At 39.1% G+C, this 119,059-nt stretch overlaps 1 protein-coding gene across 10 annotated transcripts; it reads right to left on the bottom strand.

The window, feature by feature from the left end:
• Positions 1 to 6,628: 6,628 nt before the first annotated feature.
• KLHL5 (kelch like family member 5) lies at positions 6,629 to 101,948 on the bottom strand. Of its 10 annotated transcripts, XM_055588279.1 has the most exons (14): positions 96,955 to 97,144; positions 96,529 to 96,642; positions 76,208 to 76,684; positions 74,957 to 75,055; positions 58,852 to 59,034; positions 55,145 to 55,281; positions 54,446 to 54,642; positions 48,158 to 48,370; positions 36,870 to 37,056; positions 23,204 to 23,428; positions 19,300 to 19,462; positions 15,935 to 16,147; positions 12,815 to 12,986; positions 6,629 to 7,762 (listed from the first exon to the last, which is right to left on the bottom strand). In XM_055588279.1, the coding sequence occupies exons 2-14, from the start codon at positions 96,609 to 96,611 to the stop codon at positions 7,706 to 7,708; spliced, it is 2,406 nt and encodes an 801-aa protein (XP_055444254.1). In that variant the 5' UTR covers positions 96,612 to 96,642; positions 96,955 to 97,144; the 3' UTR covers positions 6,629 to 7,705. The 10 variants fall into 10 exon arrangements, with proteins under 10 accessions (XP_055444254.1, XP_055444256.1, XP_055444253.1 ...); XM_055588281.1 differs by lacking the exons at positions 96,529 to 96,642; positions 96,955 to 97,144 and adding an exon at positions 101,662 to 101,948; XM_055588278.1 differs by having other exon boundaries at positions 96,529 to 97,144.
• Positions 101,949 to 119,059: the final 17,111 nt, after the last annotated feature.

Here is a 119,059-nt window from a genome sequence, read left to right as displayed (position 1 = left end):
AGTACTGCATTTTGGACTCTTTTGTTGACTATGATGGCTACTCCATTTCTTCTGAGGGATTCCTGCCCGCAGTAGTAGATATAATGGTCATCTGAGTTAAATTCACCCATTCCAGTCCATTTCAGTTCGCTGATTCCTAGAATGTCGACAATCACTCTTGCCATCTCTTGTTTGACCACTTCCAATTTGCCTTGATTCATGGACCTGACATCCCAGGTTCCTATGCAATATTGCTCTTTACAGCATCAGACCTTGCTTCTATCACCAGTCACATCCACAGCTGGGTATTCTTTTTGCTTTGGCTCCATCCCTTCATTCTTTCTGGAGTTATTTCTCCACTGATCTCCAGTAGCATATTGGGCACCTACTGACCTGGGGAGTTTCTCTTTCAGTATCCTATCATTTTGCCTTTTCATACTGTTCATGGGGTTCTCAAGGCAAGAATACTGAAGTGGTTTGCCATTCCCTTCTCCAGTGGACCACATTCTGTCAGATCTCTCCACCATGACCTGCCCATCTTGGGTTGGCCCACAGGCATGGCTTAGTTTCATTGAGTTAGACAAGGCTGTGGTCCTAGTGTGATTAGATTGACTAGTTTTCTGTGGGTATGGTTTCAGTGTGTTTGCCCTCTGAAACAGAAAACAACAGAATGGGAAAGACTAGAGATCTCTTCAAGAAAATCAGAGATACCAAAGGAACATTTCATGCAAAGATGGGCTCGATTAAGGACAGAAATGGTATGGACCTAACAGAAGCAGAAGATATTAAGAAGAGATGGCAAGAATACACAGAAGAACTGTACAAAAAAGATCCTCACAACCCAGATAATCACGATGGTGTGATCACTGACCTAGAGCCAGACATCCTCGAATGTGAAGTCAAGTGGGCCTTAGAAAGCATCACTATGAACAAAGCTAGTGGAGATGATAGAATTCCAGTTGAGCTATTCCAAATCCTGAAAGATGATGCTGTGAAAGTGTTGCACTCAATATACCAGCAAATTTGGAAAACTCAGCAGTGGCCACAGGACTGGAAAAGGTCAGTTTTCATTCCAATCCCAAAGAAAGGCAATGCCAAAGAATGCTCAAACTACTGCACAATTGCACTCATCTCACACGCTAGTGAAGTAATGCTTAAAATTCTCCAAGCCAGTCTTCAGCAATATGTGAACCGTGAACTTCCTGATGTTCAAGCTGGTTTTAGAAAAGGCAGAGGAACCAGAGATCAAATTGCCAACATCCGCTGGATCATGGAAAAAGCAAGAGAGTTCCAGAAAAACATCTATTTCTGCTTTATTGACTATACCAAAGCCTTTGACTGTGTGGATCACAATAAACTGTGGAAAATTCTTCAAGAGATGGGAATACCAGACCACCTGATCTGCCTCTTGAGAAACGTGTATACAGGTCAGGAAGCAATAGTTAGAACTGGACATGGAACAACAGACTGGTTCCAGATAGGAAAAGGAGTACATCAAGGCTGTATATTGTCACCCTGTTTATTTAACTTATATGCAGAGTACATCATGAGAAACGCTGGACTGGAAGAAACACAAGCTGGAATCAAGATGGCCAGGAGAAATATCAATAACCTCAGATATGCAGATGACATCACCCTTATGGCAGAAAGTGAAGAGGAACTAAAAAGCCTCTTGATGAAAGTGAAAGTGGAGAGTGAAAAAGTGGGCTTAAAGCTCAACATTCAGAAAACGAAGATCATGGTGGCATCTGGTCCCATCACTTCATGGGAAATAGATGGGGAAACAGTGTCAGACTTTATTTTTCTGGGCTCCAAAATCACTACAGATGGTGACTGCAGCCATGAAATTAAAAGACGCTTACTCCTTGGAAGGAAAGTTATGCCCAACCTAGATAGCATATTCAAAAGCAGAGACATTACTTTGCCAACAAAGGTGCGTCTAGTCAAGGCTATGATTTTTCCTGTGGTCATGTATGGATGTGAGAGTTGGACTGTGAAGAAGGCTGAGCGCCAAAGAATTGATGCTTTTGAACTGTGGTGTTGGAGAAGACTCTTAAGAGTCCCCTGGGCTGCAAGGAGATCCAACCAGTCTATTCTGAAGGAGATCAGCCCTGGGATTTCTTTGGAAGGAATGATGCTAAAGCTGAAACTCCAGTACTTTGGCCACCTCATGCGAAGAGTTGACTCATTGGAAAAGACTCTGATGCTGGGAGGGATTGGGGACAAGAGAAGGGGACAACAGAGGATGAGATGGCTGGATGGCATCACTGACTCGATGGACGTGAGTCTGAGTGAACTCCAGGAGTTGGTGATGGACAGGGAGGCGTGGCGTGCTGTGATTCTTGGGGTCGCAAAGAGTCGGACACGACTGAGCGACTGATCTGATCTGATCTGAATGTAACTGTTATGCTAGAACAATCTGTGATAAACACACAGGATCAGATTTACAGGGCAGGAGTGGTCAGAGGCTCAAAACCTGCCATTAGATTTCATCGCTAGAACAATCTGTGATAAACACACAGGATCAGATTTACAGGGCAGGAGTGGTCAGAGGCTCAAAACCTGCCATTAGATTTCTTCTAGATGATACTCATATTCACAGGAGGACCACTAGTATAACACAGCTAAGACCCTTACACACTCTGCTTACCTCAGGTCTTCCAAATCCTAAGGCTGGCCCTGAGTATAAAATACCTTTTTATCTTCCTAGTTAAAGTGTAAAAGAATATGCTATTCATTCCAAAGTTTTCAGCATTTCTTTCCATGCCCCATTCACTTTCTCTAATCTCTTCCACAGGGAAGTCATCATTAAGTGGGAATAATCACATCTACTTCATAGTGCTATTGTAAAGATTAAATGTATGAACATATATATGACATGCTTAGCACATATCTGCCACACAATCAAGATGACTTAACCTTCCTACATTTCAGTAAACAAGTCTGAAGAAATTTAATAAAACATGAGATTCAGCCTAATTACATTTAAATACTTCAAAACCTAAGAGATGCTCTGCTTGTCTTCAGGCCCAGAGACTCAGTTATTCATCCTCTGTCTTCTTTCAATAACTTTCTTGATGTTGGAAGCCCCACCTTGGTTTACCATTTTCTTTGCTATATAATTTCTCCTGCAATGCAGGAAACTCAGATTCAATCTTTGCGTTGGGAAGATCCCCTGGAGAAAGATATGGCAACCCACTCCAGTATTCTTGCCTGGGAGATCCCAGGGACAGAGCAGCCTGGTGAGCTACAGTCCACAGGGTCGCAAAGAATTGGGTATGACAGCATGCATGCATGCATGCATCTGGCACCATCTGTTGAAGAGACTGTTTCCTGCATTGAATGGTCTTAGCACTCTTACTGAAAATCAACTGACCATAAGATATTGACTATAGTTTATTTCTGGACTTTCTATTTTATGCTTTTGGTCTGTATGTTTATCCTTGTAACAGTACCACACTGTTTTCATAAATTTTGATATAAGAAAGTCCTTCAACTTTGCTATTCTTTTTCACACTTGTTTTGTCTCTTTTGGGTCCCTTGAAATTTTACAGGAATTTTAAAATTGGCTTTTCCATTTCTGCAAAAAAGACCGTTAGATTTTTGACAGGGATTGCATTGGATCTATAGACTAATTTGTGGAGTATTGCCATCTTAAGTCTTCCAATTTATGAACATGTCTTTCCACTTACTTAGGTCTTCATTAGAGAAGGCAATGGCACCCAACTCCAGTACTCTTGCCTGGAAAATCCCATGGACGGAGGAGCCTGGTAGGCTGCAGTCCATGGGTTCCCTAGGAGTTGGACACGACTGAGTGACTTCACTTTCACTTTCCTGCATTGGAGAAGGAAATGGCAACCCACTCCAGTGTTCTTGCCTGGAGAATCCCAGGGACCGGGGAGCCTGGTGGGCTGCCGTCTATGTGGTCGCACAGAGTCGGACACGACTGAAGCGACTTAGCAGCAGGTCTTCATTTCGGCAATATTTTGTACTTTTCAGTGTACAAGCCTTATACCTCCTTTGTTAGATTTATTCCCAAGTTTTGTAAATGAAAAGGTTTTCTAATTTTCATCTTACACTTTTGGCCAGTATATAGAAATCAGCTAACATTTGTGTGTTGACCTTGTAACATTAATGATAGCTCTAATAGTTATGTGTGTGTTTTCTTTAGGATTTTTAATATATAGGATCAAAACAGTTGCAAATGGAGTTTTACTTCTTCCTAATTGCTAATTCCTTTTCTTTCTTGCCTAACTGCTTTGGCTAGAACTATTGTACAATGTTGACTAGGAATGGTGGGAGTGGACATTTTCCCGATGTTGGAGGAAAACCTTTTAATCTTTTGTCATTTATTGTGTGGTTAACTGTGGGTTTTTCATGAATGTTTTTTAACAGGGTGAGGAAATTTCATTCTCTTCCAAGTTTGCTGAGTGCTTTTATCATTAAAGGGTATTGATTCCTGTCAAATGCTTTTTCTTATCAACTGAGATGCTAATGTTATCTTTTTTTAAATAATGAAGAGCTTTATTTTCATGTCACTGACTAGCTGAGTTCTCTTTGTTCTATTAAGTGGTAAATTACATTGATGGATTGATTTTTGTATTTGAACCACCCCTATATTTTTGCAATAAATTCTTACTTCATCATGGTATAAAATCTGCTTTTGCCTGGCTTAAGTATCAAGGTAATGCTGGTCTTATAAACTTGTGAAGTCTACCAAATTCTGGTTCTGAACTTTTTTTGTTGAGAGGTTTTGATGATTGAGTCAATTCTTACTTGTTAGATTTGTTTAGATTTATTTCTTCTTAAATCAGTTTTAGTGATTTGTGTATTTCCAGAAATTTGTCTATTTCATACAGATTATCTATTTTGTTGGCCATAAAACATTAAAAAATATATATATTTATTACTTATTTATTTGGCTGTGCCGAGTCTTAGTTGTGAAATGTGAGATCTTTGATCTTCATTGCAGCATTCAGGATCTTTAGTTGTGGTAGGTGGGATCCAGTACCCCAACCAGGGACTGAAGCTGGGCCCCCTGTATTGGGAGTGTGGAGTCCTAGCCACTGGACCAACAGAGAAGTCCCATAAAGCGTATTTTTGATTTGTTTATGATTGAGCCATCCAAAATACCATGAAATTTATCTAATATTCATAAAACCTGGAAGTATGTTTACTTACATTTACTTTTCTAAAGCAAAATGTATATAAAATTCCATATGAGTTTTACTTAAATAAAATATCCCCCCAATATTAAGGAACCAAAATTTTCTGGTAAGAGTATAACTGATAAATTTTACTTCTAAAGCATTAACATTCTTTTAAATTAAAATAAATGATTTATTTAAAATAAAGTTTTTTTAAATTAATGATTTCTCACATGAAATGAAACTTCTTTTCTACCTAGAAGCAGGAGTGATAACAGCATGGACTCCCGAGCCAGACTTCTACACCTGAATCCGTACTGTGCCACTAACTTGCTATATATCATCTTGGGGTTAAACTCTCCATGCTCCAGTTTCCTCATCTGAGTAAGGAGAATAATAAAAGGAGAACAATTAAGTACATTAATGCATGCAAAAAGCTTGGATCCTAATTCATAAGTATTCAATAGTTCACAAATATTCTTAATTTTCATAAGGTGGTCATTAACTGGGGCTAAAATTAAGAGCAGCTGGATGAGATGTTCACTGGGATAATGGAGAAGCTAATAGTAAAAGTTAAGACAGCAGTCTTGGATGATGCACACAAGGAAGGGCCATATTTTCCTCTAGATTTACAAGATCCCAGTCTAAGAGAAGAATAAATATTTTGGCAAATGCTCTGTCACTAGAAAAGAAATAAGTTTTCTTCATTTGTATCCAGGAGAGCAGGTCCTATAGACTACAAAACTCCATTAGAAAGGCCCTCCAGGGGGACAGAAAATCAAAGGTACTGTTCTAATGAATCCCATAAAGGAAAGGAAGATCCTCAGGGACAAGAATCAGTTCCTTACCTTTAAGGTGAGTCTGACTCCACTGCAGACACAGGGAAGGAGACAGTGAATGATGAATGGAGATGAGAAGTAAACAAAAGGATAAGCACTTTTCTTTCAAATCCAGGCCTAAGCCTCCACATGAAGGGATGATGTACTAACACATTTCTACTTTTGAAATTTTTGTTTTGTTTCTTATACCTTTTTCCTCTTCTCTCTCTTACCCTAAATAAATATACTCTATAGCTGACCCCACCTTGTGAGGAAAATATCTGAATTCATATACACGCTACAATGGATATATGAAATAATAATATATTTGTCATGATCACTGCTATTTTCTTAGTACCCACACCAGTAAAATGCCCATGGAATTTCCTTTGAGAATAGAAGTCCTAGGTTTGTTGACTTCAAAAAAAAAATTTCATGAGTATTCAAAATCAGCTCAAAAAAAAAAAAAAGCTCAATTTTTAAAGGAAGCAACCAAAATAAAGGCTACACTGATACAGAATGTAAAAACACATTAACCACAATATGAACTTTTAAAAGGTGAGAATTTAGTTTATATTCTTTTTATATTAAGATATAAGTTAATGACTTATACCCTAAAGAATTTATCATAAAATAATACTGCCCAGTACACTTGTGCAAACAATAAATAATTCACTGACAGTATTAATATTCACATGTGTAATTAAGAGTTTACAAATGTACAAAATTTTGGGTAATAAACACTTTAAACTCATTTGCCAAACATTCAGTAAGCCCATCCCCTCCAAACTGTTTGATTACAAAGATGCACAAAGGATTACTAATTCTGGCAAAAGATAAGAAACAAGGCAGGAGAGGCAAACACAGACTTGAGAACATAAGAATATCCAAACAGTTCTTTGATATAAAAAGACAAAATCAAAACATTTTTAATAATATAAAAGAAAACAAATCCATATAATTAAATGCTACTTAGGTGAAAGAACATTAGAGGGTATATAGCATTTATTTTCTCCACAAAATCTGCATATCTTGAATTTAATGTAAAACACTTTGTTTCAGTTCCAAAGGAAGAATATCATAATATGGAGTTCTTGATGAATCTAGATGGAATGAATATTTAAATAGATCCCAAAGATCAAAACAAGCTTTTATTTGGTCATTGTTCTAACTCTTTAATGTTCATTAAATTGATTCACTTAAAAATTTTAGAAATAAAACTCTACAACCAAAGCACAGAAAATTCAGCTATTCCTGAAAAGACCTAAATGCATAGTCTTTAGTATATCATTAAAATAGTGGTTGTGGTTAAGCAAACAAATGAATAAAAATTACTACAACTCATGTATGATCAAGTTACAAAGCAATACATTAGAAGTTTTATCAGATGTATTTGCACTATAATAAAAGGAATCCGGATAATAGTATTCAGTAAAATGTTTTTGATTATTAAAAGAAATGAAATTCCCAATTAACCCTGGGTTGTGTTAGGAGCAGTGCATTTGTCGTCATATTCTATATATCAGGAACATACATTCACAATCCACCAGATGCAGTTTTAATCTCCTAAGAAGTCAAAGTTTTTAATCCTGGTTCTGCTCTTTCCTTCCGTGTTTTAACATCTTCATTTAGAGATCAGGCACTTTGTGCCCAGGAATGTGGCGTTGCAAATTTACTAAAAACATATTCATTGATAGTAGAATAATTATACTAAATTCATAAAGGAAGAAGATATCTTCATTTAGAAAAACAAGCACTAAGTTATAGTTTCACAGTCACAACGCAAGCTCCAGCTCTTCCAAGGCACAGTGGAGCAACCTAAAAAAACAAACAAAAAATCAAAAAGACTTGTGTTGGGATTGTGGGTAAAAATGTTGATAATACTACAACAGTCAATGAAATATTGAAACAGTTTGCTCACAGTGGTTGCCAAAGAGCTGCTGCCCAAACCCTACTGTCCGAGCTCTTCTGCTGGCTCTTAAACGAGATCCTCTTTCCTGATGCCAAAGCTTCAGGGACTAAATTGTTTTGGGTATATAACATAATGTAGCATTCACTTCTCTTTAAAGATGACTTTTAAAGACAGATCAGGAGCTGTTCTATGTGAAACACTATTTTGGCCAAAATTATGTACAATATGGATGTGAGACAAGGCTGAACACTTAAAGTAACTTTGTGACCAACATGCAGAAAATACCAAGTATTATCCAGAGCTGCCGTGACTGCTGTCTCAGAGAGTACACAAAATACACTGCTGCCTGGGATCTGCTTACTCTGGAGGAACCACTGACCTCACAGTTACTGATGACCTTCTCAGCATGGCTGCAAAGTCTAAACTCATTCTACTACTTGTTAGCAGAGTAAATAAATAACACATATCACCCACCCAGCTTCTTGGGAGTGAAAACAAACCTGGTGAATAAACTCTACAACCGTGAGAACAGTGAGACAGAAATATGAGCCACTTGGGAGAAAGTATAATCTTATGAATAAGCAACAATTCTTAAATATTTCACTTATTGTCTTTTTTTTTCCTCCAAAAGTACTCTCGACACTGGGGTAATTCATAGTGGAGATAAGTGTAGACAAGAATAGTTTTAAAAGAAAGACTACTTTGAGCCCAGTAAGAATCTATGCATTTGAGCTAAGAGAATTAAAACATTAAGCATTTGGAAAGGGTTTTGTTTTGTACCTATGCATGTACAGATATGTCATAAAGTGTTTTTGTCAAATGGTGGTGGGGGTTAGTCTCTCAGTCATATCTCTTTGCAACATCAGAGCCTGCCAGGTTCCTCTGTCTTTAGGATTATCCTGGGAGGAACAGTTGAATGGGTTGCAATTCCCTTCTCCAGGAGATCTTCCCGATCTGGGGATGGTAACCCAGGTCTCCTGCTTGGTACCACTGTGCCACCTGTACATGATATCAAAATGACCTTCTAGTCATTTTGACTCTCCTCTCCTGACCAATTAAGGATACACCTGACTTCAACGTGAGTGAATTCATGGTTGTTCTCCACCTGAATCAGTTGTTTTCATCACTGTTACATCTTTTTGATTAAATAACCTATTTTAAAACCATATTTACTTACAGTATTCTAGAAGTAACCTCCAAGTCATTTAAATCACAATGTCTGTAATTAGTTGTTTTTCTCAAAACACTCAAGACACTGTCTCTACCCTGTGAATAGTTGATGTTGTCATGATAACCAGCTAGAAAGTTTAGCTTTGAGAATTTACTAAACGCAATGTGGTCACCTGTTTTGGGTCAATGCTGGTAGTGGGGTGAGTGGTAGCTTAAGACTTCATAATCATATTTCATTTCCTATGCAAATAAATGTCCTCCTGTCCATTTGCAGGACCATTGAATGGAAAACATTTATTTTTCAGATATTATGGTTATAAGTTCACATTTGGGAGCTTTAAAAATCACTTATATGTGGAATCTAAATAATGCAACAAACCAGTGAATATAACAACAACAACAACAACAACAAAACCGACTCATGGGTCTAGAGAACTAGTGGTTACCACTGGAGAGAGTGGAGGGGCAAAACAGAGGTAGAGAATTAAGAGTTACAAACAACTGCGTATAAAACGGGGCTTCCCAGGTGGCACAGTGGTAAAGATTCTGCCTGCCAGTGCAGAAGACCCAAGAGAAGTGGGTTTGACTGATCCCTGGGTGGGATCCCCTGGAGGAGGAAATGGCAACCCACTCCAGTACTTTTGCCTGGAAAACTCCATGGACAGAGGAATCTGGCGGGCTACAATCCATGGGATAACAGAGTCAGACACGACTGAGCAAACACATGTATAAAATAAGCCACAAAGACACACTGTACAACACAGGGAATACAGTCAATATTTTATAGTATGGATAAATGGAGTATAATCTTTAAACTGTGAATCACTATATTGTATACTTGTAACATATAATATTGTATACTAATTGTACTTCAATAAAAAAATTTTAAAAAGTAATGGAGATGGCATGTAAAGCAAAGGGCTGTGTGGTCACAGATTATGAATTCTAGTGATTCAGCATAAAGTATTAATTATCTGTAATAGCAAGTTTGAAATAGATTTCCTTATAACTGGCCTAAGGGCTTAAATGAAATACATTTCAGGAAAAGAGAGTCTTCTCTCTCTCCTTGGGTTCCTCAATTATCATTCACAACTTCTTCTGCCACAGTAGGAGGCTGATGGTAGTTTCTAATGAAATTCTGTAGCTCTAACTCAAGTCCTCAAATTATGCCTTCTCCCCTTCACCAAGTGATCTCACTTATTTAAGAAATACAAGGTTATACAATCTAAGTCTCTTTACCTACCATTCTCTTCACCTGAAAATACTTTCTATCTTTCAATCCTCATATTCTCATCTTCCCCTCCAGTTTTGGAGGATAAAACCTTTCCTCCAGTCTGAGGATAAAAACTTTCCTCCTGCCTTTGCCCTCAATTCTGTTTTCTGTCCTTCTTTTCAGAAAAATGCCTTCAACTTTGCTTTCTGTCAACTCTTCTGTCTTCATCTTTAATTGTGAAAAAGATTCTAAGCTCAAATTTTAACTCCACCATTTACCTGCTGTGTGACACTGAGTCAGCTATTTAGACACCTCATCCAATATAGTGAGGAGATAATAGTACTTAGCTCATAGAGTTGTTGGGAAGATTCTTTAATGTGAACTGCTTAGAACAGAGCCAGGTACATAAAATGTATTAAGTGTTAACTCTCTATCATTATCATTATTTTACAATTGTATGCCCCTCTAGCTTCCACATTTACTTTTAATCTTCTGGTGGCTTCTGCTTCTATCACATTCTCAAAGGTCCTGACAACTTCATGAATGACAAATCTTCATTCTTTTATGTTATTGAAATCTTCTCTCCTTTCTTTTAATGCTCTATTTCATTATCTACTAAGATACTCTCTGATCATTCTTTTGCTGTTTTCTCCAGAAGCTGCACCTCTCTAGACAACCTGCTGCTGCTGCTAAGTCGCTTCAGTCGTGTCTGACTCTGTGCGACCCCATAGACGGCAGCCCGCCAGGCTCCCCCGTCCCTGGGATTCTCCAGGCAAGAACACTGGAGTGGGTTGCCATTTCCTTCTCCAATGCATGAAAGTGAAAAGTGAAAGGGAAGTCGCTCAGTCGTGTCCGACTCCTAGCGATCTCATGGACTGCAGCCTACCAGGCTCCTCCGTCCATGGGATTTTCCAGGCAACAGTACTGGAGTGGGGGGCCACTGCCTTCTCCGTATAAATGAAGCAACCTTCTAAATGTCCTTTCACCCAGCCTTCACTTACCCTGCCCCAACCCAATTTACCTTGGCCCCAGCTTCTGACATGTGGATTTTCTATTACTGCATTGCTCTCTTGGTTAGAAGTCTCCACTGGCTTCTCACTACCAAACTCTTTAGGTTAACCATTACAGACCTCCATCCTAATTCCAACCTTCCTCTCCAAGAATTCCTACTCTTCTCAAGCATGGAGTCTTATAACCAGCCCCACTTCCTCAAGATAGCCTGCATATTTCCACTTTAGTGACATTTATTTAATGTTTTCTTACATGATTTCCTTAATTTGATCAATTCATTAAGGCTTACACTAAATCCCACTTCTTCCTCACTGAAGCCCTCTCAACAACCATTTTCTCTCTTCTCTTTGATTTCCCATGCAGCTCACTGCCTAGACCATGCGACACTTCATACCAACTTCATACCAACACTTCATGCTCCACACTGTGGATCCTCCCTTTACACGTGCAGATCTCACTGACCCAAGTAATTAAGTTCTATGACAGCAGAGCTTCTCATAAATTCTGTTATATTGACAGTACTTACCCCTACTCCTTGTATGTAGGTAAAAGTGAAAGTGTTAGTTGCTAAGTCATGTCTGACACTTTGTGACCCCATGGACTGTGGCTCACCAGGCTCCTCTGTCCATGGAATTCTCCAGGCAAGAATACTGGAGTGGGTAGCCATTTCCTTCTCTAGGGGATTTTCCTGACCCAGGGATTGAACCCAGGCCTCCTGCATTGCAGGCAGATTCTTTACTGCCTGGGAAGGTAAACCTTGGCTCAATTAAAGATCTAAGTGCCTTTTCTGTACCAGATATTGAATTGTGTGCCAGAGGCAGAAAATTCATGGTTCTGTTCTGGGTGATAATGGAAACAAAGATCTCAAAAGATCATTCTCAGAAGCTCTAGACTCTTTTAGAAATAGATAAAGATGGATTTTTTTTTCTGTTAATAAGATTCCCAAGTCAAGTTTCTTACTTGTTAATATTAAGATTGCCATCTTTATTAGGTTATAACCAGACATTTGTTATTGTTGTTGTTTAGTTGCTAAGTCATATCCAGCTCTTTTGTGACCCCACGGACTGTAGCCTGCCAGGCTCCTCTGTCCATGGGATTCTCCAAGCAAGAATATTAGAGTGGGCTGCCATGTCCTCTGTTCCCAAATATCAGTTGCTTGAGTATTTAAAAACTATTGCTCATCTATGGCAAAGTGATTCAATTTTTTTATTTTCCACAATCTCTCCTTTATTATAGCCTCTTGTGGTTCTATCTGCTCTACTGATGCTAGAATATCTCATCAATTCTCAGTAAGCAAATGGTGGCAGCTAATAACAGTAATAACAACAACAATAACCAATTAATAATTTCTGACTATTAACTCACACTTTAAAGGTAATTTTGAATTTTAACTATACTATAAAATTAAACACTCCCTCTGTTTTCTTATATTTAATTAAGAGATGACTTTATCTTGCTTATGCTATGTATTTTGATACTGGACATAATTAGGGTCTGTTTTACCAAAAGAATTGTTTTTAACAAAAATACAGTAAGTGTAATAATGAAACATGAAATGCCATACCTGGGTCCACTCATTTGTCTGGGGATCATAAGCCTCCACTGTATTAAGATAAGTCTGTCCATCATACCCTCCAACAGCATATAATTTATCACCAAGTAAACAGACCCCCACAGCATCTCTGCTGATGCTCATAGAAGCCACTGCGGTCCACATATCTGTTTTAGGATCATATCTGAAAGGAAATTTTAGAAATGGAGCTGACATTATTCTCACAACACTTTACATAAAATCCTTCTGTCCTTTAATCCTATTTTATGTCTTATTATCTATTACATAAAGTAAATTTGAACACATTTTAGAGAAAAAAATCAGTATTTTCCTGAAAACTTCTAAATTACAACAGAATTATTTTACAGATGTGTAACATTTAAACTAGTTCAAAAGAGCTCATGTGAATGTTTAAAACTGCTTTAGGGTTTTAGATTGCATATTGCAAATCTGAAGAAATCAATTCATGAAGCTCTGCATAAGATGGGTGCTCTATGTAAGAAGACTTACAGCCTCAATTGCAGCGTTTTTTTGCTTTTTATATTTTTTTTTGCGGGGGGTGGTGGTGCTGGGATCGAAACCTGTACCCCTTACAATGGAAGCTTGGAGTCCTAACCACTGGACAACCAGGGAATTCCCCTCAATCACTGTTAACTGCTCATTTTTAGAGTTTCTTGTCCTTTTCATGAAGTATGTTAGCTAGAACTGCTCCCAAACTGTCTAAGAGCAGATACACCATGCTAAGATGACTTATATTGCTTCCAAATGACTTATATATGCTTCTTGTAGTAATGAACAGCTTTTCACTGGATGCGGTCCTATAGTGGGCCTGTAATTTATGGGACAAAGTGTTTAAACACTTCCATATATCTTTCCTGGATTTTAACATGCAGCAGGCAAAGTCTGAATTATTTTCTTCCTGACACAGGTGAAACATAGGTGTTAACTATCTTGCTTTCTCAAAAAACACCAACTCTGCTTATTATTTTATAGAAGGCACTCACTGTCATCAACAAACCTTCATTTTTTATCCTTCTTTTAGTCATTTATAGTTTATTAAATAATTCACACACATACACATATTTGTTAACTTTTCATTGCTCTTTAAAATCCAAGATCATTAACAGGGCTTCAAGACTCTACAAGATCTTCCCCGACCTCCCCCTACTACTTTCCTGCCACTTCTATCATTCTGTGTTCTCCAGTGACAGTGGCTGCCTTCCAGTTTTGTTTTGTTTTGTTTTGTTTTTTAATTTTATTTTTAAACTTTACATAACTGTATTACTTTTGCCAAATATCAAAATGAATCCGCCACAGGTATACATGTGTTCCCCATCCTGAACCCTCCTCCCTCCTCCCTCCCCATACCATCCCTCTGGGTCATCCCAGTGCACCAGCCCCAAGCATCCAGTATCGTGCATCGAACCTGGACTGGCAACTCGTTTCATACATGATATTTTACATGTTTCAATGCCATTCTTCCAAATCTTCCCACCCTCTCCCTCTCCCACAGAGTCCATAAGACTGTTCTATACATCAGTGTCTCTTTTGCTGTCTCGTACACAGGGTTATTGTTATCATCTTTCTAAATTCCATATATATGCGTTAGTATACTGTATTGGTGTTTTTCTTTCTGGCTTACTTCACTCTGCCTTCCAGTTTTGAAACGTATACCTTTCTGATGTGTTCATACACACTCCTACTCAATCTACTTCCTGCTGCTGCTGCTGCTAAGTCGTGTCAGTCGTGTCCGACTCTGTGCAACCCCATAGACAGCAGCCCAAAAGGCTCTGCCGTCCCTGGGATTCTCCAGGAAAGAACACTGGAGTGGGTTGCCATTTCCTTCTCCAATGCGTGAAAGTGAAGAGCGAAAGTGAAGTCGCTCAGTTGTGTCCGACTAGTAGCGACCCCATGGACTGCAGCCTACCAAGTTCCTCCGTCCATGAGATTTTCTAGGCAAGAGTACTGGTGTGGCTTGCCATTGCCTTCTCCAGAATCTACTTCCTAAATCCCTTCAATTCTCTGCATCCCACTGATCACACAGAAGATGGGGCAGGGTGGGGCCTGAACCACTGTCCAGAGCTTGTGTTGATGTCAGGCTCTTTACCTAGACCCATATATGAGTTTTGAACATGGATAACTTGTTCAGGTTTTAAGTCTTACTAGCCCTTTATTTTCGTTTACTATTTCATACTTCTTCATTTGATATCAAAACATGTCAGAAATGTCCCTTTCCTTTTTGCTTATTTGCTTCTAGCTCCTAATTCATTCTCTGTAAAATTCATCAGACTCCTTTTCTTATTAGGTACAATATCCAGTACAAAATAGGTACACACTAAATGTTTGTCATAGGATTCAATTAATGAATTATGTAATCAATTCTAAGGTAACACTGAGGGAAGACTCTGAGGGGGTTGCTGGAGACAGATCAAGAGATGGCCTGAGCAAACCACCCAGTATTTACAGAGCTCATAATGAACTGCCTTGTTTGTGTGTGCTCAAGTTGGAGAAGGTGAGGGTGGGATGATTTGAGAGAATAGCACTGAAACATGTATATTATCATATGTGAAATAGATCACCAGTCCAGGTTTGATGCATGAGGCAGGGTGCTCAGGGTGCACTGGGATGACCCGGGGGGGATGGGATGGGGAGGGAGGTGGGAGGGACGGTCAGGATCGGGAACACATGTACACCCATGGCTGATTCATGTGAATGTATGGCAAAAACCACCACAATGCTGCTGCTGCTGCTGCTAAGTCGCTTCAGTCGTGTCCGACTCTGTGCGACCCCATAGATGGCAGCCCGCCAGGCTCCCCCGTCCCTGGGATTCTCCAGGCAAGAACACTGGAGTGGGTTGCCATTTCCTTCTCCAATGCATGAAAGTGAAAAGTGAAAGTGAAGTCACTCAGTTGTGTCCGACTCTTAGCGACCTCATGGACTGCAGCTTACCAGGCTCCTCCGTCCATGGGATTTTCCAGGCAAGAGAACCACCACAATATTGTAAAGTAATTAGCCTCCAATTAAAATTAAAAAAAATAAAAACAAACCAAAAAAAAGAGTTATTAATTTGTGTGGAAGTGTCAGAGGCTTAGGTTTGTTTATTCATTCCTAGTTTTCTTTCACAGGAAATACCTCTCCACACAGTCTGACAGCCTGGAAGTCAAGTTGGATGCAGGTGCGTCGTGTCCTCCGATGGCATACAGCAATCCATTCCAGGTAGTGACTCCTACTCCCCCTCTCCTTTTTGACATTTGTGCACAGAGTGTCCACTTATTAGTATGAGGATCAAAACATTCTACTGACTTGAGACAGGAACTTCCATCACGACCACCAACTGCATAAAGTCTATAAAAAGAACAAATTGAATGGTAAATAAGAGACAGTCCTATTATTATGCATAGGACAAAGAAAGAGGTTATTCTTATGGTATTTCATTGAATTCAGGGTGTCATCAGTTATAAGAAATACTGTCAATCTATGTGCCATTAAGAAAGAAGATGTGCCACCTATTAAATGGCACATGTATATATCATATATTTGTATATATTACATATCATTCTGTACATACATAAAAAAGAACACATAAACTCACGGGAGCAAAGACAACTTTTTCACAGCTGTCATCTAACTGACAAGTTACCACTGATTGTAGAATACATCACAATTTTAGAGATGTTAAAGTGTGTCTTAAAACAGATAAAAGATGATATATAAATATACTATGACATTTCTTAAATCGCTAAGATACGACTTGGTGATAAATAAAAGAAACTAACCTCTGAGCACTACCACAGGTGAGGCACTCTACATGTATTAATTTAATCATTACAGCGATCCTATGACAAACTATTTGTATCCTTGTTTCACAGGTAAAGAAACTGGGATTCATGGAGATTAAGAAACTTGCATGTGGTCACTCAGTAAGAAAGAGAAGCAGGACAACAGTTACATTAATGAGCAGTTGTACAGTCAACAGTCATCTGGGATGTATTTGTAATAGTGAAATATGAGAACAGAACTATAGATTCAAATATACTCATCTACTAGACAATGTTTAGGACACTAAAATACCATATTTATATTCATTGGTATGTTAATGTTCTAAATGTTGCCTAATAAACCAATAGAAATTCATTATCAATCAATACACTGCACTAAGATTATTATTAATTATATTATTACTACTGCACTAATAAAAATATTATTTTAAAAGATAATTTTATTTATTTATTTTTGCTTGTGCTAGGTCTTCATTGGTGTGTGAGCGTTTCTCTAGTTGCAGTGAGCGGGGGTTACTCTCTAGTTGTGGCATGAGTACCGCTGACTGCGGTGGCTGCTCTTGCAGAGCACAGCTCTAGGGTGTGCAGACTTCAGCAGGGGCGGCACGTGGGCTCAGGAGTTATCGCTCACAGGCCCTAGAGCATAGCCTCAGTAGTTGTGGCACATGGGCTTAGTTGCCTTATGGCATGCGGGATGTTCCCAGCCCAGGGATAGAACCCAAGTCTCCAGCATTGGCAGGTAGGTGAATTCTTTACCACTGAGCCACCAGGGAAGCCCTAATTAAAAATATTTTTACTCTGATCTTAAAATATGTAAAATATTTTAAATATTTGGACATATAAATATTTTTTATTCAGCACAAAGTCTTCTTAAACTTACTATTCACCTGGGAAACTCTTTGTAGATATTTTTCTATCAGTTTTTTGTAAAATGATAAATTCAGCTTACTGCACGTACACAAGCTTACACATTTTGAATTTATGGATGCCTTAGTTAATATTCAGCTATCTTTTAATTCTTAAAGAATAGCATTTGACCTATATCAAATTTCTACCCATTAAAACTCTAAGTATTTATATTTGGGTAGATATACATATTTAAAAGAAATATTTCATAATTTTAATTCATAATTTGTAATACCTGTGCCACTCAAGTGAAGTGTTAGTCGCTCAGTAATGTCTGACTCTTTGTGACTCCATGCACTGTAGCCCGCCAGCCTCCTCTGCCCATGGAATCCAGGCAAGAATACTGGAGTGGGTAGCCATTCCCTTCTCCAGGGGATCTTTCTGACCAGGGATCAAACCCAGGTTTCAAACTGGTTCTTAAATAATAAGATAACATATCCTAAACAGTAAAATATAGTTGCAGCAGTATCTTGTTTTAAACTTAAAATATATTAATAGCATGGAATTTGAAATTTATTTGAAACTTCAACCTGTTAAAATTTTATGTTAAAAACTTTTTTTGATGTTATTGCCTTAACAGTAAACTGTCCTCATCTTAAACTAATACTTGTTAGAGTAATTATATAAATACAGATCACAGAATGTTAGAAGGAATCAACAACTAGAAATCTCAATAACTAAAAACACATATACACATGCACAGTTTAATAGGTTTTCAGGTAGTGCACAGTCTTCACAGTGAATTCCTGGGTCTTCCTTGTGAAAAGTGGTATAGTATACTCATTAAGAGAATGGACTCTGGAGCCAGACTCTCTGGGTTTCAATCCTGGTTCTACCACTTATCACTTACTAGCTGTGACTTTGGACGAGTTATTTAATCTCTATCTGCCTGTACTTTATCATCTATAAAATCTAAATCTTTTAATAATCAGTAACAATCCTACAAATAATTTTAAGTTTCTGTATTTTAACCTTTATTCTTTTCTTTCTGGAGATGATGATAAAGCATTTTAAATGAGTAAAGTTATGTAACAAAAAACTTTTATTTAATAACCATATAGGTCTTCATTTTATGGAAGAAAGGCCTGGAAAAGATACTATATGTTTTAGTCTTTGAGTAACTAAGAGCTATTAGTTGTGGCTCTATCCAAATATGTTTATTTAGAGCAGACAAGAAACAAGGAAACATGTCTTTCTAAATGCATTCTAGTATTCAGCAGTTTACCAAGATAAGAAAGAAGTGTTAAGTAAGGAAAGGCTTCCCCTACAGCTCACTGCTAAAGACTCCACCTGCTAATGCAGGAGATCTGGGTTCAGTCCCCTGGGTTGGGAAGATCCCCCGGAGAAGGAAATGGCAACCCATTCCAATATCCCTGCCTGGAAAATTCCATGGACAGAGGAGCCTGGCGGTCTACAGTCCATGGGGTTGCAAAGAGTCAGACACAACTGCGTGACTAAAACACACATATATTTAAGTAAGGAAAAATCAGTAGCAGAGATGGAAGGAATTATTTAGAGAAATACGAGCGAGACTATATAATTAAAAAAAACTTTTCAAGTTATATAAACCACCAGATTTTCACTATATTGAATATTTATTTTACTTAAAATAACTAGAAATTTATAATATCTGTACATTAAAATAAAACCCTAATTAATGTTGAGCTATTTATATTTAGAACTATTATAAAAAAGAGACTAAAAAGTTTGTTTACATCATTCAAAGTATTTCTCTCATGATTTCTATGTATCTTTTAAGTTGGACATGCTATAGCTTGATACATTTAAGTGGAACTTTAAATATATCCTTACTTTCCACTTAGTACAGCCACACCAACTGTGCTCCTGGGAGTGGACATGGTAGCAACAAAGTTCCACTGGCGAGCCTGAGGGTCCCATCTTTCCACTGTATTCAGATAGCTCCAGCCATCATGTCCTCCTACTGCATACATAGGACCTTCCAGTACAGCCACGCCTACAGGGAGACAGGAAAGAAGCAAACTGAAAAATCGTTCATTGAAACATAAGTAAAATGAACCTTTAAGAAGCAAATTTAACTGAACAAAAATTGATGATAAAAATTTATGACGAAGGCATTGGTTATGAGGGACACAGCTCTTTTTGATAGATAGGTGGGTGGGTAAGAGGGAGAAATAGCACTGTAATTCTGGTCTTAAAAGGTTTAGAGGCAGCATTTTGAGGCCCAACAGGGGAAAGTTATTTAAAAAGCATACAATATGTGCAATTTTGCCATATTTAGAATATTTTTCAACAATTTGGATTTACAATATATTTGAAAACAGGAATTTTATTCCTTTCTTCCTTTAATTCAAATTATGAGATTCTGCATGTTAGATTTGATACCACAATATATTGGTCTGATTCATCAAAAGAGAACCAAGTCAGATTCATATGTTCATTTATTCAACAGCTACTGAGCTTCTACCACGGGCCAGGTACCTAATGGGGCGTAACAGATAAGGGCTCTGCCCTGATGGATCTAATATTTTACTTGGGAATAAAGGAAAAGGGTAGAGAGGATCAGGGAGACCTCTCGGATAGACTGATGTTTGAACAGAAATGTGAATGAAGTTAGGAAACCAGGCTTGAAGGTATCTAGGGGAAGAGAAGGTGAGATAAAAGGACTAGTATATACAAAGGCCCTGAGGCATAGTGTGTCTGTGATATATACAGCTAGGAGGCCAGTTGGTGAGTAAGGGGGAGAGAGTAGTGGATGAGGGGAAGGGTGGACTCAGATCATGTAGTGGTCGGGACAATTGTAAGGACTTTGGATTCTACTCTAAATGAGATGGAAAGCCAGTGGAGGGTTTTGGGAAGTGACTTAGCAAAAGCAGCAGGAGTATGACATGACCATAGTCAGGTAAGATATAAATACATATCACCTGAAGGCCAAAATACACATATTGTGATACAAAGACATCTATTTTTGTGAAATCATAGCCAGAAGACATAAATAGTCACCGTCCATGCAGGAACCAAATCAACATACCATCCTACTCATTTGTGTCCTACCAGTACTAGCTATAGGAGATTACCTATCTATTTCCAAATATACATAAAACATAGACAATTTTATATTTTTACATGTGTGTGAGTGTAATTAAGTAATTTAAATTTAAAATTTACTTAAGTAAAGATTTCTTCTGTAAGTTCAAACATTATTTTAAATAATGTTTATAACGTTTATTATAAGGTAAATTAGTAAGAACAAAGCTGTTCTGAACAACATAAAATGGAAATAAAGGCTTAAAGAAGACACTTTGAATGATATGGTCATTCTCCTTTGAACTTGCTACAGTTCAATGAACTCTTTTGTATGGTACCTAGAACTAATGATAGAATCCCATGCACAATCTCATCTGTATAAGACATAGGTAGATAATGGCCATTCCCATTCTATGTACTATAAGAAATTACATTAAGTTAGAATTGACTTTCTTTTCCCCATAATAGAGGAACGTTTGCAGCTGAATCATATTTTTGACCCTGGATTTTATGCTCAACACAAATTTATGCTCAACACAAACACAAAGCCTCGTTCAGGCTGCTTTTAAGATACATCTTCCCATTTTATGCCTATGTAATAGTTACCAACAAAGGTCCGTCTAGTCAAGGCTATGATTTTTCCAGTGGTCATGTATGGATGTGAAAGTTGGACTGCAAAGAAAGCTGAGCACCGAAGAATTGCTGCTTTTGAACTGTGGTGTTGGAGAAGACTCTTGAGAGTCCCTTGGACTGCAAGGAGATCCAACCAGTCCATTCTAAAGGAGATAAGTCCTGGGTATTCATTGGTAGGACTGATTTTGAAGCTGAAACTCCAATACTTTGGCCACCTTATGTGAAGAGTTGACTCATTGGAAAAGACTCTGATGCTGGGAGGGATTGGGGGCAGGAGGAGAAGGGGATGACAGAGGATGAGATAGCTTGATGGCATCACCAACTCGATGGACATGAGTTTGGGTGAACTCCAGGAGTTGGTGATGGATAGGGAGGCCTGGCGTGCTGCAATTCATGGGGTTGCAAAGAGTCGGACATGACTGAGCAACTGAACTGAACTGAACTGAATAGCTGATTTTATGGATTCAAGATTACTATTTGTTTTGTTTGCTGAATTTCATGTAGTTAATTTTAAGCTCCTCTCTCAGTACCTTAGCCCCAACTCTCTGGTTTTACTTCCTTATCTAACTTGAAACTGAAGATCATCTTTCACTGAAAGCTAATTGCAACTAGAGGAATCTCTTGTCTCTCTGATCTTTTGCTGTTCCCATTACCACACCAAGCTTCATGCCTAGACAATTTTCACTGGCATTTTGGGCAATTTCTACTCTGGTGCTCAGTATTAATAAACTGGGTATAGTATAAAGCCATGTTATCTAAACTCAACTATCTCTTCACTATAACTCATTCATCTTTTATAATAACCTATCAAATTCTTTATTGCAACTACTTTAAGCCTTTTCCAAAACTCTGATAAATTGACAATATGGTAACAAATTCTCCCTCTCCCAGAAGACATGTCTATTTGCAATGGGATTCTGTAGGTCCTCCCATCAAGAAGTGGAGTCTGTTTTTCTACCTTTTGAATCAGGGCTTGCCCACATGACTTATTTTAGCCAATGGGATATTACCAAACATGAGGCAAGAAGCAGCTTGAAAAATGTTTGTGCATTGGGACTTACCTTCTATTGCTGCTTTTGAAACCCTGTAACTCCCACCATGAGAATAATACTGGGCTAGCCTGAATGACTAGAGGCATGTGGCCCAATTGCCTCTGCTGCCTAGGCTGATAGCCAGTGTTCCACACATGTGAGTGAGGCCATTCTAGATCAATGACCAACTAGCCTGCCTGCCAACTCCAGATTCATGAGAAAACCCAGCTGAAATCTTCTAAGTCAGCCCAGACCAGAAGAACTCCCCAGCTGATGCACAGATTCATGAGCTAAATAAATAATCCTTGGTTTAAGCTTCTGCGTTTCGGAGTGGTTTGTTATACAGCAAAATCTGGGTGATATACATACATTTCAAGCCCCATCTAATTTTATAATATATCCACCTCTTCACTCTCAGCAAACAATTCTTTCCATTTTTTTCTATGAGAAAAGAGAAGTCATCTGATACAAGATCCCTAAATTCTCTTCTGTCCATTTCAGAATGAGTCATCAGTTTCTTGAAGATAAAGACAGTGTCTTCCTCATCTTTATATATCTACAGAACAGAGATCATGGCACACAGCACATGCTAATCAATATTTGCTCAGTGAATTACTGAATTGAAGAATGAAGAGTCTCTATCATGACATTCTCTGTGCTACCTCAAAATTTTTCTGCATCTTATTCATTTCTGCTTAAAAACAAAGGAATATACATGAAAAAAAAATAATGCTAAAGATCTTTAAATAAGCATTTCAATTAGATAACATTAAATGTCAACATAGAACACACATGTCAAATGGTGGCTTGTCAGTCCATCGTGCTACACCATAATTCTTAAATATTCATGTTTTCACTTGTGCTGGCTGCACATATACATGCTTGTTTTCTCTGCTTCTGCTTCTCAGATAACAGGGAGCATGAGAGAATGCTGGTGACTGCTGTTGGCTCAGCAGCTGCGACGCTGATCTTCTGCCAGGTAAAGAATGTGAAAATGCCATACAGGCCTATACATGAAAGTATGAACAAATCTGCAGTTATCTCACCAAGGCCATGCCTATGTGTAGACATAGGAGGCATCACACTCCAAGTTTTTGTTTTAGGGTTGTAGCATTCTACAGTATTCAAAGTCTTCAGTCCATCTCTTCCTCCAACCACGTACAGTTTGTCATCTAACACTGCAACGCCGAACTGCAGCCTCCGCCCATTCATATTTGCTACAGGAGTCCACATATTTGTACGAAGATCATACTTTTCGATGCTTGTTGCTCCTTAATAGTAACAGAAAGAAGTTATGCAAATAAAAAGCTCACCATCATTGAGTATTTTATGAACTTAGACATATAAAAGTATAGGATTAGCACTGACAATAATATTTCTAATATGTTCCAATAAGCACCTGCATGATCTCAACTTCCCTGCCCTCATCTCCTTCTACTCTCTAGTGCTTACACCAGACTCTGGTACTAGAAGGTCAAGTGAGAAAGGACAGTCTGTCAAAGAGGGCTGAGAAGCAACAGCCAGAAGGGAAGAAAGCAGGGTAGTTTAGCACGATGGAAGCCAAAGTAAAAAAGAGGATCAAGTAGGATGAAGACTGAAAAGTATGACTGAATTTAGCTACATGGAGGTCATTCATGACTTTAGGGAGAGTCCTTTGTTTGAGCAGTTGAGACAGGACTACGAGGTGAGGAAATGGAGAAAATGAGCATCAATCATTCCTCTAAGAAGTCTGGCTACAAAAAGGTGGAGAGAGAGAAGAATTATTTGGTGGGCTGAGGGAAGTTTTGTTTTGTTGTTAAAAGTGGATAAACCTGAGTTAATAATCGGAAGGATCTAGCCGTGGGGAAGGAAGTTGAAAATACATGAGACGAAGGACTCCTACTTAACAGTGAGAGTTCCTGAGAAAACATGAAAGGGCAGTATCAGGGCCCAGGTGAGAGGCTGGCTTTCATAGGAGGAGGGGGGATACACACTTCACCGAAACCAGGGAAGGACAAGAGCTGAAGAGTGGATGCAATGCTTTGAGAATCCTAAGCATGGAAAGTTTGGGGAATGATGGTGTCTACATGTTATCAAGAATTACAAGATCCAAAGAACTCTTCTGTTTTCTTTATGAGGTAAGAACAGTGGAGTTAAGGTTAAAAAAAAAAAAAAAAGACGTACTCCTCTAAACAAAGAGCCAATTCTCAGTAGTTCAGTTCAGTTCAGTTCAGTCGCTTAGTCGTGTCTGACTCTTTGCGACCCCATGAACCGCAGCACACCAGGCCTCCCTGTCTATCACCAACTCCTGGAGTCCACCCAAACCCATGTCCATTGAGTTGGTGATGCCATCCAACCATCTCATCCTCTGTCATCCCCTTCTCCTCCTGCCCTCAATCTTTGCCAGCATCAGGGTCTTTTCCAATGAGTCAGCTCTGTGCATCAGGTGGCCAAGTATTGGAGTTTCAGCTTCAACATCACTCCTTCCAATGAACACCAAGACTGATCTCCTTTAGGATGGACAGGTTGGATCTCCTTGCAGTCCAAGTGACTCTCAAGAGTCTTTTCCAACACCACAGTTCAAAAGCATCAATTCTTCGGCGTGCAGCTTTCGTTATAGTCCAACTCTCACATCCATACATGATCAATGAAAAAACCCTAGCTTTGACTAGACAGACCTTTGTTGACAAAGTAATGTCTCTGCTTTTGAATATGCTGTCTAGGTTGGTCATAACTTTTATTCCAAGGAGCAAGCGTCTTTTAATTTCATGGCTGCAATCACCATCTGCAGTGATTTTGGAGCCCAAAAAAAGAAAGTCTGACGCTGTTTCCACTGTTTCCCCATCTATTTCCCATGAAGTGATGGACCCAGATGCCATGATCTTCGTTTTCTGAATGTTGAGCTTTAAGCCAACTTTTTCACTCTCCTCTTTCACTTTCATCAAGAGGCTTTTTAGTTCCTCTTCACTTTCTGCCATAAGGGTGGTGTCATCTGCATATCTGAGGTTATTGATATTTCTCCCAGCAATCTTGATTCCAGCTTGTGTTTCTTCCAGTCCAGCATTTCTCATGATGTACTCTGCATATAAGTTAAATAAACAGGGTGACAATATACAGCCTTGACGGACTCCTTTTCCTATTTGGAACCAGTCTGTTGTTCCATGTCCAGTTCGAACTGTTGCTTCCTGACCTGCATACAAATTTCTCAAGAGGCAGATCAGGTGGTCTGGTATTCCCATCTCTTTCAGAATTTTCCACAGTTTATTGTGATCCACACAGTCAAAGGCTTTGGCATAGTCAATAAAGCAGAAATAGATGCTTTCCTGGAACTCTCTTGCTTTTTCCATGATCCAGCGGATGTTGGCAATTTGATCTCTGGTTCCTCTGCCTTTTCTAAAACCAGTTTGAACATCTGGAAATTCACAGTTCATGTATTGCTGAAGCCTGGCTTGGAGAATTTTAAGCATTACTTTACTAGCGTGTGAGATGAGTGCAATTGTGCGGTAGTTTGAGCATTCTTTGGCATTGCCTTTCTTTGGGATTGGAATGAAAACTGACCTTTTCCAGTCCTATGGCCCCTGCTGAGTTTTCCAAATTTGCTGGCATACTGAGTGCAGCACTTTCACAGCATAATCTTTCAGGATTTGAAATGGCTCAACTGGAATTCCATCACCTCCACTAGCTTTGTTCATAGTGATGCTTCCTAAGGCCCAGTTGACTTCACATTCCAGGATGTCTGGCTCTAGGTGAGTGATCACACCATCATGATTATCTGGGTTGTGAAGATCTTTTTTGTATAGTTCTTCTGTGTATTCTTGCCACCTCTTCTTAATATCTTCTGCTTCTGTTAGGTCCCTACCATTTCTGTCCTTTATTGTGCCCATCTTTACATGAAATGTTCCCTTGGTATCTCTAATTTTCTTGAAGAGATCTATAGTCTTTCCCATTCTTGGCGGCGGCCGAGAGGACCTACCCCACATCCAAGGTAAGGAGTGCGGCTGGCCTTTGCTGAAGCAGCTGTGAAGAGAGAGATACCCCATGTCCAAGGTAAGAGAAACCCAAGTAAGATGGTAGGCACTGAGAGAGGGCATCAGAGAGCAGACTGAAACCACAAGCACAGACAACAGGCCATTCTGATCAGACGGACCAAAGCCTTATCTAACTCAATGAAACTAAGCCATGCCCGTGGGGCCACCAAAGACGGGCGGCTCATGGTGGAGAGGTCTGACAGAATGTGGTCCACTGGAGAAGGGAATGGCAAACCACTTCAGTATTCTTTCCCTGAGAACCCCATGAACAGTATGAAAAGGCAAAAAGATAGGACACTGAAAGATGAACTCCCCAGCTCGGTAGGTGCCTATTGGAGATCAGTGGAGAAATAACTCCAGAAAGAATGAAGGGATGGAGCCAAGCAAAAACAACACCCAGTTGTGGATGTGACTGGTGATGTAAGCAAGGCCCGATGCTATAAAGAGCAATATTGCATAGGAACCTGGAATGTTAGGGCCATGAAACAAGGCAAACTGGAAGTGGTCAAACAGGAGATGCCAAGAGTGAACATCGACATTCTAGGAATCAGAGAACTAAGATGGACTGGAATGGGTGAATTTAACTCAGATGACCATATCTACTACTGTGGGCAGGAATCCCTTAGAAGAAATGGAGTAGCCATTATAGTCAACAAAAGAGCCCAAAATGCAGTACTTGGATGCAATCTCAAAAACGACAGAATAATCTCTGCTCGTTTCCAAGGCAAACCATTCAATATCACGGTAATCCAAGTCTATGCTCTGACCAGTAACACTGAAGAAGCTGAAGCTGAACAGTTCTATAAAGACCTACAAGACCTTCTAGAACTGACACCCAAAAAAGATGTCCTTTTCATTATAGGGAACTGGAATGCAAAAGTAGGAGGTCAAGAAACACCTGGAGTAACCATCAAATTTGGCCTTGGAGTACAAAATGAGACTTCTGCCAAGAGAACACACTGGTCATAGCAAACACCCTCTTCCAACAACACAAGGGAAGACTCTACACATGGACATCACCAGATGGTCGACACCAAAATAAGACTGATTATATTCTTTGCAGCCAAAGATGGAGAAACTCTATATAGTCAGCAAAAACAAGACCGGGAGCTGACTGTGGCTCAGATCATGAACTCCTTATTGCCAAATTCAGACTGAAATTGAAGAAAGTGGAGAAAACCACTAGACCATTCAGGTATGACCTAAATCAAATCCCTTATGACTATACAGTGGAAGTGAGAAATAGATTTAAGGGACTAGATCTGATAGACAGAGTGCTTGATGAGCTATGGACAGAGGTTCGTGACATTGTACAGGAGACAGGAATCAAGACCATCTCCAAGAAAAAGAAATGCAAAAAAGCAAAATGGCTGTCTGAGGAAGCCTTACAAATAGCTGTGAAAAGAAGTGAATCAAAAAGCAGATAAAAGAACATTGGGGTACACGTGTCTCTTTCAATTCTGGTTTCCTCAGTGTGTATGCCCTTAGAAAAGGCAGAGGAACCAGAGATCAAATTGCCAACATCCGCTGGATCATGGAAAAAGCAAGAGAGTTCCAGGAAAGCATCTATTTCTGCTTTATTGACTATGCCAAAGCCTTTGACTGTGTGGATCACAATAAACTGTGGAAAATTCTGAAAGAGATGGGAATACCAGACCACCTGATCTGCCTCTTGAGAAATCTGTATGCAGGTCAGGAAGCAACAGTTCGAACTGGACATGGAACAACAGACTGGTTCCAAATAGGAAAAGGAGTCCGTCAAGGCTGTATATTGTCACCCTGTTTATTTAACTTATATGCAGAGTACATCATGAGAAATGCTGGACTGGAAGAAACACAAGCTGGAATCAAGATTGCTGGGAGAAATATCAATAACCTCAGATATGCAGATGACACCACCCTTATGGCAGAAAGTGAAGAGGAACTAAAAAGCCTCTTGATGAAAGTGAAAGAGGAGAGTGAAAAAGTTGGCTTAAAGCTCAACATTCAGAAAACGAAGATCATGGCATCTGGGTCCATCACTTCATGGGAAATAGATGGGGAAACAGTGGAAACAGCGTCAGACTTTATTTTTCTGGGCTCCAAAATCACTGCAGATGGTGACTGCAGCCATGAAATTAAAAGACGCTTACTCCTTGGAAGAAAAGTTATGACCAACCTAGATAGCATATTCAAAAGCAGAGACATTACTTTGCCAACAAAGGTTCGTCTAGTCAAGGCTATGATTTTTCCTGTGGTCATGTATGGATGTGAGAGTTGGACTGTGAAGAAGGCTGAGTGCCGAAGAACTGATGCTTTTGAACTGTGGTGTTGGAGAAGACTCTTGAGAGTCTCTTGGACTGCAAGGAGCTCCAACCAGTCCATTCTGAAGGAGATCAGCCCTGGGTGTTCTTTGGAAGATATGATGCTAAAGCTGAAACTCCAGTACTTAGGCCACCTCATGCGAAGGGTTGACTCATTGGAAAAGACTCTGATGCTGGGAGGGATTGGGGGCAAGAGGAGAAGGGGACGACAGAGGATGAGATGGCTGGATGGCATCACTGACTCGATGGACGTGAGTCTCAGTGAACTCCGGAAGCTGGTGATGGACAGGGAAGCCTGGTGTGCTGCGATTCATGGGGTCGCAAAGAGTCGGATACGACTGAGCGACTGATCTGATCTGATGGCCGTTCTATTTCCAGTTTTTTAAGGAATCTCCACACTGTTCTCCATAGTGGCTGTACCCCAATGTTCATCGCAGCACTGTTTATAATAGCCAGGACATGTAAGCAACCTAGATGTCCATCAGCAGATGAATGGATAAGAAAGCTGTGGTACATATACACAATGGAGTATTACTCAGCTATTAAAAAGAATACATTTGAATCAGTTCTAATGAGGTGGATGAAACTGGAGCCTATTATACAGAGTGAAGTAAGCCAGAAAGAAAAACACCAATATAGTATACTAATGCATATATATGGAATTTAGAAAGATGGTTAATGACAACCCTGTATGCGAGACAGCAAAAGAGACACAGATGTATAGAACAGTCTTTTGGACTCTGTGGGAGAGGGAGTGGGAGGATGATTTGGGACAATGGCATTAAAACATGTATAATATCATATAAGAAAGGAATCGCCAGTCCAGGTTCTATGCAGGATACAGGAAGCTTGGGGCTGGTGCACTGGGATGACCCAGAGGGATGGTATAGGGAGGGAAGTGGGAGGGGGGCTCAGGATGGGGAACACGTGTACATCCATGGCAGATGCATGTTGATGTATGGAAAAACCAATAGAATATTGTAAAGTAAAAATAAATAAGTAAATAAAGAATTTGCAAACTGAAAAAAAAAAAAAGGCAGTTAAAGGGAAAGATATACCCATTTGAATGCAGAGTTCCAAAGAATAGCAAGGAGATACAAGTAAGCTTTCCTCAGTGATCAATGCAAAGAAACAGAGGAAAACCCTCAGTTATGAAGAGTTCAATTAGTATCTACTTTACTTCTCTCTTCTAAGCCTCTAATACAACATGAAATCAGTGCTATTCTTATAGCACTACAATCAAGACAAGCATTTATTCTGAAATATTTGTTACAACTAGGTCATCAGAGCACTGATGCTACTGATGTCTACTAAAATTTAGAAATAGTTTTGCCATTATACATATGGCAAGAAACCTTGAAAGTCTTTAATACATGTGTGTATGCATATTTTTGTTGTTGTTTAGTTGATACATTGTGTCTGGTTCTTTTGCAACCCTATGGACTGCAGCCCACCAAGCTCCTCTGTCCATGAGATTTTCCAGGCAAGAATACTGCAGTGGGTTGTCATTTCCTTCTCTAGGGGATCTTCCAGACCCAGAAACTGAACCCATAGCTTCTACCGAGTCTCTTACATTGCAGGCAGGCAGACTCTTTACTGCTGAGACACCAGGGCTGTGTGTATGCATATATTTTTCTTAAATTAGTGTTACTATTTTTATTTACCTTATAAAAGTTTTAAGTTATTTGAGATAAATACTGAGTCTTTTTCCACTGTAGCATTCTCAAATGTCATATAATAGACTCTGTTGTATATAGCAGCTGTTGAAAAATATTTTTGAATTTGAATAATCTTTGTGATTTTTAGCCAAAATGAGGCTTTACCGATACAAATATTTTATGTAATAGTATACTTGAATCATCACTCTAAACTTGACCTTAAAAACTTCTTTCTTCCTCAAATAAAAAGCCCCTGCTACTTATCTGTCCTAATTTGAATTTTGAGTTATTCCTTTTAGATCCAGTTCACTAAGCAGTATCAGAGGCATATGAACTAGTAACTAAAAATTCTTTTGTTAATATCAAATGTAATTTTAAAGACATTAAGATTTTAAAATCTGAAACATGTATCTTAAAAAATGTTATCTCCAAATAACAAAATCTTAGTAATTATAAAAATCCTATGTAAAAGCTTGGAATTTCCCTAATTTATACTGAAGGACTGACCTTTAAAAAAAAAATTAAGTACAAATATATCCTGATACCATTTTAGTGGCTATTTAGAACCATTACTAGCTCATTTGGGGGTTCTATACTAAACAGATATATGAAGGGACCAAGAACTTAATAATCAAGACTCCTATCTAACTAATGCAAATTGCTCTTCATTATTTCATGGGTGGAGGAGCCTGGTAGGCTGCAGTCCATGGGGTCACTAAGAGTCGGACACGACTGAGCGACTTCACTTTGACTTTTCACTTTCATGCATTGGAGAAGGAAATGGCAACCCACTCCAGTGTTCTTGCCTGGGGAATCCCAGGGACAGGGGAGCCTGGTAGGCTGCCATCTATGGGGTCGCACAGAGTTGGACATGACTGAAGCAACTTAGCAGCAGCATGAAGACACTGGGAATAAGATAAAGCCTTGGAAGACAGCTTGAGTAGGACAGAACCTCAGAGCATTTGATTATTAAGAGAGACTTAGAAATAAATTTGGTCAAACTGCAAAGGCCAGATTACAGAAAGTCTTGAAATCTAGAGAGAGGAATTTATACTTTGTGCAGTAAAGAAATTAAGATTGCTGAAACTTTTGAGCAGAGCAGTGGCATGTTAACGGAAGTTAACATGGGAATTAAGCAGAGTATAGTGTCCAAAGTCAAAATGCCTATCTGTATCTTGATTCCATCACTAATTAGCTGTGTGAGCCTAGGAAAGTTATTTAACTTCTCTGTCTCAGTATCCTCTTCTCTAAAAGAGGGCAGTATGGCAGAAAGTGAAGAGGAACTAAAAAGCCTCTTGATGAAAGTGAAAGAAGAGAGTGAAAAAGCTGGCTTAAAGCTCAACATTCAGAAAACAAAGATCATGGCATCTGGTCCCATCACTTCATGGGAAATAGATAGGGAAACAGTGGAAACAGTGTCAGACTTTATCTTTTTGGGCTCCAAAATCATTGCAGATGGTGACTGCAGCCATGAAATTAAGACGCTTACTCCTTGGAAGAAGAGTTATGACCAACCTAGATAGCATATTGAAAAGCGCGACATTACTTTGCCAACAAAGGTCCGTCTAGTCAAGGCTATGGTTTTTCCAGTGATCATGTATGGATGTGAGAGTTGGACTATGAAGAAAGCTGAGCGCCGAAGAATTGATGCTTTTGAACTGTGGTGCTGGAGCAAGGAGATCCAACCAGTCCATCCTGAAGGAGATTAGCCCTGGGTGTTCTTTGAAAGGAATGATGCTAAAGCTGAAACTCCAGTACTTTGGCCACCTCATGTAAAGAGTTGACTCACTGGAAAAGACTCTGATGCTGGGAGGGATTGGGAGCAGGAAGAGAAGGGGACGACAGGAAGAGATGGCTGGATGGCATCACCGACTCGATGGACGTGAGTTTGAGTGAACTCCGGGAGATGGTGATGGACAGGGAGGCCTGGCGTGCTGTGATTCATGGGGTCGCAAAGAGCTGGACATGACTGAGCGACTGAACTGAACTGAATCGAGTAACATACAGCTCTGAAAGTTGCTAGGAAGATGAAATGAAACAATGTAGGTCAAGTTCTTAGCATAATGCCTGACATTTACTAAGAATATAATGAATGCTACTCCCACAAAATTAACATAATCAAAATTTGTGAGTTGAGAGAAGGCTAATTGGAATTATCAGGACAGCAGTGGAGATTTGGAAGAATTAGGAGTCATTTGAAAGAAGTCACTTGGTGACTATCAGAATGTAAGTTTGAGAGAGAGAAGGAGAGAGGAGGTAAGTATTGTTTACTTGGCTACTTAGAATTCAAGTTCCTTCCCCAAGTTTGGGGACTCTTCCTATGTATGTATAAGCCTTGATGGGAGCCAGGAACCCATCTCCCAGAAAACTGAAAAGGCAGGTCTTTCTCTTTTAAAAAAAAATTTACTGGAGTATAGTTACTTTACAATGTTGTGTTAGTTTCTACTGTACAGCAAAGTGAATCAGTCATATGTATACATACAACCCCTCTTTTCTGGACTTAAGACAGTCATTGTCTTTGGAATTTTGGGGCCTATGACTGACCTAAAGCTAGTCAAATGGATGTCTGAACTTGGAATTTAAAACCTAAAGCAGGATTTATAAAGAAGCAGGGACAGTGGATGTAGTCCTATCCATTTCTCAATAGCCTTCCAATTCCTTATTTGCTTACATGAGCCAGAGCTGATGTCCTCTGAAGAGCACTGAACTATGATCACAAGCTCTCAAGTCTGAGAGACACGGTCAGAGAAGGTTTGAATACATGACGTTTAAGATGAAAACCAAACGTCAAATAGGTATTTTATACAAGTTGGAAATATGAGAATAAAATCAAAGTGTAAGACTTATTTTGTGGAATCTGAAATATGATACAAATGAACTTATCTACCAAACAGAAACAGACTCACAAGGCATAGAGAATAGATGTGGTTGCCAAGGAGGAGCGGAGGTGGGGGAGGGATGAACTGGGAGTTTGGGATTAGCAAATGCAAACCATTTTATAGAAAATGTTAAACAACAAGGTCCTACCGTATAGGACCTATACAGGGAACTATATTCAATATCCTATGATAAACCATCATGGAAAAGAAAATAAAAAAGGATATATACAGAACTCAATCACTTTGCTACAGAGCAGAAATTAACACAATACTGTAAACAACTATACTTCAATAAATTATAAAAAATCAAAATGTGAGAGTATAATTAATACAGAGATAACAGTTAAAGCCTTGAAAAAGAGAAGGAAAGACTGAGGAGAAGAGTTTAAGTGCTGGTAATGACTATAAAGCTAAGCACCAGTTTCAGACATAGAGCAGGTTATTTAGTAAGTATTTGCAGATCAGTTATCTGGACAGTGGACGTCTCCAAAAATGTTCAAATACTTACATTATAACTCCAATCAGTTATCTTTATGTACTTATAGAACACTGAGTCATCAAGTCTATATTTAAAACTTAAGCATCTATATATACATAGCACTATATGCTATGTGCAATAATAGCTATATTTATATTTATTTATATTTTATAACCTAAAAGCTAAATAACAATGCAAGATTTTCAATTAGAGCTCACATTTTGATATTTCTTAGAAATATCATATAGAGGAGAAACCTTTAGATATGATCACTGTATCAAGTGCTTTAGTCATACAAGTAATACAAGAGAACTGAGACCACAGCGGTAGCCAGAAGTCAGAGGTATTGTCAGGAGCCTGCAAATTATTAGTACTAGGAATTCAGAGGAAGAGGAGATCGATGTATGCTGAGAAAAAATACACATAAACAGAAAGCTTCTAGCACAATACCCGGCATTGAGTAGGCACTGGGCATGGTGTTTGTTGTTATTAATGTTACTATGAATAACAAATGCTGCAAGAAGGGTACAAAGATTTCCAGATACTCTTAACCGAGATTTCCTGCATATTTATATTTTACATTTGTTTTCTATGTATGTACATGTGTAGGCATGAATGTTTTTCTGAACTGTTTTCATCAGATTAAGTTGCAAAAATGATGACCATGCATGCTCAGTCGTTCAGTCGTGTCTGACTCTTTGTGACCCCAGACTGTGGCCTGCCAGGCCTCTCTGTCCATGGCATTTCCTAAGCAAGAATACTGGAGTGGGTTGTCATATCCTCCTCCAGGAAATCTTCCTGACCCAGCGATTGAACCCACATCTCCTGTATTGCAAGTGGATTCTTTACCACTGAGCTATTGGGAATCACGATGCCCCTGTATCCCTAAACATCTCAGTGTTGCTTCTTCTAAACCAGAAATCCTCTTACAAAACCACAGTACAATCATCAAAATCTGGAAATTAACATTTATACAATGTTGCTGTCTAATCTACAGACCTTATTTGGATTTCATCATTTGTTCCAATTATGGCTTTCCTGGCAGCTCAGCTGGTAAAGAATCTGTCTGCAATGCAGGAGACTCCGGTCTGATTCCTGGGTTGGGAAGACTCACTGGATAAGGGATAGGCTATCCATCCAGTATTCTTGGGCTTCCCTTGTGGCTCAGCTGGTAAAGAATCCGCCTGCAATGTGGGAGACCTGAGTTTGATCTGTGGGTTGGAAAGATGCCCTGAAGGGAACAGCTACGCACTCCAGTATTCTGGTCTGGAGAATTCCACAGACTATCCATGGGGTTGCAAAGAGTCAGACACGACTGAGCAACTTTCATTTTAATGTCTTTCATAGTAAAAGAAAATCCAAGATGATATATTGTAAAAGCTGTCGTATCTCTGTAAGACATATGACAGAGACAACTTCCTAAACCTTTTTTTTTTTTTGTATTTCATGATGCTGACATTTTGGAATACTTCAGGTAAGTTATTTTGTAGCATGTCTCTCAATTTGAATTTGTTTGTCTTTTTCTTATGATTAAGTCCAGATTATACACTTTTGGCAAGAATACCACAGATGTCCAGGTGAGTTCTCAGTATATCACATAAGCACAGGCTGCTGGTTAGTCTCTTTACTGGCAATATGACCTCTGATTATTTGGTTTAGGTATTGTATGTCAAGTTTCTCTACCATAAGACATAACTTATGATTGACTAATAAGCAAATGATTGGGAGATACTTTGAGACTAAAGATCCTGCTCTCAAAAACTTTCACCTATGAGTCTTAGAGAACTGATGATTGACTGAATTACTTATTAATATGATGATTGCCAAATGGTGATTTTTCTAATCCCATCTTTGCTTCTATATTTTAATTAGTTGGTATTCTACTGTAAGGAAGAGCATTCCCTTCTACTTCTGTTTGTATCGGTATGAATTCATGAATACTTAGTTATAATCTTTTGCTACCATTATTTATTTTGACATTGAAATTATCCCAGGTTTGGACAGTGGTAGCCCTTACAGCCATGAAATTAAAAAACGCTTACTCCTTGGAAGGAAAGTTATGACCAACCTAGATAGCATATTCAAAAGCAGAGACATTACTTTGCCAACAAAGGTCCATCTAGTCAAGGCTATGGTTTTTCCAGTGGTCATGTATGGATGTGAGAGTTGGACTGTGAAGAAGGCTGAGCGCCGAAGAATTGATGCCTTTGAACTGTGGTGTTGGAGAAGACTCTTGAGAGTCCCTTGGACTGCAAGGACATCCAACCAGTCCATTCTAAAGGAGATCAGTCCTGGGTGTTCTTTGGAAAGAAGGATGCTAAAGCTGAAACTCCAGTACTTTGGCCACCTTATACGAAGAGTTGACTCATTGGAAAAGACTCTGATGCTGGGAGGGATTGGGGGCAGGAGGAGAAGGGGACGACAGAGGATGAGATGGCTGGATGGCATCACCGACTCGATGCACGTGAGTTTGAGTGAACTCTGGGAGCTGGTGATGGACAGGGAGGCCTGGTGTGCTGCAATTCATGGGTAGCAAAGAGTAGGACACGACTGAGCGACTGAATTGAACTGAGCCCTTATCAACTGTCTGCTGTATCTCTTGACCTGTTTCCATCATTGGGCACTTCCTTACTTTCTGGCACTACAAGTTGTTCTAGGCTTATCTTGTACTTTTCCTACCTCAGTGCTAGAATCAGCTATTTCTCCAAGGAGCTCATAAGCCTTAGTTATTACTAATTCATTTTTCTGTTTCTTTCAAAAAGATACATGTACCCCAATGTTCACTGCAGCACTATTTACAATAGCTAAGGCAAGAAAGCAACCTAAATGTCCACCGACAGATGAATGGATAAAAAAGATGTGGTATACATATATATATAAGATATATAATGGAATACTACTCAGCCATTAAAAAGAACAAAATAATGCCATTTGCACCAACATGGATGGACCTAGAGATTGTCACACTGAATGAAGTAAGTCAGAGAAGGACAAATATCATATGATACAGCTTATATGTGGAATCTAAAAAAAAATGTACAAATGAACTTCTTTACAAAAGAGAGAGAGAGTTACAGATGTAGAAAACAATCTTATGGTTAACAAGGAAAAGAGGGGAGGGATAAATTGGGAAACTGGGATTGACATATACACATTACTATATATAAAACAGATAACTAATAAGGACCTACTGTATAATGAAGGGAATTCAATATTCTGTAATGACCCATATAGGAAAAGAATCTTAAAAAGAGTGGATATATGGCTACGTATAGCTGAATCACTTTGCTGTACGCCTCACACTAACAACACTGTGAATCAACTATACTTCAAAGAAAAACAAAAATTCATTTTGTATGTTTCTTCAAATAAAAGATTATTTAATACCTTTTGTTGAATCCATTCCTCCAACTGCAAATAATGTACCAACAGTTGACTTCCTAGGTTTTGTCCGAGGACTCTGTAACATGGGCCGTCTCTCTGGTAGTAAGTGATACTTCATTGCTTCCATAATTAGTTTCTGACATTCTATATCATCTCGAAAAAGTGCATTATTTTCCATGTCTGCTAGGAACTAGAAAAAAATAGTGAGTAGGTATATTGACTGATCAAGAAATTGATGAGGCTAAAAGAATAAACACAAATGTTCACAAATGGAAATTATCTCATTAAAAAAAATCCAAGTCTGGACATCTATTTTTAACTAAAATATTCAACAGTTACAAAATTTACATTTTACTGAAAAACAGAACTAAGGAAAAGTGGTATGCTTTAAAATCTTAATAGTGCTTATCTCCGGGTAGTGGGGAAACTGGTGCTTTTTAAAATAACTTTTCTGGTATGTTTCTATATTTTCAAGATTTTCTAAAATAAATCATTTTACTAAGTTAGAAATAGTTTTAACTGAAGAATAATTATAAGTGGGAGCTGACTAATTAGACTGCATTTATCTGACCTCTCTAAAGAATGTTCAACCAGCAAGAACAGCAAAAACAAAGTTTTCAATTTTTCCAAGGGGCAAAGAACTCCGAATGGTGATTATTTTAAAAGAACTAAAATTCCTTGTACTTCATTGAATTCTACATGTTTTACCTATGTAATTTTACATAAATGGATAAGTATGGTTACAACCTACCTTTAAAAGATGAATTAAAAAAAAAAAGATGACTTTCTTTTCTTTTGTGCTTGGTTCTTCGTCCCCCTACTTACCTCTTTATTGCCTTATTTCTTTCATTTAGGATACTAATTCATATGAAGTTAATTTTTAAACAGCGTATGAGTTGAGAAATACTTTTTCTTCCAAATGAATAGCTAGCTCTAGACCAATATAATTCCATTTCCCAACTGAACTGACCCTTGGTTACAGTAGTCTCAAGATATATGAGATCTATTTTTTGATTCTCTATTCTGTTCCACTGATATATTTGTCTATTCCTTTCCTAATACTATAGTATCTTTTTAAAAAAGTCTTTATTGAATTTGTTACAATATTGCTTGTTTTATGATTTGGTTTTTTTTGGCTATGGGGCATGTAGGATCTTACGTCCCAGACCAAGGATGGAAACAGCACCCCCTGCATTGGAAGGCGAAGTCTTAACTGCTGGACTGTCAAAGAAATCCCTATTACAGTGTCTTATGACATTTTTTGCTTATCTGACATAAATCTACCTTCACTATTCATTTAAATAATTTTCTGGGCTATTTTTGAGTCTTTATTTTCTATATAAACTTAAGACAGATTTGTCCAATTCCCCTTCACCATCTTGATCCTGTTTGAATTCTAATAGGAACTGCATTAAACCTTTTTGTAATGTATACACCAATTATATCATTTTCATTTCATTAATGCAATTGCTAAAACCCTCCAAGCAGTGTTAAATAATTAGAGTGATAAAGAGTATCCATCTTATAGTTTAAATTGATATGGTTTCAGTGTTTCACTATTTAGGATAATAGTTACTATAGCGGAGAAGGCAATGGCACCCCACTCCAGTACTCTGGCCTGGAAAATCCCATGGACGGAGGAGCCTGGTAGGCTGCAGTCCATGGGGTCTCTAGGAGTCGGACACGACTGAGTGACTTCACTTTCACTTTTCACTTTCATGCACTGGAGAAGGAAATGGCAACCCACTCCAGTGTTCTTGCCTGGGGAATCCCAGGGACGGGGGAGCCTGCTGCGCTGCCGTCTCTGGGGTCACACAGAGTTGGACACGACTGAAGCGACTTAGCAGCAGCAGCAGCAGCAGTTACTATAGCATTTAATTTTTTACTATGTTTAAATAATTTATCTTTATTATAGATATGTTGTTTTCTTCTCTATTTTAGAGTTTTAAAATTAAGAATGGTTAATTTTTTCCAAATATCTTTTATACAGCTAGTGATATGATTATATGGCTTTTTCTCCTTTATTGATATAATTACCTTGACAGATTTCCTAACACTCAACCATTCTTATATTCTTGGAAAAAGATCTTCCTGATCATAGTGTATTACCCTTTTGATATACTGCAGGATTGTATTTGACAACATAAGGTGTATTTTGCTGCTGCTAAGTCGCTTCAGTCGTGCCCGACTCTGTGCGACCCCAGAGACGGCAGCCCACCAGGCTCCCCCGTCCCTGGGATTCTCCAGGCAAGAACACTGGAGTGGGTTGCCATTTCCTTCTCCAGTGCATGAAAGTGAAAAGTGAAAGTGAAGTCGCTCAGTCGTGTCCGACTCCTAGCCACCCCATGGACTGCAGCCTACCAGGCTCCTCTGTCCATGGGATTTTCCAGGCAAGAGTACTGGAGTGGGGTGCCACTGTCTTCTCCAAAGGTATATTTTATATACTGTATAATTCACCATTTCAAGTATACAGTTCAATGATTTTTAGTAAATTTACCAAGTTGTGCAACCATTACCATAAAAACAGTTTTGGAACATTCTCATCACCGTGAATGCCTGTTTACTGTTAATCTCGGTTCCTATCTCCTGTTCCAAGCTCTAATCTGTCTCTACAGATTTGCCTTTAGATGCTTTGTATAAATTGGATCACACAATGCACGGTCTCCTGCGTCTTGCTTTTTTCACTTATCATGTTTTTGAGGTTCATTGATATGTAACATGTATCAGTATCCATTTCTTTTTTTTGTTGAATACTACTTCACTGTATGGATGCATCGTATTTTATCTAACCATTTACCAACTGATAGGCACTTACATTCAAGTTTTTGGCTATTATGAATAAGGCTGCTAAGAACATTTGTGTGCAAGTCTTTATGTAGATATGTTTTCAGGAGTAGAATTGTTAGGTCATATGGTACACATTTATGTTAACTGTTTAAGAAACTGCCAAACTGTTTTAGAAGGTGTCTGCACGATTTATATTCCCACCGGCTATCTTCGAGGGTTCCTGTTTCTCCACGTTCTCACCAACGATTATTACTGTCTTCTCTTTTCAGCCACTTGAGTGGGTGAAAAATGTGAGTTTACTTTGTGCTTACTTAATGGCTAATAATGTTGAGAATATGTTCATATTTTGATAATGGAAGAGAAGGAAGTCTACAACAAAAGTAACTGTAAAATAGTTTGTGGCATCTGGCAACTGAGAACAGCATGCAAAAGGCAAAAAAAAGCCAAATTGAGACAGAAGTCTCAACATAGAGAACAGATTGGTGATTTTTAAGGCAGAGGGGGTTGAGGCAAAAATGGAGTGGGAGGTTGGGGTTAGCAGATAAAAATTATTATATATAACTGACAGCACAGAAAACTACATTCAGTATCTTATGATAAATCATAATAGAAAGGAATATTAAAAAGAATTTATACATCTGTATAACTGAATGACTTTGATGTACAATAGAAATTAACAATATTGTAAATCAACTATACTTTAATAAAAACAAATATTAAAACTGAAAAAAAAGATGTAAGTCTCAGGATCTAAGGCAGAGTGTAAATTCTGATATTAATCATTCCATGTTATCCTATGCACACAAAATATAGTTATACTTTTTACAAGTCATTAATGAATACGCATCAAATGGCTCATTTAGATTAATCTCAGTATTTCTACTACTTGTTATACATAAATGCTTTAGTCCTTTCTAAATAAATATAAATGTGAAAAAACTGTAGAAAGTAAAGTCTTAGAAGACTCAACAGTTACTACAGTGAAATATATTTCTTAGCATGCTGACAGTATCTATAATTTATGAATAAATGGGATTAATTATATTTAAGTAGAGAGATGACAGTAATGGAAGAAAATATGAATCCAGTAATATAAGCATCAGATGAATGGAAGACCAGATATCACTCGGAAAATGATTCAGAAGGCACTGAGAAAGGACTACAAAATACAGACCCTCATATACTCTGCATTTTAGGGCAACACCATGTACTTTCTATGCCAAAAAAGAATGGCAAATTACTAAAGTGGAAACATTTAGAAAAGATGAGAAACATGTTCAATTTGTAAATTTTTATCGTTACTCACATACTTGACAAGGCCTTGCAAATAGCTGAGAAAAGAAGAGAAGCTAAGGGCAAAGGAGAAAAGGAAAGATATAACTAATTGAATGCAGAATTCCAAAGAATAGCAAGGAGAGAAAAGAAAGCCTTCCTCAGCAATCTGTGCAAAGAAATAGAGGAAAACAATAGACTGGGAAAGACTAGAGATCTCTTCAAGAAAATTAGAGATACCAAGGAAACGTTTCATGCAAAGATGAGCACAATAAAGGACAGAAATGGTATGGACCTAACAGAAGCAGAAGATATTAAGAGGTGGCAAAAATACACAGAACTATTCAAAAAATATCTTCAAGACCCATATAACCATGATGGTGTGAACACTCACCTAGAGCCAGACATCCTGGAATGCAAAGTCAAGTGGGCCTTAGGAAGTATCACTACAAACAAAGCCAGTGGAGGTGATGGAATTCCAGCTGAGCCATTTCAAATCCTAAAAGATGATGCTGTGAAAGTGCTGCACTCAATATGCCAGCAAATTTGGAAAACTCAGCAGTGGCCACAGGACTGGAAACAGTCAGTTTTCATTCCAATCCCAAAGAAAGACAATGCCAAAGAATGCTCAAACTACCACACAATTGCACTCATCTCACACGCTAGTAAAGTAATGCTCAAAATTCTCCAAGCCAGGCTTCAACAGTATGTGAACCATGAACTTCCAGATGGATTTAGAAAAGGCAGAGGAACCAGAGATCAAATTGCCAACATCTGCTGGATCACAGAAACAGCAAGAGAGTTCCAGAAAAACATCTACTTTTGCTTTATTGACTACGCCAAAGCCTTTGACTGTGGATCACAACAAACTGTGGAAAATTCTTAAAAGAGACAGGCTTATCAGACCACTTGACCTGCCTCTTGAGAAATCTGTATGCAGGTCAAGAAGCAGCAGTTAGAACGAGACATGGAACAACACACTGGTTCCAAATTAGGAAAGGAGTATGTCAAGGCTGTATATTGTCACCCTGCTTATTTAATTTATATGCAGAATACATCATGCGAAATGCTGGGCTGGATGAAGCACAAGCTGGAATCAAGACTGCAGGGAGAAATATCAATAACCTCAGATATGCAGATGACATGATCCTCATGACAGAAAGCAAAGAACTAAAGAGTCTCTTGATGAAAGTAAAAGAGGAGAGTGAAAAAGTTAGCTTAAAACTCAACATTCAAAAAACTAAGATCATGGTATCTGGTCCTATCACTTCATGGAAAATAGATGGGGAAACAATGGAAACAGTGGCAGACTTTATTTTTTCGGGCTCCAAAATCATTGCAGATGGTGACTGCAGCCATGAAGCCATGAAATTAAAAGATGCTTGGTCCTTGGAATGAAAGTTATGACCAACTTAGACAGCATATTAAAAAGCAGAGACATTACTTTGTCAACAAAGGTCCATCTAGTCAAAGCCATGGTTTTTCCAGTAGTCATGTATAGATGTGAGAGTTGGACTATAAAGCTGAGCGCCAAAGAATTGATGCTGTTGAACTGTGGTGTTGGAGAAGACTCTTCAGTCCCTTGGACTGCAACAAGATCCAACCAGTCAATTCTAAAGAAATCAGCCCTGAATATTCATTGGAAGGACTGATGCTGAAGTTGAACTTCAATACTTTGGCCACCTGAGGCAAAGAACTGACTCACTGGAAAAGATCCTGATGCTGGGAAAAATTGGAAGGCAGGAGGAGAAGGTGACGACAGAGGATGAGAAGGTTGGATGGCATCACCAACACAATGGACATGAGTCTGAGTAGGCTCTGGGAGTTGGTGATGGACAGGGAGACCTGGTGTGCTGTAGTCCATGGGGTCGCAAAGAGTCGGACACAAATGAGCGACTGAACTAAACTGATGTAATTTGCACTAAAACTATCTCCCCCCAATACTAATATTTCCCCCAAATACTACTTAGAGTAAATAACAGAATGTGAATGATTTATGAACTCCATAGGCTTTAAAAAGTGTTTTGGTACCCCAAACTTGTAAATTAAAAGAATGCTAAAGATAAATACTGATTTGTTTTATATTTCTGAATTTTAGTAAAAAACAACAATGAGAACTGAGAACAGAATAGTGGAGACCAATATACTTGTAATGCAGACTAATCATTGGGAATATTAAGAATTTAGATATCAAAGTATTTAAAATAATGCCCTAATGCAGTTGACCCTAGAACAACATGGATATGAACCATGAAGGTCCACTTATACATAGATATTTTTCAACAATAAATACTACGGTATGACACAATCCATGGTTAGTTGAATGCATAGATATGGAGGAATCTCACATGGAGGGCAGGTGATACGTTATACACAGAATAATCCCCATGCTGTTTGAGGGCCAACTGCATTTTCATCCACATTGTTTAAAATAGGAATGAACAGAAAAGTCTGGAATGCTTTCAAAGGTAAAATAAAACCACACACACCTATCTTCTGGATTATTCAGAGTTTAAAAATAGAGCCACACTAAAATGATTATTTGGTTCAGGATTATAATGATATATATTATTTCCTATATTATTTTAAAGAGACACTACAATAAAATGACTATATGTAGGTTGAACTCATTATAGTTAGGCTAAAAGAGAATGTTTCTTACCAACAGAATAGGGTTAAAACTGTATGAGAAAGGAATTATTTTATGAAAGTAAATTCTTTAGGTAACTAGATGTAATGGTAATTTTAAAAAAATCAGTCATTTATTTGATAGGCACTAGACATTTTTTTGCTTTGTCACTTTTATTTTTTATTAAGATATAAATGACATATAACATTAGCTTTAGATGTATAACACAATGATCTGACATATCTATATATTGGAAAATGATTACCATAGTAAGTCGAGTTAACATTCATCCCCACATAGTTATCTTCTTTCATGTCTGTGATGAGAACTTTTCAGACCTACTCTTAGCAATTTCATCCTTTTCCTATCTTTTAAAATAAAACATTCAGAACATAATCCAAGATTTTCTTGATGATTTTAGAGTCTACTTCAATACTTTATCACTTGACAACTCTAATTCTCCAAATCTGCCCTTTACTTTTAGTAAGGAAAAAAAAAGAACCTTGCTAGTATCTCTGAATGCCATAATGGTGCCATATAGAATTATCACTGTAGAAAAAAAAACAAAACATTGTTCAAAGAGGTGTTATTAAGTTGTTTAAATTATACAGAGCAATGTGGCTTCCATCATTGCTACTCCCTGGGCTAAGACAGTGGTTCTCAAATTTGAGTGTGCATCAGATGCACTGAGGGCTTATTAATACACAACTGGCTTGGCCCCACCACCAGAGTTTCAGATTTAGTAGGTGGAAGCCTAATCATTTTCATTTTAAACAATTACCCACGTGGTACTGATCTTACAGTTGGGGAACACACTTTGAGAAACACTGGGTTAATCCAATGCATTTACCGTCCTTATCTGTCTTCTCTGCAGCATCTAATGATGATAAAATTCCCTTTCTGGAACCTGCAATCTCTTTTTAATAGTACTACAGTTATTTAGGCAGATATGGGACTATCACTAAATATTAGTATCTCCTAGGGTTCCACCTCTAGTGCTTTTATGTTCTCTTTGATTGGTGTCACTCTCTTCCCCTTGGCTTCAACAACCTAAATAAGTAGTTTCTAAAACTTCCTCTTAGACTCTAAGAGGATTAAAGATGTCAATAAGCTCTGGGAATGTGCTTCTTCTACTTCCTTCCCCACCTTCAAAATCAATGCTTCATCCTGTATTCTGTATTAACTGACAGCACCTTCATCAATTGCATTGCACAAATGAGAATTATTCTGGACTCTTTCTTTTTTTCACCTTGTACATTCAATCATTCCAGTGTATCAATCCTACCTCCTAAATAGCTCTTGACTGTCATAATTAATTTCTCTACCTCCACTTTTTTTTAAAAGTGCTTAATTCACTTGTCGGAATCCAACAGTCTTCCTTAGCAGGTTTCTACTTTGATCCCTCCAATCTATTCTCTGCAATGCAATCATAGGATCTTTCTAAAATAAAAGGATAATTATGCCATTCCCTACTTAAAATCCTTTAGTGCTTCCTTATTGCTTTTAGATAAAAAAATCCCAGTTCTTTGGCATGACTAGAATTCCTCCACAATCTGGTCTGTTTCCTTCTCCAGTCTCATCTCTCAATATTGTCCTTTTTGTTTCTGTAACTTTAGCTATGCATGCTATCTTCAGATTTCAGAACATGATATATTTGCTCATGGCTCCATAACCAGGACTCTTATCTTTTCTGGGCTATCATGCCCATTCTTTTGGGTGACTAACATGGCTTGCAAATTGAGTGACACTTGAGAGATTTTCCTAGCTTCTCCACTATCAGTCTAGGTGGACCACTCCAATTGCTTTCATAATGCCATGTCTATCACAGACTTTATCTCATTATATTGTAATTACTGATTTGCTTTTTAATCGTTTTCTTCCTCCACCTGATATCCTCCCTACCCAGCAATTTTACATGAAGTACATTCAAGAGGCACAACAGTTCAGTAGAAAAGGCATGTAACTTTATTTGGGTTCAAGGTCTACCTCTGTCTCTTGTTCAGTTGCTAAGTCATGTCCAACTCTTATGCAACCCCATGGACTGTGTAGCTCACCAGGCTCCTCTGTCTATGGGATTTCCCAGGCAAGAATATTGGAGTAGGTTGCCATTTCCTTCTCCAGGGGATCTTCCCAATCCAGGGATCGAACCCAAGTCTCTTTGCGTATCCTGCATTAGCAGGCAGATTCTTTACCACTGAGCCACCAGGGAAGCCCCTGTCTCTTATTAGCTCTAGTCTAAAGTCAAATAAAACCACAGTGCCAAAGAACATGATTTATGCAATCACTTTGTGATTTTGAACATATGGCTTTACTTTTTTAATCTGTTATTTCATTTGTACAACAGGTGTTAGACTAAATGATCTCCAACATGCTTTTCAACTCATAAGATCTTATGACTATGATTATCAGCAGTATCCTGGATAAAAGAAATTCTAAAGGTCTCTGAGAGTCATGCAAATACAGTATCATAAATATTTGAAACTACAGGGCTAAAGTAAATTGTCAGGTTACTTAATTGCACAGGTTCTTTTCAAAGTATACTAGGATTTTTCAGACTTTATTTTCTTTCCTCTAGAGAAGGATAAGGAAAAAAATTAGGCTGGATACCAGTAAAAATAGTCCTCTTTAAATCTGATTTTAAGAAATGTTTTATGATGTTATTTTTCCTGAATTATCAAGTCATGCAGTTTCACTCCTATGAATTCATACAATATTCTACCTCTGAAGAGGGAAGTTGTTCTTGTAAAGTATCACACTGATTTTTGTTTCTGTAAGGTAGAGAGCAAACAGTAACTTTTGCTCACAACAGCTGGAAATAATACATAATGCTCAAGATAAATACAAACCAAACAAAACACACAACACTTAAAACAACAACAAAAAAATCTGATCTTGAGCAGTAATAGCTCATTTTTTCCTTTTCTTTCAAGGACTCTACTTAAGGCCTCAAAATAAGCAGCCAAGTGTGTGTAGGTCGCTCAGTCATGTCTGAGTCTTTATGAGCCCATGGACTGCAAGCCCACCAGGCTCCTCTGTCCATGGGCTTTTCCAGGCAATACTGGAGTGGGCTGCCATTTCCTTCTCCAAAGCAGCCAGGCAGGCAGAGGAAATTTTTGTATATTCCAATTGAAACTGTAAAAAGGCGAAACCATGCATGTATATATGTTATGACTAATTGCCTTGAATACACCAACTAGGTATCTCTCAATTCTAAAACAGTGATAATACACTATCATTATTTATAGCACATTTTATTTCAGAGCACTTTTCTGATCCTCATAAAAATCCTGTGAGATAGAAAGGATGTGATCTCCACTTGACAGATGAAGAAACCAAGGTATGTGAACATGCCAAGTCACAGAGTTTTAAAATGTCAGAGTCAGAACTATGTCTCATTAATTTGTTTATCATCAGAGTCCAGCATTTAGTGGATATTTAATAAATGTGTGGCACATGAATTAATCTAAATTTTCTGGTTCCTAGAGTTCAGTGTTTCTTTCATTAGCAGCTTTATTAATTCTTCAATTGCTAGGATAGGTTTGTAGCTGAGTCAAATAAAATTACTAACCCCAAAGCAACGATGTTACTTAATGAATGCAATTTAGGTAGTCAGACTTTCTGGGTTGAAAAAAAACAAATTTTTTTAGCTCACTATCTTTTCACCTTAACATTTCATAGGAACATACATAAAACAACCACGTTGAACAGACTAAGGAAAAAACCTATAGACAAGCTAATATTAATGGGCTTCTCTGGTGGCTCAGATAGTAAAGATTCTGCCTGTAATGCAGGAGACCCAAGTTCAATCCTGGGTCAGGAAGATCCACTGGAAAAGGGAATGGGAACCACTCCAGTATTCTTGCCTGGAGAATACTATGGACAGAAGAGCCTGGTGGGCTATAGTCCATGGGGTAACAAAGAGTTGGACACAACTGAGCGACTAACACAATTAGCATTAAGTGAAAATGAATTTGCTCAGTCGTGTCCGACTCTCTGCAACCCCATGGACTGTAGCCTACCAGGCTCCTCCATCCATGGAATTTTCCAACCAAGTGTACTGGAGTGGGTTGCCATTTCCTTTTCCAGGGGATCTTCCTGACCCAGGGATCGAAACCCAGGTCTCCCGCATTGCAGGCAGACGCTTTACCATCTGAGCCACCAGGGAAGCCCAATTAGCATTAATGTGCACTAATTAATGTAATTAGCATACTGTAATTAGCTCATATTAATGTAATTAGTAGTCCCTCAGTATTCTGGGGACAGAGGGTTGGTACCAGGACCTCTGTCGATACCAGTATCTCAATTTAAATATGTAGTATTTGCAATTAAACTCTGCACAGCTTCCTATATACTTTAAATAATCTCTGGATTACCTATAATACCTAGCTAATACCATGCAATTCCTACATAAACAGTTGTAAATGCAATGTAAATATTATGTAATAGTTGCTGGCACAGAACAAATTCAAGTTTTGCATTTTTGAATTTTCTGGAATTAAAAAAAATTTTCAATTCATGTTTTGTTGAACTCGGGATGTGTGGAATGGTGTCTACTCAAAGTTGTTGAAACTTTAATTATTTTAAATAATTAAAAATAGTTTACCTGTGGTGCAAGGAGAGGTAGCCTAATATAAGCCAAAAGTTTACTGAGATCTTTCCGTCTCTGTTCCAAATCATGACGAACCCAAGTAAGAAGTGCGTTCAATATTGTCTCCTCATTAGGAATGTTCATGTCATCACTGGCTAAGAGCTTTGCAATTTCACTGGCTGGTAATAATACAAATTCCTGGTTTCGAATTACTTCCATGAAATTTTCCTGGAGGAAAAAAAGAGCATATAAGAAATACTGTTTCTTCTTTCCATCACAGTTTAAAAGAAACTAAACATTTCTTAATTAGATGCCAAAACACAGTTTATACTTTAGCCCTTTCTAACAATGTATTATTGCTTAAAAGGGGGAAAAAAAAGTAAAAAATAACATTTAAACTGTAATTGTTATTAAAATTCTCATTTCTCTGTATACACAGGATTAAAGTGATATATCAAGTATTACAATTTAAAAAATAAATCTAGGACTTTTAGGTATTGCTTCGCTCAAGTTAGGGAATAGTTTTGGCAAGTCTTTCAAAGGAAGATAGAAAAAAATGAAAGAAGACACTTTATATGATACTCCAACATCAAAAGTTAGTTCAGATTTGTGGTTGCTGAAGAATTTGGCCAACAGGGGAGCCAAATACCTGGGTAAGAGTGAAGTATTTCTCTTACCCAGAAATGGCTTCTAGGGTGGCTACATTTCCCAAGACCATTCTGGACCACGGAACTCTTCTCAGACTCTGCCTGGCAAGAGCCTGTGTCCTTAGAGCTATCCTAAACCCAAACAGGCCTTTTAAAGTGTTTTAATATTATTTATAAGACCACGAAGGATTTTAGGTCTGATGTGAAAACTTTAATCTCATCTAACCTGATCTATGTACAAAGTTCTTTTGCTCTCATAGGAAAAAGAGCTGATAGGGGTAGAGTAAAGGAAAATTCTGAAAGAGATGGGAATACCAATCCACCTGACCTGCCTCTTGAGAAACATGTATGCAGGTCAGGAAGCAGCAGTTAGAACTGGACATAGAACAACAGACTGGTTCCAAATAGGAAAAGGAGTACGTCAAGGCTATATATTGTCACCCTGCTTATTTAATTTATATGCAGAGTACATCATGAGAAATGCTGGGCTGAAGAAGCACAAGCTGGCATCAAGATTGCTGGGAGAAATATTAACAACTTCAGACATGCAGATGACACCACCCTTATGGCAGAAAGTGAAGAGGAACTCAAAAGCCTCTTGATGAAAGTGAAAGAGAAGAGTGAAAAAGTTGGCTTAAAACTCAACATTCAGAAAACTAAGATCATGGCATCTGGTCCCATCACTCCACGGCAAATAGATGGATGGGGAAAGAGTAGAAACAGTGTCAGACTTTATTTTTGGGGCTCCAAAATCACTGCAGATGGTGACTGCAGCCATGAAATTAAAAGATGCTTACTCCTTGGAAGGAAAGTTATGACCAACCTAGATAGCACAGTAAAAAGCAGAGACACTACTTTGCCAACAAAGGTCCTTCTAGTCAAGGCTATGGTTTTTCCAGTGGTCATGTATGGATGTGAGAGTTGGACTAGAAAGAAAGCTGAGTGCTAAAGAATTGATGCTTTTGAACTCTGGTGTTGGAGAAGACTCTTGAGAGTCCCTTGGACTGCAAGGAGCTCCAACCAGTCCATTCTAAAGGAGATCAGTCCTGGGTGTTCATTGGAAGGACTGATGCTAAAGCTGAAACTCCAATACTTTGGCCACCTCATGAGAAGAGTTGACTCATTGGAAAAGACTCTGATGCTGAGAGGGATTGGGGGCAGGAGGAGAAGGGGATAACAGAGGATGAGATGGCTGGATGGCATCACCGACTCGATGGACATGAGTTTGAGTGAACTCTGGGAGTTGGTGATGGACAGGGAGGCCTGGTGTGCTGAGATTCATGGGATTGCAAAGAGTCGGACCCGACTGAGCAACTGAACTGAACTGAAAGGGACAACACAGGCGATTAAATAGTAAATTGCCCTAGGGGACTGTAAGTAGGAGAAAAAAAGTATGGGAGACTCCTGGAAGTTAATGATCACTCAAGAAAGCAGGTTTTCTTACCCACAAAACCAAGCAGCCTTGCTTAGCAACCAAACAATAAGACAGAAGCATGAGACATGCTCCCAAACAATAGAACAATGGTGGCATGAGACCCATATCCTGCCCAGTGAGCTCAGTAAGTTAATGAACCCCTAGGACACGCTCTCTGCACACATCAACAACAACAACAACAACAGTATTTTATGGAAAGGTGACATTTCAAAGTGAAGGACCCTCATTGTACTGGGATCTGAAATAGTATTTCCATAGTGCCACGACAGTCCCACCTCCTCCATATAGGGACAAGAAAACTTTCCTGCTCAATATTGAGGAGGAATTATGATGGAAGCGTGATATCTACTCCAGAATTGGCCTCTCACTGAATTCTTTCCGTGCTGAGACATAAAGAACTGGAGCTCCCTGGAGCCTCCTAGAGATTTCAGAGCCAAAATAAAAATGCTGACCTAGAATGTATTGGAACTCCAGGATCTTAGATTGAAGATGACTCAGTTCTGGCCACATTCTTGAATCACGCTCTTTGTAATTTGAAATGGAAGATAAAAATGTCCTCAGGTGTGAAATAGTAATAATAATTTTTACTAAGCTATTATGCTAAACAATCTAAAGAGAAGGAAAATAGTCTTCTGGTGTACAAGTCTTAATGCGTGGGCTATTTATATAGTTACAATATAAATGCAAATGCTGTGAAGTACTGTCCCTTAATGTTTCTTACGCTTCTTAATGCACTATGGCTGTCTCAGCACAGAGTTTTAGTAAAAAAGCTAAGGCTGTTTAAATTAGAGCTGTTTAAAAATAGCTTAAGCTATTTAAATTAGAGCTAGAGATAAGGACTATCAAAAATTATCTGCTATATTAAGATGAGAATTATATTTTTCATATAGCCTCTAGTAACCCAAGTCCTATACTGATCAAAGATATATCTTGGGTTGACATTTCATTCCTTTCGTAGAAATTCTTAAGAGGAAAACCATACATGAATAATTAACAATATTCAATAGCTTCAATTCATCATGATTTGTTAAAGATGCCCAAATGAATCTATTTTAAAATGACTGATTATCATTTTTCAGAAATATATTTTAATAAAACCTCAGGGCTGAAATGGCTTCAAGCAAATTGTTCTACTCAATTGTATACTGACATTATAAAATGATTTCATAACACATAGCAAGAGCTATAAAAATGTTGAAGCTCTCAACTCCTAGCTATCCCATGAGCAGCTTAATCCTTGGTAAATAATTCACAAGAGGGGGGAAAAAACCTGATGCTTCTCTGTACTGTTATCTATAATATTAAAAAAAAAAAGAGAGAAACAGCCTAAATCTCCAGCTCTAGGAAGTTGTAACTCAATTGGCTATTATTCAGGCATCAAAAACTTTAGGGACAAAGATCACACAGATAAATAGAAAGATATTTATTATTTAATTTTAGATAAGATTCTGAAGAAATCAAAATAATATACATTTCTAATTGTTCACAAGTATAGTGTATGGCACCACTGACTCGATGGACGTGAGTCTGGGTGAACTCCGGGAGTTGGTGATGGACAGGGAGGCCTGGCGTGCTGCGATTCATGGGGTCGCAAAGAGTCGGACACGACTGAGCGACTGAACTGAACTTAACAGTCAACAATTATACAACACTGAAGTAACTATTGCCATACTTTCAAATGGTATTAACTGCATTTCATCAGTGAGAAAGAGATTATACAAATATTCATTTAATAGCTTATTTGTTGATATATCTATTTCAGAACAATGCCATTCCATTCTGGTATAATCTGTATTAAGTGAAAATGGAGTTTTTCAACATCTTATGGAAATACTACTGAACTCAAGGTTAAACACAAAGTGCTCTTCAAAATTATTACTTTGGTTTTGAAGCAGGTATTTTAGCAAAATTCAATGTTTTAAATAGCTTTTCTAGGTCAAGAAACCAAATTTAAAACTGCAAAAAAATCAAATGTTTGTATTTATTCCATAATGGCATTAAATATGTTATGATATAACCAGTCTCGGAATTTTTCGTAGAGGTTAAACCATGTGTTTCAGGTCATGTTCAGTGGCAGTCAGAACAAGAACAAAAGTTTTCATATTTCAGGGTTACAAGAAGGAACTTCTCATCCCTTCCTACTTGTATTCATGCAGGATGAATGAACATCCCAAGTATATGCACTATTTGCTAATTGTGACAACTGATTTCATTCTGTTGCACTGTGCTTACTTCATATTTTAAATCCATTTTATGATATAAACAGCTATCATGCTACCAAACACTTGCTAGCATTATGCTCTTTCCCCCTTTGGAACAGTTTTTAAGCAAATGAAGTTACTGAGGGATTTATTTAAATTGAAGACTGAATTTTGCTATACATTTTCATTCAGTTCCCATAGCAACAATTCAAATCACACAATCTGTCTCTAAATTACTTTATATTAGAATTCAATTTTATCTATCTGTTGAAACTGAATAAAGTCAAATAATGGCCTTGAGGAAAAAAACTACCACAACTAACTGGCTATAAATATAGCTTTATAAACACAAGCTAATTTAGATTTAACTTATATCTAAGCCTTAAAGCAGCAATTATGCCTCTACTGTAAACAATAAGAATGACCTAAATGCATACAAATGTTTGCATGTGAATAAAACTCCTTCATAGGTAAGAGATATTACTTAAATTATGAACTGATTACAAAGAAAAAAAAATCCAGCTTTATTTTACTTATGTGCATCTTATTCCAAAAAGCATTCGAACTTGAGGTGCAAAAGTTAAAATGAAAAATCTACAAGGAGGGATAAAGGCTGGAGTGGGAGGGGGGGAATATTTCAAAGGACTTAATTCTTCAGACGTTAACCTAATACCATGCTAGGTCTGTACAGTACTGCCCTGTCACACAGTCTTTTTCACTTGAAGAAGTTTGACATCATAAACTAGAAACATTTCCCAGGAACAGTTATACCACAGGGAGAATAACATCCATAAAAGCTGTGCTTTTGCCTAAGGACTTTTGCTCACTCACATAGGTCCCTACTGTGTGGAACAGAATAAATCTAAATGATGATGATGATGATGATGATGATGGTGTCATTTAATGACCAGGTTGAAACTGTGTATCAATCACTGTTTTATTGGTACTATGTACCAATCACCATTTTAAGTGCTGAACTTCTATTAACTCACTTAATCCTTGCTTAAGCTTACGAAATAGGTAGAATTAATCTTCCCAATAGTTATAAACATCTGTTCTTGTAATTTTTTTCCCAATTTCTATTTCTATAGTGCAAGATTCCTAAAGTACTGGTCAATTCCTTCACATATGAACCAACTCAATGGAAGGATGGGGAATGGAAGACAGGGTAGACAAAAATGTATCTCTTAAATGTTGACAAAATCAGTAACATGGATAATAACATATGTGTATGTGAATATTCATGTTCTTTCCTCTCTCAGAAGATGTATTGCCCTAAATGAAGCATTTAAAGCAAAAATCTTCAATCACTACCCAGGTATGAAAACCCACGCATGGCAAAATGGTCACTCCTTAAAAATCCACACACCTCTGCTGCCCCAATCCTTCTACTATTTGATGGTGGAGGCTGGTCCTAACAGCATGCTCTCAACATGCCCTGATTTTCTTACTGTCCTAGATCAACTTGTATCCATTATCCTTAGCCTTCTGAATCAGAACTCCCTGGGATTTATTTTCAGCACAGGATTTGCTACAATCAATAGGAACATCTTTCTAGTCAGATTTACATATAGTCAGATTTATCCTTAATAAATAGCCTCTCCCTTCCAACCTCGTATCTTCTGTACTAGTACTGCACCAATACACTATCACGATCACCAACTTCCATCAGTGAGTAAGGGGATAATTTCTGAAATTCATTCATATGCCACAAGGTCAACTGTCTAGGGGAAATCTGCTTTTAAAAGTAGCAGATTGAAAATCTTGAATGAAAGGGTTCTAAAATACTGCTCTGCTTCTTAGTGGCTGTGATAATTTAAGGCCTGACTTATAAATCCAGGAGAAATATTACTTGGGGTTTTCCCCTCAGACCTCATTGAAAATATGACACACTAGACAGTGAACCTGAACCTCAAGACACACCGCAGAGCCACGGGAAAACAGCAACACGCAGACAGGCCTGCAACAATAAAGAATAAGGCAAGCGCCCATGCCTTCCTGCTTTCTTAAACATACATACCATGGTATAATTGTGAGCCACTTTATGCAAATCTGTACAACCTTGAGCATCAGCAAAAGAACGGATTCCAAGACAGTTGGATGGGTGAAGCTGTTTCATTAAAAACTTACAGCATGCTTCTACAACCTGTGAAAGCTGAAGAAGGCAAGCTGTAGACAACAGGCACTCAATATTATCTTCTTTTAATTCCAGGCGGCCTTAATGATAAAAAGAAATTCCATTAACTATGGAACTATATTAACTTTGGTTTATAAGGTAATTGATGCAAACAATAATAATTCTAAGAGCTCACTACATGCATTCCAGATATAGATGATTTAAGACATTCCAAAAAGAAAAAAAGTACTAAATGTGAAAAATAAGCTACTAGTGCTTTGTGACTTCTACTAAAATAAAAAATGAATAGCTTGTTTCCAGAATTTTCAAAGAAGGATTAGTAATAATGCAAAAGTTGAAAAACATTGTATAATTCATCAAATTATTACATTAACATGTAAAAATATCATTCAAAAGCTTAATTATAATAACCACTTTAAAGGTTCTAATATAGAGATTTTATCTATAGAGGTACCACCAAGGGTAGTTATAAACAGCAGAACTATTAACTGCAGTAGGCTTATTAAAGGCAGAAATCTGAAATCTAATAATACAACTTAAATCTAAGAGGTTTTACATTCATTTTATTTTCAGATTTATTACCTGTATATGCATATTGAATCAAGGACCATAGGGAATTCGGTTCTACACCTTCCATTTTTATTTCTTCTTGTCTTGCTTCCCTGACATCACTAGTAAACATGGCAGCAAAGTAATCTGAGACAGAGGAGAGCACCAATCTAAGAGCACATCAGAAGAAAAAACATCAGTGACAACATCAAAGCTGATGTTCAGTAGTCAACACTTTGCTTTCTTTCATTCTTTTTCTTCTATTTTTTAAAAAACTTTGTTACCCATAGAAAGTGTTTGGTATTAAGAAATGCATTTTAAGTTTGACAATTTGCTTTATGCTCTAGTCGTTTCCTTTGTTTTTTCCTTTTGTGTCTTTTTTAACTTTTAATTTTGTATTGGAGTATAGCTGATTAACAATGCTGTTAAGAGTTTTCAGGTAGATAGCAAAGAGACTCAGCCATACATATACATGTATCCATTCTCCCCTAAACTCCCCTCCCATCCAGGCTGCCACATAACATCGAGCAGAGTTCCATGTGCTATACGGTATGTCCTTGTTGGTTATCCATTTTAAATACAGCAGTGTGTACATGGTGATCCCAAGCTCCCTAACTTCTAGTCTCTTCCTTTGAATAATAAATTTCCATTACTGAAAGTTTTCTGCTGATGTAAATGATTTACTCATTCACTACTCAAATATCCCTTTTTATCATCCCGAAAAAAAGCTGTAATATTATTTAAACTAATGATATATAAAATACAGGAAAAAATGTAAAGGTTCTCCAGCTTATCATTTTTTAAAACAACCTAAGGGTTTTTTTTTTTTTTTCAATTATATAAGTAGTAAATACATGGGAGATATCTGACACTGGTTTTTAGCAGGTTATTTTTAACTTTTATGATTTTTAAATTATTAGGGTATACTATAATGTTTATATTTTGTTGTAAAATTATAGTACCTTTGTTACCACAAGACAAAAGTATATTTTGTATCTTTTTATAATAATACATTATTATATAATAGGTATGTCTCTGTCCAAATCATTGATAGTCACATATATGCAAAAATAGATTTTAAGTGGTGGCACTAGTGGTAAAGAACCCGCCTGCCAATGCTGGAGATGTCGGAGATTCAGGTTGGATTCCTGGGTCGGAAAGATCTCCTGGAGGAGAAAATGGCTACCCGCTCCAGTATCCTTGTTATGAGAATCCATGAACAGAGGAGCCTGGTGGGATATAGTCCATGGGGTTGCAAGGAGATCTAGATACTCTGAGATATACTGGTGTGAAAACTAGACAAAAGATCCCTTCTTTTATGGAGTCATAGTCTACAAGATGACAAACAATGTACAGCAGAAGTAAATTCTAAATTATGGCAAGAAGTGATAAGTGCCATGGGGAAAAATGTAGGGTAAGGGCAAATGGGGAGTTGGTTTAAATAGGTGGTCTCACTAGAAGGTGACACTTGAGATAAAATTTGAAGGAGGTGCAGGAATTAGTTATACAGGTATTTGGGAACAGCATTCAGGAAGAAGAGCAGTCAGGGCAAACATCAAAAGGCAGAAGTGGCATGCCTACCACATGCAGGGAACAACAAGGGGGTCAGAGTGGCTGAAGCAGAGTGAGTAAGATGGTGGGCAGCATGATAAAGAAGTAACGGCAAGCTGGGTCACAGAAGCCACGGGGAAGACATGGGGTTTCACGCTGCAACATGAGGAAGCATTAGAAAGTTTCATCAGAGGAGCAACCACATCTGAGTACCACTTTACTGGGTCACTCAGGCAGCTGTGTAGAAAACAGAATGTAGGGAAAAGAGTGAAAACAGGGAAATGGGCCAGGAGTTTCTTGCACGAGTAATCTAAGTGAGATGATGGTGTCTTACACAGGTGTTGCAGGTAAGGTATTGAGTTCTGTTTTGGAAACAGGAAATTTGAAATGCCTCTAGAAATTCTGGTTGAAATATCTCTAATATACACACACTCACAACATGGACTTTTGGTCACAACATATAGTGGCATCTCAATAAATGTGTGCTGATTCAGGCATTAAAGACTATAAGACCAAGCCCATGCTTCCTAATTTTACTTTCACTTTGGAAGGTTTAACAAAACTTTTGGGACACAGTGTTAATTAGTTTTGAAAGGTATTAAAAAAAAAAAAAAAACCTCTGGGATCATAATGGTGATTAACACTGAACAATTAAATATGGAATTATTAGGAGAAAAATTATTCTTTATTAAACAGCTTTCATTTCCTTTTCTTACAACAAAAAGTAATACTTCATTACTGTTAAATGCTTTTATTCCCTAGTACTACTGCCTTTCATATTTTCTGGAGGTCAGCAAACAGAAGTTGGGATGTGCGGTGCTCAGTCATGTTCAACTCTTTGCAGCCTCACAGACTGTAGCCTGACAGGATCCTCTGTCTATGGAATTTCCAGGCAAGAATACTGGAGTGGGTTGCCATTTCCTACTCCAAGAAGGTGGGATAGAGTTGGCTGTTTTAAAACTCAACAGTTTTCCATAAGACTGTTCTATACATCAGTGTCTCTTTTGCTGTCTCGTACACAGGGAGGGAGAGGGTGGGAAGATTTGGGAGAATGGCATTGAAACATGTAAAATATCATGTATGAAACGAGTTGCCAGTCCAGGTTCGATGCAAGATACTGGATGCTTGGGGCTAGTGCACTGGGACGACCCAGAGGGATGGTATGGGGAGGGAGGAGGGAGGAGGGTTCAGGATGGGGAACACATGTATACCTGTGGCGGATTCATTTTGATATTTGGCAAAACTAATACAATTTTGTAAAGTTTAAAAATAAAATAAAATTAAAAAAAAAACAAAAACAAAAACTCAACAGTTTTGCCACTCCATTCTACCAGTTTGTTTCTAAATGATCACCACTTTAATTTCCACTGAGTTTACTGAAAGTTATACAACAGATAAAATTAGGTGGGTGTGGCTTAAATAGTAGCTGAAAACTGTATCAAATGATACTGACAAACTTCAGGCTGGTATGTTTTGTTTTTATGCTTCTACAGAGGGAAAGTAACACTTTTGGGGTCATTTAATGTGTAACAAGGAGAAGGCAATGGCACCCCACTCCAGTACGCTTGCCTGGAAAATCCCATGGACGGAGGACCCTGGTAGGCTGCAGTCCATGAGGTCGCTAAGAGTTGGACACGACTGAGAGACTTCACTTTCACTTTTCACTTTCATGCATTGGAGAAGGAAATGGCAACTCATTCCAGTGTTCTTGCCTGGAGAATCCCAGGGACAGGGGAGCCTGGTGGGCTGCTGTCTATGGGGTTGCACAGAGTCGGGACACAACTGAAGCGACTTAGGGCTTCTCAGGTGGAGCTAGCGGTAAAACAAACAAACACCTGCCTGCAGTGCAGCAGATTTAAGAGACGCAGGTTCAATCCCTGGGTCGGGAAGATCCCCTGGAGGAGGGCATGGCAATTCACTCCAGTATTTTTGCCTGTAGAATCTCATGGACAGAGGCACCTGGTGGACCACAGTCCATAGGGTCACAAAGAGTCAGACACAACTAAAGCGACTGAGCACATAGTGTGTAATAATTTCATATGCACTGCTTTCTTTGCAGAAAGTCCATGAAATATACCCCTTTACCAAAACACTCCACTGAATAATCAATTAGAACAAGTTACCTCAACATACACTACTAAAGGATCAAGGAAGTATTTCACACATATAGAAATTTAGAAAACAATTACCTGTGAGCTGGAATTCTGCGATCACCAGCAACTAAAATTACATCACATAACTGTTTGTGTCTCAAATAGTTTTCCATCTTTTTGAATGTTTGTTCAGCATGATTAAGGGCTTGGAAGAATTCATCTGATGAACATGGCTCCATAGTATGGCAGGATGATAACGTCTGACTACTATTGGAAGTCCTGAAAAGAAAGAGAACACATGTTTTGAAACGTTATGAACACATTAAAAATATCTTTCCTATTAAGTCCTTTTAAAGCCTTCAAATGTAACAGAAGTAATAATACCAGTCAATATTAATGTGTAATCATCTATCATTTTTGCCTTTTAAAATCAATGATAGATCAAATCATCTGTGTGTCTTACAAACACTGTGAGTAAATGTGGTACATTCTAGCCAACAGCTATATAACACATATTCTTTGCCTGTCCTTGAGATCTCTTCTCTGGTCAGTATGAAATCTCTGCTGAAGAAGCGCCAAACTATATTTATACTGACAGCCATAGCTCCGACATTATATTTAAGGGTATAAGAGTTCACTTTTTGAAGGCAGGAAAGCAATTAAACTATTTTGCAGATATAAATTCAAGCCATCCTTTATTTAAAATGGGTTATGTTTCACAGTTCATTTGTAAGACAACTGTTTACAATACAAAGTATACGGTCATAAATGCAGTATTGTAAATAATTCATTTGATTTTCTGGTCAGTCTTCAAAAGCCTGGGTAACCTATAACTTAGATTACAAATTAAAAAAATTTGATGGTCTAATCCAAAGAATTTTAGATAGTATCTAAAAATTATTTGAAATTTCCAAATTATAATGTGAAGAGTATGAGTTCAATATTTTCATTACGATTTATTGATGGAAAAAGTAAAAAGGTTGAGACTAAGAATGAAATCCTAAATCCACCCCTTTCCTCCCTCCCCCTAAGATCCCTTCTCCAAGATTACCTGAATCAAGTAATCAACATCCCATGGTTATGCATTTAACCACAAAACCACCAACTGGGCCATAACTTAGTTTTCATTTCTCATCAGATCTACTTTTAAGGATACTATGATTCTGATATATGCATTGTTGAATCAAGCCTCGCTATATCTTAAGAGAACTTTCTTAATATAAATATCTAATAATCTTATCAAAGTCTTTGACTCTTTTATAATAAAGGGAACTGAAGCCAAGGAGATTAACTGCTTTGCCAAAAGTCGGAGAGTTTGATCCTGGCAGAAATAGGGCTGTTGCAGAGAAATCTGTGTGTTCACCAAAACCCTTTTTCTCCTGAGAATATAGCTAGACTGCATTCCCAGCTTTTCCTGCAGATGGGTGTGGTCTCATAGTGGAAATCAACTGTTTCACCTCCCAGCTAAAGTGGCCAAGAGCAGGTGTGTATCTCCCATTCTTTCTTTCTCTAACCATGAGGACGGAGGACTTACATGGAGGAAGAGGCAAAATATACACAAGTGTTTATAACTAGGATTATATATACAGATTCTACTTGTAAGAATTCTCATGTTGATTCAGATGTATCAGTTTTGAAAGTTAGGAGGGCCATGAATAATAAATATCTCTACCTAAAGCCTCCCAGCCCATCGCAGTTTCAATGCCATACAAATATGGGTCCTAAAGAATGTTCTTAGAGGATAACTGTGAATAATGATAATAGAAGCAAAATATAAATTATCTACAAAGTATACATTGCACACTATGAATATTACTGGTGTAATGACTTGGGAAACCTAGTATATACAATACTCAACTTTACATTTAAGATCATTAGTATAAAAACAGAAAGAGTATTGTATAACTGTATGTTGCCTATATAAATAAATGAGAATTAGAAACTATTTTAAAATCTAGGGTAAAATGTAATACAAGCAAAAACAAATAGTTGACTTTGATGAATACCAATCTGAAGATTTAAAACATTTCTCAATAAAATGTTGTTTTCTATTGTCAAAATACTGACAAATGATTATGAAGACTAGAGATGTAAGGATGAGGGAAGATTAGAATACCTAATTCTGTGTGTGTGAGACAGCACAGCATGGCATGCGGGTCTTGGTTCTGATCCCCTGCAGTGGAAGTGTGGGATCTTAACCGCTGGACTGCCAGGGAAGTCTCTGAACATCTGCTTTTATAAGCCCAAATTCTTTCAAGAATAAGAACATATGAAGTAAAGTTGGGGGGGGGTGCTCCTATATTTTGCATCACATTTCTTATACTTTATAATAAATTCTCAGTAATGACTGGACAATGAATTAGCTGAGTGTTTTTTGAGTGATGAATTGCCATCATCAAAACACACTTTAATGTTTAATTTGAAAGAACAACAGAACTTTATAATACTAACATCACTAAGTTATTACAGGCTAGCTTTGATGTTGGTATAAGTCCAATTAATAAAGGGGCCATCTCTTTTCTTGTTAAGAACTTTCAAGGTTTTTTTTTGTTTTGTTTTCTTTTTTTTTTGTGTCGAGGGCTGACTTCCAATAGATCGCAGCGAGGGAACTGCTCTGCTACATACGAAACCCCGACCCAGAAGCAGGTCGTCTAGGAACGGTTTAGCACCAGGTGCCCCACGAACGTGCGGTCGTGCGGTGTGTGACGGGCGAGGGGGCGGCCGCCTTTCCGGCCACGCCCCGTGTCCCGGGACAAAGGGCTCTCCGCACCGGACCCCGGTCCCGACGGAAGGTTTTTAGTTCTTCAATCTGAGACATGAATCAGGATAATCTGGAAAGCATTTCAGCTTTTGTGTTCAAGGTCTCATTCCTTACAATTGATTCAGCAGGTCTGAAATGAGACCTGAACATTGTATTTTTCAAAGCCCTACAGGTGATCCTAACACATCATGGATTAAAGGCCACCGATATACTTCAGAGAAGAGATGCATACATTATACAAGTCAGTGTGTGATGAATGTACAGATTCAAAACACTGATATATGTAATAGATACTTCAAACTTTACATGTAAACTGAATTTCTTAGAATATTTTAAATGAACTAGTAGAACTTAATACTTGTTATTTTCAAAATGAGCATAATGGTAAAACATTAAAATTGTTTAAATACATACACATTAACAAACAACTATTTGTGCTTCTAAAATAATATTTTTAACTTAATTCGCTTTCAAGCCTTCATTTGCTATCATGTGTTAAACATGCCATTTCAATGATGTGTTGAGCATGTTATTTCAATGTGACAACTAATTCAGAGATTTCTGGGTATAGCAGTCATTCCCACTGCTTCAGATGAAGGATCAAAAGAAGTACAGGCTTCTGATTTGTGTCTGTGGAAGACTGAAGCCATCCATTCACAAAAGGAACATGAAAGAGGAAGGAACAGAGCTAATCACACGTGAAAAGCTGCACACCTTTCCAACATTTCTTGTTGGAAATTTGGGGTTTTGTACATACAATTTTAATAATCTAAGAATTTACTTAAAAAAGAATTTACTGCATATCCATACAACTATAGAACCCTAGCCACTAGAACCATTATATGCAGAATCTTTGTATCTAGAAAGAACCTATGTGGTCATTTAATTCAACCCCCTTACTCTGCAGATGAGAAAATTTTGAGGCTCAGAACAGCACAAAGCGATCAACAAAGGACATATAGGCAGCTGGATACAAAGCCAGGACCTGAAGGCATTCAGAATGTTGGTCAAACCACTCACAAAGGAATGGAAATTTTTGCTAACCTCTGCCCTAAGTATCAGTAAGTGCAAAGACTAAAGGTTTGAAGGGAGAATGATAGTACAAAATGAAGGAGGATAATTTAACAAGAAGAAGACACTAGAATTAAAGATCATAGACAGAAGTCTACTACTGTGTTACTGCCCCTTACAATGGCACCCCACTCCAGTACTCTTGCCTGGAAAATCCCATGGACGGAGTAGCCTGGTAGGCTCCAGTCCATGGGGTCGCTACGAGTCAGGCACGACTGAGCGACTTCACTTTCACTTTTCACTTTCATGCATTGGAGAAGGAAATGGCAACCCACTCCAGTGTTCTTGCCTGGAGAATCCCAGGGACAGAGGAGCCTAGTGGGCTGCCGTCTATGGGGTCGCACAGAGTCAGACACGACTGAAGCGACTTAGCCGCAGCAGCAGCAGCTAGGTATAAGAGAAAAGGAGTCTCTTAGGTTTCTATGTGTAGAGATAACATCTCTAGCTCTGGCTAATCAAATGTTTTTAATACTGTGGGTCTGTGTAGTTTATAGTATCAGTATTATTACTATTACCGTTTTTTTCCTATTATGTGCTTTGGTTTGGAGACGTGAACTGGAGAGGTATGGTGTATGATTAAGAGTATTTTAGGAAGGTTCTAGAGCTGTGCTGTCCAATACAGTAGCTACTAGCCCCATGTGGCTATTTTAATTAAAATAAAAATGCACTTATTTAGTCGACTCAATCATATTTCAAATGCTCAAGTAGTCCCATGGGGCTAGTGGCTGCCAGATTGGACAGTGCAGATATAGAACATTTCTGTCATTGCAGAAATTGCTTTCTATTGCATGGTGCTGATTTGACTCTGTCACCATGTATCTGGACAAGTATTTAAGTTCTCTAAGTTTTACTTCCAACAGCAATACAGATAAGTAACACAAAATACTTTCTTTTAGAGGATGCTTCATGGGAAGATTATTAAATGAAGTAATGAATGCATAGCCCTAGCATAGAATAAATATACATCAAGGTAAATCAACTCATAGCAGAGCCTCGCTTTTCAAAGGCCAATGGAAAGACCTGTAATCTCAGTCTTTTGTCTTACACACTGTTGTTCCTTTGGTTGTCTTCCTAAAAAATTTTTATAACTAAATTTCCTAATTCTTGATTAAAATGACCTTTAAAGAAAGCTGAGTGCTGAAGAATTGATGCTTTTGAACTGTGATGTTGGAGAAGACTCTTGAGAGTCCCTTGGACTGCAAGGAGATCCAACCAGTCAATCCTAAAGGGAATCAGTCCTGAATATTCATTGGAAGGAATGCTGAAGCTGATGCTGAAGCTGAAACTCCAATACTTTGGCCACCTGATGTGAAGAACCGACTCACTGGAAAAGACCCTAATGCTGGGAAAGATTGAAGGCGGGAGGAAAAAGGGAGGACAGAGGATGAGATGATTGGATGGCATCACTGATGTGATGGACAGGAGCTTGAGTAGGCTCTGGGAGTTGGTGATGAACAGGGAAGGCTGGTGTGCTGCAGTACATGGGGTCGCAGTCAGACACGACTGAGTGACTGAACTGACTTAACACACCCAGTGGACATCCTAACCCATAATATAAACATCTGGGAATAGGCTATTTATGGAGCATTTAAAACACATCTGTCTGTGAGTTCTACTTGATCTCTGCATGGTAACAGAGGAAAATATCTAACATTTCCGCTTAGTTTTATTTCTTTGATGTTACTAAGATGGTAAGTCATATTTCAAAGAACTGCATCATGAGAGCATTCAAATCTTTTATAACAGACATTCAATATAGAATAATGAACTCTATATTGCTGGATATTTCCAGGTCACAGGGAAACATTTAATTTCTAACTTACTGTTCCTATGCAGTAGGCAATGAATTTATAAGTCAGAAAAATGCCTAAACATAGAAAAGAGGCAAGCATCAAACAAATCAAGTCACCAACTATTTAAGATGAAGCACTGTGCCAGTTGTTAAAACTGTAGGGATGCAAAGATATGATTTTCTTTTTCAGTGAAAGGACTTGGAATTTGAGGAGCTGAGTTTTATGAAGTAGAAAAAAAGTAAATAGCAACAATAATCACTTGCAATTCTTCAGATTCCACATGTGTGCACACACACAGTATGTACCTCAGCCAAAACTACCTCTTTATTACAAATTATTTAGATTTCTTCACTTTCATCACCAGAACTTACATTAGGCTTTCTTTTTTTTTTTTTTTTTTGTATTTACTTATTATGCTGCGTCTTAGCTGTAGCATGCGGGAATTTTAGTTGTGGCATGTGGGATCTAGTTCCCTGACCAGGGATGGAACCCGGGCCCCTTGCATTGAGAGCTCTGAGTCTTTGTCAGTGGACCACAAGGGAAGTACTGCATTAGGCTTTCTTAATGGAGTAATTTTTTCAAAAGAAGTTTTAAGATTCACTTCCCAAGGATTATACACTATATGATTTTGAGTAGAAAACAAAGCTACACTGAAACTCTATTCATGGTCTGTGTGGCTCACTCCCTAGGTAAGTGATTTACTCCTAGCCACATGCCTCAGCTTTTGGCATTCAGAATTCATGCCTTTGCCAAAGTGCAAATGATTATATCATGAATCTTTTGGCATCTTTTGCACATATTCAAAGTCACAAATGTAAAATAAGAATATAAATTGCTTAGTATAGGCTAGCAGTCTCTAAAAGAATTTTTACGCATATCCTTTACAGTATACTTTTAAGCATGTGCCCCAATAGACATTTGAGTTTACAAAAGATATACATATATCATCATACAATTATTTATATTATAAAACAAAAAATAGAGATTTAAAAGATAAAATGTAAATAAACACATTCCAATTATCCATATTTTACCATGCCTCCAAAAAATCATCTTGTACATTCCCAACTGGAATGTAACTGGTATCAGAATACAAAGAAAGGAAAGATCAGTATGGGCTAGTGTCTGGAAAGGCAACAAGTAACAGGTGAGATCTGATTACTGAAACTCTAAGGGTTTAGATGAGTAACTTGGGAGTTTAGATGAGTAACGAGGAAGAGGAATTGGAGTCACTTCTTTTTTTTTTTTTCTTTTTTTTTAAATTTTATTTTATTTTTAAACTTTACATAATTGTATTAGTTTTGCCAAATATCAAAATGAATCCGCCACAGGTATACATGTGAGGACAAGGCGAGGTGCATACCGAGAAATGACAAGAGGCAAAGAAAAAGACAACCTTCACCTCTTCCCTTCTCAAGAGAAATATTTTTGAATTTAAGGCGTTCTCTGCTGGTCCTGTGGCCAGAATATCTGTAAGGAAGAGAGTTAAATGTTGTTTATATAAGAATCAAAACTTCTAAAACAATAATCAGTGTGAAGGAGAAGAGCCAGGGGGCACTCTCATGCAATGCTGCTGAGAATTAAAATAGTTAACACCTCTGAAGGGCTTCCCAGGTGGTTCAGTGGGTAAAGAATCCACCTGCAATTCAGGAACCATAGGAAATGCAGGTTCGATCCCTGTGTTGGGAAGATCCCCTGGAGGAGAGCATGGCAACCCATTCCAGTGTTCTTGCCTTGAAAATCCCATGGATGGAGAAGCCTGGTGGGGCTACAGTTCATGGGGTCTCAAAGAGTAGGACGTGACTGAAGCAACCGAGTATGGACACACTCGATGTTCCTGAAATGACTTTGAGAATATAGATCAAAAACCCTAAAAAATGTGCACTCCCTTGGGGCTTTATCTAGAGGAAATATTCATCTGTATGCAGAGATCTAGCTAGGGGGTGTAGGGGAGAGGGGCTTATCACAGGTTGTTTCTAATAGGGAAATATTGGTTAAATAACCACAAGTTTTGTCTGTGCATAGAATGATTCAGCCATTTAAAAAGATACAGAAGAACATTTAATGCCATGGCAGGTTGTTTCACTGGATATTGCCTTTGCCTATCCAGGATTCTTTCTTACGGTGACAGATCCATCTCTCCCTTTTGGGAAACCACACATTCCCTACCTCAGCTCTCAGGGATTGGGCAGAGGTGACTCCTCCCACTGGGCAGAGGTGAGCAGGGGACCAAGGCCTGGCCAATAGGAGTGTCATATCTTCTGGCAATCATGATCAGTTGGGTGGATATGAGAGCCAAACAAGGCCAGAGAGAATCAGTTTCAAGTTGTTTGTTGATGTTCTCGGAAAAGAGTCACTCTCTTTCCACTGAGGAGGCTAAGCTGATAAAAAGTAAGCTTGGAGCTGCTAGCGGCTTTTTGTTACCACACAGATAGCCTGCATAAGGAAATGCCATCACAGAGGAAAAGAGAATCTAGAAAGGGAGGAAAAAAAGGATTTCTGGCATTATTTGAGTATTTGGATTCATCACAAGTTGAGCTTTTATTTACTTCTGTGAATCAAAAACTTTAGTTTTTGCTTGTCAGTTTGAGTAGGGTTTCTGCCTTTTGTGACCTAATTTTATGTTTGTTGTCGTTTAGTCGCTAAGTTGTGTCTGACTTTTTGCGACCCCATGGGATTTCCCAGGCAAGAATACTAGAGTTGGTTGCCATTTCCTTCTCCAAGGGATTTTTCCAACCCATGGATCAAACCCACATTTCCAGCTTGGCAGGCGGATTCTTTACCACTGAGCCATCTGGAAAGCCCCTAATTTTATGTTTCAGCTCAGTTCAGTTCAGTAGCTCAGTCACGGCTGACTCTTTGCAACCCCATGGACTGCAGCACGCCAGGCCTCCCTGTCCATCACCAACTCCCAGAGCCTACTCAAACTCATGTCCATTGAGTTGGTGATGCCATCGAACCAACTCATTCTCTATTGTCCCCTTCTCCTCCTGCTTTCAATCTTTCCCAGCATCAGGGTCTTTTCCAATGAGTCAGTTTTTCACATCAGGTGGTCAAAGTATTGGAGTTTAAGCTTCAACATCAGTCCTTCCAATGAATATTCAGGACTGATTTCTTTTAGGATTGACTGGTTGGATCTCCTTGCAGTCCAAGGGACTCTCAAGAGTCTTTTCCAACACCACAGTTGAAAAGCATCAGTTTTTTGTGCTCAGCTTTCTTTCTAGTCCAACTCTCACATCCATACATGACTACTGAAAAAAACCATAGCTTTGTCTAGACAGACCTTTGTTGGCAAAATAATATCTCTGCTTTTTAATATGCTGTCTAGGTTGGTCATAACTTTTCTTCCAAAGGGCAAGTGTCTTTTAATTTCATGGCTGCAGTCACCATCTGCAGTGATTTTGGAGCCCCCACGAATAAAATCTATTTCCCCATCTATTTACCATCAAGTGATGGGACCAATGCCATGAGTAGCCATCATAGTCAACAAGAGTCCAAAATGCAGTACTTGGATGCAATCTCAAAAACAACAGAATGATCTCTGTTCATTTCCAAGGCAAACCATTCAATATCATGGTAATCCAAGTCTATGCCCCAACCAGTAACCCTGAAGAAGCTGATGTTGAACAGTTCTATGAAGACCTACGAGACCTTCTAGAACTAACACCCAAAAAAGATGTCCTTTTCATTACAGGGGACTGGAATGCAAAAGTAGGAAGTCAAGAAACACCTGGAATGACAAGCAAACTTGGCCTTGGAGTACAGAATGAAGCGGGGCAAAGGCTAATAGAGTTTTGCCAAGAGAACGCACTGGTCATAGCAAATACACTCTACTCTTCTAACAACACAAGAGAATACTCTACACATGGACATCACCAGATGGTCAATACCGAAATCAGACTGATTATACATTCTTTGCAGACAAACATGGAGAAGCTCTATATAGTCAGCAAAAACAAGACCAGGAGCTGACATGGCTCGGATCATCAACTCCTCATTGCCAAATTCAGACTTAAATAGAAGAAAGTAGGGAAAACCACCAGACCATTAAGGTATGATCTAAATCAAATCCCTTAAGATTATACAGTGGAAGTGAGAAATAGAGTAAAGGGACTAGATCTGATAAGACAGAGTGCCTGAAGAACTATGGATGGAGTTTCGTGACATTGTACAGGAGACAGGGATCGAGACCATCCCCAAGACAAAGAAATGCAAAAAAGCAAAATGGTTGTCTGAGGTGGTCTTACAAATAGTTGTGAAAAGAAGAGAACCAAAAAGCAAAAGAGAAAAGGAAAGATATACCCATTTGAATGCAGAGTTCCAAAGAATAGCAAGGAGAGATAAGAAAGCCTTCCTCAATGATCAGTGCAAAGAAATAGAGGAAAACAATAAAATGGGAAAGACTAGAGATCTCTTCAAGAAAATCAGAGATACCAAGAGAATATTTCATGCAAAGATGAGCACAATAAAGGACAGAAATGGTATGGACCTAACAGAAGGAGAAGATATTAGGAAGAGGTGGCAAGAATACACAGAATTGTACAAAAATGATCTTCATGACCCAGATAATCGCGATGGTGTGATCACTCATCTAGAGCCAGACACCTGGAATGTGAAGTCAAGCGGGCCTTAGAAAGCATCACTATGAACAAAGCTAGTGGAAGTGATGGAATTCCAGTTGAGCTATTTCAAATCTTAAAAGATGATGCTGTGAAAGTGCAGCACTCAATATTCCAGCAAATTTGGAAAACTCAGCAGTGGCCACAGGACTGGAAACGTCAGTTTTCATTCCAATCCCAAAGAAAGGCAATGCCAAAGAATGCTCAAACTACTGCACAATTGCACTCATCTCACACGCTAGCAAAGTAATGCTCAAAATTCTCCAACCCAGGCTTCAACAGTATGTAAACCGTCAACTTCCAGATGTTCAAGCTGGTTTTAGAAAAGGTAGAGGAACCAGAGATCAAATTGCCAACATCCGTTGGATCATTGAAAAAGCAAGAGAGTTCCAGAAAAACATGTTACTTCTGCTTTATTGACTATTTCAAAGCCTTTAACTGTGTGGATCACAAGCAGCTGTGGAAAATTGTTAAAGAGATGGGAATACCAGACCACCTGACCTGCCTCCTGAGAAATCTGTGTGCAGGTCACGAAGCATCAGTTGGAACTGGACATGGAACAACAGACTGGTTCCAAATAGGAAAAGGAGTAAGTCAAGACAAAAATGTTGCAAAACAGTATGCACAATGAAATTCAGTATTTATTCTGCTGCAGCTGCTAAGTCACTTCAGTCATGTCTGACTCTGTGCGACCCCATAGACGGCAGCCCACCAGGCTCCCCCTTCCCAGGGATTCTCCAGGCAAGAACACTGAAGTGGGTTGCCATTTCCTTCTCCAATACATGAAAGTGAAAAGTGAAAGTGAAGTCACTTCTAAAAACATATTTTTATTCTATACTAGTATAAAATATACTGGAAGAACACTTTCTCAAATTGTTAATAGTTATTTCAAGGTGGTAGGGTAATTAGTGATTTTTATTTTTTCATTTCTGCTTATCTCTATTTGCTAATGTCTCAAATGGTGTAAAAAAAAATACACAATATTGAAAAAAACTCATCAAAACTTAGATCAAAAGGTTCTGAAGAGTTCTACCCAGCTGTCTTCACCTCTTGCCCTGTTGATCATAATCCCAAACCATTCTTCACAGGCACCACAGTACTGAGTTTTACCTGGACACACGGCTACCCAGGCAGAGACCACATCTGAACCTCCTTTGCTCCTCACTGGGGCCATGTGACTAGGTTTTCAACAATGGTACATGTGCAGAACTGATACCTGTAATTTGTGTTAATAGCTTAATGTCCTCCCTGTTCTTTCCTTGCTCAATCCCACAGGCTAGAATGTGGACAGGGAGCTTAGGAAGCTTTGACCATAAAAAAAGAATAACGCCCTATGGGATGGAGAAAGAGTATGGAAGGAACCTAGGTCTCTGAGGGAACTTGGGTAGCAGAACTACCTGTCTGCCCTGAGCCATTTGCCCATTTGTGAGATGACAGAGAAATAAACTTCTATTTTATTTGAGACACTACATTTCTGAATATCTTTGTTATATCATCTTAGCATATTCTCTACTAACATACTCCTTAAAGTTAAATGGCCAAATTATACAGCTTTGTGCATATGAGTGATTGTGTGTATGTCTGTATCACTGTTTTTCATGCCTAATTTATCCAATTCTAAAAATGTAAAACTTCACTGTCTAGTTACAAATGGATGAACATATAAGCAGTTAAGTGTCATAAAAGTTTCCTCTGCCTTAAAAATTTGGACTTACAAAGGTCAGTTGTACAACTCTAGAATCCATTAGCCGTTTTGCTAAGCTAATTCTTTTTGGGAACTAATGATTCCAATAAATTTCTATTCTGTTTAAACCAGCCAGTCAGTTTCAGTTGCTTAAAACTAAGAACACTGATTGATACAATGTAAAGATAGGCTTTAGGGGATTTATGAAGCAGAGACATTACTTTGCCAACAAAGGTCTGTCTAGTCAAGGCCATGGTTTTTCCAGTGGTCATGTATGGATGTGAGAGTTGGACTGTGAAGAAAGCTGAGTGCCGAAGAATTGATGCTTTTGAACTGTGGTGTTGGAGAGTCCCTTGACTCTTGAGAGTCCCTTGGACTGCAAGGAGATCCAACCTGTCCATCCTAAAGGAAATCAGTCCTGGGTGTTCACTGGAAGGACTGATGTTGAAACTGAAACTCTAATATTTTGGCCACCTGATGCAAAGAGCTGACTCATTTGAAAAGACCCTGATGCTGGGAAAGATTGAGGGCAGGAGGAGAAGGGGACAACAGAGGATGAGATGGTTGGATGGCATCACTGACTCAATGGAGATGAGTTTGGGTAAACTCCGGGACTTGGTGATGGACAGGGAGGCCTGGCATGCTGCGGTTCATGGGGTTGCAAAGAGTTGGACACGACTGAGCGACTGAACTGAACTGAACCCTGTATGAAATATTTAACATGTGTGTGTGTACATACATGCACATATAGACACACACATACAGAGGGTTTTCTGGGGAAAGGTTCTATAGCTTATGTCAAGGGAATCCATGACTTGGGCTTATGTGTGAGGAGGACATTACAATACATCCTTTCTTGATATAGGTACAATATAGTAGAACTTTGCCATCTCTGGAAGCAAAGGTTTTTTTCATGTGGAGATGTATAAGATTTTAATTTTAAAATGAATCAGAATTAATAGACTAGTTCAAACAAGAAGATGTTTGACATAAAAACATACATTAAAAAGAGTCAACAACAGAAAGAGACACTGCTAATTACTTTCAATTAATTCTACATAAATTCTTGGGTTTAAAATTTATGCTCCTATTAAGATCTGTCCTAATCTAGACCTCTATTAAATAAAGAATGCTTCTAATGAGAAAAAAAAAGGGTCAAGAAAAAAGGGTTAGCACTTGAGAAATGCTATATTATGAAGATAACCCCTTGCTGGGAGAGGAGAAGGGCCTAAAAGTTTTCAAGATGAGTCAAAGAAAGGCAAATCAGACCAAGGAACAGAAGAGTTCAAGGATATCTGCTGAAACACAATAGCAAGCAATGAATACGATGGATCCGATGACTGTCGGTAAATAGCTGTCAAGAGATTATACTTGTAAATCAGTCAGAGGTGGCTATGCTGGGAGGGATTGGGGGCAGGAGGAGAAGGGGACGACAGAGGATGAGATGGCTGGACGGCATCACCGACTTGATGGACGTGGGTCTGTGTGAACTCCGGGAGTTGGTGATGGACAGGGAGGCCTGGCGGGCTGCGATTCATGGGGTCGCCAAGAGTCGGACACAACTAAGCGACTGAACTGAACTGAACGCTGAGAAAATTAGTTGAGAAGGTAAAACTGGTTAGAATGAATCAGTAACTATTATGTTAATCCAAAGTGAACTCAGTGATTAAATGAAAAGTCACAGAAAACTGCCTACTGGTATTTGTGCATGAAATTTACATGTTAATGGTTTGGGTTCAAAATGCCGCTATTTCCAAGAGACCAAGGTCAAAAATGGTAAGTCAGATTGATGATATCTATCATTGATTTGGGTGTGATGAAAATGGCACTTTACCTTTGTGGTCTTCCTCCCTAAAACTTATAACGCCAGTTTAATCATGAGAAAAGTATCAGACAAATCCCAACTGAGTAAGACATTCTGCAAAATACCTAACCACTAATCCCCAAACTGCCAAGGTCATCAAAAACAAGGGAAGTCTGAGAAACTGTCACAGCCTAGAGGGGCCTAAGGATATATGATGATTAAATATAATCGGTATCCTAGGTGGGATCCTGTAACAGAAAAAGAACTTTAGGTATTTAGACATTAAGGGAATCTGAATAAAGTATGGTCTTTAGTTAATAATAAGGTATACTGGTTCACAGTAATGGATGCACCATATTTGAACATGTTAATAACTGTTAAGGAAATAATAGGGAAAACTGGGTGTGGGATATATAGGAACTCACTACATTATCTCTGTAATTTTCCTGTAAATCTGAAAGTGTTATAAAATATAAACTTCAGTTTTTAAAAATGCAGTTTCATTTTACTTACTATTTTTGAGCAAGTTACTTAACCTTTCCGTGCCTCACTGGTCTCATCCCTACAGTTAGAATGACAATAGTGACAATCTAACTCAGAAATCTGTGAAGACTAAATGATGTAATACAGTACTAAAATGCTTAGAACAATGTGTCACAGATATTAAAAACCCAGTCAGTATTAGCTATTATTTTAGTGGGATATTTATAAAATACAGTAGTATTTTAAATACTACTACTATTTTAAATAAATTAAAAAATAATCTGATATAAAAAATGTTTAACTTTATAAACAAGGTTGAGATAATGAAAATTTCTTCACTATGTAAAAATACCATAATTTCAAAGTTGGCCAATCAAATACAGTGTAAACTGTGTTTATGTTATGGTCCCATGACGAGTTATCATGTAAACCTGACTGGCCCTGGTGAAAATTCATCTTGAGTTACAGTCATAGAAACCTACTGCTCACACAAAAGATCACAATTCTGTTACTCAGGGCCTAAAATTCCTCAAGGTGTAAAAATCAAAGTTTGTATTTTAATAACAAAGTAATGACATTAGAGAGAAAGTGGCTAAGCTATAGACACAAGATCAAAGTTAAAAGATAAGAAACTTTTAAATCACTTAGATGTGAGACAGCAGAAATTACCATAAGTTGAAGAGCCAGGCAGGTTTGAATACAACTGATGAAACGTATATCATATGTATTCCCCCATCATGTCATGTCAGTCTATGGTATACTGAAATAAAATGTTTGCTATATATTTTATTGCAAGTACTATATAAGGAAAAGAACTATTCCCGTTATATACAGAATTTGATGAATGTCAGTGTAGCTTCTTTTGACATTAACAGTGATAGTTTTTGATTTGTTTACAGTAGAAGGGCAACCACCTAGAGAGATTGCTCACTTAATCAAAAAGCTGGCAGCAAATAAATGTATTCCTCATGATGAAGATCAAAGACTTAGAACTGGAGGACTGAAGAAGGATATGAAAATTAGATACATTTAATCTGGAGAAAAATGGAAATGTAAAAGTACACACACACATGACATTTCTAAAGTCTAAAATGATTTTCCCTTTTTTTGCAGTAAGATGTTGGGACAGAAATTTTAAGCCACCAGGAATATTAAATTTCTTTGACACATTTCCTCTCATATCTAAAAATTGAAGACATTTTCTCTAAGTACATTTTTGAAATAATAATTTAGAAAGAGTTTGATCACTGCAGATGTGAACTGTTTATTCCCTTATTATTTACTTTCTCAATCTTCTCTATTAGCATTTTAAAAACAACTACATTCATTTTAAATTTTAGAAAATATAATTTTCTGATTTTTATAACTCCTACAAATAAAAACATCAATTATATATTCTTGAACTATGCACACAGCAATCTAAGTCCAAAAAAAAAAAGCAACCTTTTTCTGTCATAATGACTATCCCATCAAGATGACATTTTAATGTGGATACTAAAGAATAGAGTAACTCAATTTCGGTAATCATTAGCTTTGCAAAGTACCTTTGCTGTAAGGAAGTAAATTACAGTGACCCAGGTGTGTGTAACGTAAGATTATATACATGTATACAAATTTTATACTCCCTCACATATGTATAATCTCTCCAGGTAGTAGACACATGTTAAGATTTTTATAACTTATGCTGATAAATGAATGAATTTATTTTTTTCCTCTAATTTTGTTAAAATATTATTGATACATTATATTGATTTTCAAATGCAAAGATGATTACTCTTTGGTTTCTCACAAAAATGGTAAACCCTGAAGCTTTTACTAAATAAATCACTCCTTTTATGGCAACAAGTATCCAAAGAAAACACAAAACAATGAAACCATATTAATTCAAATGATCTCCATATGAAAATTATCAGTGGCTTCTATTCTCTTAATATAATGCTAAATCATGAACTAATTAAATTTTTAAAAATTAAATATACTAGTTACCTATGTAAAGATATTCCCCTCTCTCCATTACACAAATGAGCATAGATGACTGGTCTATATTTGTTATTATTCCAACACCACAGTTCAGAATTCCATATTCTGAAGATTAGAAGAGAAGGTGGTAAATATCCCCAAGTAAGAGATACTTCAATATATGAACTCATTTTGTCTCCATCTCTTATGATGCCTATATTATTAATAACCAAGATACAAATTACAAGTGTTATCAAAACCTGCAGAGAAATTTTAAAAGAAAAAGGATCCAGTAATTAATCTAGAAAAATAAGCCTTTAAATATTTTTGAGTGAAGATGAATCAGAAGGGTGACTTTCAGGCTCTAACTTATTTCTTAAGATGTGATAGTAGTTTATACTGATTAAGAAGAAAATTCATTTCAAAAGTAAAGCCTGGCTCCATGGGTGAAGATGGATAAAGTCATATGAATTTAACCAATTTTTAATTTTCAAACTCAATTCCCCTTCTTTTTGCCCCCCTTTTACCAGCTGACCACATCTAGCTCCTCTACATTCCCTTATACTTTCCTGAAGGAACGTCCTTCATTTCCCTAAATAGCACAATTTTCAGTGAAGTGAAGGTAACAGGAATTAGTAGCTGTCATCTTAGAAAGAGACGTGCTACTGTATTCTCTGTATTAGTCAAGAGGGCTGCAACACAGGACAAAGAGAAATAACCATAAGAAAAAGATTATTGACAACCACAACGGAGTAAATAAAAATTACTGGCAACTACTATGTGCATCTCCTGGCAAAACCTTTCACTAAAATTAAAACATGACTATAATCCGTTGCAAACAAATGTCATAAAATGTTTTGTACTACAGAAATGTCTCCTATAGTTTTGCTATAAGACTATAGAAGGTACATGAATGAAGCAAACTACAAGGCATGATGCATAGAACTGCTAACATATATTATTTTCAAGGCAGAGCCAGATCTATATATGGAGCACAAGATATTTCAAAATGAAAGCTATTTGTTGTCTTTATAATTTTCTAGAATTAAAATCAATATTAGAACATTAAAAAATCCCAGTAAAAGAACCACATTACATACTATATATATATATATATATATATATATATAGAGAGAGAGAGAGAGAGAGAGAGAGAGAGAGAGAGAGAGGCATGTATATGTATAATAATCGATTTTAAACAATAATACTAAATTATTTTAAACAGTATAGAGAATATCCCCCCACACCCCATTTCTAACAGTAAAAAAAATAATCAACCTGCATGAACTGGAATCAGATTCATTTTCTTCTTCACTAGTGTCATCATCCACTTCTGGTCTATCCAGCCAATGTGCACCGCCACAATCTTCTGCTGTAAACTCAAATGCAGAGACTTCAGAGGTGGATGCCATTGGCCAAGAAGGTGAATTCTGAAAATCCAGTTGGCTGGACCTTCGGTAACCAATTGAAGCCAAAGGCAATTGCAGGCTACATGGATCTAAAAACTTTCTCCCACCGTTTGCTCCGGTCTGTCCTCGATTCCAAAATTCTCCCTGCTGGCTGTCAACTGTAGAATTAGGAGATGATGCTTGATGGCTAAACCACCTCCATCTGATTTTCAAAATCTGCTTCACATCAAACTCTTTACGAGAACCAGACATCCTCAGAGAAACCAAGTGATCGTCTAGGCAACGGGCAAAAAGCACTGCACACAGATTTGTGCATCCAACCAAGACAAGAGAAGTATATGCCCTGCTGTACACAATAAACAAATTGAAAGGAAAATAAATCACATTCACATATATATCTACATTTACTTTTATACCAATATATCAGATTATAAAGAACAAAGGACAATGAAAAAAAGAGGAAACACGGTGGAACATTCCGTTCAATCAGAGCAAACTCTCATCCGCCTATCCTGAAGCAGCTAGACTTTCCCCTGCTCTCCTTTCCCTTACTGACCATTAGCTCTCACAAACACTGACAGCATTCATTAAAGTCCTTTTAAATGCAGAACACCACCCCCTTTTCTTAAACCACAAATGACAGAGACAGAAAGCACTATCCCGTTGCAGTGTCTGTCTCTGCTGCTTAGTATGTTAACTCTTTTATTGCTGAAACAAGAAATGTATTCCACAGCATTTTCCTTTGTACTTAAAAATCACTGTAAAACTAAAATATTTCTATTTTTATACTAAGTTCCTAAATGAAATTTCACTATCACTTTTTTAGAAAGCATTTTTAAATTAGATGAGTTATAGTGATGTTGAAGCTGTACTCTGGATGGGGGTGAGAAAGGAGGAGAAATACAAAGGTGGGGCTCCCGTTTACTGCTCTCCACTTCTATTTTCTCCCTTAAGGAAAGGAGGGTGTTTCATTAATATAGTACAATACTGGGTAGGACTTCATTTGAGCAAAAAATATTGAGAAGACTAAAGAGAAAGAAAAAGTTTGGAAACTACAAAGGATCAAAATATGACAATACTTACTCTTTTTCAAATAAATAACCTGAAGTCAGTATGGCTCTGTAATTATGACTGTGCCATTCTGATTTAGTACAGTAGACAAATTTCTATGACACTACTTAGCAAAAGGAAAATATGGCTCAAGAAAGATACCTAGGTGGGACAGGATTCTTTCTTGGGTGTACAAATGCCCTAACGGTATCCTCTGCTATTGACAAAACAAATGGTCTGAACATGGTTATAGCTAAGGCACATTGATAAAGCAAATATAAATATTATCAAATACAATCAAATTTTAAAATACTGAATGGTAACTGTAAGCAAGACACTCTACCAAGCATTGTGGGGGACACCAATATACATCTTTGTTCTTACCCTCAAAAATAATTAAACTGAGTACTGAAACAAAAAATAACAACTTAAATATAAGAAACACTATAATGCTGCAGTATTAACATTTTGTTACCTACAAATGTACAAATACAGAATTTGAGCTTTCAGGGTGCCCAATATCTTTCAAATGACCAAAAAAAAAAGAAAAAGCAAAGCTGCTTTGGAGACTTGGAAAATATTGTGAGGCATATACCTTAACCTTACACAGCTCTTTAGTAGGCGAATAAAAATTATCCAGAGACATAAGAATGAGAGGCATGAAAAGCCATATACAATTCTGTGCCAAACAGTGTACAACAAACCATAAATACTGTGAGACAGAGAAAGGAGTTATCAGCATGGTGTGGAGTGCTATGGGTCAGTTTGATTAGGGAGAAGGCTTCTAAGAATGGGAAGAAGTTGCCTAGGCAGAATGATGAAAGGTTTTATCAAGGAAGAAATATATCAATAAAAGCATGAAGTGAGCATACTGACAAAGAAAGAGGAGGAGCTATCAGTTTGATCAGCCAACCAGACATTCCTAATTAATTTTAAGGAGCAGTAAGAGACAAAGTTGCATGCATAAGATGACATAAAACGTCCTGAGCACAGAGCCAAAGTGTAAAGGCTAGCAGGCAATGTTAAGTGGACTGCTGAAGAGGGCGATGCTTTTAGAAAGTTAATTTGGCAGTAGTATGCAGCATGCATTACAGTATGAAATAGTACTTTTCCCTCTTCTTCACCTCTGCCAGACTCCTTCTATCCACAACCTTCTAACTCCACTCTACCTATCCAACTTTGTTTCTAACTATTTTCCAACATGGACACACCACTTCAGAGCCTACATTATGGTGCTTCCTCTTCCACATGCTGTTTGTGTCCCAATTTCTCTAGTTTTGGAAATCCACTCATCCTTCAGGGTTTATCACCGGCACTGCTGCCCCTTAGAAAGGCTTCTCCAATTACTCTAGCCTTATGGTTCTCAACAAGAGTAGCACCAACCCCTCTGCTCCCACACTCCGAAATTAGGGGGCATGGATTTTTAGTTGTTGGAATGACAAAAGAGGGCACTGAGTGGGCAGGGGCCAGAGATAGTAAATATCTGTAAGTACAGACCCACACAATGAAGAAAGGCCATTGCAGTAGTTCGTGATGATCTTACCATCACTGTCTTCATGTAAGTAAGTACAATATTTACCAAGTATTTATATGTTTAAGGCACCACAAGAGGTAGAAAGATAAATAACAAAGATCTTTCTTTTAAGAGGGCTATTTATTGTGGCAGAGAAAATAATTAAATGAACATTACAAATAAAGAATTTATCTTAATAAATATAACTTACATAAATAAAATGTTAAATTGGATTCAATCTGTCAATATGAGAACACTTACCAGAGAGTCCATTTACAATGTGCTAGCTTCAATAACTAATTTTAATTGTTTTGCTGTTTGGCTGACTGGTTGAAGCCTGAACACAAGAATGGACTTTAAAGGCCACTAAGGTGCCAGACATTTCTCAGTATGTGATAGAGAAGAAATCCAAAGACGTGAATGTTACAATGTTGAACCATGCCTCCAGTCCCAAGAGGGGCCAAAGACCCTTTTCACAGAGGAATTGAGAAATGCATTAAATACCTCTTAAGTAGAGAAGCTCTTCTGAGTAGGCTAGAGATGCAGGCGGGAGATTAGCTCCTGAAACAGGCTTTCTGATTAAAGAGAAACTAGGATCCTTGGTCGACAAAGGCCAAGCAGAAGTTTTTAACCACTGCGGTAGTGCTCATGGGTTTAGTTGCATACATACATACATATGCATGTATATACAACGCCTGCCCCATCCTTCTACATCGGCAGGCTCACACTGCATGCTTTTCCTCACTGAGACACTTATTTTGTCAATCTTCACCACTCATTCTTCCTGGTAATCAATGCTGATAGCTTGGTGTATAGCCTTTCACATCTTTCTCCATGTTTATAGAATTCATATCCAAACTTACATACACATATGTAGGAGTTTTTATTATTTTGTTTTATAAAAGAGATTACATTATACATATTTTTGGCATTTTGCTTTTCTCACTAAAATTATATACATGGAAATATAAACTAATAATGATCTTATAATAGTTGCATAATATTTCGTAACTGTAAAATGCAATTTATTAAACTATTTCCTTGCTAGTGGGCATGCAGATTGATTTTACACTTGCTTTATGCTATTAAAATAATTTTGAGATAAAAATCCTTGTGAGACTTTTGTTATCTATGGAATTTATTCACAGAAGTGGAATTGCTGGGTTGAAAGTATGTCTATTTTAAATTTGAAAAGATAGTTAACTTTCATAAAACTCATATTTTCAAAACTAGAGTGAGTGTATCCTTCTTATTTATTTTTACAGGCCCACTAGGCAACAATAAGTATTATCAGTCAGTTCAGTTGCTCAGTCATGTCCGACTCTTTGCAACTCCATGGACTGCAGCACACCAGGCCTCCCTGTCCATCACCAACTCCCAGTGTTTACCCAAACTCATCTCTACTGAGTCGGTGATGCCATCCAACCATCTCATCCTCTGTTGTCCCCTTCTCCTCCCACCTCCAATCTTTCCCAGCATCAGAGTCTTTTCCAATGAGTAAGCTCTTTGCATTAGGTGGACAAAATATTGGAGTTTCGGCTTCAACATCAGTCCTTCCAATGAACATTCAGGACTGATCTCCTTTAGGGTGGACTGACTGGATGTCCTTGCAGTCCAAGGGACTCTCAAGAGTCTTCTCCAACACCACAGTTCAAAAGCATCAATTCTTCGGTGCTCAGCTTTCTTTATAGTCCAGCTCTCACACCCTTACATGACTACTGGAAAAGCCATAGCCTTGACTAGATGGGCCTTTGTTGGCAAAGTAATGTCTCTGCTTTTTAATATGTTGTCTAGGTTGGTCATAGCTTTTCTTCCAATGAGCAAGCATCTTTTAACTTCATGGTTGCAGTCAAACCATCTACAGTGATTTTGGAGCCCCCAAAAATAAAGTCTGCCACCGTTTCCCCATCTATTTACCATGAAGGGATAGTTACCTTTAATACCATGTTTCCCCATCTATCTACCCATCAGGGACTGGATGCCATGATCTTAGTTTTCTAAATGTTGGGCTTTAAGTCAACTTTTTCACTCTCCTCTTTCACTTTCATCATCAAGAGGCTCTTTAGTTCTTCACTTTCTGCCATAAGGGTGGTGTCATCTGCATATCTGAGGTTATTGGTATTTCTCCTGGCAATCATGATTCCAGCTTGTGCTTCTTCCAGCCCAGCATTTCTCATGATGTACTCTACATATAAGTTAAATAAGCAGGGTGACAACATACAGCCTAGACGGACTCCTTTTCCTATTTGGAACCAGTCTGTTGTTCCATGTCCAGTTCTAACTGTTGCTTCCTGAGCTGTATATAGGCTTCTCAGGAGGCAGGTCAGGTGGTCTGGTATTCCCATCTCTTTCAGAATTTCCCACAGTTTGTTGTGATCCATACAGTCAGAGGCTTTGGCATAGTCAATAAAGCAGAAAGATGTTTTGCTGGAACTCTCTTGCTTTTTCAATGAACCACCAGCTGGAAGAATTGAGAGGAATCAAGGTAATGGATCTACTTTGTCTATGTATTTGTTGATTTAAAAATATATAGAACATATTAGAATGATGAGAATGATCCAACAGGAAGGTGAGACTGATTATTGTAGGTGGGAGCACTGGAGCAAAAAAGTAAGTAAGACTTTGATAAAAGAAAAACGGATGGTACCTAAGCATAGTGGACAGTTTGGATAGTCACTGTAGGTGGGATAATTCCTCTACTGTAAGACTGTGACTTTCTAAATGCATCGATTATTTTAAAAGGAAAGAAAAGACATGCACTAAGCCATCTATTCAAGTTGAAAACTCCTCTAGGAGGAGTCATGAAATAATATAGAGGTGAAACTAAACAACTAAGAAATAAAAAGAGAGAATAAGAGACCTAGCTCTAAAAATCTCTTCCCTTCTAGCAAGTTTAATCAAAGAAAAATTAAAACTTAGAAAGAGGACAACATGACCATTAAAATATTTAAAAGATCTAATTCTGTTATTTTATTTAATTCTTTAGTTTCTCCTCTAATAATTGATACAAGAAAATTTTTAAATGTCAAGTTGAATAAGGGTAATGAAAGTGAAAGAGGAGAGTGAAAAAGTCGGCTTAAAGCTCAACATTCAGAAAACAAAATCACGGCATCTGGTCCCATCGCTTCATGGCAAATAGACGGGGCAACAGTGAAAACAGTGTCAGACTTTATTTTTGGGGGCTCCAAATTTACTGCAGATGGTGATTGCAGCCATGAAATTAAAAGACGCTTCCTCCTTGGAAGGAAAGTTATGACCAACCTAGATAGCATATTCAAAAGTAGAGACATTACTTTGCCAATAAAGGTCCATCTAGTCAAGGCCATGGTTTTTCCAGTGGTCATGTATGGATGTGAGAGTTGGAAGAGAGTGTGAAGAAAGCTGAGCGCCGAAGAATTGAGGCTTTTGAACTGTGGTGTTGGAGAAGACTCTTGAGAGTCCCTTGGACTGCAAGGACATTCAACCAGTCCATTCTAAAGGAGATCAGTCCTGGGTGTTCATTGGAAGGACTGATGCTAAAGCTGAAACTCCAGTACTTTGGCCACTTCATGCGAAGAGCTGACTCACTGGAAAAGACTCTGATGCTGGGAGGGATTGGGGGCAGGAGGAGAAGGGGACGACAGAGGATGAGATGGCTGGATGGTATCACCGACTCAATGGACATGAGTTTGAGTGAACTCTGGGAGTTGGTGACGGACAGGGAGGCCTGGCGTGCTGCGACTCATGGGGTCGCAAAGAGTCAGACACGACTGAACAACTGAACAGAAGTGAATAATGACAAATGTAGAGAATTTAGGTAAGCAAAGTTGTAAAATCCTCCTGAAAGACAGAATCTGCTGAAAAATCCTTCATAGCTAGGTCTCTAACAATTTCTGCCTAAGCTTAAGCCTGGGTATGTATTTTGGGAAAAGAATCTTCACTTTAACAACATCTATTAAAGATTATCTATTGATAAAGTAGCTTGCTATAGTTACCATGACAGAAAAGGGTCTATAAAACTACTTCCCAGTGTTAACACTGAATTCTTGGGCCAAATATTTTCCTTAGGAAAAATATGTAGTAAACTTAGGCATTAATGTTTTCATGGCATGGAATTCAGAGTTAATTTATTTATTTTATTTTATTTTTTTTTTTTCAGAGTTAATTTAAATAAGACTTTTTCTTCTGCCCCCGTAAATTTTATTATACAATATCATATTGTTTCACTCAAAAATTTATCCAATTCTGATGAGAAGTACTTCTTAATTACTGATGAAAGATTAATACACACTAAAAGTCATTACACTTAAATTATTAAAATGGTTTGCAAGGGTTACACATATAAATTAGATCATCACTCTCTATATCGTTGACCCTCTTCCTTTTTTTAATAGCACTTGTCACCATCAAGCATATTAGATGTTTATTCCCTTATTTGTTAGCTTTTTGCTCACCACAAATTAGCTGCAGTAGAGCTTTAGCTCACAGCTGTACCTAGCCCTTAGAACAGTATCTGAAAGACAGGTGCTGAATAAGTATTTTTCTAATGAATGAATGAATCCATAACTATAAAAGCAATAATAAAAGACTTATACTTGAAATGTACACTTCTGGAATTATAAAATAAACTTAAGAATTGAATGTTAAAAAGAACATTAGAAAACATTTACTGCTGGTGAGAAAACCTCTTTAGTATTTTTTCAACTTAGGAAAATTCACAACATATTACTCTAAGAGTTTCTTTTTTTCTATTTTGTTCTCTGGGTATAAAAATTTTTATCACTTTGACATCTATTGGCTAAACAACAAATGTCTTTTCAGATCGACATAACACTTTTTTTCAAATTATCAAATTATACTGTAACTCTTTCTTGTTTTAATAACTTTGCTTTACTTAAACTTGAGATACAAAGGGTCACACATTGTTTAAAATAGATGTGTCAATTATGAATACATTTTTCAAAATGTAATTAAGGAATCCACATGCAACTTCTGCTTCAAAACTGCTCAAATGTTAGTTTGTGAATTTATAAGATGAAGTTATTCAATATGACAATAGCAACACTGAGATGTCATTAAGATAGACTGCTGATGAGCTCACTTCAACAGTGTGGCTTTCAAAGCTAAGGCTTCACTCAGCAATTCAAATTACAGTCATCCAGTAACTGGTTTATATGGGTAATCACTATTACACAAATCTCCCTGCACATGGAGTTTTCAAAAACAACAGTGTTTGTTTTATTGAGTAATCAATTTTAAAATTGAGTTATCAATTTTAATGAATCTATTCCTATAGTTTTAATATATACTAAATATACATGCCATAAAACATATATATTACCATATATATATATGTTTTATATACCAGTAATATATATGGCATAAAACACATCAAGAACTAATTTACTGTACTAACTCAGCAGTACTTCACCTCCCCAGTTTTCCTCTCAACTAAAATAAGTTACAGCATATGATTTCAAAGAAACTTTTAAAGTTTGGTAATTCTAGGATACTTTTAAAACTGTTAAATTAGGTCTTTTATCAGAATTTGGCTTATTTTAACAATTTGAAGACATTTAATTCCACTAAAAATTTAAAATGTACGATATCAGAAAATGTTCATTAAGTACCTAGATCAGGAAAGATGTGCGATTTAATTTTAACTTTAATTTCAGAAATATAGTAGATACTCTGTACCTCTTTTCCAAACTCATAAAAGCAAACATTATAAAGGTAAAAAAGAATCCTGTAATTATATAAACTCAATAAATTGTGCTATATGTAGAAAGAACTCAAAGATGAGAAAATAGCAAAATTCATCAGGGCAGGGGTCACTATACTCCTAACAACTTGTATAGTGCACAACATTCAAACATTTCCTGAATTTAGACCAAAGAATAAATGACTAAATTAATGGCCTCCGTCCATGGGATTCTCCAGGCAAGAATACTGGAGTGGGTTGCCATTTCCTTCTCCAAAATTAATGGCACACACCTTCATCTGAAAGGTCTTAAAATACAGCAGAAGAGGGTTTTCAATGAAACCTTTACAAATTATCAAGGAGTAAATATGTCTTTTATTTGGGAAAAGATGAGGTTCTTGAGTTGAGAATTTTGAAGTATGTCTCAAAAAATTTAATTTGGCAAGTGAAGAATGGATTTGTAAGGGAAGATGCCATTGGTGGGAAAATCAGTTAGAAAACTTTGAGGTAAGAGGATAGTAACCTTGGCTAGAGGCAATGAGATCTGAAAGGGGAGTGGCTGTTAAAACCTACTACAGGGTCGGGCCTTATAAAATGCCCATGTCAAATGGATAGGAAGAGGTCAAAGATGACAACATTTTCAAACATGGATGGCTATGGGGGTTGAATCGGTAAGTCATGTCAGACTCTTGCATCTCCATAGACTGTAGCCTGGCAGGCTCCTCTGTCCACGGGATTCTTCATGCAAGAATACTGGAGTACATTGCCATTTCCTTCTCCAGCGAATCTTCCCGACCGAGGAAACGATCCCCAGTTTCCTGCAATGCAGGCAGATTCTTTACTGATTGAGCTATGAGGGAAGCAGAGGCGACTATACGAATGCTAATATTAACATAAATAGGTTAAGTAAGAAGGATACTGTATCCTTATATATGTATGTTAGTTGCAAAGAGTTCAACATGACTGAGCAACTAACATATATACATATATGTTTTATATATATATATACACACACATACACAAAATGTGGTCCACTGGAGAAGGGAATGGCAAACCACTTCAGTATTCTTGCCTTGAGAACCCCATGAACATTATGAAAAGGCAAAAAGATAGGACACTGAAAGATGAACTCTCCAGCTCGGTAGGTGCCTAATATGCTATTGGATATCACTGGAGAAATAACTCCAGAAAGAATGAAGAGATGGAGCCAAAGCAAAAACAACACCCAGTTGTGGATGTGACTGGTGATGGAAGCAAGACCTGATGCTATAAAGAGCAATATTGCCTAGGAACCTGGAATGTTAGGTTCCTGAATCAAGGCAAATTGGAAGTGGTCAAACAGGAGATGGCAAGAGTGAACATCGACATTTTAGGAATCAGTGAACTAAAATGGACTGGAATGGGTGAATTTAACTCAGATGACCATTATATCTACTACTGCGGGCAAGAATCCCTTAGAAGAAATGGAGTAGCCATCACAGTCAACAGAAGAGTCCGAAATGCAGTACTTGGATGCAGTCTTAAAAACGACAGAATGATCTCTGTTCATTTTCAAGGCAAATCATTCAATATCACGGTAATCCAAGTCTATGCCCCGGCCAGTACTGCTGAAGAAGCTAAGTTGGTTCTATGAAGACCTACAAGACCTTCTAGAATTAACACTCAAAAAAGATGTCCTTTTCATTATAGGGGACTGGAATGCAAAAATAGGAAGTCAAGGAACACCTGGAGTAACAGGCAAATTTGGCCTTGGAGTACAGAATGAAGCAGGGCAAAGGCTAATACAGTTTGCCAAGAAAATGCACTGGTCATAGCAAACGCCCTCTTCCAACAACACAAGGGAAGACTCTACACATGGACATCACCAGATGGTCAACACAGAAGTAAGACTGATTACATTCTTTGCAGCCAAAGATGCAGAAGTACAGTCAGCAAAAACAAGACTAGGAGCTGACTGTGGCTCAGATCATGAACTCCTTATTGCCAAATTCAGACTGAAATTGAAGAAAGGAGGGAAAACCACTAGACCATTCAGGTATGACCTAAATCAAATCCCTTATGACTATACAGTGGAAGTGAGAAATAGATTTAAGGGACTAGATCTGATAGAGTGCCTGATGAACAATGGATGGAGGTTCATGACATTGTACAGGAGACAGGAATCAAGACCATCCGCATGGAAAAGAAATGCAAAAAAGCAAAAGAGCTGTCTGAGGAGGTCTTACAAATAGCTGTGAAAAGAAGAGAAGCAAAAAGCAAAGGAGAAAAGGAAAGATATACCCATTTGAATGCAGAGTTCCAAAGAATAGCAAGGAGAGATAAGGCTTCCTCAATGATCAGTGCAAAGAAATAGAGGAAAACAACAGAATGGGAAAGACTAGAGATCTCGTCAAGAAAATCAGAGATACCAAGGGAATATTTCATCCAAAGATGGGCTCAATAAAGGACAGAAATGGTATGGACCTAACAGAAGCAGAAGATATTAAGAAGAGGTGGCAAGAACACACAGAAGAATTGTACAAAAAAGATCTTCGTGACCCAGATAATCACGACGGTGTGCTCACTCACCTAGAGTGAGACATCCTGGAATGTGAAGTCAACTGGGCCTTAGGAAGCATCACTACGAACAAAGCTAGTGGAAGTGATGGAATTCCAGTTGAGCTATTTCAAATTCTGAAAGATGATGCTGTGAAAGTGCTGCACTCAATATGCCAGCAAATTTGGAAAACTCAGCAGTGGCCACAGGACAGGAAAAGGTCCGTTTTCATTCCAATCCCAAAGAAAGGCAATGCCAAAGAATGCTCAAACTACCACACAATTGCACTCATCTCACATGCTAACAAAGTAATGCTCAAAATTCTCCAAGCCAGGCTTCAACACTATGTGAACTGTGAACTTCCAGATGTTCAAGCTGGTTTTAGAAAAGGCAGAGGAACCAGAGATCAAATTGCCAACATCCACTGGATCATCAAAAAAGCAAGAGAGTTCCAGAAAAACATGTTACTTCTGCTTTATTGATTATGCCAAAGCCTTTGACTGTGTGGATCACAACAAACTGTGGAAAATTCTGAAACAGGAATACCAGACCATCTGACCTGCCTCCTGAGAAATCTGTATGCATGTCAGGAAGCAACAATTAGAACTGGACATGGAACAACAGACTGTTTCCAAATAGGAAAAGGAGTATGTCAAGGCTGTATATTGTCACCCTGCTTATTTAACTTATATGCAGAGTACATCATGAGAAATGCTGGACTGGAAGAAGCACAAGCTGGAATCAAGATTGCCAGAAGAAGTATCTATAGCCTCAGATATAAGGGCAGATGACACCACCCTTATGGCAGAAAGTGAAGAAGAACTAAAGAGCCTCTTGATGAAAGTGAAAGAGGAGAGTGAAAAAGCTGGCTTAAAGCTCAATATTCAGAAAGCTAAGATCATGGCATCCAGTCCCATCACTTCATGGCAAATAGATGGAGAAACAGTGGAAATAGTGGCTGAATTTTATTTTTTTGGGCTCCAAAATCATTGCAAATGGTGACTGCAGCCATGAAGTTAAAAGATGCTTACTCCTTGGAAAAAATTTTATGACCAATCTAAACAGCATATTAAAAAGCAGAGACATTACTTTGCCAACAAAGGCCCATCTAGTCAAGGGTATGGTTTTTCCAGTAGTCATGTATAGATGTGAGAGTTGGACTGTAAAGAAAGCTGAGCTCTGAAGAATCGATGCTTTTGAACTGTGGTGTTGGAGAAGACTCTTGAGAGTCCCTTGGATGGCAAGGAGATCCAACCAGTCCATTCCAAAGGAAATCAGTCCTGGGTGTTCATTGGAAGGACTGATGTTGAAGCTGAAACTCCAATACTTTGGCCACCTGATACGAAGAGCTGACTTATTTCAAAAAACCCTGATGCTGGGAAAGATTGAAGGCGAGAGGAGAAGAGGATGACAGAGGATGAGATGGTTGGATGGCATCACCAACTCAATGGAGATGCTGCTGCTGCTACTGCTAAGTCGCTTCAGTCGTGTCCAACTCTGTGCCACCCCACAGATGGCAGCCTACCTGGCTCCTTTGTCCCTGGGATCCTCCAGGCAAGAACACTGGAGTGGGTTGCCATTTCCTTCTCCAATGCATGAAAGTGAAAAGTGAAAGTGAAGTCACTCAGTCATGTCCGACCCTTAGCAACCCCATGGACTGCAGCCTACCATGCTCCTCCATCCATGGGATTTTACAGGCAGGAGTACTGGAGCAATGGACATGAGTTTGGGTCAACTCCGGGAGTTGGTGATGGACAGGGAGGCCTGGCATGCTGCAAGTCCATGGGGTCGCAAAGAGTATGACTGAGCGACTGAACTGTACTGATCTGATATATATAAGAAGGATACAGTTTCAGTAAGATTGAGTGACTTTAGACAAATTTGTCTTTAATTATGTATTTAGCAACCCAATAGCTAGGAATATGGAGTCTAGAACCCTATTTTCCTGCATGTATGCTCAGTCTCTCAGTCACGTCAGACTTTTTGTGACCCCATGGACAGTAGCCTGCCAGGCTCTTCTGTCCATGGAATTTTCTAGGCAAGAATACTGGAGCAGGTTGTCATTTCCTACTCCAGGGGATCTTCCGAACCCAGGGTTTGAATCTGCATTTCCTCCATCAGCAGGTGTATTCTTAATCACTGAGCCACCTGGTAAGCCCATGTTTAGCTTATAGTTTAAAATTAATCTGCAATCTATTTAAGAAACCAGAAATTTAAAGCCTGGATAGATATACCCTGGGCTGTTAACACTGATTATCTTTGCATTCTTTCCAATAGTTACCCAAAACACATGACATCAAAATTTCTCTTGTAACAAAAATAAGCTTAGAAATACAGTCTGAAATACCAAATTAAATTTCTAGCACAATGTTAAGTTTTTCACTCTGTTAAAAATACTTGGGAAATATTTCCAATTAATCAGTAAAATTAAAAATAAGTATTTAACTTAAATTCAGCTATAACAAACTAAGAGATTTAGTTTAACTTTTTAAGTTACACGGTAGATTGAAAACTCAAAGTTGGAAACTCACATACACAGAAAATGAAGACTAGTTTCATAGTTACAGCCATTTAACACAAGGATTTTATTTCCTGCTGTACCCTAAAAGCATTGTGATCTATACTTACTTAACAGCAAGGTAAAATAGATTAAGTGGGGTAAATTTTAACCTTTAAACTAAACTATGCCTCCTTGCTATGTGATGACATAGCATCCCAACTACTTGCTCAGATAACTTAATAATCTCATTGAAATTATTTACTTAATGTTTACTTTCTTCCCTGGACTGGAAACTCTATGAAGGCTGCAAAAAGGACTACAGTTTTGGAACGAATTACAACACAGGAATTCACCTTCAATTTTAAAGTTGCAATACAGCATGGTAAAAATATACAGGGGCAAGCACAGGATCCTGACAGCTGCAGAGGTCAAAGATACATTTCTAGTTAGCTGGACCTCGAGTATAATAAAAGCCCCATTGTTGGATGAAATCAATAGCTGCTCCATTAAATGAAAAAGTCAGTAAGCATAAAAATTGTATTTGCATATTCTTAAAGATTTTATTTCAAGTTAAAACACATAAATGCACATTCATTCACAAATCTTTTCATATAGGGTTAATGCCACATATTTGCTATGGGTCTCCTACTGAATTTGGGTCCTCTTTCTTGCATAAGCCATGCCCACCACGACCCACCATCTGTGATTTCCACTTATGGCTTCCAGAAACGGAGAGAGAACCTAAAAGCACTTTTGAAAGAGTATGAATACCGAATCCATTAGACCAGTGGTGTATCCACCACAAGATACACAAGAAGATACACCACAAGACATGTGCCAGAACATAAATTAATGCACTGCTTCCTTCAAGGATAAAGTCTTACCATGAAAAAAGTGTCAGTGGATCCAAACCCTGTGTTTGCTGCTGCTGCTGCTAAGTCACTTCAGTCGTGTCCGACTCTGTGCAACCCCATAGACGGCAGCCCACCAGGCTCCCCTGTCCCTGGGATTCTCCAGGCAAGAATACTGGAGTGGGTTGCCATTTCCTTCTCCAATGCATGAAAGTGAAAAGTCAAAGTGAAGTCGCTCAGTTGTGTCTGACTCTTAGCGGACCTCATGGACTGCAGCCTTCCAGGGTCCTCCATCCATGGGATTTTCCAGGCAAGAGTACTGGAGTGGGGTGCCACTGCCTTCTCCAAACACTATGCTTAGTGATGTAGTTAATTAACATTCCAGTGTGGGCTCCTTACTTCCTTCAGTTCAGTTCAGTTGCTCAGTCGCGTCCAACTCTTGGTGACCCCATGGACTGCACACCAGGCTTCCCTGTCCATCACCAACTCCCGGGGCTTACTCAAACTCATGTTCATCTAGTCGCTGATGCCATCCAGCCATCTCATCCTGTCGTCCTCTTCTCCTCCTGCCTTCAATCGTTCCCAGCATCAGGGTTTTTTCCAATGAGTCAGTTCTTCACATCAGGTGGCCAAAGTATTGGAGTTTCAGCTTCAGCATCAGTCATTCCAATGAACATTCAGGACTGATCTCCTTTAGGATGGACTGGTTGGATCTCCTTGCAGTCCAAGGGACTCTCAAGAGTCTTCTCCACCACCACAGTTCAAAAGCGCCAGAGAGTTGATGCTTTCTTTATGGTCCAACTCTCACATCCATACCTGACTACTGGAAAAACCATAGCCTTGACTAGACAGACCTTTGTGGCAAAGTAATGACTCTGCTTTTTAATATGCTGTTAGCCATAGCTTTTCTTCCAAAGAGCAAGCGTCTTTTAACTTAATGGCTGCAGTCACCACCTGCAGTGGTTTTGGAGCCCGAGAAAATAAAGTCTGTCACTGTTTTCATTGTTTCTCTTTCTAGATGCCACAGAGTGATGGGGCTGGATGTCATGATCTTAGTTTTCTGAATGTTGTTTTAAGCCAGCTTTTTCACCTCTTTCACTTCATCAAGAGGCTCTTTAGTTCTTCTTCACCTTCTGCCATAAGGTGGTGTCATCTGCATATCTGAGGTTATTGATATTTCTCCCGGCAATCTTCATTCCAGCTTGTGATTCATCCAGCCCAGTATTTCTCATGTACTCTGCATATAAGTTAAATAAGCAGGGTGACAATATACAGCCTTGATGCTCTCCTTTCCAAATTTGGAACCAGTCTGTTCTTCCACGTCCGGTTCTAACTGTTGCTTCTTGACCTGCATACAGATTTCTCAGGAGGCACGTAAGGTGGTCTGGTATTCCCAACTCTAAGTATTTTCTACAGTTTGTTGTGATCTACACAGACAAACGTTTTGGCATAATAGGTAAAGTAGATATTTTTCTGGAATTCTCTTGCTTTTTCTAAGATCCAACGGATGTTGGCAATTTGATCTCTGGTTCCTCTGCCTTTTCTAAAACAAACTTGAACATCTGGAGGTTCACAGTTCACATACTGTTGAAGTCTGGTTTGGAGATTCCTTGAGAATCTCTAATAGCCTAAAGAACCAGTTAGCTGGACCATGGATTTGGACACTTTGACAGGCTTTGCTTTCAACTTTGAGGATTTTCCCCATAGTCTTTTACAGTTTTCCAGGCTTCATCAAATTTGATAGCAAATTTGTTGTTTCCTTTATATTGAGATAATATACGAAAGCAGTCAACTTAATTTTCAAGAATAAAAAAAGTCTTTTCCTTACACTCCCATTAATTTACATGTTTATTAATGTTTTATAGTAAAAACAGGTTTGTGAATAAACACAACCAACTTTCGGTAAGTACCCAACTCAGTGGGTAAGCACAAAGTCGTGTAGGTCTGCCCTGGAGCAACCTACTCAGCCATGAGTGATCTCTCGGTCTTCAGGATCAGTAGGTACATTTTACAGAGGGAAGAAAGTGCATTAGGTTAAAGCCATGAGCCAGTGCAGAGGTAGCTGGTGTGGATTTTTCTGCTCTCACTGCCCCACATAATCACTTATTAATGGTACCCTAAGTGACACAGCAGAAAAAACCTGAGCCAATAACCAACCCTCTCACCAGCTAGTGCATAATTTGGACAAATCACTTCATCTCCTCCATCTTTGGTTTTCTCTTCAGTTAAATGGGATTCAGGAAGTAGCATGTACAAGTATCAAGAAAGAATTTTAATTTGTAACAGCAGCTACCATTTTATGAATGTGTAAATGTGCAAGGTAACGTGTACACTTTATACTGAATGTGGCATTTGGTTGTTACAGTCACTTGGGAAACAGGGTTCATCCCTTTTACCCTTATATATGAGGAGACTGCAGTCATTTTGGAGCCCTCAAAAATAAAGTCTGTCACTGTTTCCCCATCTACTTGCCATGAAGTGATGGGACTGGATGCCATGGATCTTAGTTTTCTGAATGTTGAGTTTTAAGTCAACTTTTTCACTCTCCTCTTTCACTTTCATCAAGAGGCTCTTTAGTTCTTCTTTACTTTCTACCATAAGGGTGGTGTCATCTGCATATCTGCTTGCTCCTTGGAAGGAAAGCAATGACCAATCTAGAAAGCATATTTAAAAGCAGAGATATTACTTTGCCAACAAAGGTCCATCTAGTCAAAGGTACGGTTTTTCCAGTGGTCATGTATGGATGTGAGAGTTGGACTGTGAAGAAAGCTGAGCGCCGAAGAATTTATGCTTTTGAACTGCAGTGTTGGAGAAGACTCTTGAGAGTCCCTTGGGCTGCAAGGAGATCCAACCAGTCCATCGTAAAGGAAATCAGTCCTGAATATTCATTGGAAGGACTGATGCTGAAGCTGAAACCAACACTTTGGCCACCTCATGCAAAGAACTGACTCACTGGAAAAGACCCCGATGCTGGGAAAGACTGAAGGCAGGAGGAGAAGGGGACGACAGAGGATGAGATGGCTGGATGGCACACTGACTCAATGAACATGAATTTGAGTAAGCTCTGGGAGTTGGTGATGGACAGGGAAGCCTGGTGTGCTGTAGTCCATGGGGTTGCAGAGTCAGACACAACTGAGCAACTGAACTGATGAGGCCACAAAATGAAGTGAGATTACATATATTAATAAATGGTGAGTAGCAGGGCTCAATTTGAATCCAGGACTGATTGTAAAGACCATACACTGTCAAGGATACCCCACTGCTTCTTGTTTTTAAGGTATTCTCATTTGCAGATGACTACCTTGGGAGAAGTAGAGTAGGTAATTACCACCATTGTCCAAACTGGGAAGCCGATTCAGAGTATAGTTGATTTGATATCTAGGTTATCAAGGTTAGCTATTAAAAGACAGCCAGAGAACAGACTTAACATATCACTCCTAATGTAACAATATATATTAAGTTCAACTTTGTTACAATTAAGTGCCAATGTGGCATTTATTCACCAAGTACAAATGCCTCACCGAGTCTGCCCCACTTAAGCTCCCTGCCAAACTCTGTCACTATTCTCATAGGATGAAGTGCTGAACCACATTAATATCAAAAATACCTTTTCATCTCTCAACTGTATCAGTACTTAAAGACAGTAGAAGAGCAAGTAACATTTTAAAAAATCAGCTAAATTAATATTTTATGGACTTTGTATCCCCAACTTATCTATACAAGTTATCACAACTGATATTCTGAAGATTATGGCAAAATTATAACAAAACGGAGGTGGTGGTTTAGTTGCTAAGTAGTGTTCAACTCTTGCAACCCCAGGGACTGCAGCTTGCCAGGCTCCTCTGTCCATGGGATTCTCCAGGCAAGAATACCGGAGTGGGTTGCCATTTCCTTCTCTAGGTGATCTTTCCTTCTCTAGGTGATCTTCCCGGCCCAGGAATCAAACCAGGGTCTCCTGCATTGCAGACGGATTCTTTACCAACTAAGCTACAAGGGAAGCCTAATTATAACAAAATATTTACTTTTAAATAGCCCTTTGACTTGTGACAGGTAAAAAAGATTTCCTTGCTGCCCACTCCTGATTTTGTGAATATGTTATGACACAAGCACGAACGTCTTAATACCATAAATATGATGGCAAACCACTGCTACCTTCCTGCCAGATACCGTATTTTTGGTATGCGCATAGCTGTCTTATGTGCCATAAAAAGTAATAATCGGATAGCTATAATTTTGTTTTTTACTGACTTGAACAAAATCCAGTAAGTGTTTCTGTCTTGTTTGTAGCTTTACAGTGATGGAAAAAAGTGAGCAATCAGTACTCTTGAGACACTAATATAATCAAGCAAAACTGCCTGAGTTCTTGGAACACAATGTGTCAATCACAGATTAACTTGACTTGTTGTAGGCCCAATCAGATTTTACAAACTGCATTTTATATTAGATAGAACAGTGTTAAGCTCTGTAAGGAAAGGGTAAAATGGTCAGTGTAAACAATAGGAGAAAAATGTAAAGCACTATGTTTCTCAACAGCTTATAATTAGAAATGGTTAATCACTACAAATGTCAAACCAGTTAGCCATTAAAGAAACTCCCTGGCTTGACCTATAACCAAGAACTAAAAAACAAAACAAAAAGGAAAGAAGAGAAAAAGCCAACAAATGACTGTTTTATAATTTAATTCCAGTAAAAAGCAAAATAAGGCAATCTAAGTGAGTCACATGGTGATCAGTGGAAACCAGTGGAGGCAAGGGTTATGTCTTAGTGTTAACCCAATGTTCTCAGGCAGTTCAGAGCCATTCTCTCAAACTCCCAGTCTCCAAGCTGGGAGAAGGGATGCCAAATAAACTTAGAAAAATGAGTGGTTTGGCCCCTCCATCCAATGTACCATGCAGAATCTGTCCAGTAATTCTAAACTCTGCAGAGCACAGAACTGAGTATCCCTTCTTTCTGCTTATCAGAGAACTCTCTGCCCAAAGGGCAGGTTTAGTAGAAATGAGCCAACTGTCCTCAAATCTAAATCTCTAATTTGCTCTCCATACTAGAGCCAAAGTTAACCTTTCAAAGTGTTTAATTCTTGATCCCATCACTCTTAGTTAAAACTTTCCCCACCCCCCGCCCCCCAAAAAATAAAAGCCAAGCTCTTTAGTATGGAATTTAGTGTTTTTGACAATCTAATGGTCCCGGCCTACCTTCCAGCCTTACCTTTCTCTTCTCTGTTTCCCTCTATCTCATACTTTCTGTCATGAAAAGAGTTAAAACACACAACATTAAAGTTAACAAATGAGTATTACTGAATACTTCCCAAATGAAAAGGGCTATGGAAGACACTGTGGATAATGACAAGTGTGGGTAAAATCTTTTTTCTCGTCTACTACCAGCCTTCAGTTAACTCTCTTGGTTCTACTTCCTTGGCAATCTAATGAAGTAGTTAACTATGTTACCTGGCAACATTCCTCAAGTAAAAATGATCCCTCTGATTAGTAAATTTGCATCTGGACTCAGAGGAATTATAATGAACTATAAATACCTCATAAGAAGCCATGGCTTTGACTTTCCTAGGTGTGATAGCTCTTGAAATTGGCACATCCCTTGAGGGGACCCTGAAGTTAAATCTATGGAGTCATATAAGAGACAATGTCTCCTGTGGGACATGAGGTGTTTTAAGCCAAGCCGGCTCTGGGACCTACCTGATGTGAGCTTTGTTTCCTAGCACCTAAGCTTTCACGTAGAGAGATGTCTCCCAGGTGGCTCCATAAACTGCTTACATGGCCTGCTATGAGGATCACAAGCACTGATGAGGAATATGTGATGCTGCCTTGCCAGCCAGCTGTAGTTCCTGTCTGATATCTTCTGAGTAAACAAGCCTACAGCAGTTTTATAAGTCTGAACCCAAGAAAACCCAATCATTTCCACAGCAACAAGACTGTTATGAATGTCTTAAATGAGGTTGCAGATGTTCTACAATCTGAACCCAAACTCATTCCTCTTTTTGCCTTTTTTAGCCTAACATATAGCCCTGATAAATCCCACCTAATCTCATACACAGCTTTTACTCACCTTCCTCTGTTGTTACTCTTTTCTCCTGGGGATGCCCTCTTCCAGGTAACATATACCTCTCCACAGTCCATCCCTTCAGCCATCTGCTGAGGTGAAGCTATGGATGTTTTTCAACTCAAATGAACAGAGACATTGCATAGGTAAAGAATGGCAAGGAAACTCTGCTAGAAAAGCTAAGTACACAGTTTAAAGAAAAAGAATGGAAATTTATTGACAATAAAAATAGGTTAAGCTGGAGGAGAAATACAGCAATAGCATGTTAAAGGGTAAAATGTCCAAGGAGACTGTCTAGACCAATTTGAAGGCTAGAAAAGAACAGAAAAAGCAGTCTTCCTGCATTATTAGTCATGGGAAGAAACAAGGGAGCCCTGTATTAGCATCAGAAGTAGGTGATTTATAAGCATTAGACAATTCAGTAATCTGTACCTTGGGAGAGGGAAGAGAGATGGCTGACAGTATTACAATGGAGATGGCATCTGCCAGTGTTCTGGGAGGGGATATTGTTGCTACAAGTCAGCTCCAGTTCTACCTTCTTATCCTGATTATTCTCATCAGCCTGTCCCACTAGATTTGCCAGCTGATGTTAATTATGTAGTAGCACTTTCATGGACATCACAGGTTTCTTTCATCCTAAGCTATTTGAACTGCTTCTCTTGCTATTACAAAATTGTCAATTACCCTAACTTGTTATATTTTAGGGCCAACTCTATCATTTCCAGACTGATAGTAAATTACCTTAAGAACTAACCAAGATGTGGCACTTAGAAAAAAAGTAGTTCTTCTGAAATGGCCAAAGGCTCTAATTCGTTTCAAGTGTGTGAACTCTTAGGTTAAACGCACCCATTTAAGAGCAGAACTAGAAAGCCAGCCAACAGAGAAAAGAGGAATGAAGTGTATGTGTGGAAAGAGACACTGGCAAGAAATTATAGATATGGAGAGGAAAAGCAGCTCCAGCTCCTAACTTTCTGCTATATGCCAGTTGCCTCTGAGCAACTGCATGTCCTGCCCTTGGATTCTCTGACAGAGAGCTATATCACTTTTCTAACAAAATACTCTTTCTGCTTAAATTAGTTTAATTTTCTATAACGTCACCAAATAATCCCTATGACCAAAAAAGATGATTAGAAGCAAAGTGTAATGATGTAGATATACATAACCAAGTTTTATCATATTAGAAGATTCTATTTATGTTATTTTAAAGAGAAAAAAGGAGAGAGAGAATTCAATTATAGCTGTTTTCTATTGGTATAAACTTCCCATTCAGCTTTTTACCCTCATGGGATCTAACACAGGGCCTCATACAATACCACATTTAACAAATGTTTACTGAATGGACATATAATTAAAAAATAATGAAATTCACTTGGCCAAACACTTTGTCTAATTGGGAGTTTCCAAAAAGCACTTCAGTTCCAATTAATAAAAAATGTTCTTTATAATTCTCATTAGCATAATTCTATGATTACATATACACAAAGAAACGCTGTTTTCTATTCCCTAAATAGAATACTGAAAAACATGGTTTGGATTTGATTTATTCAGACTATGTTAACTCATGGAACTATAAAGTCTGCTTAGTTGTAGTCCAAAAGACCATCCCAAGATTATTCCCCTTCTCCTCTTTTTGGGTACAAGATAGAATTACATTTCCCCTCCTCCTTGAAGTTGGGTTGCAGTCATATGACTTGTTTGGCCAATGAAATGGCAGTGGAAGTTATATGTGTCATTAAGAGTCTTTAAAAGCCAATGTGCAATTTATCACATCCTTCTCCCTGCCTAATAAATGTGGAATCAGGTGTTAAGATGAGCCTCTGACGATCTGGGGTGCTAAATGACTACTGGAACAGAGCGCTCCTGCTGACCCTAACTGGACACTTAGCATGACTGAGAAACAATCTTTTGTTGTTTTAAACCACTAAGATATGAGGGTCTTTTTTTTTTTTTTTACCAAATAAATGAAGACAATGAATCCCTTTGGCCCTCAATTTATCTTCAGGATGGTAACATTTTATACAGCATTGAATCATTTCTAGCAGAGTATCCCCAACCTCTGGGATCTAACACCTGATGATCTGAGGCAGGGTTGATATAGTGATAACAGAAATAAAGTGCACAATAAATGGAGTGTGCCTGACTCATCCTGACACAACACCCCCCCCCGCCCCCCCCCCAATCTGTGGAAAAACTGTCTTTCATGAAACCCATCCCTGTGCCAAAAAGGATGGGGACAACTGATTTATAGAATACTTTCTTATAGAAAGTACTATCTAAGTCTCCTAAGTTATTATCCTAAGTCTCCAAATCCAAACACAAGAACTGAACGGAGTCAAAATTTTGGACTAATCCCTCATTCTCTCATCTCTCACTACTTGCTATCTGAAACTCACAGGCCAAATATATTTGGATAGGATGATATTTCTTGCTGTTCAAACTCTTGCCATCTATACCCAGGAATGGAAATAATTTATAGTAAAGGGTTCTTGATACATTATTTCATTTGGACTCTTAAAGCTGTTTTTCTACTACTCAGTACCTATTAGACTCTCAACATTCATTGAATGAACTGCATACTGACATCATTCTAATCTTACAAATAAGGAAACAGATTCAGAGAGGTTCATAAACTTACTGGAAAACAACCCTGCGCATTAATGGCACAATCCCAGATTTTCTGGCTCCAAATCCCTTTCCATTATGTATCATGCTTTCCAAGATGTCTTATAGCTACAGAATTCCAGGTTTGACAGTAATAGTGCCCGTAGTGTTTGGAATAAAAAGCAAATATTAATAATGTATCTATATCCAAGAATAATTAAAATCATCCTTTAAGGGGTTCTACTTGCCTAAACCTAGTTTAATTCAAGATCCCAAGCTCCCTGAAGCACAGAACAATAGGAAGAAGTTCTAGAGATCATTTGGTCCAACAGGCAATTTGCAGAACAACTGTAAAAGAACTCTGGGGGAAAGTAGCCTTTTCCTTGATGTAAAATACTTTAAAATTCTGGGCTACCTAGGTGCCGCAGTGGTAAAGAACCCACCTGCCAATGCAGAAGATGCAAAGAGGTATTGGTTCAATCCCTGGTTCAGGAAGATCCCCTGGAGGAGGATATGGCAACCCGCTCCAATATTCTTGCCTGGGAAATTCCATGGACAGAGAAGCCTGGCAGATTACAGTTCAAGGGGTCGCAAAGTGTCTGACACAACTGAGCACATACACACATTTTAAAATCCTGACTTGTATCTTTACTTTGGCTCTTAATAAATTGGTAAGCCTCAGGCCCTTTGCTCTCTCATTCTTATCAAATCTCAGCTGTAAGAAATATTCACAAAGACTGCTTGAAGGATAAGCAATCCACCCACTTATACAGGTTCAGTGATTTTCTATTTGTGGTCCATATCAAATAAATTTGGAGAAGGTCGCACAATACATCCCCCTTTACGAAAGTAAACTAACATTAGCCAAGAAATTGAGGGAGGGGGGGGGGAAACCCTGAAATTTGTTTAAGCCAGTTATCTCAAACTTATTTAAGCTAAAATCTTATTTCAAGAAATAAACTACTGATTTCTCATGCCTCAGAATACAGTTTGGGAAATACTATTCTAGGTAACTCTACACATTATGAATGGATCATTATGAAAGGCTTAACGCCTTTACAGAACTTACCTTTAGAGTCTTACTATTGCTCTATACTGAAGTCCACTGTTATCCAAAATTCATCAGTTTCTGTAGAGATACCTTAAAAATGTTGTCAACTGCATCACAACAATCTCTTTTAATTAGGCCCCATGAGAAACCATTCCTCTCGGGCCTAATTATTGGAAAATGCTGGGCTTAGGCAGAAGAACTGGTCTGTTTTTATCTCAGAATTTGAAATACCCTGAAACTTACTTTATTCCTCTCTCTCTCTTCCCCCTGGCTGCTAGCGATGTTCAGAGCCAAAACTGTGACTCGCCTCTAGTACAGGATCTCATGCACTTGGTATTATCTTACCCTTGACTTTTTGCCCTGCTCTGCTTCAACTTTTCATTTAGTTTTGTTTCACCCCACAGTACCATATGGACGTTAAGTTGCTTTAAATCATTTTTGGAACTATTATATTCATCAAGTTCTATTTTCTTACAATTTCATACTGATTTCTCCCTACCTGTCCCAGTACCCCGAAATACCAGAGTCACCTTTGTGTAAAAGTATTCATACAGCTTTGAGAAGCCAATAGAACATACACATTTACAATGTAGTCATATTCATTATGCTTAAAACCGAAAGAGGTCATTATTGGTTTTTCAAAACTGTTTTTTAAACGGAAGGACAATTGCCATTTATTGGGTACCAGTAACTGCTAGGCACTTAATACACAACACTTCCGTATTTTTTTTTTAAAGCAGCAAAGACATTGGCATATACATTATCTCTGGAAAAATGCGTAAGAAACTGGTAATACTGCTGGGTGGGGCGAGACAGCGTATCTCTTCTGTACTGTGAATTTTGTAAATGTATCATTAAATTTTTTTTTTAATGAATCGATAATAAAGACGGCAGAAATGCTTTACTCTTTAACACACCAAACTTTCTTCGTCATGTTTTGATCTCTGGGTACGGCTGTGAAATGCCTAAATGAAAAAGTTTCAACCAGAACTGAAATGCCTAAATCTCTGAGAAAGTTTCAACCAGACACGCTGGTTTTTCTTGAAATAAAAGTCTCTTTCTTATTTTCCACACTCCCAGGGTGAGGCAATTACTCAGAAACTTAGCTTATGGTAGCCTGAGGGTAACGAGGGGAAAAAAAAAAATCCAGAATGGTTTCCAGTTAAGTTTTATTGGTAGAAGAGTACGGGGAGGAAGCACTGATTCTGGACAGCAGCCCACGCCGCAGCCCGCCGGCCACAAACGCTGCGTCTAGAACTTTGCATAACTCGACAGCGGCCCAAACGCCGCTCCGGGCTGGCGACTGAGCGGCGAGAGGCCGGACCGCGGTTCGAGCCCCGAGAGGTCCCCGCCTGGCCCACCCTCCGGAGCGAGACGCCTCTCCGAGGGCCCGGGAGGAGGGTCGCGTGGGGGCGGGGAGCGGGCCTCGGTGCGCGGCCAACCCGCCGCGGCCCCCTTCCCGGCGCCGAGGAGGAAGTCGCACTTACCGCGTCGGGCTCCGGAGGCTGCCGGGGGTCACGGCGGGGCGGGGCGGCCAGGCGGGCGGAGGGAAGGCAGGAGGCGGGGGCCGGCGGGCCGAGGAGGAGGATGCTCGGCCCCTCGGGCGCCCCCAACCCCTTCCCGGTGGCCTCACGCCCGCCGCCGGCCGGCCCGGGGCGGGCCACTCCTCCTCCGTCAGGCGGTGCGAGGCCAGGGGGCGAGAAACTCCTCAGGCAGCGCTGGAGGGGGGCGAGCTGGCGGCTGGGAGTCGGGGGCCCGCTAGCCCAACAGTCCCGGCGCGGCGCTAGCAGCTGCCTGCCCCGCCCCCTTCCGCCAGGCTCCGCCCCCCCTCGCCGGCCCGCTTGCCCCCGGAGACCGCCGCTGCCGCGGGGTTGGTGGTTTCCCTTCTGGTTTCCCTTCCCCCCGGCCTGGTGCGCGCCGACGGCCGGGGCAGTCGGGGGAGAAGGAAGGGGAGCGGCGGGGTGCAGCAGGGGCCGCTTGTGGGGGAGGGGGACTTCAGGCTGGGTGGGGCTCTGGGGAAGGGGGCGGGGCGCGGAGGACCTGACAAAGATTCCGGTTGTTCCCTGCCCCTGGAAACCGGGATAAGGGAAAATTCCTGGGGGTGGAAGTTTAGGAAGAGGTCCCTCTGCAGGGCTGGAAGGCGATCAGAGAGCCGGCCTGTGTTTTGGTTTTTTTTTTTTTTTTTTTTTGATTCCTTGGAGGACAGGACTGTATTGTTCTAAAGCTTTGGGGAAACTCACCAAGAGTTGCCTCTTTTCTCCAGACTCTCTATCCCTTCCCCATGCAACACGCTGGTAATTATTGCGCTCCATAGTGGGTTTGTGGATACGTGTCATGATAATTACGATCCTCAACTTTGGGGTCATAATCATTGTTTTCTAATGGTGGGATAACAGGAATTCCGCTGAAGTTGGTTCCTTCTTCATTCCTCTAGCCAATATATATTAATGCATGTATTTATATATATATAGTGTGTGCGTTTGTGTATATATGCCAGGTGCTGAAAATTCAGTTTATTCAGTGCCTGTATCCCAACACCAATCGAAAGCGCTTCATATAGCTTAACTCAATCAGTCTTAAGCAAAGCAGCTAAGGTCCCTGCACCCACGGAGCTCATGGTGGATAAGGGAAGGAAGAGGCCTCCTTAGTTTGTCTCTAAGTGTTGTGTAAAGGAAATGTCCACTTGGTTTCTGTTCTCAAAGTAATGGCGTCTGTTCATTATTTTCAGATTTAGTGCTCCTGTGATACATTGTCATCCTGTCCGTGAGGTTGCATTTCGTCAGTCCTCCCAAAATGAAATTTGCACTGGAGATCTTTAGTTTGTGTCCATAATGAAAACCCAATGCAAGCAAATTGTCCAGAAGACTGATGGGTCAAGTCAATAGCAGAACAACTTGGCCAAATTGCGTTCGTGGCAACAGCCTGGGGTGGCTGCGAGATTTAGGGATCTATTTTTGTACACTCCCACTTGGGGAAGTGGTTAGAAAAACCAACAGAATGTAAAACACTGAGGCATTGATATGGACTGCTAGTTCAAAAGGAAGTGGATGGGCTGATTTTAAACTGTTACAATCAGGAAGAGATACTTTATAAAATCCCAGTGAGAGCTCCAACCACAAAGCACAGGATGCATTTTTTTTTTTTAATCAGAGCCACCTGGGAGAGACTCCCCACTCCCTCTTTGCAATCACACCTACATGCATGGATAAAAATTACTTGAATAGCATTGTCTTTAATTACAAAAGACAGCTGTGAAACCCACAGTCTGAATTTTTGGAGTTGAATGCTGTTTTTCAGCCTTCATTTGATTTCTCTGTGTTAACATTTGTGCATATTCACAGCAAATGACATTGCTCTCATAGTTTTGTTTCCTCTCATCATTATTTGTTGTTCAGTTTTGGAAATTTAATTCAGTCTTTTGGGTTTATAGTGAGAAAGGCTAGAAAAGCATTACAATCAAATCAGATTACAATTGTAGTTGTAAAAAGAAAATGAATCCTAATTTAAGAAATAGGAATTCCTTCTCCTTTATTTCATACTAAATATATTGTTTGAAGTCTATCAAAATTGGGAGAGGAGTATGTCTATATTGTCTATATTATCACCCTGCTTGTTTACCTTATATGCAGAGTACATCATGGGAAATGCCAGGCTGGATGAAGCACAAGCTGGAATGAAGATTGCTGGGAGAAATATCAATAACATCAGATATGCAAGTGACACCACCCTTATGGAAGAAAGTGAAGAACTAAAGAGCCTCTTGATGAAAGTGAAAGAGGAGAGTGAAAAAGCTGGCTTAAAACTCAACATTCAAAAAACGAAGATCATGCATCCAGTCCCATCATTTCATGGCAAATAGATGGGGAAAAAATGGAATCAGTGAGAGACTTTATTTCCTTGGGCTCCAAAAATCACTGCAGATGGTGACTGCAGCCATGAAGTTAAAAGACACTTGCTCCTTGGAAGAAAAGCTATGACAAACCTAGACTGCATATTTAAAAGCAGAGACAAGTTTACCAACAAAGGTCAAAGCTATGGTTTTTCCAGTAGTCATGTATGGATGTGAGAGTTGGACCATAGTGAAAGCTGAGCACCAAAGAATTGATGCTGTTGAACTGTGGTGTTGGAGAAGACTCTTGAGGGTCCCTTGGACTGCAAGGAAATCAAACCAGTCAATCTTAAAGTAAATCAATCCTGAACATTCATTGGAAGGGCTGATGCTGAAGCTCCAATACTTTGGCCACCTAATGTGAAGAACTGACTCATTGGAAAAGATCCTGATGCTGGGAATGATTGAAGGCAGGATGGAAGGGGATGGAAGGGGATGACGGAGGATGAGATGGTTGGATGGCATCACCGACTAGATGGACATGAATTTGAGTAAGCTCTGGGAGTTGGTGATGGACAGGGAGGCCTGGCGGGTTGCAGTCCATGGGGTTGCCGAGAGTCAGACACGACTGAGTGACTGAGCTGAACTGAAGTCTATTCTCTTTGATTTACTAATTTTGTTTTCAGGTTATTTGTTCCACCACCTCAATGAAAGCAAATCAAATATACATCCCTTATGACCTGACGTCCTGCTGTTGGCCTCAGCTGACAGCATGCTTACTCTCAGGCTGTTCCCCACAGTGGATTTCTTTTCTGCCATCACACCAAGCATTTGCCAGTGAAGTCTTTGCATGTCTCTGTTTGGAACACTCTTAGCCATACACATGACTGTCTCCCTTTTCCTTCATGTCACCTTTCCTGACTGTGTTATGTAAATTTGCAAACCATAACCTCCACTCCATCTCTTATTTCTCACCACTTAGCATTGCTGCTGCTGCTACTGCTGCTGCTAAGTTGCTTCAGTTGTGTCTGACTCTGTGCGACCCCATAGAGGGCAGCCTACCAGGCTCCCCAGTCCCTGGGATTCTCTAGGCAAGAACACTGGAGTGGGTCCACTTAGCACTACCTGACATTTATCTGTTTCTCTGCTCCCACGAGAATATAAACTTCACGACAGCAGAACCTTGTCTTTGTAGTTCACTGTTACATTTCCAGTGTTGTCTGTCACATAGTAGATGTGTGCGTGCATGCTAAGTCACTTCAGTTGTGTCCAACTCTATGCAACCCTATGGACTATAGCCAGCCAGGCTCCTCTGTCCGTGGGATTCTCCAGGCATGAATATTGGAGCGGGTTGCCATGCCCTCCTCCAGAGGATCTTCCCCACCCAGGGATCTTATGTCTCCTGCATTGGCAGGTTCTTTACCACTAGTACCACCTGGGAATCTCCACATAGTAGTTGTTGGTGGTGGTGGTTTAGTCACTAAGTCATGTCTGACTCTTGTGACCCCGTATACGTGTGAGCCTGCTAGGCTCCTCTGCCCATGGGATTTCCCAGGCAAGTATACTAGAGTGGGTTGCCATTTCCTTCTCCACATAGTAGATACTCAGCAGCTATCTTTTGAAGGAATGAATGGCTTCAGATAGGAAAGATAGGTTGTATTCCTTTTTGTAATGGCCAAAGGGCTTTCATGAAATTTATCTTGTAACTGGGGTCATCTGACTTAGACGTATTAATGAGGTCTCAAATGCAGCCTGGTTTTACCGTATTTAAAATTAGAATTAGAAAATGGTAGTTTTTAACCTCTTATTCTGGCAATATACTAAGAAACAGGAATTGAAGCATTCACAGCTAAGAATTTATGGTAAGATCTTACATAAATGGATCCATAGAATCAGAGAGTAATAATAGATCAATAAATGCTGTCAAAGTCTTAGTATTTTTTCCCTGAGATGATATAGCAGCAATCAGAAGTGGAATAATTGAACCTAAAATGTGATTACTCTACTGATAACTTGATAAATGGTGCCAATACAATGTCCTTTGAATGCTCAAATGATTTTAGTTGAGAATAATCATGATAATAATAATAATAATAATCAGCCCTGGGATTTCTTTGGAGGGAATCATGCTAAAGCTGAAACTCCAGTACTTTGGCCACCTCATGCAAAGAGTTGACTCATTGGAAAAGACTCTGATGCTGGGAGGGATTGGGGGCAGGAGGAGAAGGGGACGACAGAGGATGAGATGGCTGGATGGCATCACTGACTCGATGGACATGAGTCTGAGTGAATTCCGGGAGTTGGTAATGGACAGGGAGGCCTTGCGCGCTGCGATTCATGGAGTCGCGAAGAGTCAAACACGACTGAGCGGCTGAACTGAACTGAACTGAACTAATCATGAGAAGGAAAGTGACAATGTTTGAATTTAGTTAAGGTGTAGTACTGATAGCAAACAGAACTTAATCCTAGTGTATGGATGCACTTAGTAAAGAAATGGTTTTACTTTTCATTTTCTGCTCTGATTATCAGTTGTGTGGGTGGGGAGGATTAAAAGCTTAAATATCATTTTATGTAGTATCTATGTTCAAAATCTGGATCTCACAAATGGGATTGCTTTTAGAGGCTTTAGGATTACTTTTAACAGTATTGTTGTTCTCCATGTTTTGACATGAAACAGCCTCCTGTTTCATGAAAATACACAGTTATGTCCAACTCTATGCAACCCTATGGACTGTAGCCAGCCAGGCTCCTCTGTCCATGTGGATTTTCCAGGCAAGAATATTGGGGTGGGTTGCCATACCCTCCTCCAGGGGATCTTTCCAGTTATAAGATAAATTTCATAAAAGCCCTTTGGCCATTATGAAAAGGAATACAACCTATCTTTCCTATCTGAAGTTATTCATTCCTTCAAAAAATAGTTGCTGAGTATCTACTATGTGGGGCTTCCCAGGTGGTGCTGCTGCTGCTGCTAAGTCACTTCAGTCGTGTCCGACTCTGTGCGACCCCATAGATGGCAGCCCACCAGGCTCCCCTGTCCCTGGGATTCTCCAGGCAATAACACTGGAGTGGGTTGCCATTTCCTTCTCCAATGCATGAAAGTGAAAAGTGAAAGTGAAGTCGCTCAGTCGTGTCCGACCCTCATCGACCCCATGGACTGCAGCCTTCCAGGCTCCTCCGTCCATGGGATTTTCCAGGCAAGAGTACTGGAGTGGGGTGCCATTGCCTTCTCCGCCCAGGTGGTGCTAGTGGTAAAGAATCTGTCCGCCAATGCAGGAGACATTTCCTCCTATGAAAATACACAGCTTTAAGAGGTCTGATTAGATCATACCCCTGGAAGGAGCCTTTCCAGGGTGGGAGGAACATGTGGCCAAGTAAATCCAACCCAAAGTATGTCCCCTTGAATTTTACCTCAGATTCTCATTCTGATTTCTCTTGGTTCCCCAGGGCAATTCACTCCCCCTTTTAACTTGATGCAAAAAAAATGAAAGTCGCTCAGTCTTGTCTGACTCTTTGTGACCCCATGGACTATACAGTCCATGGAATTCTCCAGGCCAGAAGACTGGAGTGGGTAGCCTTTCCCTTCTTCAGGGGATCTTCCCAACCCAGGGATCAAGCCCAGGTGTCTCGCATTGTGGATGGTTTCTTTACCAGCTGAGCCATGAGGGAAACCCAAGAATATTGGAGTGGGTAGCTTATCCCTTTTTCAGCGGATCTTCCCAACCCAGAAATCGAACCGGGGTTTCCTGCATTGCAGGCAGATTCTTTACCAACTGAGCCTGGTGTAAACACCAAAATAAATAAAAAGTTCCCTTAGCTTTCTTTACCACAACCAAGCCAATCTAGAATTTTCAAAATGAACTTTTAAAGACCAAATTCCAGAGGAAAATAAAAATGAAATTATTATGGAAAATATAAACAGCACCTGTAACTTCATTCATTTGTTCCATTGCTCTCCTGTGGTTTCCATTCTTCCAGGAATAAACTTTCATCCCCAAAGGGCAGGTATAAATTTATAGGCAATTTGCCTAGTTTCCTTCTCTCCTGGCTCTGTTTCTTTCTCCACATGGTAGAGTCATTTTGGGTCTTTTACATGAGAGGCATCAGGCTTGTCCCAGGCACAACCACTGGACTTGTACACCTATTCAGTTCTTACTTCCCGTCAGAGGGTGCTGGCATAGTCCCAATCCAATCCCAGGACTCTGAGGACTGACACAGTGTGAGAGCTCCTTCTTTAGGTGGAACTCTCTTAATGGAGGAAAGGTCATTCTAAGCCCACTGTCAGGTCACTTTTCGTCTTCAGAGTATTCACGTAAGAACTGTCCTTCAAGCACACCCCTCTTGGGACAGGGGTCTGGCAGTGCTGGGCAGCAGAGACAATAGAGTCAGGTGCTGACAGTCTGAGGGTTTCTCACTGGAGGCCAGCCCCTGTTCAAAGGTGGGAAAAGCAATGGCAAGGGCAGCCCTATGGGGAGAGACGCCCCCCACCAGCTGCAGACACACAGGGACCTTCAAAGCACAAAGCCATGGTCACAGTTCAGTAGAAGTGCAAACTTGGTATTGCCTCCCTTCTGAGTCAGGAAGGGCTTCCAGGAGACCTCCCTGGCAGTGCCTACCAGGAGACAGACTGACAGAGGGACAAGAAGGGCCTTGTCTAAAGCTACCCAGCAAGTCAGTGGCAGGACCCAGAGGGTCCCACAGGTCTGTCCACCCGCAGTCTAGGACATATCACTGTCACAGATAGCCTTGTCAGATCCTGTCCTGAGCAGAGACCTGGCATCACCCCCAATACACGGTCTGCTTAGTCCCACCCATGGGAACACCGTGGCCCTTGCCAGGCAGGCAGCAGTCCCTAGGCTCAGAGCCCGTGAGTCAGAGGGCACTGAGCCTTGTGAGGTGAGCCCTGCAACCCTGCCTGAGGCTTGTAACCATTCAGTGAGGTTAATGATCATGGAGGGGTGGGGCCAGCCCCACCTTCCAGGGTACTGTCGCTGTGGATGCCGAAATGCCATAATTGAGAAACGGTAAATAAGTGATGAGTAAAGCCAACTTTTTACCAAAAATTAAAAACAAAAAATAAGCAAGCCTGTCTGTCCCCCTCTCCCAGCCTCCACCCCAGCAAAGCTGCTGAGGACGGGGGAAAGAATGTGCATTCCCTCATGCACGTATTTCCATTCCTTCATTCATAAGTAGGCCTCCAATAATCAGGCTATGCTCTGACTGGAAAAAAAAAAAGGTTTTTGTAAAACAATTTAAACACTTCCTTCCCATCTCCTAAACACAAACCTCATTCTGTTCATCCCCCAGGACCCTGCTTAATAAGCTTCAGTGATTCCATTGCCTTCAAGGTAGAGTTCAAACATCTTAGAGTGGTTGTAAAATCCTTTGTAATCTAACCCCTCTCCAGGCCTGTGTCCATTCCGAATGATTTGCAGTGTCCAGAATGTATCATTTCTTCTGTAATTGTACTTTCACATAGCTTTCCTCCCTCTGGCAAGTCCAGTCTTTCCAATCTCTGCTTGCCTGAGTCCCTCAAGACTCAACTCAAGGGGACCTGCTCTGGCAATCATTATCCTAATCTTCCAGACTGAGCCTGTTCCTTCTTTGTGTTCCCATAATATCCTGTATGCTCCTCTATCACCACTGGTACTTAATGGGCTATGAACATTGGTTTACTCATCTGCCTCCCTGACTAGCTGAGGTCTATGATGACAGACACTTATAAATATTTGTTGAATGAATGAATAGATTAAAAAACACCCCTTGCCTATGAAGCCTTGAGAAATAGCAACTTATTAGAGCAAGACCATTTCTATCTATTAGCATTACAACATATATGGATAGGCTTCCCTTGTAGCTCAGATGGTAAAGGATCTGCTTGCAATGCAGGAGACCCGGGTTCAATCCCTGGGTCGGGAAGATCTGCTGGAGAAGGGAATGGCAACCTATTCTGGCATTCTTGCCTGGAGAATTGCATGGACAGAGGCACCATAGGGTTGCAAGAGTCAGACACAACTGAGTGACTAACACTTTCACTCACTACTATATAAATGTTTGCTATTATTATTACTGTTATTAATTCCAAGAACCCAAAGCTCTAAACCCACATCTGTGATGACAGGCACTTATAAATATTTGTTGAGTGAATGCATGAAGGGATCAAAAAAGCACCCCTTCCCTATGAAGCCTTGAGAAACAGCAACTTATTAGAGCAAGGCCATTTCTACCTATTAGCATTATAACATATATGGATGGAAACTTTCCTCTAATTTATAGTGTTACACTACCAGTTTCATAAAACTTTAGAAGATTCTTAATTTAGGATTCTCTAAACTTATAAGGAAAGGGAGTGAACACAAAATACTGGTATGTATTTTCATGCAAGGAAAAAAAAATTCTTCCAGCATCTCAATATACTTGTTTTGCATTTTAAAAATGAAAGTTGCAATACTACTAACTGATGTTGATTTCTTGTGAGTTAAAAAATATTCCAGAATCTTCATATTTGAAATATTATTTCTGGGTTCACCACCTAACAGACGGAAACCACTCATCTGGCTTCTATCTTAATGGTCTCAGAGAACAAGTTTACAACCACTATGCAGGGTTAAGCATTTAGGTTTGGCACGGTGCTGATGGTTTGCTTATAGAATATTCATGCAGTAGCACTCACCAGATGTGACGAAAAGGCCTACAGCATAGAAGACACTGTGCTTGCTACTTGTTATGGGAGAGAGTTTTAAAGAAAGATGATTCAGACAGATATGTAAACTGAAAAGTCCTTATCAATCATTGTGCTTCTACTTCCTCCTCCATTTCATCTTTTCTGTAGCACACATCCCTTTGTTCACACCTGCATTCTAAATTCAGTGACTACACTTAGCACTGAATACTTGAGGAAAGGTTCTGGCTAACAAGCAGCTGACCTGAGATACAAAAACAGTGAGTGACTAGAAGGTGGCACACATGGTACACATTCGAAGACAGTCTCAGATTTACTGGTCTCAGCAAGACAGAGGGAAGAAAACAACCATCTCATTCTCCTTCACCCTGTCCCCAACAAAACCAAGACATAGTGTTACTTACAGATTACATGTATCAAGAGACAGAAAAGCAGTGGAAACATTCTTCGTGATGTTAGAATAGAAAAACCTTTGACTCTTTAGGAAATAGAGTAAAATCAATCGCTCAGCATCTGAAAGTATTAGGTGCAGTAGGTACAGTCTCAGAAAAAAAAAGAATAGGCTGCAACGAGAGGGTGTTTCAATTTCAAATTATGAATGCATTTCGTTCTTCTCCCCTCCATTTCCAAGAAAATCAAGAACTAGTATTAATTAGATTTAGAAGAGCTCTCCAATCGCAGCCAGTTTTTTTCTTTCTTTTTTCTTATCAGAGTCTGGACCCATTGGATCTAAAACTTTCAGACTCTCAGCAATTGATTTTTCTCTGTTACCTAAAGAGTCAAAGCTTGTTCTATGCTAGAATGGTGAAAAATGTTTCAGTTGTGATTTCTGTCTCTTGATACATGTCGTTAACATGATAATACATTTCAAGGTCAGATTAGGTGCCAGAAGCTGTTCCCAGAGGCTGAGACACTACAGTGTTCCCCGGAATCCATTCCAGGGTGGCTTTCCCTCTGGCCTCCCTCTCTCACTGTACCGTCTGGGCAGACAAGCCTGCCTCCTATTCCTTTCAAGGAAAGTGGCCCCAACAGGTTCCTTCCCACACAGGCTGCTATCTCACTGCAGTGGGTTTTGTTAGTGAAAACAGACAAAACTGTCTCTTTGTTAGTGAAAACAGACAAAACTTTTCCTGGCCAGTGTAGGGAAAGCAGCCATGTGTGGGCTGGGCACGTGAAGGCCTGACACCTCTACGGAGGCCCGTGGGTGAAGACCTCAGGTGCACTCTGCCCAGTCTCCAGCATTCTAAACACAGTGGTAGCAGATCAAACCAGATGTCCCCCAGAGGGGAGGTGAACAAAGAAAAGGCAGCTCAGTGAACCGCAGCCTGTGGTCTGAGCCATGCTGAGCATCTTCTCTGGTTCTCTGAGGGGCCGGATGTATGTCCCAGGTTGGCCAGGCTGCGCTGGCTGCTAACGGGCGACTCCTGTGTGTCCACGTGGCCTTGAGTTTCTTTGCAACAACCTCGCCACAGCCACTGAAGGTTAACAAGGCAAGAAAGGGCAGTGCTGTGGTCTCCCGTCAGCCTGATCTCAGGCTTGCTCTCACTCTCTAAGTTCAAGTTCTGACCCACACTCCCAGCCCCAGGAACATCCCAGCATGTTTCTCAATAATCTTTGTTTCTAAAGCAGTAAAAAGGCTATGTGGAGAGAGGGAGAGAGAGAGATAATTATGTTTACTGAGTTACAATTTACATAAAGTAAAATCTACCCTTTTCAGTGTACAGTTCTAGAGTTTTTGCGTACGGTTATATAAGTGCCCCCGTCATCAAGATAATATTTCCATCACCCTAAAAATTCCATCTTGTGCCTTTGTAGTCAACTCCTCCTCTGCTTCCAGCCTCTGGCAACCACTGGCCTGTTTTCTGTTCCTGCACTTTTGCTTTTCCTTGCTGCTGCTGCTAAGTTGCTTCAGTCATGTCCGACCCTGTGCGACCCCACAGACGGCAGCCCACCAGGCTCCCCCATCCCTGGGATTCTCCAGGCAAGAACACTGGAGTGGGTTGCCATTGCCTTCTCCAGTGCATGAAAGTGAAAAGTGAAAGTGAAGTCTCTCAGTCTTGTCTGACTCTTAGCGACCCCATGGACTGCAGCCCACCAGGCTCCTCAGTCCATGGGCTTTTCCTTAGTGCCATATAAAAGAAATGATAGAAAGCCTTCTTTAACATCCTTATTCAAACCAACATGTACCTTGCCAAACTCTCTGTTAGCACATCACTCTTTATTTTTTCCCCCCAGAACACAACATTATTTGAAAATAAACTATTGCTGTGATTTTCTTGCCTGTCGTCTGTCCCTGGAATGTACACACCCACTAGAATGGGAGTGCCAGGACTTTGCTTAATCTACCACTTCATCTCTAGGGTTCAGAACACTGCCTGACACCATGGAACTGTTCAGTAAATATTTGTTGAATGAACTGCAAACTGAATGAGGACATTGGAGCTTCCCCCAAACTTCTTTATGCTTAGGCAGATCTCATTAATAAAAGATTATTTCCTCCCACAAAATGTGTTAATCCAAGCATGGCTGTGTTGCCAAAGTAGATGGCTTATCTGCAAGTAATACATTGAGAGGTAATTAGACTGATCCAGATTATGAGTCATTCACTTTCTGGATGATTAGATTGCCGTGTATAGAACTGGTCTGAAGTGAGTAAAATGGAAGTAATGTTAGTAACTATTTCATACTGGTATTATGAGAATTAAATGACTTAAAGTAAGTGAAGAGTTTACCAGAGTAGCTCTCAACTGGGAACTATCTTTGCCCACTCCAGAGACTTCTTGAATTGTCTGGAGACAGTTGGGGAGGGTTGCTAATGGCATCTGCTCCTCAACATTCTACGATGCAAAGGACAGCTCCCTGCAAGGAATTATCCAGCCCTAAATGTTGGTAGTGCCATTCCTGAGAAACCCCAAACTAGAGTAGTGTCTGGCACACAGAAAGGGCTATATTTGTGTTTGCTGTTATTATTATTTCATAAATGACCCTTTTCTGACAGACAAATGTTCTCACACAGTCTGAAACTGGGTATATAGCACAGTGGTTGAGAGCAGTCTACTGTCAGACTCGATGGGTTTGAAGCTTCGTTTGACTATTTATTAACAATGTGATTTTAAGTACATTATTTGACTTTTCTATACCTCATATTCTTTGCCTATAAAATTGGAATAACAGTAGAAACTCACTCAGAAAGTTGCTGGGAATTGAATAAAATAATCCATATAAAATACTCAATAATGTTGTGAAAATCACAACATTAATCAACAGAAACCTCAATTAAATAGAGTGAGGAGATCAGAGAGGGGAACTCTCATATCCTACAATGATAGTAGAGCCCAACAGGAAGAAGAATGACTCCTCTTCTTACCTGACAATAGATCAGCCAATGAGAGACTGTCCCAACTCAGCCAATGAAAAGTTATGCACTCTTTATTTACTACAGCCTCCCAGCTTCCTTCTCCACTCTATAAAAAGAGTTCTTCTCTTCATTTCTGCTGGGGACTTGCTTGTGGCTTGCCATGATTGCAGAGCCTGGATTGCAATTCTTTGCTGATCCTAAATAAACCTTGCCTTTTTTTTTTTTTTTTTTTTGGGAGAAATAATTGGTAGTCTAATTGTTTTTGGTCAAGAATGTGTAGTTGCACATAGTAAATATTCAATAAATGTCACTGATAATTTTTTTTTTTAACCTAAAAAGATCTTTCCATAGAATATAGTGAAGAGACTGAGAGTAGGCTTCCCTGATGGCTCGGCAGTAAAGAATCAGCCTGCAACACAGAAGATGTGGGTTCAGTCCCTGGGTCTGGAAGATCCGCTGGAGGACGAAACCCACTACAGTATTCTTGCCTGAAATATCCCATGGACAGAGGGCTACTATCCAAAGGGTTGCAAAGAGTTGGACACAACTGAACACATGAGCACATTGTTTTTATTGACCTCAAAAAGATCTTTCCACAGAATACAGTAAAGGAATTGGGGGTAATTTCGACAAAGAAAAATAGAAAAAATATTGTTCATGTAAAGTATTACAAGTGTGTATTTCATATGATAGGAGATAACTACACGGACTTTAAATCCAAACCATAGTTTTTAAGACTGTTTCTTATTATTTTTTAATTTATTTACTTTTTGGCTGTGCTGGGTCTTCATTGTTGCATGAGGGCTTGCTTTAGCTGCGGCAAAAGGGGCTTCTCTCTAGCTGTGTTCAGGCTTCTCATTGTGGTGGCTTCTCTTGTTGGGGAGCACGGGTTCTAGGCACTTGGCCTTCTTTAGTTGTGGTGCATGGGCCTAGCTGCCTCTCAGCATGTGGAATCCTCCCACACCAGAAATTGAACCCATGTCCCCTGCATTGGCAGGTAGAGTCTCAACCACTGGACCACCAGGGTCATGGTTATGTATTTTTAAAATCTATGTTGCTTTTTCTGGTAAGAGCAGCTCCTTGAGATAAAGGATACTCTCATTAAAAAAATAAAATTGCATCTAGCACACAACATAAAATTATTAAGACTTTTTTCCATTAGAGTTATAGACATACTAAAGTAATTCCAGAACCCGAATCTCAGATACAAAAATATAAACTTAGGGAAGTTTAATACTAGAGCAGAATCAACAATATCTTGGGTTTTAGGTTTATTAATGTTTTATTCCTAAACTGAAGTAGGAGGGTAGAGTCCACAGTGGGTGAGTAACTGCAGATTTGTAGTCATTCTCGTTTTATAATCTAATATTTGTGAAGATGCTTTGGAAATTGTCACAAAATGGGGGAGGAAAAATCCCAATATCGATAACCTCAGATATGTAGATGACACCACTCTTATGGCAGAAAGTGAAGAATAACTAAAGAGCCTTTTGATGAAAGTGAAAGAGGAGGTGAAAAAGTTGGCTTAAAGCTCAACATTCAGAAAACTAAGATCATGGCATCCAGTCCCATCATTTCATGGCAAATAGATGGGGAAACAGTGGAAACAGTGTCAGACTTTATTTTGGGGGGCTCCAAAATCACTGCAGATGGTGATCGCAGCCATGAAATTAAAAGACGCTTATTCCTTGGAAGGAAAGTTATGACCAACCTAGATAGCATATTCAAAAGCAGAGACATTATTTTGCCAACAAAGGTCTGTCTAGTCAAGGCTATGGTTTTTCCAGTGGTCATGTATGGATGTGAGAGTTGGACTGTGAAGAAAGCTGAACACTGAAGAATTGATGCTTTTGAACTGTGGTGTTGGAGAAGACTCTTGAGAGTCCTTTGGACTGCAAGGAGATCCAACCAGTCCATCCTAAAGGAGATGAGTCCTGGGTATTCATTGGAAGGAATGATGCTAAAGCTGAAACTCCAGTACTTTGGCCACCTCTTGTGAAGAATTGACTCATTGGAAAAGACTCTGATGCTGGGAGGGATTGGGGGCAGGAGGAGAAGGGGACGACAGAGGATGAGATGGTTGGATGGCATCACCAACTTGATGGACATGAGTTCGAGTGAACTCCGGGAGTTGGTGATGGACAGGGAGGCCTGGCGTGCTGCGATTCATGGGGGTCGCAAAGAGTTGGACACGACTGAGTGACTGAACTGAACTGAACTGAAAATCCAAAGTGAGCACAACTCATATTTATTTATTTCTAAGGCACGATCAGATAAAGTAATGGGAACCCACACCAGTATTCTTGCCTGGGAAATCCCATGGACAGAGGAGCCTGGTGGGCTACAGTCCATGAGGTCACAAGAGTTGGACACAACTTAGTGACTAAACCAACCAACCAATCAAGGCACTATCATTTTAAGTTGGATTACCTTCAAGAAACTGCAGCCTAATTCTTACATTTTAGTGATTGGTGGTGTTTAAAATGCCAGTATTTAGTGATGCATTTTATCTGGCAAGTTTCTGTAATAAAACATTTCAATGGACAAATTATGACAGTCAGAAAAAAGAAAGATATTTCAACCCTTTTCACCCTTGCTATTGAATCTTGGAGGATTTGACCCAGGGGATACTTGGAACTTGTTGATTATTGTTCTGCTGCTAACCCTTTGAGCAGTTAGTAACTGTAGGCAAAATGATCAAAAGTATTTATAAAAATTAGATGAAAATATAAGAGAACAATTGAGAACAATAAAATATTCCTGAAATATCTGAGGGCATATAATAATTTTCTCATGATTTTCTGAATCAGAGATGACACACTGGTATCCAGCAGATAGATTGTAGGCCAGTTATGAGACACTCCCAGGTGGCGCAGTGGTAAAGAATCTGCCTGCCAAGGCAGAAGATGCAAGTGATCCAGGTTCAATCTCTGGATCGGGAAGATCTCTTGGAGTATGAAATGACAATCTACTCCAGTAGTCTTGCTGGAAAATACCATGGACAGAGGAGCCTGGCAGGCTACAGTTCATGGAGTTACAAAGGGTTGGACACGACTGAGCATGCAGCATGCACGGATGCACATGAGACCCTGATCCCCTACATCCTCAGAGCAGCCAGGTATGACCTGGGACTAAGGACTGGTCTCCTGACATCCACCATCTATACAGCACCAGAGAAAGCCAGCTGCAGAGAACATGAAACAGCCCATCATTGACAAAGCACCCATGGAGCTGCTAGGAAAGTCTGTTTTCCAGGTGTTCTAGAATAGGATTACCAGCCTAAGTTCATATTGGGTGGAAGAGGGTAAGGAGGAAAGAAGTAGATCTAGAAGAAATACTACCACACATGCACAAAACTCACAAATCCATAGAATTTAGTAAGGACGAAAGAATTAGGAAATGAACTAAAGCAGTGTTGTTCATAGAAAAGGACAGATACTAACAAAAAGTAGTTTCAGTAAAATCAAAATTATAGAGGAAAAACATAGAAGTGGTTTAACTGCTCTTATAAGGAAATTCATCTAGGAAATAAACTGACAATGGTTTTATGTCAATTAAATACTTCCTTGATCAATTTCATCTTCATTGGTAAAGTTATGATTGGAATGTTTGTATTTGTGAGACTTAGAGTGTCTGAGGGAATCAAAACAGGGTGAAAATGGGAAGTAGAGGCTCCACTGAGCACTTAGTGACACCTGTGAGAACTAATGAACGGGGTTTCCCACCCATCCCTACCAGCATCTCTGCTGTTGACACTGCCCGACCTGTAATCTGGTATGTCTTAGTCCATTAATTGGTGCAGGCCATAACTCATCAATTCCTCTCTTCCTTTGAATGGTCCTTACTACTGTTCATAAGATAAGCCTTATATTTGCAGTCATACTCCAGTTATGATTGTTCTTAGACTCAAGTCCTAAAGTCCCTTAATCCATGATTCGAATTTGTCCATCAACTTGTTGCACCCAATCAGAAGAAAAACAGTTAATTCATATTCATGATATATATTCACAGGACAACCTTTGTTTCCTGATTCCTATCCCCAGCTCACCTGTTGTTCCATAAAGTCTAGGGCTGGGTGGGTAAGAACAAGAAATAGGATAAATGGAAATGGATGGGTGGTGAGAGTACAAGATGAAGTGAGCAGGAGGAAAGATTGGTGATACCTGGTACCACTTTTCTTTTTTAAAGTCAGAAAACAAGAACATGGGAATAAAAGTACTTGTTTGTACCTATTCTTTATTCACCATGATTTTTGCCTACTCTTGATTAATATTCTAAGACAATGCATTTTGTTTCACTTGGATTGTCATAATGAAAGATTTTTTTTTTTTAATGGGAACTGAACATGTGGGTTCTGTAACAGTACTCACATTGCTTTAGGTTTAATGGGTCCCATTTTACTGCTTTTGGTGGTGCAGTGGTAAAGACTCCACCTTCCAATGCAGGAGCTGCAGGAGATGTGGGTTTGATATCTGGGTTGGGAAGATTACCTGGAGAAGGAAATGGCAACCCATTCCAGTATTCTTGTCTGGAAAATTCCATGGACAGAGGAGCCTGGCAGGCTACAGTCCATGGAGTCTCAAAGAGTTGGACATGGCTGAGCATGCACACACATACAGTGTAGAAAAGTAAAACCAGAATTTTACAGGTCTTTAGTTAATCCTTATATTTTGTGCTATTTACTATTTTCTAGACATATTTTTTTTTTGAACACCAGAACACAGGACAGTGGCTAGCACTTAAAAGGGGGTCAATAGGGAATTCCGTGGCAGTCCAGTGATTGGAACTCCATACTTTAACTGCCAAGGGTCAGGGAACTAAGAACGGGCAAGCTTGTGGCCTGGCAAATAAATAAATAAATAAGGGATTCAATAATCAATAAGTAAATGAATGAATGATGTTTTTACAACTGGACATAATAGACATTCATCATTTCACTTTTGATGAGTATATTGTGGGTTTATATTTACTCACACAGATTGGTAAGCATAGGAAAATAGCTTCAGATTTAGATGAGGA

Source organism: Bubalus kerabau, chromosome 7 (assembly GCF_029407905.1).
Source record: "Bubalus kerabau isolate K-KA32 ecotype Philippines breed swamp buffalo chromosome 7, PCC_UOA_SB_1v2, whole genome shotgun sequence".
Lineage (NCBI taxonomy): Eukaryota > Metazoa > Chordata > Mammalia > Artiodactyla > Bovidae > Bubalus > Bubalus kerabau.
This window is presented reverse-complemented; position numbering and strand designations above follow the sequence as displayed.

What these genes read in the sequence shown, in the direction of transcription:
- KLHL5 (XM_055588278.1), bottom strand. Translation starts at nt 96,611, where the DNA reads ATGGCTGAAGGGATGGACTGTGGAGAGGTATATGTTACCTGGAAGAGG. An exon ending in AAGAGTAACAACAGAGGAAG is followed by an intron (nt 76,685 to 96,528) that starts GTGAGTAAAAGC and finishes TATTGTGTACAG; the next exon opens with CAGGGCATATACTTCTCTTG. An exon ending in GTGGCTGTACTAAGTGGAAA is followed by an intron (nt 16,148 to 19,299) that starts GTAAGGATATAT and finishes TTCTTTTTATAG; the next exon opens with ACTTTATGCAGTTGGTGGTC.